This window comes from Falco peregrinus, chromosome 10 (genome assembly GCF_023634155.1).
Source record: "Falco peregrinus isolate bFalPer1 chromosome 10, bFalPer1.pri, whole genome shotgun sequence".
Classification (NCBI taxonomy): Eukaryota; Metazoa; Chordata; class Aves; order Falconiformes; family Falconidae; genus Falco; species Falco peregrinus.
In genome coordinates, this window is record NC_073730.1 from 22730819 (window position 1) to 22869849 (window position 139031).

General features: G+C 52.7%; 4 protein-coding genes across 19 annotated transcripts; 1 reads left to right on the top strand and 3 right to left on the bottom strand.

The window, feature by feature from the left end:
- Nucleotides 1–2405: 2405 nt before the first annotated feature.
- ELOVL1 (ELOVL fatty acid elongase 1) lies at nucleotides 2406–16685 on the bottom strand. Its single transcript, XM_005238428.4, has 8 exons — nucleotides 16661–16685; nucleotides 6045–6106; nucleotides 5441–5631; nucleotides 5193–5273; nucleotides 4930–4986; nucleotides 4558–4663; nucleotides 4261–4397; nucleotides 2406–3855 (listed from the first exon to the last, which is right to left on the bottom strand). The coding sequence occupies exons 2-8, from the start codon at nucleotides 6088–6090 to the stop codon at nucleotides 3601–3603; spliced, it is 873 nt and encodes a 290-aa protein (XP_005238485.1). The 5' UTR covers nucleotides 6091–6106; nucleotides 16661–16685; the 3' UTR covers nucleotides 2406–3600.
- A 13561-nt stretch (nucleotides 16686–30246) lies between these two features.
- MED8 (mediator complex subunit 8) lies at nucleotides 30247–40888 on the bottom strand. Of its 2 annotated transcripts, none has more exons than XM_055814949.1 (7): nucleotides 40806–40888; nucleotides 37592–37710; nucleotides 36383–36527; nucleotides 35570–35710; nucleotides 35079–35160; nucleotides 33785–34033; nucleotides 30247–30747 (listed from the first exon to the last, which is right to left on the bottom strand). In XM_055814949.1, exons 1-7 carry the CDS (start codon nucleotides 40809–40811, stop codon nucleotides 30683–30685), a joined length of 807 nt encoding a protein of 268 aa, XP_055670924.1. In that variant the 5' UTR covers nucleotides 40812–40888; the 3' UTR covers nucleotides 30247–30682. The 2 variants fall into 2 exon arrangements, with proteins under 2 accessions (XP_055670924.1, XP_027643913.1); XM_027788112.2 differs by lacking the exon at nucleotides 40806–40888 and adding an exon at nucleotides 40357–40741.
- SZT2 (SZT2 subunit of KICSTOR complex) lies at nucleotides 40883–101456 on the top strand. Of its 14 annotated transcripts, none has more exons than XM_055814933.1 (73): nucleotides 40883–40962; nucleotides 41215–41340; nucleotides 41499–41672; nucleotides 42019–42189; nucleotides 44105–44236; nucleotides 46322–46481; nucleotides 46935–47041; nucleotides 47236–47446; nucleotides 48501–48671; nucleotides 55108–55339; nucleotides 55991–56120; nucleotides 57372–57514; nucleotides 58166–58318; nucleotides 58670–58784; nucleotides 61373–61578; nucleotides 62014–62238; nucleotides 62638–62716; nucleotides 63074–63171; nucleotides 63424–63592; nucleotides 64086–64200; nucleotides 65571–65684; nucleotides 66179–66376; nucleotides 66496–66608; nucleotides 67117–67258; nucleotides 67797–67961; nucleotides 68207–68411; nucleotides 68630–68742; nucleotides 69194–69452; nucleotides 70877–71042; nucleotides 71125–71217; nucleotides 71402–71483; nucleotides 71622–71903; nucleotides 72269–72407; nucleotides 72665–72781; nucleotides 72900–72963; nucleotides 73344–73529; nucleotides 73600–73938; nucleotides 74077–74266; nucleotides 74646–74720; nucleotides 74937–75075; nucleotides 75311–75431; nucleotides 75644–75773; nucleotides 75889–76041; nucleotides 76155–76257; nucleotides 76637–76754; nucleotides 76987–77098; nucleotides 77555–77673; nucleotides 78074–78238; nucleotides 78844–78928; nucleotides 83185–83373; nucleotides 83496–83693; nucleotides 84055–84224; nucleotides 84407–84573; nucleotides 85007–85104; nucleotides 85985–86117; nucleotides 86229–86356; nucleotides 86650–86777; nucleotides 87268–87450; nucleotides 87895–88165; nucleotides 88378–88457; nucleotides 88802–88927; nucleotides 90656–90861; nucleotides 90981–91074; nucleotides 92487–92567; nucleotides 92983–93057; nucleotides 94112–94177; nucleotides 95408–95621; nucleotides 95896–96079; nucleotides 96387–96509; nucleotides 96764–97265; nucleotides 97587–97703; nucleotides 98081–98149; nucleotides 100732–101456. In XM_055814933.1, the coding sequence occupies exons 1-73, from the start codon at nucleotides 40933–40935 to the stop codon at nucleotides 100876–100878; spliced, it is 10983 nt and encodes a 3660-aa protein (XP_055670908.1). In that variant the 5' UTR covers nucleotides 40883–40932; the 3' UTR covers nucleotides 100879–101456. The 14 variants fall into 14 exon arrangements, 12 of the variants coding, with proteins under 12 accessions (XP_055670908.1, XP_055670910.1, XP_055670912.1 ...); XM_055814935.1 differs by having other exon boundaries at nucleotides 100735–101456; XM_055814937.1 differs by having other exon boundaries at nucleotides 90984–91074.
- A 541-nt stretch (nucleotides 101457–101997) lies between these two features.
- HYI (hydroxypyruvate isomerase (putative)) lies at nucleotides 101998–104912 on the bottom strand. Of its 2 annotated transcripts, none has more exons than XM_055814948.1 (8): nucleotides 104702–104912; nucleotides 104509–104620; nucleotides 103300–103414; nucleotides 103077–103155; nucleotides 102843–102892; nucleotides 102599–102668; nucleotides 102328–102462; nucleotides 101998–102132 (listed from the first exon to the last, which is right to left on the bottom strand). In XM_055814948.1, exons 1-8 carry the CDS (start codon nucleotides 104895–104897, stop codon nucleotides 102044–102046), a joined length of 846 nt encoding a protein of 281 aa, XP_055670923.1. In that variant the 5' UTR covers nucleotides 104898–104912; the 3' UTR covers nucleotides 101998–102043. The 2 variants fall into 2 exon arrangements, with proteins under 2 accessions (XP_055670923.1, XP_055670922.1); XM_055814947.1 differs by having other exon boundaries at nucleotides 103077–103176.
- Between the last annotated feature and the right edge of the window lie 34119 nt (nucleotides 104913–139031).

Genomic DNA, 139031 nt, shown 5'->3' on the forward strand with positions numbered 1-139031 from the left:
AGCCTGATTCCCCAGCACCTGGCAAAATAAATTTTTTTCAGGCTGTTTTGCTAGTGCAAGCTGCAGGGAGCATATCTGAGCCTTTACCTGAGTAAAGCCGTGCTGCTCTGCAGCCAGTGTGACTGAGGTTGTGGGGCTGCACCAGACCCATCAAACCTGTCCTTGAGCTGCACCAGCGCTGCCAGGGACACTGTACAGCTGATTAGCACCTTGGCCTGTGCAAAGCAGCACAACAAAGCCCGTGCCTCCCATCAGCCTGTGATTAGCTGAAGGTGGATTATTAACTCTTTTCACCTTCCTCTCAGCACGGTGCCATGGTGTACCTGGCATGCAGCTCCTGCTCTGCCTCCTGAGCTTTAAGCCAGCTGCAGCCTTCTAAGGCAGGCAGCACTGGCACCCACTTGTGCTGTGACTAGCCTATGCACACCCCACACCCCCCAGAGCAGCCCCACACCTACTGCTGCTATGGGGGGCACTCAGGCAACCACTTGCAGCAGGGCTGTTGGTCCACCCCCGTTTGGCCACGTGGGGAAGAGGTTCAAGGAGGAAGAAGCAGTTCTCCTTCCTCTTCAGAAGCAAATACTAGAACAGCAGCTGGATCTAATGGGGAAGGGGATGCAGCTTAATCAGAGCTGTGCTGCTGTTGTAGGAGTGCTGCCCACACCCCTGCAGTTTGATGCTGGGAGTTAGTATAGACTTGCCCTGGAGCCACACGGCAGATTAAGGCTTCCCATGGTCCCTGACCCTGCAAGGAAGGCTTTACCTGCCTGAAAGCTGGCGTGTTTTCTTCACTCCCAAAGTTCATCTTTCTCAGAGGGAGCCTGCCTTGCCTCTCTCCTTAGCACATACCCATCCCCAGAAGCCATGTATTACACCCCTTGAAAGTCCTCTGTGCATTACTAGAAGATGATGATATTGCAGCCTGCCTTTGGCTCCATACTAGTCCTATGCCTGGGAGAGAGGAGGAACAGAGGCAGGAGCTGGCAGGATCCCGCAGGCCCAGGAAATGCTGCCATATACGGTGCGAATGCAGCTCGGAGCAGCAGCCCAGACTGACCCATGACAGCATATAAATTACCAAGTGCCACGGCCAGCCCATGGAAAGATCACAGCTAACAGGAACAATTGGAGGAAGGGAGAGTAGAGCAAGCACAGGGAACCCAGCATACCAAGCGTAAGTAGTCTAAAGAATTGTTACTATTTTGGGCAAAGACAGCCCTCTCTTTACCAAGAGCCAGCTGAGGCAGGGGAGAAGGAGGCTAGACAGGAAAGTTCCATCTCAGCTGGGCTGTCATCTACAGCTTCTCAAGCGATGGCTTCTAAGCACGGAGTTAACGTTACACACCACTTCAGCAGGGACCAGAACGAGCCCTGCTGCCAGTCCTTGCCCAGAGAGAAGCAGCAACAACTAGAAGAACACTACACAGTGGAGCAGGCAGATCCCATTTTAAGGCTTCATACATACAAGGGCACTGAGCCTTGTAAAATTAGGTGATGCCCACCTGCACTTGGGCATATTGGTCACAACAGGTCACTCAAAGAGTTTTTTTCTACACTTCGGAGCATGGCCTTGAGGAGTACAGCAGCTCAGGCAGGGTCAGCAGAGCCTTCCCTCACACCAAGCCCTGCTCGAGGGCTTTGGCTGGACATCCACTAAAACCCTCCCACACTGCAACCAAACCTATGGTGAAACTCAGCTTCTGGAAGCCTGCTGGCCTAAGGCGCTCCTCCCAACCAGAAGTCCACCCCTCTTTCCAGGCTTCAGTCACATCAGAGGGCCCCTGTCATGAGGTGATGGGGAAGGCAGTGCTGCACCCTAACAGCACTGAAGTGAAGCCAGACTGCTCCAGCCAGCCAAGATGCACTTCTGTAGTGCGAACAAGGTGGCAGCAGCAACATAAACCTCCTTCTGATCAACCGGAGCAGTGTTCTGCACAGCCCCACGCTGCAGGGGCATTCACAGATGGCAGCAGCTTTAGCAGATGCAGAAAGCAGACTGCTGTTACTCCACCACCTGGGTTTCCAGGGTCTCTGATCCCTGCCGTGCTACACCTCGGCTCCCCAGGATTTCTGAAAAGCAGCAGCTCCTCCTGGGCAGCTGGCCCCTGTCCCAGCCCACACCCACACTCCACCCCAGCCATTCTTTGACAGGGTGGAGCCACTTTCACAACAGGAGCCTTGACACACTTCCTGCCCCCAGCCCGGCTCTACCAAAACACTTGGAAACAATCTGCCATCAGCATGCTTCATCAGCACAGCGCTATCGCCCTCTCCCCCCAACACATAAACCTGCTACACCAGCTGCTTCTTGCAGCCCTCCCTCCAACCACACCGGGCAGGACAAGCACCTGGAACAGTTTCTGAGCACAGCAAGCTTGAAAAAAAAAACAAAACAAGAGGGCAGAGCCATTTCTCCTTCTGTCTGTTTATTTGTGATAGAAGAGCAGCCCAATCTGACAGGGCCTGGCTCCTTCACCTCATCCTCAAGGCCATGAGCATGGTTTCAGTTACGGCCAGAGCAGGTGACGGGCACGAGGCCCTGCCCTGCTGCAGGGCAGAGTACACCTTCACCCAGGCCCAGTCAGATCCACAGAGGGAAGCGGTACTCACTGTTACACCACAGCAGGGCACACTACAACCATCCTCTGCTGTGTTCACACTGGGCCAAGCAGGGCTGGTCCCCAGCAAGGGAGCCCAGGAGCTGATTCTAGGGGCACTTATTGCTCAAGTCTTGAGTTTGCAGAAGTGGAAATGGTCCAAGACAAAGCTGAGCTTGGCCTCCCCCCACTCCGGAGCAAGCCACCAGCTGCCATACAGGATCCCATAAGTGTGGCTAAAGCACACACCAAGCACCCAGCCCAGGCACAGAAAGGCAAGGCAACCTGGGCTTATTGTGTGGGGGAAGAATTTCAGGCAGTCACAAACCCCGCAACATACTAGGCACAGGGCATATGTACTGTACTGGGCAGGTCTGGACCCTCGAGTCCTATAGACACTGCCCCTACATTCTCCGCAGCCATGCCTGAGCACAGATATGCCAGGGCAGGACCCCCAGCCTAGGCACACAGGGACCAGAAGGGACATGCAGCACTGTGGTATGGAACAAAATGGCACAAGGCATGGTAGAGCAGGACCACTCACACTTGAGCTGGCAGCAGCAAGCAGCCAGGGACAAGTCTGCTCATCCACACAGGCTCTCATGAGACAGGGGAGAGGAGAGGGCACCAGGACAGGGACCGGTCTCTTCTTTTGGTCCTACTCAGAAGGAAATGGCCCCCAGGCAGAAGGGCCAGATGTAGGCACTTGGGGGAAGTTCCTTTGGAAACACTGGAATGGGACTGGAGCCCCACAGCTGTGATGCAGGCAGCTGCCTCTCTGCTCAGCAATGCCAAGAAACAGCACAAGCCCTCCCAGGAGCAGGAAAAGTTGCCCATGGCTGCTCAGAGCAGAGGGGCTGGGCATGCAGACAGAGGACAGCAGGGCTGGACACAGGGGTACAACAGTCTGTAGGCACTTGGCTTGTGGCACCCAGGAGCAGGGGAACAGGTCCCAGCTGCCTCTGCCCCGGGGCTCTCATTGGCTCTGGGAGGGCCTTGCCCTCTAGTTGGCTTTGACCTTGCCATTGGTGACAGTGCCGTTCTCATGAATGCTGCTACCGTTATGCTGGGCTGCTTGCTGAGCCACCCTGGGCAACCGTTTGCCCTTGGTGTAGGACTGGTACCAAAAGTTGGAGAAGAGGATGAAGAAGATGGTCCCATAAATCCAGATGAGATGGATGAAGATGGGGAACTGGTACTGGCAGCTGGGCATGAAGTAATACTGGGAGATGTGGACGGAGACAATCACAAACTGTGCCTGGGAGCAAGGCAGAGTAAGGACAAGTTATTCATGGGAGCGGGGTCAGGGATCCCACTAGAAACCTTTCTAAACGAAACCAGTAGGGTCCTTTCCCTCTCTAAAGCAGAGGTCCTTACAGTGAGGCACACTCAGCAGCAGTTGGAAGAGGCAGGCACAAGTCTCAAGGCAGCACGTGCCTCTCACCCTCCCACTGTGGCTGCAGCCCAGGGGCAGAAGTCTGAGCAGCACCTACATGCTAACCAGGCTGACAGGGCTACTGGAGGCCCACAGTGGGCCAGAGCAAGCAGCTACAGAAGAGACAGCTACAGCTGCTGGCTACACCTTTCATAGGTACAAGGGGTGGCCTGCTCCTCTCACATCAGAGGCTGAGGGCACATGCTCTGCTCCACAGCACCGACTCACCAGCTGGATGGCTGTGATGTGCTTCTTCCACCACAGGTACTTCTGAAAGGCAGGTCCTGCTGCTGAGAGCCCATAGTAGAAGTACATGACAACATGCACCATGGAATTGATCATGGCATGGAATGAACCCATTCCCCCTGTTAAGACACATTTTCATTAGCGCAAGTCAATCACACACAGCAGCCTGCACTACAAGCAGCTCCTAGGAGCCCAGCAGGGCCAAACAACCCTTCTCAGCATGCTGGGGCTAACCTCACCCTTTCCCCAAGCTGTGCACCCAGACTGTTTCCATCTTACCTGGACCAAATTTTGCTCCCCACCACCAGCTCCAAGGCAGAACAGAGTGGTGGAAGAGGTGCAGGAATGTGACCTGTTCATTCTTCTTCCGCAGGACAAAGATCACCTGCAACGAGAGTCCAAAAGCATCACGGACCTGCAGCCCTGAGAGCAGCTAGAGCTGTCTGAGCCACTAACTCAGCATATAATCTCAGTGATGCTTCCCCCATCTCCAAGCTGACTGTCACCACACAGAGTGGTCTCCTCAGCAGCAAGGCCAGACAGACTACTAGGTCAGACTGGAAGGGCTGAAGAAAGCACCTACCCCAAAGCACACTGGCCTCAACTCCCTGCCCAGCAGCAGTGACAAGGCCTCCCCAGCAACTCACTCACCGTGTCAGTCAGTTCGATGAACTTGGAGAAGACAAAGAGCCAAGCAACACTGACCATCTGTAACAGAACAGGTTAACATTTTAGACCCACCTCAGCCTGAACATGCCCAGTGACCAAGGGTCTCCATAGAGTAATCCTGCAGTGAAACCAAAGGCCAGGAACTGCAAGTTCTCTGCCTCAGGAGAGGCACCTGTGACCTTGCTGTCCAGACAGAAGCACTAAAGGCCACCCCCACCCTTACCAGGAGAGGGATGAGAACTCACCCTGAGGGCCTTGGGGTCCTGCGAGAAGTCCACAGGGTCACATCGCCACGTGTACCCAGTAAGCCACCCTGCCATCAGGAACTACAACAAGAGCATCATCAGGATGAGACCCAACACATCACCCACTGCACTTCCCAAGCCCTGCACAGAAGGGCAGAGAACAGCCTGCAAAAGGGCTCCCCATCACCCATGCAGCATGCATGTTCTGCTTTATACATGCCAGACAAAGCCTACTGCCAACAACTCACCTCATAGACTATGTAGAGTGACAGCCCCACCAGAAAGAAGTTGTACAGGACCATGAACTTTTTCAGGTTTAAAGGCTTCCTGTTGGCCATTAGCCGGGGACCCAAGGACAGTACAAAGTAGACATATGCCAGAAGGATGCCCATCACAAGGAACGGGGACTGCATCAGTGGATAATCAGCAATGCGGGGGTCTGTGGAGAAAGGCATGATACAGAGTGGTTAGCATCCTCACCCCAGCCTGCTGCCAGAGTGGCGGCAAGGACTTGGCAATCCTGTTCTCCTAGGACAGGAGCACAGGTAAGGAGGGCAGCCTGGAAGCAGAGGCTGGTGAAGCCAGCCAAACTGACTAAGGCACAGCCTGAAGCCACACTGCAGGGCAGCCTGGAGATCTTCCACCGAGGAAAGCAGAAGTGCCCCAAAAGGCCCTGCACAAGCACTGAAGCAAGACAGCCTCATAACAGGCAGCCCAAAAAAACCCAGAGCCATATCTATGTCAGGGCAGAGGCAGGATGCAGCTAGACCCAGATTGCTTCAGGGATGACAGACCCCCCACAACACCTGTGGCAGTAAGCCTGCCCACAGCTGGGCAGAGCCAAACACTCACCTGCTTTCTTCATGAAGTCCTGATACATGGTCACAATCCCCTCCATGGTGGTGGCAGTACCTCTGCGAAGAGAGGAAGGGCAGATCAGGCAGCTGTTTTCCCAGGCATGCAGCCTGCAGAGCACAGCCCTTGCACATCAGCAAGTTTCAAGCACAGCTTGTGAGATAGTCATGTGTATGTGGCCAGCATTGCTCTCCTCTCAGCTGATCACACACCGGCAACCACTTTCCAGTTGAGCCATATGCTCCCCACTTCTCACTGAGCCTGGCCCCATCTCCCCAGTTCTGCTGGGAATCCCATCACTCACCACCAGCAGTCCTTCCAAGGCAGGATCCTAACATTTCAAGCCAGCTGGAAAGTTTCCAACCTCAGCACCATCTCCAGCCCTTTACTCTTGCTCCTGCTGTATACAGGCTCAAGCATTATCACCCACAACCACCACGATGTTGCCACCAGCCTTGCCACCCACAGCCACCCAACACACCGCTCTGCTTGACTCTGGTGCAAGGTCTCCAAGGGAAACAGAGCTGGCCCACACCCTCCACACAGCAGTAGTTTTATGATCAGCTTTGGGCTCCTGTCCAGTGACCCTCACCAGAGAGGAGACACATCATCACTGGCACACCCACTGCACGGGGAAGGAAAGCCATTGGTTCAGAAGCAAACACCAGTTTCTGGTGTCAGAGCTCCTGCTTTTGCACCCTTGCACCAAACTCTCCTGACAAGAGCTACCACCCCATAACCCAGCACCTCAGAGGCTAGGTGCAGCCTACTTGGCAATGACATTTCCACCCCTCTTCCAGACAGGGCACAGTATCCCCAGACAGGGGAAAGCCGCAGGAGAAGGATATAAGGCTGCAGGGAAAAGTACTGGCACACCCCACACTTGCTCAGCCTCACTATGAGCACGCACCAGACAGATATTCTCCAGAAAAGCAAGAAGGGCCCAGGCAGGCAAGTTTGAAACAGCCTCACACAGCACCTTGTGCTCCCCAGCCTCTCCCCAGACCACAGGATACCAGAGCAGCAGGAAAGTAGGTAGAGCACAGGCCCAGCCTCACCCGATTCACCCACCTGCAAGGGAGGCATTCCCCACAGCTGCTACCAGACACTCCACCCACCCCTTCCTCCAGGAAGGCACACAGCCATCACTGCCCAGGCACAGGCCTGGGGAAACAGGTCCCCAGCCCAGTCTCCCCAGGACATTTATTGCTGCCACCACCAGGAAGCACAGAGCCTCTCCCAGACCAGCAGTCAGGAGGCTGAAGTCAGAGTAACCTTCTTCCCAGTAAGGTCCCAGCTGAAGTATCCAGCAGCCTCTGCCACCTCAAGCCCTCCCCAGCCAGCACCAGCATCACTCCTTCAGCTTTGCTGCAAGAGTAAGAGCTCAGCAAAGTCCTTTTTGCTCTAGCTGGGACCCCCACAGGACAGCAGCAGACACTATAAAGCACCTACACAACAGGCTTCACTGGCAGCAGTCTACACAGAAGGCTGGCACACACCATCCTGGCTCACCATTCTCTGCAAGTCACTTCAGTGCAGCAGCAGCAGCACGAGCTCTGGGCCCTGTGCCTGCACAGTCATACCCTCTCTGTGCTCCTCCAAACTAGGGAGTGCCATGCACCTCTCTGCAACAGCAGTGGGGTGGAACACATTCCCCCATTTCACCCCCCAGCCCCTGAAGTACCCACTCCTCCAAGCAAGGCTCTAGAGCAGCCTGTGCAGCCACACACCCCACTGACAGCCCAAGTTTTGCTATGCTTCAGAAAGCACAGAAGGTGGACCCCCATTCCACCTCGGCAGGTAGCTGCAGCAAAGCCCATTTGGGACAGATTCCCACACCTCAAGGGCACCAGCAGCAGACAGATGCTCCCCTTTCCAAACCAAGGCTTCAAGGGTTTTAACAGCAAAGAATACTTACTTGTAGTATCACTGTGACATAAGTAATATTTAAGGTCCAGGGCACTACCAAGATCATCCACTCTCCACACACAACAGAAAAGTGTAGCAGGAACTACATCATCCTTGAGAGCCACTCAAGGCTCCAGCTGTGGGAAACGTAGTAAGTACAAGTCCTGAAAGCTGCCGAGTTTTATGTTGCTTTAGTGGCCAAGAGCAAGCTCTGAACTTGTCCGTCTAGTTTCAGCTTTCAACCACTACATCCAGCTACACCTTTATTTGCTAGATTGAGGAGCCCTCAAGAGTTAGCTCCCAGCACAGGTACCTGACTATTCAAGCTCTGTGTTTATCTTATCAAGCTGAATGAGTCAGCCTTACTACAGGTCCAGGGCAGAGACAAAACCCTGAAGAGTACTTGCCTATTTTGGGCAAGCTAGGATGAGAAGATTGTATCAGTCACCCACAAGCTCAGAGCTATCTCTCACAGTACAGGGACACACAAGCTCAGGCACTATGGATTACTTTGCTGACCCTAATGCCAGCAATGCTGCAGCACCACTGGCCAACTAGGAACCCAGGTCAAAACAATTTGGGGTCTCAGGACACTGGAGGCTTGGGTGAGAAGACTCAGGGCAAAGCTGCCGTGTGACAGACCTGCCAAAGGCTGCACAGAGCACGCAGCAGACAAGAGTCTTCCCAGCAGCAGCCCTGAACCCAGACAGCTGTCCCCCCAAGCAGTGGGAGAAGCGCACTTCAACCCAGCACTAGCACAGAAGTCCCTACCAGTGTGAACAGCAACATCTCATTGCTGTGCCTTGTGACACACCTCCAGCATTCCTAGTCATACATGCCTCACGGAGACAGGAGGCATTGGACTTGTCCTGAACACAGGCTCTGGGCAAGCACCAGGACTTCTACCAGGGCAGAACTAACGAAGTTATGCTACAGGCCCTTATGAGAAGGGCCTATGCATTTTCCACAGCTTTTCCTAGGCAGCTGAATGCAGCAGGATGTTCTAACAGAGCAACTACATATCCAGGGAAGCCCCAAGGTCTTCAGGTCTTTGCAAGACTTAGTACCCCCACTGGCATGCTACACGCCCTGCATCAGAGAGGCTGAAGTGTGCGCCTTGCTCAGTGGGCAGATGCAGGCTTGTCTCACCCTCCTGTCTCCCAAGGGGCAGCCACTGGCCTCGAGGCGTTGGCAATGAAGCTGCAAAGGGGGAGTTACAAAGTAGGCCCAAGCATCACCTTCACTAAGCAGGAGGGTGGGAAGTGCACTGGCCTGCCCGACCATGATGGCTCCACACCAGCCTTTCTGCTGTTGGCAGGGGTTCTCCAGCACAGAGCAGCAAGTGCCTGGGAACCTGAATTCACCTCTGCCATCTCCTCCACATGCAACACCAACACTTCATGTCTCTCTGCACTGAGGGGTTCACCATCCAGCCAGGCATCTGCTCTTAATGCACATCACACACTGCAGGTGTTCACAGCTCAGTGGTCGGTATCTGTCCTCTCTGCACAGGGGAGACTTTACTCTCCTTTGACTCCTTCCGGATCCTGATCCTCTTGGACAAGGGAGGAGATGGGGAACCCAAAGCCAAGCCTTCAACAGCCAGAGAGAAGTCAAGCAAACAAGTCCAAACATCCCAAAGCACCAGGAACCCTTGGGACCCAAACACACCCTGCATGATATCTAGAGACCTTGCAACACATCTTCTTCCACCTTTCACCAACAAGGTGTCACTTCCCCACCTCAGTGAGAGAGTTCCCACCATCTGCAAACCAGAGTATCAGGCCACATTCTGCCCTAGTAACCAACATCAAGGATTAGATACTTGCTTACGCCAAGCAATGTGTACGCTGCATATTTCCAACGAGCTATACAGCTAATTAGTGCTACTTCAGCAAGAACAGCAAGGCCTTTAAAAACAGCCCCAGCAGCCAGGCCACAGCACTGGTAACCACAACACTGACAGAGAGCAGGACTCAACCTAGCTTTCTTTGTTAACAGCCTCACTCACAGCATGCATCTCTCTCCACACAGCAGCCACCTGCAAGCAACACTCAGCCTCAGCCATCCAACACCCAACACCCCTACCCCATCAGCATGGGAGTCAGAAATCAGTCCTGTAAGAAGTACAAAAGCAAGCCACCCTCATCTCCCCACTAGTTTAATTACAGGCAACACCAAAACAGCCTGGTAGGTGGCCACAGAGCTGCCACCTCAGGGAGACCTGGCACAGGGCCCTTGCTGAACTGGCTAAAGCAGGCCTGGCCACTGTGGGGCTCCCGAGAAGGTAGCAACCCTCAAAGGTCAGGAGATAACCAGTTGGCCAGGTATCAAACCAACCTGCATCCCTGACCTACAAGCTGGCAACAAGACTTGCTGCCTGATGTAGCTCTGAGTTTCACAGCCTCTAAGGAAGAAGCATCTTCCTCCTCCAGCTCCCCATCACAGCACCTGCCCAGCTTCCTGGAGCTCCAGAAAGGCATTGTGGGGTCCAGTAACAACTACACAGAGCTCTGTGCACCCAGGGAGTGTTTTCCAGCACAGCTACGGGGACTTGTGGTTCAGAAGCAGCAGCCGCTGCTCTGGAAGAGTGGGACTGACCAGCCCAGGGTCTGCTGGCCCCAGATCAGGCACAGACAGGGCTGTGCACAGCACACACAGAAGCTGGCACCACAAGCCATCACCAAGAGCACTCAGTCACAGCTCCAGAAGCTTTCCTGAGCTTATGCATAAGTGAATCCAGCAAGATGGGGAACACAAAACCACGTCTACCCTGAACACCGCACAAGCAGTAAGGCAGTCAGAGCAAGTCAACACGGAGAAGGAGCCTGGCCAGCCCTAAGCAGCTAAACCCTGTTCTTTACCAACTTCGCAGTGGGATCGCTCCAAGGCTAAAGTTTACAGTGAAGCACAGAACACTGGAGTTGGATCTCCTTCTGCTGCTCTGTGCCCTGGTAAAAGGGAGAGAGGCCTGTAACCAGACACTGCATACTTGTTTCACACATAGCATCTCAGGACACCAGCTCTAGCACATGCAGAAGAGAGCAAGCACTCAACAGGCGAGTGTATTCAAGTACACCTACATTATAGCTAATGATTTCAGCCATCTGACTGAAGGCCCACTTAAGGCACTGTTGCCCACATGCTACTAAAGTCATGGTTTTACCCTCAAGAGGGATCACAGCTGAAAGATGCCTATGCACCACGGCACAGAAGACCAGTCTGGTAGGAAAGCATGAACTGCTATGTTTCAAGCATGGTAGGTCACACCAGCACATTAGGTCAGAGGAAGGAAAGCTGCTCTCCTAGCCTGGCACCTTGGCTCTGAGGATCTGGGACAGAGTCTGATCAGAATTTGAGGACAACCAGTCCCAGAACTCTCAGCCCACAACATAACCACGAAGTCTACAAAGAAACTTCATACTAACACCACCAGATAAGTTTTCCTACTTGAATCACATCCATTTGTCACTTCCTCTGGCTCAGCTACTTCATGCTGAGTGTCAAATAACACAGCCTGGTACCATATGCTCTGCATCAGCATACCCTGAAGTCAGTATAGGACTGTGTTCGCAGAGAAGGGATGCAAACTCTCAAATCCTTGATATGCAACAACTCTGGCAGGAGTCACACTGGCTGAGCACTGCTCCTGGCACATGGCTTCAAGTGGTAGGAGGCAACCTGTCTAAAGTTGAGGAGTTTCCCCATCTTCACCAAGTATGTGTTAATACTCTACCATTATCTCACACAGTGGCCGTAAAACCCTGAGGCCTTTGGATACCATCCTTCAAACTGAGATTAAGCTCTCCTCTTCCCATGCTTATTGGAAGCAGGGAGAGCAAAAGACAACTCCCAGATTAGCAGGCAAACTCTGCAGAGCCTAGGCAGTCAGCATGGCACCTTGCAAGTTTTCAGGGAAAGAAGCAAGCCCATTGCAACAGGGTATGGGTAACCTTGTACAAAAAACAAGGCAGGTAATCAGAATTCAAGGGCCCACAAGAACATGTTGCAGTAAAAGGTCTATACGCCACAGCATACACAATTTCTTTTCCAGGGACAGCACCTCCCCAGACTGATCAGGCAAGCTATTAAGAGTAGGCTTACTCCTTATCATGTTCAACACTAGTAGCTGCATATTCAGGGCACTGATATCAGTACAGATGAGAGCAGCTGGGGAAAAAAAAGCAGGGGAAAGGCCACATTAGGTTTAAAGTCTGACATAGCAAGGAACAAAGGAGTAAAGTGAAGGAACAGAAGAAACTGAGGACAAGATGCCTACAGAAGTGGAAAAAAATTATTTCCTTTCTGAGCTAACCACACTGAGCCATGTCCACTCCTTTGTGCAGCACCAGATGAGGAGTGAAGCAAGCAGAGATGGCTGGGGGCCCTCTCTGAAGTGATGGCACTCAGCAGGCCCCCCCCCCCAGGTGCATGGGAGAGCACATCAGGAAGGACAGAACAGGTGACACAGGAGGGCAGGTAGGGCTAGGTTGAGCAAGGCTGACTCCTGACACCTGCTTCTAGAAACAGGTCAAGCCTTCTGAAGCCCTCTAGCAGAGGAACACAGAGCACCCCTACCTGGAGGCAAGGAAGGCTGTACCAGAGTATTCATCTCTGTGGTTTTAATCATTATGCAAGTGCCTCACCTCTGTTCCCACAGCTGTGTCTGTAATCATTACACAGTAATGATTAACATGCTCTGCCCCATCCAGGCCTGTGCATTAATTGGACAGGCACACCAAGACAAGATGGACAACAGAAGTCCACAAAGCAAGTCCTAAAACCTTTCCAACAGTTCTATCTGGGCCATTCAAGAAGCCCAAGCGTGAACCCAGAGGCACTTCTCACCGAGACAAGGGGTCACTGCCTGGAACTCACCATGACACCAGCTTTGGGCCTCACTACCCTCTGCATCAAGGCGGCAGTGCAGCCACACAACCGCTTTCCAACAAGAGAAAGATCTTCTGCAACAATACTAGGGAAGTCAGACTCCAGCAGCACAGTACAGGCACCAGCAATCCCAACAGGCATAAGGCTCAATAGATACCACCCTTAACAGGTTTCATAGCCCTCCACACACACAAAAAAAGCAGCATTAGGGCTGATTAACTCCACAGGTTTAGATGGACCACTCAAAGCCAGGGCTGTTACTCCTACTGCTGGAGTAGGGACAGCAGAAGCAGCATGAGATATAAACCTGTATATATACAGAGCAAATTATTAAAAAACCATCAGGGTAAGCTAGCCAATTTGATCCACAGGGTTAAAGCAACCCTTGCAGCAAGACTGGAGAACGTGCTGCCACAGTGACAGTTCACTACACAGATCCATCCCACAGGGAAGAACCAACCAGAAATTAAATACCCCATGAGATGCTATGGGAAAATCAAGAAACATCAGACCCAGTTACCACCTCCATCTCCACACCACTAAAGTTTCAGATAGCATCCAGACATAGGCCTGCCGGTGGGGAGCTGGCTGTGGCAGCTGCAACTTGTCATCTCCGAGCAACAGCAGCCCCACAACTTCTGCAGCAAAGAGCCCTGGCTCCTCCCTGCAGGAGCCCAGGCTGCCTCACCTGTTTGACTGGCAAGAACCAGACTTTCCAGCCCAAGTACTCCCACCATCTGACAGCCAGTAGGGCACACACTAGTATAAATCCAATACAAAGGCACAGAAATGCAGATAATCTCTTGGGCCATCACAGGCACCACTCCCAATATCTCCCATAAGCTTTTTCCTAAAAGAAGGATCTCAATCCAAATGCTGACTGTGCTATAACCCCAGCAGAAAAAGGGAGTGTTCACCTGCAACCTTCGAGGACAGTGCCAAGCCAAGCATGCAACAATGCACTTGCTTCCAATGCCAGCTTTTGAGCTTCCTAGGAATACAAAGCTTTTCTCCACCAGGAAAGAAAACACTATGCACCTTGAATAAGCTCACTTATTTTCACATCCAAAACATGGTGCGAGAAACCTCTAGGTCAAAATCAGTTTTTACCTTCCTAGTCTCAGTTCTAACAGTACTTTCTCTCATATTATATCTCTGTCCTGAAGGACCACATAATGCCCCCCACCTAAGAGACTTTCAGGAAAGAAGGGAGAATACGATGCAGGGCAGGACTGCAGAGGCCCAGGCTGTGTGGGTGGCATGGCTTAATCACCATAGCGAGATGCAGCAAGTAGATGCTGCAACAGCTGGCATTGTGCTACTTCCTATGAGAAGTAGCTATCAGCAGCAGTTCACACCCATGAGCTAGAGGGGCTTCCTAGGAAAGAAATAAAACACAGCAGTCTCAGTCAAGCGTTTGACTCTCTAAACCATCCTCAAGAAGCTGCCCAGCAGGTCTGGTTGGAAGGTCAGCTCTATCCAGCTAGGAATCTGCCCTGGCTGCATTCTGGCAGAAGAGAAGGTGGTCAATTTGGGGCAGCACATCAGGATGGATGCACTGCTGCACAGGCAATCTGGGCCTCCGAGAGGGGAGGAGATCCTCTGACAACACGCTAGCAGGTAAAGCGCCAAGCGCTATCCTGCACTGCCCAGTGACCATGGGAAGGGCTATTCATGCCACTTCTTCCTGCCCTTAGGACTCCAGAACCAAAGTGGTCGGTCAGGGCAAGAGCACCTGACAGACCTCCTGTGGGAAGCAGCCTGGGCACCAAGGCACAGACCTGCCACCCCCAACCTGCAGCCGCCCTGCAAGTGCGGACCCCTGTGCATGACCACACGCCAACCCAAGGTGAGCTTGCAACCAAGCTACTGCTGCCACCAGGAGGGTGACAGTGACCTCCTCCTCCTCCCACCCGCGTTCCAGAGCAAGGGCCAGAGAGCGGCCAAGCACCTACACAAGCCCCGCTCAAAGCTAACATTGTGTCGCAGCAGCGGGGGAGGCCTGGTACTGCCACCCTGCCCAGGGGAGGAGGGAAGAGCCCTCTCAATGGTACATTGATGCTGAGGGCTGTGTGGAAGGCTCTCCGAGCGGCCAGCACCGCCACCGGAGGCTGCTCTTGCCCTGCTACAGTGAAGCCTCAGCAGGGCGCTGAGCCTCGGCTGTTCCACATCCCCACCGCCTCCAGCCAGCCCAGCCCAGCGGCCGCACCAGGGCGGAGGGTCCCCGGGCAGCACCGCGCACAGGCCTCGCTCCCGCACCCCGGCGCTGGCGGGAGGGAGCGCCGCGCCCCGCAGGGACCCTCAGCCCGGGAGCGGGCAGCGCGGGCGGCTCCCGGCGCGGCCTCGGGGTGGGGCCCGGCCGGGGCCTGCCGCCGCCCCGGGACCCGGAAGCGCGGTGCCGCGGCACGGCCGAGCACCGGCGCCGCCGCCAGCGGGGCCTGCAGGGCCGGGCCCGGGGCTGCCGCTCGGCTGCGGGGAAGGGCCGCTGCGTGACACCCCGGCGGCCGCTGGCCCCAAGGAGGCCCCGCACCGCCACCGCCGTGACGGGGGGGTTCAGCCACCTTCCAGCGAGCCCTGGCTGCGGCCTGCCCTGCTGCCCGCGGGAGGGGCAGGCCAGGGCCGGCCATAGCAGCTGTGCCACCCCCACCAGAGGGACCAGTGCAGCGATGCCCATCCCCTCCCCCGAAGCTGTGCGGCCACCAGATCCTGACCCGGAGAGGAAACACACAGCTGGCCCAGGGCCATCTCTGCCAGCAGCAGGGAAGCAGCCCCAGCACAGCTGGGACCCCGTCCCCAGCATGGCCGCCAGGCACAGACCTGCCGGGCCAGAGGCCAAGGTGTTTGTGCCCTGGCACACAACCAGCAAGGAGAGGCAGTCCTTCCTCCTGGCAGGCTGGAAAAGCATCCCAAGCACTAAACAGAGGCAGTAAGTACAGAGGGGACAGCTGTAGCATGCTACTGTCCCGAAAGAGGGCAGCCCGGCCACGGGAAGGGAACTGCACCCTTCCCTGGACACCCTGGGGGTGCCCTGGGGCAGTGGCACCAGGCCATGAGCCGGGGCGCTGGGATCACTGCAGCTCCTCACACCATCAGGACCCAGGTACTTATAAAAACCCACTTGAACAACCAAACTTGGACTCCACTTATCTTCCTCCCTCTGACACTGGCAGGTCTGCACACCGCTGGCCTGCCACAGGATCCACGCTGTTATTATAGTTATCTCCCCCTCCATAGGGGTGACAGTCTCAGCTAGCACCTTCTAGCCGCACCCAGCCTCACTACCTGCCAAGGGCATGTTGCAACACCCATCCCACCCATCAGGCCACAGCCTCCCCAGACACATCCCTCTACCACTTTCATGAGGGGGACACCACCCACCTCCTCCCGTACCCCAGAGCATCCCAGGTGACAGGGACATAGACACACACACCTCCTGCCTCTTCCACTCCTGAAGGCTATATAGCAGGTGCCAAGCTGGCACATGGCCTCTACCGGGGCAGGGCCCACCATCCCTAGCAAGCAGAACTTCAATCCCAAAACAGCTAAACCCTGCTAAGGCCTTAGCACTCACCTGGCCTGCAACAGCCTTCAGCAAACAGCCCCAAAAGCCATTCTGGCACACACCCCAACCCACCACCAAGCTCGGACACCTCTTCCCAAGGCCCCCTAAACTTTTACCCATCTCAAAAGATCCAAAAAGCACCCCTGAGAAAAACCAAGCACCCCCAGCCCAGCCCCACCATACAGGGCGGGACCCAGCACCCGGCACCGACCCCCCCACGTGTACGCAGCACCCCACAGGCACACTCACTCACCGCCGGCCGCACCCCACTCTACCCGCCACCACGGCTGCCCCCGCCCTTAAAAGGAGCTGCCCTACCCCCCTCGCCGCTGCCGATTGGCTTCGGGGGGAGAGATCCGCCCACAAAGGCGGATCTCTGCCCCCGAAGCCAATCGACGCTGGCGCCGCGGCCCGCCTATTTTATAGCCACGCCCACGCCGGCAGGGCCTCAGGGGCCGGGGCTGCGCAGCGCCCTGACATTTTGAGGCGGGGCGGTGCTGGGCTTTGGGGCGGGTTTAGCTGATATTTAGGGGCGAGGCAGCTGTCTGGGGAGGCTGAGGGGTTGGAGGGGCAGCAACAGAACGGAAAAAAAAATGGAAAATGACTGGGAAAAGGCTGTGGGTTTGGGCAGGGCCTGGGCGGGGTGCAGGGTTGGCTGGAGGGCAGTGATGAGGGCATGAAAGAAATGGCAGAAAGAGGGCCCTTGCTTAGCTCTCACTCCGACCTCTGCTTTCTCTGGTGTTCCTGAGGTGAGGCCGATCCTGTCACAGTCCAGTGCCATCTCAACATCTATTTCAAATGGGACTCCCAGGCCTCCTTCGGGTTCCTGCATGGCGGCCATCGTCCACCCCACCAGGCAAAACAGCAGCACAGTGGGCAGAGAGGCCAGGCAAAGCCTGTGTCATCGTCTGTAGCCAAGGCACAGCGTCCTTGTCACTCGCAGGTGGTGCATACACCTTCACAAGAGCTCAGTGTCAGTGGCAGGCCCTCAACTTGGATGATTTAGGTGGACTCTTCCAGCCTTACACTTGTAGGAAACAACCAACTACAGATTAATAAATAAGTGGCATGGTACATATGCTCATTTTTTTCCCAGTGACACCACAACAGCTACTGTGAGTGTTTGGACAGGACAGAAGGACACCCCAGAGATACTAGGTCTGACTGTATACTGTTTCCAGCACAGCTTCATCTCATGTTGTCTTCACAGACTTAACCAAGCCTCATCACAAAGTGGCTGAGCTTTGTCTTGTGCTCATCTGATCTGAAGCTGGTTTCAGAAATCACTATTCTAATTGTTAGGAATCATCTTCTAATTTCTGGCTTAATTGGATGTATGGCCAGTTAATATCCATTTGTTCCTGTGCCAACATGTCTTTTACCTCACATAGATCCTTGCCTTGGTATTTATGCCCCAATGTATTAGTAGACAGCAATCATCTCCCTCTTAGCCATTACATGGAAGACTAAAGTTTTTCCAGCATTTTCTTCCTAACCAGCCTGCTTGTGCACCTAATGCTATGGTAACCCTTCTGGCCATGCTGCTGTTCAGGTTCCTCCTCCTGAAGACAAGTGACCAGGAGTGGTCGCAGACTTTGTGCTCACCTGGTGAGAATTCCACATCTGCATACGGCCAGGGCTGCATTTGCCCTTCTCAGTCCCACTTTGCAGGTACAGCTCAGAGTCACTCTGGCCAGTTACACCTGTAACTCCTTTTCTTCAGGTACTTGCATCTCACAAAGTCCCCAAAATGAAGAACAGTACTCCTGGTGACTTTAATGGCTTTTTTTTGGTGGTACAGCATTCCTCTACTTTCCCCTACAGTGCCAATGCACCACAACATTCTGATATCATCAGATTACACCTAGTATTTGTGCCAATCCTTAAGGAAATTTATAAGAACATCCACAAAGTAACTCAGCAGTAATCTGCATGTACTGATACGCTCCCTTTCACCAGGCTCTGCTTTCATCTTGACCTTAAACTTTCTTTCCCACATGAAATTCCTGTGCTCGTTTCTGCCCCAACATTTACCAAGGTTCCCAACTGGCCTCAAGGTTCCCAGATGCTTCTCTGGAGCCTGCACAGGGCCTATAGCTTTATAGAAAGGGGGTTTTAACTATCAGGTTAGTCAGACTGTATTTTATCCCACCTTCCATTTCCTGTCCATGTGCTGTGTTACTCTTTAACTATTAACATCAGGCTGGCAGCTGTCTGGATGACTCTTTCTTCCTTGGTAAGTATATGCTTCAGTCGTTTGCGATTCTTCACTTCTTTTTCTTTTTTGTCCTCCTTTTATTTTGCACCATTACTCCATTTTTAGTTTATTTGTGGTCCAGTTCAGTGGGAATCTTGCTATGTTGTTTGTCATGAAAGCAGAGATCACCAGTGGATTCCTTCACACTCCCTACTAGATACTTTTCCACCTTATATCCCACATCTCATAGCTTTCTCCAAGCATTCCTTCTCTCTTTGGGATCCACCCTTGCTGGCAGGCTTGCCAGGCTCTAACAATGAGCCCCAAATTGCACAGCCCAGCCTCTTCCTGCTATTGGAATAAATTTCCAGGTCACTCTCTTTTCTCCTGTTCTGAATGCAATTTCTTTCTCCTCTCTCTTGGTCCTGGACTCTACTTCCCTGTTGCATATGCTGTCTCCACCATTGTTGCTCTGTGGTATTTGCTCTTTAGTTTTCCCTTGCAACTTCATCTTCCATTGCTCTCCTTAATTCTCCAACACATCAAATATATGTTTCCATTTTATTTCTCCTTTATTAGTTGGCTTTTCTTTTCACAGTCACTTGCTTTGGTGGGTTACCTTTGCCTGCATGTCTGCCTTTTTTCACTTCTCGTGCTCAGCAGGTGCCTGCAGTTCCCTGATGTTCCCCCTTCTTACCACATCCCCTGAGCTTCAGCAGCCTGGGCAGGAGCTCCAGCTGTCGCAAGAACCCTGATCTGCTGGAGCACCTTGGGTGTGGGCAAGTGGATCCAGCACAGTGCTGGCCCAGTTACAGCTGCCTGGGGGGGTGGTGCAGAGTTACCTCCTAATCCTTGGGGACAGGTGTCCAGCAAGGCAGCTGGTCACAAGTGGTGTTCCTCAGGGCTCAGTATTTGGGCCAGTCCTGTTTAATATCTTTAGCAGTGGTCTGGACCAGGGGATCAACTGCACCCTCAGTAAGTTTGCAGATGACACCAGGCTGGGCAGGACTGTTGATCTGCTTGAGGGCAGGAAGGCTCTGCAGAGGGATCTGGACAGGCCAGACCGATGGGCCGAGGCCAACTGTATGAGGTTCCACAAGGAGAAGTGTCGGGTCCTGCACCGGGGTCACACCAGCCCCACCAGCGCTACAGGCCTGGGGAAGAGCGGCTGGAAACTGCCCGGTGGGAAAGGACCTGGAGGTGGTGGTCAGCAGCCGGCTAAACATGAACCAGCAGTGTGCCCAGGTGGCCGAGAAGGCCAGCAGCATCCCGGCTTCTATCAGAAACAGCGTGGCCAGCAGGACAAGGGCAATGATTGTCCCCCTGTACTCGGCACTGGTGAGACTGCACCCCAGCATTGTGTTCAGTTTTGGGCCCCTCACTGCAAGACAGACATTGAGGTGCTGGAGCGTGTTCAGAGATGGGCAATGGAGCGGGTGAAGGTCTTAAAAGACCTTATGAATCCTATGAGGAGCAGCTCATGGAACTGGGCTTGTTTATCCTGGAGAGGAGAAGGCTGTAGCCAGGTGGGTGTTGGTCTCTTCTCCCAGACAACAAGCATTAGCAGAAGAGGAAAAGGCCTCAAGCTGCACCAAGGGAGGTTAGATTGGATGTTAGGAAAAAATTCTTCACTGAAAGGGTGGTCAAGCATTGGAAGAGGCTGCCCAGGGAAGTGGTTGAGTCACCGTCCCTGGAGGTGTTTAAAAGATGTGTAGATGTGGCACTTAGGGACACAATTTAGTGGTAGACTTGGCAATGCTAGGTTAACGGTTGGACTCTATGATCTCAGAGGTCTTTTCCAACTTAAACAATTCTATGATTCTATGACTGATCTGCTGTGTGTTGCAGATCTGGGTTTCTGCCGTCTGGCTTCTTTGGAAGCAGGGTAGCATAAGCACATGTAAAGAAAATCCCTCAAAAATAATGGAGGTGAGGGTGAGAGAGAGTAATGTGACATGTTGTGACCAGGCTGATGTTCCCAAAGTGTCTGGAGAGACTTTTGTTAATGGATGATCTTCTGCTTCCATCTTGAATCCTGCCTGTGTGACCTGAAATCTGGGAGAGAAGCTGTTTGCAGCCAACCAAGCATGTTGCTCTGACTGCAGTCCGGACTGCCAAACCAGAGATGACTGTGTCACACACCTGCACAAGAGTGTCCTTCCTGCAACAACCACTCCTGCAGTGGGCAAAGCCCTGCGGGTCATTAACTCTGCACCTGCAATTCAGGAAACAACCTGGCTGTTGTGCTCTTGGTCGCAGCAGCCTGGGCTGCACCGGGCTGCAGTTCGGGAGAACTTAAGCTCCTTCCTCCATTGCTTATCCTGGAGAACAACACACTATTTCCACTGTAGCTTCACTGAGGGTCTTGCTGATCCTTCTCAACGTGGAGATCGAATCAGAGGTGGGTGTGAGCTTCTACACACCTCCTGTCCCATTTTTCCCTCCACCAGGCCGTACCTTCTGCTTTCTCCTTGCTTCTTGCAGAGCCAGGTGTGCCTCTCTTACTCCTTGTTGCTCTGTCTTGGTGCAAAAAGCAGGCATGCACTAATGTAACTTGCTGAAGGCACAAAGACTGAAGCCATCATCAGTGCAGAGGATTATCAGACTATCAGATGGGAAGGTCTGGAGTAACTAAGCAATGAAAAAGGAATGAAGTTCAATGGAAGGTTATGACCTTAGAGATTAGTAACGATAATTTCTTCTGCAAGTGATGAGAGATGCTGGTGCAGTTTCTTAGTGTTGTACCTTCTCTGGTGCCAGTCTTGAAGAGTAGCTTATGATCACCATGCAGCTGGGTGGGGAAAAGGGGGGGTTCAGCCCCTCCAGGTGCTAAGTTTCTCAGGTTTTATGACCAATAGAAATTCTCAAAATCTTGGCTTTCTGAGGAGCTAAAATATATTTTTGATTGTGTCAAATTTATATTCTCTTATTCACTGGATTTATAACTATTAATTTATTTTTTTTAAATACTGAAAAATTGAATCAGGAACTTTTTATGTGGCAAAAACATTGACATTATTCAACTTGAAAAATCTAAAAGGTAATAAAAAGACCAAATTAATTTAGTGAAATTTAACACATGCACTTAGGCCTCTAATTTTTCAGTAATGTATTTAACATACATAGTTAGCAAATTCACCTACCTTATTACACTTGGGGAGTGAAAAGATTATTTCCGGATCCTCCCATGCTTTCCTTCTTGATCCTGAAAAACCAGAGATTTTGCATGTGATCAGACAAAAACACTGAATGTAAATTGGCTCTCTAATGTTTAACCCTTCTCCCTTTTTCCTGAAGTTGGACCCTAAAGCACTATCAACCACACATCGTTGCTTACACCTTCTCTGTGGCTCCATGACAAAAAATGACAAGTTGGTTACGCTGGCAACTGCAAAACATCCAAGAAATGCTCCTACACCACCTCTGTCTATGCTAAGAGAACAAAACAAAGCTTTCCTGGCCGCTAAAAGTGGAGATAGATGACAATACTGGAGCCTGGAAGGGACCATTAAATGCCATAATGTCAGTCTGCGATTTCAACAAATGGAGATAGGCAGATATGCTATGCCTGAGCACGCATGCTTTTCTAAGCTCAGGCTGATGTGCTGCCTCCATCCACGGTTGATATCAACATTAAGTGACTCATCTTGTGCAAACTTTTGTCTGTTATTTATGCTGATTACATCATCCTGGCAGTAAAGGCCAATTACCCCATCACTGCCAGTGTTGCCCTCTTCCCCTTCAGCCAAAAGAAATACCTTCAGTCCTGGAACCCGAAGTCCCTAGAAGCCACTCAAGTTACCAGAAAACAACTCACAACATTTCTGTATCCAGCAGGCGTGAGATGACCCCGCTGAAATCCCTGCTGTAAAAGATACTGTATTTTTTCTTTAAAATATCATCTGGAAAATGGCATACTGTGAGATAACAAGGAAGGTAGCAGCATCACCCAGAAGCTTGCAGGCACTGGTGGTGATGCACAGGAGCACAGAGGCTTTGATGGCAGACTTTCACCCTAGTGTGTTTAATTGCTGGACTTTGTCAGCCAGAGTGGGCAGCATGCATGACTGCAGTTTCCTGCTGGGATGAGAATTCTTTATCAGCTGCATAAAAGCCAGCAGCCTCTCCAGCCTGAGCCCTGACACCCACCTCTGTGGGCTGGCAACGTCACCCCAGAAATGCATAACATTTTGGGGTCATCCACAGACATGCCAGAAGTCTCAGCCCACTTTGGACCTGCTAAAACATCTCCATTTGTTTCTGTGGCCTATAGGATAACCTTATGGAATAGTGGTGCTTGTTCCAAATCCACACAAATGATGGGTGGAGAACAAGCAGCAGAGCCACAGCTGGAGCAAGGCATCCAAGGAGACTAAAAGCCTGGAGAAACCTATTCTTCAGTGCCTCTGTGTGGCAGCAGGCACAGAAGGGCCAGCTCTAGGACCAGAATGGACTGGTGGGAGGCTGGAAAGGGTCAGGAGGTTTGGGGGCTTCAACGCATGCGGCACAACAGGAGTCCTTGGTTACCAGTGCAAGCGTTTGTGACTGCCCACGGGCAGCATGCTGTGGCAGAAGACCACAGCAGCTCTGTGAGCTCTGTCTCTGGTAGGGACCTGAAAACTGCCCCTTGTCAGAGAGCTTTTGAAGCTGTCTCATGGGCATATGCTCCTGAAGAGAGAAAATACAGGTGATGAGAAAACCCTGGTCCTGCTCATCTTCAGAATCTCCCTTTCCATCTGTGCCATTTCATTTTATATCCATGATTTAGAGCCCAAGGAGCTGATCAGCTCTGGCAACCTGTCCCAGACTGCCTGGCGCCTGAGAGAACAGCTTGGCAAAGCCAGTTGACTTCTCCACCTCTGGCAGGCAGTTGGGATTACAGTCAGATTTGGTGACTTGACACCCACATGCCACGTTCCAACGTGCCAACTGCATCCCAGGGCTGTCCTCCTAACGTGTCGTGCCGCGGCACCATGCAGCTACACAGAGCAAACAAAGTCAGAAGAAAAACCCCTCCCAAGTGTTCCAGGCTTAGCTGGAGACTTTCCTGGGAAGACTTTGCCTTGACTTGAAGTGGACAGAGAGTCCCAAGCAGTGGCTGCCCAGGCCAGGGGTCTCAGGTGCTGCTGCTCAGCTGTGGGGCAGCAGGGCTGTGGGCATGCGCTGGTGCAAGCTGCCAGGCATCAGGCTGAGCACGCTGCTGGTCGCTGTGCAGGGACTAAGCCACAGAAAAGACATTGTCAGAGCAGAGGATTGTTCTGGGAGAACAGGCCACACAAAGAGGGATTGTTTTGCTGTGAAATGAGGCCGTGTTTTAGCTCCAGCCGGGGCTGGGCTTTGCCTGCCTGTCCTGGCTGCAGGCTGGCAGGGGACACTGCCTGCTCCCCAGTGGCTGCTATCATCCTTGGCCTGCCTGGCATCTTCTCCGTTTCTGAGGTTCTGCACTGGTGCAGTCAGCAGCACAGTGCATGCCCTGATACCCACAGTGGGTGGCGAGGAAAAGGAAATTGAGGGCTACGAGAACCTGTGGCAGGTCCTGCCAAGGGCACCATCACGTGCCTGGCAGGTCCAAGGGGCACAGGGGCAGGAGAGAGCAGCAGTGGGGCAGCTCCCATGGTGAGGAGCTGCAATGTTCTCCCAGACAGCCAGGAGCAACTGTCCTCTCTTAAAGGGACAGATACAACCAGGAGAGAAATGGAAGTATGCAGAAAAATGTTCCAAGATGGTGGGCAGAGAACATAGTGGCCTCCTTTCTGGAAATACCTTTCCAAAAAGTGTTGTTGATGGTGAACATCACAAGCCTCTTTGGATGCCCTCATGCCTGCACTGTGTATGGGGACAAGCATCTTGCACTTGAGCTCCAGGAAAACACAGCAGAGAGCACAGGACATGAAGAAAGGAAGGAGAGGGAGCTGCACACTCAAAATATGGGTTGGAGCATTCCTATTAATTCCTATTTTTTATTCCTTATCTGAGTGAATACAGACAGTTAAGAAAGTTGGTGGGTGCACCCACAGAGGCTTTGCGTGAGTCATTCCCGGCTTGGCAGCAGCTCTGGGGCTTCAGCAGCCCAGGGCTGTGGGTCCTGCTGCCCAGCTCCTCCTGCTTGCACACCCATGGTGCCCAGCTCCCTGCCCAGCCCTGAGCTCTGCGGCATGGGGCTGCACATGATGCGTGCTCCCCAAAACACCATGCAGCCGAGTCACGAACTGGTGCATTGCTCTGCTGGCTGGAGTGAAACAGGCTGCGCTATGATGGTGAAGATGACTGTTTCTGTCACTGCGATGCCCATGGGAACCTAAATATACAAAACTGAGACAGCCAAAATTATGGGTCCTCAACCCCACTTATACAGAATGCATTTCTCAGGGGGGATACAAACCAGTCCTGCCATTAGCTCTTTAGGTAGTGCTCTGAAGTCCTGTCATGCTGCAGCAGCAGAGCAGGAGACAAGAGCCACCTCTCCCATCCCACACAGCAGGACCCTGACTTCAGTACTGCATCAGTACCAAAACCAAACTCCACGTAAACATCCACTGCACACCTCAGAGCCCAGTCCCTGCAGGAGCAGCACGCTGCCGTGCTGTATGCCAGGGCAGGCAGAGCCCAGGAGGGGCACATGACAGTGGGAGACAGACATGTCCCACCAAGGCCACCTGGCAATAGGCATAGAAGGGGGAGGTCTGGGTTCAGGAGAGGAACATCCTGAGAAATGCTGCAGCTTCACAGACATCAGTGATGCCCCTTTGGCCCAAAGCGTGGCCAGCAGACACTCAATGGAAAAAAATAATGCTGAAGTACCCTGAGGCACAGTCTCACCAAGAGGAAAGGAGCTGCCATGCCAAGCGAGACCTTAGCACTACTGCTAATTCAGTGCAGAAACTGCTTGGACACGATGGTAGTAAAGTGAGAAGCCTTATGGCAAGCGAGTAAATCAGTGACAGAATCTGAGCAGCAGTGACAAAGATAGCCACTGCAGGAACCATGACTCTTGATCCCCTGACTCAGAAAAATACATCTCAGAAAAATACAGGCAGTAATTTTCTTTCTTTAAAAAGTATGCACCAAAAAAAACCCCAACCCCCCCAAACAAATGACAAAAGCTGCCCCTTTAGAGGAGCCAGCCAGCACACTTTGCATTATTCTTACGTGCTTCCTCATGTACAGGATTACCCCAGAGCAAATTGCAGAAGGTTTTCATTAAATTTTAAGTGCAGGTTTCCACCAAAGCAATGTTAATGAATCCAGCCAGAGAGCTACAGTATCATAAGGACAATAAATAAACTGTGGAGTCACATCAGCCTGAACTATCTTTATGGTATATATTACAAATACTTCCAAACATCCTGTGTTTTGAGTGTGTGCTTTTACTACCACAGCATCAATGTGAGGTATGAAGTAGTAACATTTTACTTCTAAGACAGATGAAGACTTATTACACTTGGTTGGAAGGAGGAGCTTCCAAAGTGCCTGTATATTCATTTGTAGGCACAAGCTGTCACCTAGATATGCTCTGGCTCTCCTGGGGCCACCAAGCTCATGGTGGGAGCCCAGGGGAAAGTGGAGAGCCAACCTGGGGTTTCTGCTTTCACCATTCAACTGTTTGTACCTTTGACTTTCAAGTAGTTTCTGAGCTTTTCAATGGCCACTTCAGAGGCAGGGTTTGCTGCTCTTTCTGTGTGTTTATCTTTCCTCTGTGAGCTGCAGGTGAAGCTGTTTTGGGAGGGATGCAGATGCAAAACTTGGCTTACTGCCCTTTGGCAGCACACACACCATTATGTTGCTTCTTAGCATAACAAAGTGCTCAGGCTCCTGCAACGAAATCACCAGAAGACTTCTCCTTTGGTCCCAGATGTTTCTGTCAGAAAGGTCCTATACTAGTAGGAGGATGGAAACCAGTTCCCCTGAGACCTTGCCTTCCTGCCTTACCTGGGGCATGGAGAGTGGAGAACTGCTGAGGTTCCCCTCCCTCAGCTGTCCCCCTGATCTTTTTGGTCACATCTCCCCTCACACCTTACATACTTCACCTTCACTGTAAAGGCTTAATGACACCCACTGAAAAGATCTGGAAGTTAAAAAACAGACAAAAATGTTATACCTTTCTTTTTTAAACAGAACAAGACACCTGTGTGCACATCTCTGCTTGGGGATGGGACAAGAGAACAAACACGTGGCAGATGTTAGTCGTGCTGATCAGTGGATGCAGAGATACAGGGAAACAACGGCACTACACCGAGCTTCACAGCTTCCAGAGGTGAGCCAGGCCAGGGCAAGAGCAGGACAGGCTGCAGGCACCACCCAGCACGGCTGGATGTGTGATGCGGGCTGGGAATGGTGGGACTGCAGATAGCTGGGCAGGAAGGAAGGGCAATAAATATCTCGTTCCTGCATTTGGGAGGAAGCCAGATGAAGCATTCCAGTCACAAGGGTGAAACACTTTCCACTCTAACAGTAACTTAGGAAGATGTTAAACAACAGTTGCATAAGGCAAAACCTCAGTACTCTGAGTATCCTGCATCTCAAAATTAAAAAAAAAAAAAAAAAGTAAACCTCTGTTTTTAAAAATCCAAATTATTAATGCTGATATTCAGTAAGACAAGGAAGCCTGGAGAAGCTCCAGAGAACAAGCAAGCTGATGTTATGCCAGCATTTTAAAAAAGTAAACAGGATGGCCTTGTAAACAGGTGTGTCTATTTGACAGTCATTCCATGCAAAATAATGACCAAAAAATATGTGATCATATTGATAAAGACTTAAAGCAGAGAAATATAAATACCAATCATCAGGGATTACAGACAATGAACCTGTCAAACTAACACGATAATTTTTGTGGCACTGTATACTCTTAAGTATTGGAGAGCAAGCTGGCTGGTACTGCGACGTGTGCGATCAAGGAACAAGAGCGCTGGCAACCTGGCCAAGTGCAAGGTAGCAGAGGAGATGCTCCCTGGGGAATTGACACCGAGGATATGTTTCTAGCAGGGGGTGCTAAATAGTGTAAAGCTGATGACCTAGAAGGAAATGAAGTCATGATGGGTAAAGCATGCTGTTCTGGGAGCCAGGGGCATGTCCGTGGTCTGGAGCCCTTGGGGTCCCTGGGGCAAGGGGGCCATGCAGTGGAAGATGTCCATCCCTCCACACTAGAGCCCAGTTGGTACCAAGGGGGAGCGTGGGGGCCCAGAACAAATCAGTACCTGGGCTCTCCATCACACTGCTGTGCTGGGGCTGAGCCTTCTCCCTGCTGAAATTATCCTACTAGGAAAAGACAAGTTCAAAAAGGGATTGGACAAGGCAGTGAAAAACCCTTGAGGCTTAGTGTGGCAGCACATCCCATGCTTGTGGGGAGAGCATGCTTCCACAGTCGCCTGTTTGGCCCCTGCTGCGATGTGGCACAGACCAAGCACCTGCACTCACCCAGCAGGGCTGTGCTTTTATTCTGACACAGTGCACCAGGAACGGTGAATCCCTGTTGAACTTTCGGGCCACAGTGACAAGCAGTGGACCATAAACCTCCACCATGACTTTATGGGTAAAAGGCCTGTTCCTGTTCCCTGTTTAAACATTCAAGCACTGGCAGTGACTGGATAAGAGGTTAAAGTCGCTCTGCATCTGAAATTCCCATTCCCACAATTAGAATAGTGTGTCCTAGTCCAGTGTCCCAAAGGACACAGATGCATAAGAAGATTTGGACGTGAGCCAAGAAGTGGAAAATAGAAAATATGCCTTAAAGCAAAAGGGACTTTTCATCAGTTCAGTTCATCGTAAAAAAGGATCACGAAAGCTTGATCATAATATCCAGCTCCTCCCTCTGGGACTCAGGGTCTGGCTGAAAAGATCCAGTGACTAGAAAGGAATTAAAGAAATGCAGCCTCAGTATAAGGTGCAATAAGAAAATTAACTTTTGGAACAACGTACCAGCCACTGTAGCAGAGATGTATCCGTTCAAGATCAACTGTTTTCCTAATGACAGTGCTTTAAGTTACACAAGAAGTAATTCAGGACAGCCTGTGTCATGCAGGAAGTTACACTGGTGAGCCTAGCCGGCCTCCCCAACTCTATAATCTATGGAAAAAAACCCTGCCTGCATTTCCCTTCCCCCTGTCCAAGTGTGTGAAAGGTCTGACCTGCCCCACTGGAGGCGTTTTCAGGAGAGCCAGGTTAGCGTGGGCTCTGCCTGTGTCCCAGGCTGCCCGAATTGCACCAGCCAGCTGCTGGCCCCGGGGCTCCTGCACTGAGACATTTCAGCTTTATAAGGAAGCCAGTCTGGGGGGATGAAGTGAAGCAGCACCCGGGCGCTGAGGCTCCATGGATGATGAGTGCCAGGAACCTGATGTATGTTCCTTTGACAGTTTTCTGCCTTCCTTCCCAACTGAAGCAGGGACATTGGTAGATAGGGAACAGCCATCCTGCAGTGCTCAGCCCATCACAGGGCATAGTCCTGCAGGCTCAAACTCCCTGGCTATCAGGCTCCAGGCATTACACAAAACACTCACACTGGAGCCAGCAACATTCTCCTGCTTTCACACCAGCTCCCTGCTGCAGCCAGTGGCCCCCGAGAGAGCCAGGAGCTCCATGTTCATTAGGCACAAAAAGCAATCTCATCAGTCTGGCTGGGCTGGTGCCATTGCAGACACGTCACCGGGCTCATTCGTAGTGGAGTGGCTTTGCTTATCGTATAAACTGCTTGTGCTTCCAGGTCACTTTCTACATCCCAGTTCCATGCTTCTCAAGGGCCTGCATATTAAAATGGGTCGATAGGTGCCCTAGTCACAGCTTTGTGGAAGGTTTTGTTTTGGGAGAACAGCCCACAACCTCCACAAATAAGCTGGATCTGATTAGCTCAGAGGCAAGCAGTGCAGGAGCAGCTGCAGGCTGTATCTGCTGAGTGGAGATTTCCTCACCCATAAGATTGCTGACAGATGCTATTGAGTAAAATACAGTGCTGGCTTTCACAAGTCAAAAGGGAAGTCCAGGCAAGAGCAGCAAGAGGCACAACGGTTGTCTTTAGGATGCTCTGTGGGCATGCGTCCCCACCCTTTATTCTCAGAGGAATCTTTCAATAAGCAGATTATATTTTACAGCTCAAGGGCAGAAAATAGAACAGGGATGGCTTCACAATGCCCAGTTCCAAAGAGAAATGGGCCAGACATCACAGCCTGGCCAACTCGGAGGTGCCATGGTCCTGAGCAGATTGAAATACCTCTCTGAAGCAATGCATAAATCCTGAAGAAACTTTGTAGGAAACACAGCAGCAGAGAACTATGGAAGTGAAATCAGATCCAGTTGGGATTTGTGGCAGCATCAGAATACAAAAGCTCCATGATTCTGTTCCTGAAATGCTGCCTTCTTCCTGCAGGCCTTGTAATAGTCTTTCCCAGTATTTTGCTTTCTGAGGAATAGTCATAATGAGTTTACCACTATTTTGCTTTCTGAGGAATAGTCATAATGAGTTTACAATAAAAAAGATGTTTACTGCTTATGTTTGTGCCCTGCTGACTCACTTTATAACAGCTCTTTATGCATAAGCCTGCAGCTCCAGCACTCAGCTTCCAAAATTTTATGTGTATTTTAGTTTGGAGCTGCTCCATAGCCTTCCCAAAGGAAAAGGAGTCCTTATGACCTGAGAGATGGACACCAGTGTCTCACAGTGTGCATAACAAAGTCTTTATTCAACAAGAGGGAGTAAAGAAAGAGCATGCCAAGTGAACAAGCAGAAACAAGGAGCAAAGTGCACCATGCAGCTCTTCAGATAGGGAAAAGGGAAAAGGTTTCTATCAGGAAAGGGTAGTTGTCTCCAGGCCAGACCCGAAGGAGATGGGACCAATACCAGAAGCAAAGTCCTCTGCTCTGACTGAACGGAGAAGTACTCGTGTCCAGCAGACATGGCCACTAACAGCTTCACACAAGCCAGCCAACACTAAATAAAACCCAGGGAAGGGTCTTACAACCCCTATCTCCTTGGATATGGTGTGTGGATATGTGAAGGGACTTGGAAGTCCTAGAAGGAATCCAAGCATGGTGGCTGCAGCAGGAACAATGCTGGTTAACTGCTGTTTCCTAGGTCTGGTTCATCTCAGCTCATCTCTGATATGGATGCATTGAGGCAGATTTGATGTTTGTTTTTATGCCACTCGGCATTTTTCCTGGAGAGAGAAAAAAGGAAAAGTGCAAACCCAGTTATATGAGAGAACATTTGCTCAGGAGCATGCAAGACAACAACCCTGTCTGGACTTTTCCCATTCCACTCCAGGTACCACACTAGGCTTACTTGCTACAACAGCATCTTCCAGCTTCTGACCTAACACAATCAAGCTCTTCTACAAATTGGCATCTTTCTCTGTTGAGAAATCTTTTTGACAATTCCTGTGTCCCACTGCTATCACCTCAAATTCTATCCTTGTTCCATCTTAACCAAGCCTTTCTCTTTGTCAGGAGGCTCCTACAGCAGTGTAGGACTTGTTCAGTCTTACAGAAGTTGCTGGAAGCAGCACTCACAGAAGTACCAAGGACTGACCTCCACTTCCATTTCAGAGGGGCAAACACAAGAGCCTGTAACCCATTCCACGTAGCATTTTTTATAGTTAGGGCATATATTTAAATTACTAAGCCTCTCTCAGGTCTCTTAATTTCTCTTAACCACATCCACCTCTTGGGCATTATTACTGTTTGCTGATAGCAATCACACACAGGAGTGTGTTCAAAGACATCATACTAGCAGCTTACAATAAGTGTACAGCACTACACAAAGCTAAGATGATGAGAAAAATATACAAAAAGACAATGATGAAAAAGCAGCACAGAGGGACATTCAAAGAACACTCCTTCAGAAAGTGGAATGTGTGTTCAAACTGGAACAGAAAAAAAGGACAGTTTCTGAAAATCAAAACTATAGTACAGCAGAACAAGAAAAGATTTGATGAGCAAATGGGTAAAAGAATAAAGATTATTAAACCTCCTCAAACTTATCCAAAGCCGGTTATTGCCTGCAATGAATTGGCAGGCGATCTGATACCACTTCAGTGCTAACAATCAGTAGACTAATACTGTTAGACATTACTCCAAAAGGAAAAGTGAACAGGACTGTAGTTCACCCACATCTGGAATACTGTGAACGGTTCTGGTGTTCCCAGTCTTGAAAACAAACAGAAAAGTTGCAGGTAAGAGTGACAAGGATGGTCCAAGATATAATTTTCACACAAAGACATACTAAACAGAATAGGACTCATTAGCTGGAGGGGTAAGATGGAAAAAGGAAGGAGGACCTAACAGACTTCCAAAATAATGAAAACTAGTATGGAGAAAGTAACTGAGAAATTATTCACCACTTCTCACAACACGGGTAAAAAGGAAACATGCAATAGAATTATCAGGCAAAAGATTTAGCCATAAAAAGGAATTTTTTTTAAGCAAAGCATGCAATAAAGCTGTGGGACATACTGCCATAGGTGGTGCAGACGTCAAAATTAAAATTCAAAAAAGAACTGCAGAAACTGATGGCTGCTATACCCACTGGTCTCTAACCAAACTCTGGCTTAAAAACCCTAAACAACAACTGCTGTCAGGATATACTTCATTCTCATATTCTTTCAGTCTCTACTACGGGCACTATCAAAAGCAGGACAGTGGGAATAACCTTTGGTAAACCCCAGTATGGCTGCTGTTATCAAAAGGGAGCTTCCCAGTAACACAGGCTGGACAAGTGCTCTTGTTACCAGCACACTCTGCTTGATGTACAGCAGCAACTGTCTTCCCATTCTGGAGACAGCATTCGTGGGTATGCAGCCAGGAATCACAGGGGCCTTCTTTGTTACCAAGTCACAGTGGAAATTACTTTCTAACTCTTACATAAATACATAATTAACTTAGGATTAATATTGTTGCTCAAGTTCATTTCTGAACAACAGTCATTATACAAGCAAGAAAACACCAATTAGGATATCCGATATCCAAAATCTCAATTAACATGAACATAAGAATGACAGTACAGGGTTAGGCCTGTAGGTCCCCCACACCAAACTCATTCCTGACAGCAGAGGACATTTAAGGAGGAATACCAGAACAGGGCAAGCCTGAGTGATACCTCTGCAGAATACCCCCTCTGCTTCTAATATATGGTGGCTCACGGACTGGGGAGTCAGAGATGGTGTCTTCAGGATTAACCATTGACTGATTTTTCATCCAGGAATTTACCTACTTACTTTTCCATCTCATATAACCTATTACACACTTGACAATGTGCTCTACGATGTAATTATTTAGTATTCAGTATCTTCCTTTTGTTCTGAATCTACAAGCCGATATTTTCATTGGTGCACCTTCATTGATCCTTCTGTATTATGGGAAACAGTGAACAATCATTCCCCAGTCACCTGCTGAATACAATTGGAGATTTTATAGACTTCCATACTTTCTTCTCCCTACTCCAAAGCTATCTCCAGCAGCAGACATCAGAACTGCACATAATATTGCAGGTGTGGGTGCCCAATGGATTTATACAATGGCCGAATGATATCTTGTTTCTCTGTCCCTTTTCTAGTAATTCCTAATATTTGGTTTGCGTTTTTGCCCCAACTGTACATCCAATTAATGTGTTTACAGAACTATTATATCATGTATCTATTTCCCAAATACAAGTCACTAGGTTAGAGTCCAAGTGCTGGACATGCAAAGTCAAATTGCTATGCCTATGTGTTTCACTTTATATTTAATACAAATGTAATCTACTATTAAGTGAAGTCACTTGGCATATGAAATCCTTCTGTGACTCTTTACAGACAGATTTGGTTTTTTCCTTACCTTAAATAACTCAGCATCATCAAACCTTTCCACTTTATTGCCTACCCACAACTCAAATCTGACCACAAAACCCCCAGAATAGATCCCTGCAAAACTGCACTGTGATCTCCCTCCACATTGACTCCTATGTTCACTAAGTCTGTTATTAAGATGGTATTGCGGGGTGAGTTAAGCTGAAGCTGGATGGCTGGGATCCATTTCAGCCTCTGAGCCAATTTTAAGCAGGTATTACTCCACTGTTACAACCTGACTCATGTTATTAAGGCAGAAAGGAACCTCTTACTCAGTTGTATCTAAAAGGTGACTGGGGAAGAATCTCTACATCTGCAATTGTCCTTCTTGCTCCCTGCATTTCAACTGCTTTCAGATATGCAACTTATTTACCTGGCTGTCCAGCTTGTGCCATCTGCACCCCTGCCAGCATTGGCTGCTGCTGAGCTGGTGCACCTGACATTGGGACCTGCTGCATGCCTGAAGCACCTGCAATGATGGCACCAGCTCCTGGTTGGCTTGACTGGACAGACCCTCCAGAGCCAGGGGGTCTTCGGTTTGACAGTCCTTTCCCAAAGGCCACAGCTGCTACCAGTGCATTGGTATCTGCAGGGTTGAAAGTCTGCTTGTTCTGTCGTAAACCTGTAGAAAAAGAAGTTATTTTGAAGCATTTCAGCAATCAATTCTAAACAGTAGCATAGCTGGTCCTGAATTTACTTTTCTGTTATTTTGGTGCATGTAATAGAGATCAGCTTCTAACAAGCTGTCCTACAAGAGTCTCAGAAGGGTCCAAGAAGCTGTGAAATCCAAAAGACTGGTGATCCAAGAGCTCTTCCACTGAGAGCAGCACATACGCTGCTCAGGGAAGGAGGACAGAGGGAGCCAACTCCTCCATGCCCATGAGAATGTCCCCACTAAAGGCTCTTCCATGCTGAAACCTACAGCAGGTAACAAGCACTGTGTTCTAGATAAGCAATGCAACATCCCCTTTTGGAGGCTCATGAGCAGCATGGTGTCTGCAAGTTTTTCTACCACACGCCTGCCCAGTTACACTATGAATCCTGGAAACCAGACAGAACCCGTGCTTGGGTCCTTGCCTACACTATGTGTCAAAGGTGACAAAAAACCAGCCTTTGAGAATTGTGCATAGCACTCCCACGAATAGCGAGCAGCTGACAGCAGAGACCATTAAAATAAGGATGTCCAGCATCAGAGTCAGAACCGGAAAATGTTGACCACAAGTCTGAAGGAGCCATCATCTAGAGGATGTCACACAATAGCCTGCGAACAAATATGTTGTGGACTCATTCAGAACATAGCTAAGGGGCTTCCCATTCACTGCCAATGCACTTTCACAGCTATTTATATTAATCCAAGTTGATTGGGATGCTTTCTTGGTAAATACTTACCACCTCCTCAAAGGAGGATTTGGCAAAGGGTTGGAACAACCTTCCTGCCAAGCATAGGTCACACAAGCAGGACACACTGCGCCCACAGGACCCCTTTTCAAATTAGGGGGCTCTAGGACAGCCAATCTTGCATCTGCTAGAATGCTTTCATCTATGCTTCATCTATGCTGCTCATCTGTGTTTCCCATGCTTCAGGCTCTCTGATTTACCTGTTATGCCACTACTCTCTCAAGCCTGCTGCTTGGACCCTGTACCCCACTTCCACCCCAGTGACATACCTCCACTTTCAGATTCACGCTCCTCCTTACTGATTTTCTCCAGCAGATTTGAGCACATTTTGTTCAGACTTTGGATCTGTTTCTGAAAAATGAAAACCACCAGAAATCACCAGAATACCTCCAACTGGGTACAAGTCAGCAAGGTACATGAACAAGCTTTCTCTGTGTAACCAAACATAAGCATTTTGGTAGCAGAGCCTAAAAAGCCCTGTGCTAATGCATGCAGGAGGGCTCCGTGGGGATGGGATAGGCTTTGCCTTTCTCTGACTCATCTGATGGCATCTCCTGTGAACTGCCAGTGGGCTGGATACCCTTGGTTTGTGAAACTGTGGAGGAAACCAAACTTCAGCTAGGGTCCGCTAGAGGAATCTCAGGCAGAAAAGGACACAGCAGAAACAGAAACTGCTAGATGGGAAGGTGAAGGAAGCAGAGTTAAGGGGCATCTTGTGCCATAGGACTAAGAGGCAGAAGTATCAAACTCTTTCACCTACCTGGGCCACATCAGGGCTAATTCGAGCTGCATCTGTGATCAGTTGCTTCTCCTGCTCCTCCACCTCAGGGTCTGGCTTAGTTCGAAGGTGGTCAGGCACCACCTCATGGCTGAACACCGGCACACGCCCCTCTGTCTGCCGCTGCAAGAGTTGGATGAGCAACACTCAGAACCTCCTCGAGCCCAGCACTCAAACAGCTCAAAAGGATGGCGCAGGCCATAGTGCTGGAACAAGGCTAGCAGCATGCTGTGGGGAAACCTTGATCTGGAAAGCATTATGAAGTTTCAACAATTTGTCTAGGAATTTGCACTGTGCTGGTTTAGTCAGAGCAACCCACAGGAGTCTGCAGTGCAGCCCCACCAGCATGGCCATGATCAGTTGAAATCTTTTCTCACTCAAGCAGAGAATAAATGCTGACAGTGCATGCTGGAGGTTCTGTAACACGCCTCATGTGGGTCAGATGACAAACTGCACACCTAGATAAAGATATCCAACAGAAACAGCACAGCTATGGCAGAGAAAACCAGGAGCTTGTAAGGAGACCTCCCAGTTACACAAGAAGACACTATCTCTTTCAGCCCCAACATCAGGAAAATAACATATTTATGAACAGGAACACCTCCTGTAAAGTATATCCACTGCAAGTGTGCAAGCCCCCCAGCAAAGCAGCTCCCTGTCAGAACTAATCATCACCTTTTCCTTCTCTACACCCAGAGCTGAGGAATGCCAAGCACAAGGAATGCCAAGCAAGCTGGAACAGATACACAAGCACATCCTGATACTCCAGGGCCAACACTCAGGGAACTTTCTTACCATGATCTCCTCATCACGGTCTGGTGACAGCACTAGGGGTATGATAACCTGGTTTCGCAGTAGTGGGGTCTTCTCATGCTTTAGCACTTTATTCAAGGTGTTCAGCTGCCCTGAGAGCAATGCGAAGCTGTCCAGAACCGAAGGCCTGGGAAAAGAAATCAAGGGGACAGAGCACAGAAAGGGATGCCACTGATGGCTTTTATCTCTTCATCACTCAAATGGCTGAGAAGCAAGGAAATAACACTATTGCTCATCAAACTGGCTTACTCCAGTCAGTAAGCAGCAAAACCTAGGGCTGAATCTGCAGGTACAGACAAACCCCAGTCCCTAGTGCAAATAGCTCAAATGCTGCAAATAGCTCAGGGACATTACAAGCAGTACCACTGGAAGTGGCAGTTGTTTGGGATTTCAGTAACATACACAGAAGCAATGCTTTCCTTATCACTAACTCTCCCAGTGCAATTTTAGAGCAAGGTCTGAGAAACAGTTTAACTCCTAAGCAGTACAGCCAGGAGGAACAATATTTATAGTTTGGCTATCCAGACTGAGCAGCAAGGAAGCAAAATAAGTGGTAATCTTGCCAAGGAGGTCCCTTTCAGCTTGCTCTCTCTGCGGGATTCATCACCTCTCCTACCTCCTGCAACATTAATGATAAACACTAACTGCCTGTGAAGCTTTGCTGCAGTAGCAGACCCTCTCTAAGATACTGTATAGTCTATTAAGCTGTAGCTATAACGTCTTTATGCTCCATAAGGAAGAGAACGCCACCTTGCAAGCCTCTCAAACTGTCTGGTAAAACATGCAGAACCAGGAAAACATAAAAGCTCAGTTCATAGCAGAGCCAGAAAAAGCCAGAAAGGTCAAGAAATGCATAAGAACCATTGCTCATTTTATAGGGTATGTGGGTCCCTAAGACACTTTGTTTGAGAAGCTTCCAGCCACTGCAGATGCAAGTCTAGTTCTCATAAAATGTCTGGATTAAAAGGTGTTAGCATGACTCTCTTACTATACAGCATGAAACCAATGGTTTTCAGCTGGTTTTCTGGTGGAAGACGTGTAGTGGTTCCTCCAGCAGAAATGTGAAAAGCAAACTTAGGCCTACTGACAACAGGCTAATGCTTTTTAAGCATACTTTATGGTCCTTAGAGCCAAGTCTGGAACAGCTTCAACAGTTATTAACAGTGCCCCTAGCTCTGTGAGACACCTTACCATGTGAGTCGGTCATACTCGTTCTCCAGCTTGTAGATAAAACTGACCAAGGAGTTCTTCAGGTCAGCCACCTGACTGATGAGCGCCTCCAGGGTCAGCTCCAGCTGCTTCTCCTCTCTCTAAAAAAAGGCAAGAAAGACGTGGGATGACGACAAAGCTTAACACCTTCCCAAGGTGTTGTGGATCCACTTGCATGCACAGTCCAATCTCTCCTACGTAGAGCCTCCTTTTCAGGGGAAGCAAACAGCGACTCTGGAGATAAAAATCCTATGGTTTCACACTGACCTCTTCCCCTTGGGCTGGAACACTGAGACAAGAGACTCGTGCCAGAGACAAACCCTTGACTACCTGTCCTTTTAAGACCTAGGTGAATATAGCGAAGACATTCTCACTTACACTTGCTTTTTACCACATCAGGCAGTCACCAAAGTTAGCTCACGCCACCTTTGTGAGCCATTTAAGCTAACCCAGCTCAAAGTAGATCAGCATTCCCTTCACTTTTTCTGACAGCAGATGTGGGCACAGTGATGTCTTCATCCTGTTGCAAAGTGAGTATAAGGTTGTTGTATTTTTTTTTACTACGGCCTAAAGCCTCGTTTCTGCTCCTCATCACATTCTTTACTTTCTTCCTGCCCAAATGCCACTTCCAGCTGCTAAAGAAAACTGGCAGCTCCTATTCTACTTGTGCCTTCCCAGCTGCAGGAGGCCCTGCTGTAACACAGATCACACATACTAAAACACGCACACGTCACCTCCTGCCTTTTGCCCCGGCTTATTTTGTTTAAATAAGCTTTTCCACTGACATCCCCAGGTGACGGAGGACGGTGACAGACAAAGTGTCAGGACAAGGGATCTGTTGCCAAAGACACCAAGACATATCCTTGACTCTTGCAAAAACCCTTTGGAGTCTTATCTATTCTAATTTATTCATACTACAGTATTGCACAAAATGTAATTAAAGTCCCAGCCCTAATGAACTGCTCATATAAGTTGGGAACTGTACAATAATAATCCATGAGGAGGGTGGGACAAAGCAATCAAATAATAGAAAGGGAATGCCGATTGGGAAAGCAGATAGAGTGACTCAGGCTGTTGGCACGCTTGCTATTGGGTTAGTTGTTGTTCTGTTTAAACATACTAGGCCCGTGTGAGCTTCACCAGAGAGATGATCAGGTATCTTCCATTTTCACAAGAACACAAAATCATTATTTGTAGCCTGACAAGACTATAAAGGCTTTTTTTTGGTAATCACTGATCAGACTTCACTTCATTTATCCACCTTAGAAGAAACAGCTGAGTTAATTTTGTTAAAATTTGATCCCCAGTCCATGGAGTAGATTCACGGAGCGGATTGCTGGGTGTTTCACCTCAAGATAAAAGCGCTCTCCTCCATCTTGTGATAGGACTAGTCAGTTCCTGTGCAATTAAGAAATGAGTCTACAACTGTTTGCGTGCACTGTGTTTGTGCAAGAAGATTAACTAATGCCTGTATTACAAGTTGGGCTGGCAGCCAGTTTTACTGCAGGGGTGCCAGGCATATGCACCCACAATTCACCTGACCCATTGCCTGCGCTTATCCAGGAAGCCCTCAAGAGGATGAACAAAATCCTATTGCACACATGTTGCTCTTGCAGCAGCAGCATACTCCAAGCCTCCTTCTTTCATAGGCTCTCTCCAAAGCCGTTAAGAGCTGGAAGCAGATGTAAGCACTGCAAAGCATGCACGCAACAAGACCCGTGTTTCCAAGGAATGCTGTGCCTCTTGTAGGTACACGCTACATCCAAGCAATGCTTTAAGGAGTTTGTTAGCAATACAAAATTTCCCTGAGGTAGTACAGATAGGGCTTATGGGAGAGGTGGCTGAAGGACATCCTGATACGCAGCAACCAAGAGGTAAAGGTGAAATTCAGAGTAGGTAAATGTAAAGCAACACACATGGCAAAACAAAGGGGCAAAAAAACCACACAAAGAAACCTGACTTTCTGTAAACAATGACATTCTCTGAGCTGAAAACGTTATCACTTAGAAACAAAATCTTGGGATTATCTGAGGGTAACCCATGAGGGTAACCCATGAGAACATCTGTCCAAGGCTCAAGAAGCAGTCAAGTATGTAAAGCGATAATAAGATTTATTAGGAAAGCAACAGAAAACTAAGCATCATTATGCCATCCTATAAATTCATGCCTCGTATCTCAAATATTACATGTCACTCTTGTCCCTCCAACTGAAAAGGGATATAGTAGGAATATGTACAGATAAAGACAACAAGGATGATCAAGAATATTCATCAGTTCCATTGATGCAGCAGTTAAAAACAAAGAGACCGGTACATGCAAATGGCTGAAAAGAGGAGACACAATATAACAAACCCTATAGAAGAGGAATTGCAGGACAACCATCTTTGCTTTCTTTTCTGGTAGGACAATCAGGAGACTTGCACTAAGCCAGCAGATAGTGGTTTCAAACCAACCAAAGGAGGCAGATCTTTACAGCCCGTTAACCTGTTATTAACCTCTGCAACCCTTTTCCACTAGACATTACGGATGCTAAAAATTCACACTGCTTCAAAAAGTAACTGGATCCTTCTTCTATCCATGAAAATCCATTCAAGGCTATTACACACAAGGGGTGTGCTAGCAATAGCTCACACAGAATAACATCAGTAGGTTATTTTGCTCTTACAACTTCTTTTTGGTATCGGCTTCTTGGCTAGTGGCAAAGCCAGGCTGCTGGGCAGGTGGACCTTTGGTGAGATAACTCTTACCACGGGCTGCAGCAAGGACTGAGGAGGAGAGGAGCACCCAGAAATCCACACACACGCTCACTCTCCCGCCGTGCTGCCTGAGGAGGCCGCCGCACAGGGAAGCCTCGGGCCAGCTGCCCGAGGGCGAGCCCACCCTGGAAGCCCGGCTGCCGCACCCCGCATGGGTCTGACCTGTGGGGGCGGCCGGGCCGAGGACAGGCAGGAATCAACCGCCGCGGCCGGGCGGCAGCAGCGCTGACACCGCCCCAGGCCGAGCCCCGCGGAGCTCGGAGCGTCCGTGGGCGGGAGGCACCGAAAAGCGGGGTCCAGGCCCAGCACGGAACGGCCCCGCAGGCCGGCCTAGCTGGCTGCCTGCCTCCCGCCCGCGGCAAGGTCCCGGCCCCGGCCCGAACGGACCTGCAGCACCGGCCCAGCCCCCCCGCGCTGCCCCCGGCCCCGGCGCCCCTCACCTGCATGGCGCGCCGCCCCGTTGCCACGGGAGAGCGGCGCTTCCGGGTCAGCCGTGCGCAGCGGGGGGCGGGGCCGGGCGGGCGGCAGGGCGCAGGTCAAGGGGCGCGGGGCGGGGCCGCGCCGGACATGGCGGCCGCCGAGAGGCCCGACTCGGAGGTGGGAGCGGGCCGGGGGAGCCGGGGCTGGGCCGGGGTAGGGCTGGGCCAGGCAGGGGGGAGTCGGGGAAGCGGGGGTAGGAGCGAGGTGAGGGGTAGCCGCGGCGCGGGGGCCAGGGCGGCGGTGGGGCCGGGCTGGCGGTGAGGGGAGGCGAGGGGTGCGGGGCCGAAGCAGTCTGGGGGCGGGCGGCAGGGCGGGGGCAGGCCCAGGTGCCCCCCGGGGGTGACCTGGGTCGCTGTGCTCCCGCCGCAGGTGGAGGAGGCAGGGCATGTCTTCCTCCTGATGAAGAAAGACTATCGCATCTCCCGCAACGTGCGCCTGGCCTGGGTCCTCAGCCGGCTCCATCAGGTCATCTGGGCAGTGCCCGAGCCGGAGCTGGTGAGTTGGTGTCACCACGGCCCGATGTGGTGGAGCAAGCTGGCTCCATGCCACTCACGAGCAGCTGGAGCCTGCAGAAAGTTTTAACCCAGTTCCCTTCTCTGGTTTTTCCTTTGGCTTGGCTTGACATTCTCTCGTGTACCGTTTACTTGTTACAGGTAAAGTCAGAAAATGAACTTGATGTTCTCAGCATCCTGCCTAACGGGTGGCAGCCAGACGAGCCCGTCCAGCCCAGGCCCTATCTCCTCGTGCCCTCTACACGGGTCACCTTCCTGGCCCGCCAGTACCGATTTGTAATTGAACTTGACCTGAGCCCTTCCACAGGGATTGTGGTAAGTGCAGAAACTGCCTCTTTGGGGTGTTCTGCATTGAAAAGCTGGACGCAGTTCTGTTTGCTGAAAGGCTTATTCCTTTCTGTGCTAGTTTGAGCTTTTTCAGAAATCTTGCTTTTTGCGGGAGGGAGGCATGCAGCGCTCCTAGCTAGGCAGCTTAATGGCAGATCCTGCTTCTCTGCTGAATGGTCAGTATATGACTTTGTAGTTTATGGGGAGCTGTCACTTTAGTCCAGCTGCCATTGCAGAAGGGTGTTTGCTGTTGGCTCTGTGTGGTGGGGCAACCAGCAATGAGACTGAAAGTCCTAGAAGATGAAAAAGCCCTTCCCTTTCTCTGTTTCCGTAGGATGACTCAACGGGGGAGATAATTTTTGATGAAGTGTTTCATGCCCTTTCCCGATGCTTGGTGGGATTGTTACGACCCTTCCGTATCCCTGGTTCAGACATTATCTACCAGCCAGAAATCTTTGTCACTATCCAGGCATATTCCTCCATCATTGGCTTGCAGTCCCATCAGGTAAACTTCTGCCTCTTTTCTTGGCACGGCTCAGTGTGTGAGCAGCTCTCTGTATGGGCTTCCTGTGAGCCCAGAGAAAAGTGGTGGCATGTGGTGGCTGGGCTCTGTTATCTGCAATGCTGCAGATTTGTCTTATTGAAATGTGCAGCCTGGTGCAGTGGGGAAGCTTACGTGAGCAACTTCTCTTTTCTGGGTAGGAAGCGGAGGTCTCTCCTGGGAGAGCAGAGCCCAGCAGAGCATGCCACTCACAGGTCTCAGAGTTGGGCCACAGGGAGTATTTCTCCTCATGTTGGATGTGTGCTTCTTGCTGTTGTTGTTTTGTTGTTGGTTTTTTTTAAATCTATTGACTGATTCTTTTTGGCCTGTTATAATTAGCTTGAAGCATTCAAGAAGATCTGGTGTGCCCAAAAGCTTGTCTGCCTCCTCCAACTGTGTAGTAATGGTTTATTCAAAGATAATTGCCTCTTTCTACAAGCCTGGCTGTCTTTTTGCACTGGTATGAATCTGTTTCTGCTTGCTGGAGAGAGCAGCTGGCCTCAGTATTGAGATTATCAATGAGATTTTACTTGAGCCAGGGCAGGTCTGTTTAACAAATTGAAGTCTGGTTTATGGTGCTGGTGTGATTTTTGAAGTTTATGCTTGATCCCTTCCACCTCACAGTATTTTCACATTATTTTCACATTTCTGATGGTGGATTCAGTCCCTTTGCTAATACCAGGAAAAGTGGATGGTAGCAGGAAGAGCCTGTTAGTCTGTGCTTGTTCCCTCCTCGTCTCTCCTCAGCCTGCCTCTGCCCAAGCCTTCTGCGAGGCTGCAGCCTTTAATGGTCTGTACAGTGCTTGAAGAAGGCGGCCCTTGCTTTGGTCCATTCTGAGGTCCAACCAAAGTAAGGTGCAAAGTAAGAAAGAATGCAGGAGTTTCTCCATTTGCCAGTGATGATTTGTGTATCAGCTTGTCCAGCTATCCTGCAGATGCCATCGTGCTTTGCAATCAGTGTCTTCCTCTCTGTATGCCAAATTGGGCACTCTGAAATTGTTACGCTTTTCTTTTTTGGATCTCTCTGAAGACCCATTTATTGTATGAGGTCAGGAACTGTAATCTCTGGGTACAGCTGCATAAGCATTTTGTTCCTTTTACAGAGGAGAAGGCATATATGTGTATCACTCAGCCAGGAAAGCCTGTCGATATTGTAATAATTTACTTTTCCCATGATACTATGAGGTCTTGCCCGCCTGAGGTTGAGGGAGTAATGTGGATAACGGGCAGCATCCCGCCCATCTGTTGAGTTATTTGTGCTTTGTATCTTCTTTGCCTTGTGGTTCTGGACAGAGATGGCCTGCACAGTGGTGGCGTCTGTAAACGCAAAGGTCATGCCTGTCAGCTTGGGGAGTTTCTGTGGTGGCAGGCTCACTCAGCCACATCACTCAGCCTCTTTTGTAACGTCCAGTCTAATTTTTTCTTTTCTTTATTTCAATTTTCCATTCCTTTATCCAGCCACTTACTGGGAGATAATTGGATCAGTCTATAGGTGAGTTAGATTAGAACAAACAGACCTTCCTTAGAAACATAAAACCAGAGTTAATGGCTTGTAACAAGAATCCCACATCACTTTCTCCTGACAACTGCTTATCCTAAAAGAAGGCAAATGAAGTAAAAACTTCTTTCCCAAGAAGGAGATTTGCCAGAGTGGTGTGAGCATCTGCTGTGGAGTGCACTGCAGATGCCACGAGACACCACTGCTTGCAGGCAGTTGGCCCTGAGCAGAAAAAGTGAGAAGAAGCCTGTGCTCTACTTGTACTTCGGCAGGGACGTGTCTGAACTTCACCATGCAGAACTCTGTTCCTGTGTACCACTTTGGGGACTGGTACTACAAAACCTTACCTTGATGACTTACACATGTGTGTCCTTGGGCCAGGTACTATTCCAGGGCTGTCAGCTGGATGAGACAAAGCGAGAGGCCTTTCTGCACCAAGTTTACACGCAGCTATGTGCCTTTGAGAACAAAGTGGCAGAGATGCTCCAGCAACAGTACGAACCCAAACCACAGGTGAGGAGGGCAGAGGTGGTGGGGGTCTCTTGGCTTCCTGGAGATTTGCACTCCTGAGACCCCTCTGGGGTAGGGTGGCAAGAGGAACAGCGGTGTAGGTCTGGAGAAGCTAAGGAGTTTGTAAGGTAATTTAGTGGGATCCAGTAATGAGACATGAACACTGAGGGAAGCAGAACCCATAAGTGTTTAGAAGGACTGATTAGAATGGTTACCTTCCCCAAGATTATTGTGCAGTAAAGCAGCCTGACTTTTTGTACGTTATGGGACAAACCGTAGGATGTGCTTTCTCTCTGAAGAACATGGTGGGAGAGGTGATTATGACTGTCCATATCATTAAACTATAAATGTCTGTGAATATGCCCTTGGCCCTTGTTACATTTATTGAATAAAAATACTCCCTTGTTACCACAAAAACTGAACAGCAGGTGCAGTTTATCTGTAGTGCAGATACTTGAAACTGCAGCAGATGCTGTTTAGTGGCTACAACTGTAGGTATCAGGAAGTTAATGATAGCACTATAAAATACAACTTCGGGTGAAATTAGAAGTAGTACAAGTGGTACTTTGTAGTGATTCAGGATGTCTATGGATTTTTCGTTAAGATCATCTCTCCTGATCTTGGAAATGAAGAATGTGAAGGTTACACAGTTGTACTGCCATGTTCAGGTAGCAGTCACAACAGTATCTGTGGGCACCCTTCTTGCAGTCAAAGGTATTATTGGCCTAGCTGAGGTTATTTAGTCCTTATTTAGCATTAGTTATTAGAGTTTGGGCAAAAAGGAAAAAGAAGTCTCAAAATAAGATGAGCAAGAAGCTGCTGGTGAACTGCTGCAGTTGTATGTCTGAAGGGCTTAAAATCTTGTATTCTACCTGAAATTTATATCTTTGAATGCTAAGACACTCAGTCCTGGAACAGAAAGAAGATTGCAGGAAGTAAATACCTTTACCAATGCGTTCAGCTGGTGTTTTTGTAGTGCTTTGTATGCATTCCTGCTTGATGCAGTATTTTTCTCATGGTAAACTACCCTATAACTTCTTCCATGCAAATGGGGGAGAGAGACGCGCTTACAGGCCAGAGGGACTGGCAAGTCCCGCCACAGGCTCTAGGGTGGAGGTAGAAGGCCCCAGGGGAAGGCAGGGCCTGAAACTTTTTTTACTTTTGAAGTTGCATTAGCTGTATCATTGTCAACAAGTGTCTGAATTTAAGGCATCTGGCAAATTAAAATGATGGATAGTCAGTTCTTTTGCTGACAACCACAGACTGCTCCCATTTGTGCAGAACAAAAGTTTAGTTCTAATTTTCTTTTCCCAGCTCCGGTCATTTGTAGTTTTGCAGGGGAGGGTCTCACCCATTCTGTGTATTTGCTGTAAAAATGAAGCAATAGTTCATTACAGGGCTGAACTGCTAGAGCCTTCTGGAGATGAGGGGACTATGAACACAGTAGGTTCCTCACCAGTGCAATTATACAAATTTCAGGCTTTGCTTGGGGGATATTTTTCACAGAAGATGCAGGAGAAGCCTACCTGCATTTGCTTATATCAACACTGCATAAGAAGTGCTGTTTGAACAGAGTTGAATATATAGGTGCTAGACATAAGGAGTCCTTATGGGGCTCCTTACCCTCTCTGCTACAGTGTTTCATAAGTGGGACATAGCTGAGTTTGCCTCCTCAGCATTTCTGGGCTTTATTTGAGTAGATGCTGAATAGCTGCAGTTTCTACTAAGTGATAAGGATAAAGGAGTTACTTTAATGGGGATCTGCTTTGCTCTGTAGAGGAGCTTTAGTGATCCCAGAAACCGTCCCTTCTTTCCCCTTCTGTGAGAAATCAGCTTGTAATAAAGCTCTGAGCATATTGTCCCCTTCCTCCACTCCTAAGCAGCCTTGCCCAGCTGTTCTAAGGGGCCCAAGTGACCAGGACTTTGAGACCACCTGGAAATTAAAGCTAGAAGTGGAGTCTGCTGAAGTGCTCCAGGGCTGTGGTACCATGGGACTGCTAGACTGTGTGGCAGAGTGAGAACTAGAGTCAGACTGAAGTCTGCCCCATGGGGCCTTGTGGTTTGATTTTTTTTTTTTAACTTTTCCAGGTGGATTTGTCACCCCTGAGCCAAGAGAGCCCTGGTGATGTGCAGGAGTCATCTGGGAGGAAGCCCAGTGTGTCTGTTGTCACTGCTGATGTTGGCCTTGTCAGCATGGTCCGGCAGGGGATCCTAGCACTGCAGCTGCTGCCCTCCAACTCCAGCGCAGGTTGGCTTCGTCCTCTGGGTTGAAGTTTGCCCAGTCGTTTATGAAAGACTGTGTTTCTCCTGCCTTAGGCTGAGAATTTTATAAAGGCTGGTGTGTGGACCCTTCTGTCAGCAGCAGCTTTTGCCCTGCACTCTGTGGGCAAATTGTGGTGGTGGGAATGGGGAGAGCAACACTGTGCCACGTGCCACATATCAGCCTCAGGGAGTTTGTGGTGAAGCACAACTGCGACTTGCTCAGGACAGCCCAGGGTGTGCAGATCTGTGCCCTGCCTCAGTGCTTTGCTGTATCTAGTCAGGAAGTTTGCCAGCTCCAGAACGCCTTGGAAGCTCCAAACCAACCTCAGGATTTTCCTTTTTACTTTTGCCTTGCCTAAATTTTCTCTCTTGTGGATATATTGGGAGAGGGGTAGTTGGTTGAGATGGAAGATGCGCTAAGATACTGTCTTGTTTACAGGTATAATAATAATTACGGATGGTGTGACTAGTGTCCCTGATGTGGCTGTGTGTGAGACGTTACTCAACCAGCTCCGCAGTGGCACAGTGGCCTGCTCCTTTGTACAGGTATGTCTGCTGTTAGCAGGGAGTGTGGGGAAAGCTGCCTGCCAGAGGGAGGAAGGTGGGTTATGGTGGTTGTTGTTGGCGTTCACCTCCAGAAGGGAAAAGGGAACTTCTTTGCCTGTTTGAGGCCTTTACTGGTCCTCTGCCTTGTCCTCAGCACTGCTGTACTCTCTCAGGTATCTTTATCCATCCTGTAGGTGGGCGGAGTCTACTCGTATGATTGCAGCTTTGGCCACGTTCCCAATGTAGAACTGATGAAATTCATTGCCATGGCCACTTTTGGTGCTTACCTGTCCACATGCCCTGAGCTGGATCCCCTGAGCCTGGATCTGAATGTGTATCACAAAGCATTTCTGCTGTACTCCTTTCTGCGTACTGGGGAGTCCTTGAATCCAGAATACTACTGTGGTGAGGAATGTGCATGTTTCTCCTTCCAGCAGATGGGTGTCTTACAACACCTTTCTTTGGGAACTTCCCCAGGCTTGGTTATGCTGATACTCTTCCTCGTCCCAGAGGGGACGTGCCTCTTGTAGGCTTTGGGCACTATCGGGCCATGGAGCATCATCTGTGACTCGCCTGCTAGTTCCAAGAACCAGGTGGATCAGAGAAAACTAGTGTCCCATTTTGCACCATTCCCCTTTCTGTGGACTTCACTTGGCAAACTGCAGTTAGGCCCGCTGTGTTGGAACTTGAAAGCTGTGAGAAGCTCTCATCCAGCCCTTCCTGTGCACGGGCTAGCTTGCAGATTGGGACGTTCTGGAGAGCTTGTCCTCATCAGGCTTTGCAGATGGCAGTTTGGATTGAAAAACTAGACCCCTGAGAACCGTACCAAATGCCTCTCTTGGTTGTTCTTATTTTGTGAATGTTAGTGACTGAGAGAGTGTGCCAGGAGAGATTAGTTACCCATAAAACATGGAAACACCCTTTCCTGCCCTGGCAATACGCTGGTGCCATCTGTGCTTTGTTTAACTTGGCAGCAGAAGCTGCGTACAGTGACAAGTTTGGAGAGAGCTGGCATGGGACTTGGAAGTATTGCATCTTAAGAAGATAGGTGTTAGTGGTTTAAACTCAAGGCTTCTACATCCTGATACCTTTTAGAAAGTACCTGGGAATTCAGGGTTTTCCAGGGAAAGGGGTAAAGCCCAAAACCTTGCTATGCATTTTCTGCCTGTCTAGGTTAATGTGTAACTCCAACACGTGCCTTGTCACAAAGGCTGTCCCAGAGGAAGCAGGGCCTGACACCTGCCCCTGCCCCTCTCTCAGGCCTCTCGGCCGTGCTAGTGGGCCTGTTTGCTGTGTTGCAGAATTGGGAGTGGGTGTAAGTGATGCCTGAAGGATGTACTGTTCTTCAGGCCAGCGAGTGTTCCTGGCAGCTTTTGTAAAGCATTTTGGGAGGGCTGTTGCTGTAGGATGAAGAGCAGGGGAGTTGTTCCGTCACAAACCCCATCTCTGCCATTTGCAGTGTCCCAACACAGACTGTTCAATGAGCACCTGGTGTCTGCGAGCAGCAACCCTGCTCTGGCCATGAGGAGGAAGAAGCACACTGAGAAGGAGGTACATGCTGACCTTGTGAGCATTGTCTCAGTCCGGCTGCGTGAAGGCTACAGCATCCGTGAAGTCAACATCACGAAAGGTGACTGTGCTGCTTTTGGGGGCTGGAGGCTCAGACAGAACTCTGTTCTCAACTGTTTAGAGGAAAGTGCATGGTCTGCCACCTCAGCAGAGTGGCTGGTATTGTGGAGGAAGGAGCCGTTTTCTCCAAACCCTGAAGTTTGTTTTCATGAGTAATTACCTGACACAGGACTGTCCAGTATTGTTGTGCAATTGTGCGCTTGCCAGGCTAATCCACTGTGGCTGTAAGTGCCTGGGGAAGGATAGACAGACTGTGACCCTCTGTATCTTGGAAATGAGTCCCCACAATTGCAAGGAAACTAGTGACAGAGCTTAGGGGTTTGCAGAGTTTTCTGAGATTTCCTCTATATTTATGCTTTTTTCATCCCTTTCTAGTCCTTGGTGGACTAGAGCTACATGCACTCCAAAATACCAACACAAAGGTGAGCCTTTTGGTACAACAGATTTTATGCCTCCAAACTGCAGTCTTCCAAAGGCAGAAACTGGGGGAAACAAGGATATTGTTAGGTGAAAATGGCAGATCAGTCAGGACTATATCCAATACTAGAAGAACATAAAACTATCCAGTGGTTCTGTTCTCTCATTTGACTTGCTAGAGATAATGGCACCTGGAGTGTGAGGACTAGCTGCTGAGTAGGGACCCTGAGGGGTTTGAGTATCCCAAGGAGTGCCCGTAAACCCTACCTAGCTTTCCATCTCCACCTGTGACTAGTGGTAGTGCTTTAACTGAAAGGGAGATGAAAAGATCCAATGCAAGTTATGAATTGCAAACAGGAGAAGAAGTTACTATTGACTGGCACAATGACCGACAGAAAGCCTGGAGGGAGGATGGGATTCTTAAAACACAGTGTAAACATATATGGTGATCCCGTTATTCTTTGGGGGATATTAGTACACAGGATATGTTTTATATCAGAAAATCAGAGTCTGTGATAAAACTCCAAAATCATTCCAAACTTGCCAGATGATGTTTCCGTGAATTTACTGTGGTCTGCCTTAAAACTGAGTGGATATCTTAAGCCAGTGCTCTACTTGGAAGATTGTCCTGGGGTTTCATTGCTCTTCCTCTAGCTTCCTTTCTAAACTCACTCAGACCAGATTAGACCTGTATGACTTTAATAGCCTTAATTAAGTTTATCCTCCTTTTCTGGCATTGCCCAAACGTATTTAAGAACTATGCCTTTCTCCTTGTAACCTCTCTTCTGAGCAAGTTAAGCAAGCCAGTGTTTCAGCCTCCTTTTGTAAGGGCAGGCTTTCTGTTCTGTTTATTCATCCTAACAGCACTTCTTCCCCACCCCCACCGCCCCAGCTGTTTGCCTTTCACAGTTTGGACTCATTTTGCTGGAAACAGTTGATAAGAGTGTTGGTAAATGTGGTTTTATCATTGCCTTGTCAGCAATGCAAATACTTCTCTGCCTCTGAAGTAAAAGACCGTATCTGATAGACCAGGAGTCACATGAGCTTTCTCCATGATTGTATTGCATTCCTAGCGCAGAAATCTGTCTCTTTCGTGCACCTTTGAGCTGATTAGTCCTTGGGGGTGTTTTATTGGGTTTTGTTTGTTTAGTAGTCCCTAAATGTGCTGTTCCTCAAATAGTAGTACTCTGAAGTTGATCTCATTCAATTCAGCTCTCTATTCCTATGTGATGACTAGGAATTGCAGTTCTTTTGACTTGATGCTTTTTTCAAATGGCATGGATCTAAACCAGCTTTTTTGGGAAGGTTGCTAACAATTATATTAAGTGGGATAATTTCTAAAGTTGGTCTTCCAGGAATAGTCCTAATTTCTTGTTTCAAGAGCTTTCTATTAAAAGTAAGAATCTGTGAAGGTTCCCATTGAGACAGCTCTTCTAGTAGCAACTGCAGATTGCTTTCACTAATCTGTAGGTGTGACGAGATCCTTCTCTTAAATCCATTCTGATTAGGTCCATTGCAGTCTCCTTGTCTAGGAATGTCTATGAAACAGTCTTTAACAAGTCAGTTCCTGTCCAAGCTGTGCTCAATGTTGTGTATTTTACCCTTCTGTGCACCAGTTCACTTAGAGCTTGGACAGTGCTGGAGAAAGAGCCTTTCTTTAATCTGGCAGGAATGATGAAGTAGTCTTGGTGACTACAAAGTCCTATATGGAAATGCTGGAAGATGTAGCAGGTGTGAATCATTCGAATAGCAATCAGACAAGTTCATGTTGTACCTTTTTGCACAAAGGTGTAGCTACAATCTCTGGCTCAGGATATCATAAAGCAGTAAATTCCTGGATTCTGGAGGAATGTATCAGAAATATCACCACGTTCACCACGCTCCCTTTACTTTCCCCTAGGTATCTTCCTGCTGTCTTTTAGCCCTTGGAATGCTAAATGGATTGGTGTTCTGTTTTTACAAGAGCAGAGAGCAGAAGAATAGCAGCACTGGATCAGAGTTACCTTCTGTGGTGACTAGCTATCAGCAGGTGCACAGGGAAGAGTAAGAATAGGATAACTGTACACAGTATCTCATTTCTCCTTTTTTCTTCCCTTTGAGCACTCTTTAGGCCCTTGCAGCTCAGGGGCTCCCTGAGCCAGAAATACTTCCTGTGTATTTTGATGAAGATTTTTTAGAAGGAATTTTAAAATGAAAATGTCTGACCTATCAAAAATACAGTGTGTATTTCTGTGCCAGCCTTCAGAATAGCAGCAGATGATGTTACTTTGGAAAGGGTAAATGCACTGGGGAGCTGCTGTCTGATCAGAAAAATTGTTGAACTAACGTCTTAAAGTAGAATTTATGAAAGATCAAGACATTTAGACATTCAGCATTGCCTCTGCTAAGGAAAAGCATGTTTGGCTAATTACGGCTTTTTGGGCCATTCTGTAGATAAGTGTATAACAAAGAACAGTTAATTAACCTGGATTGCCAAAAGCTTTTGCCAAAACTTGCAAACTAAAGGCTGTTAAGGAGCCAGCTGGCTGTGAAGCAAGAGGAAAGAGTGCAGTTGTGGACTTTGACACTGTCGCTTTTCTGCTTCACTTTGCCAAAGGCAAAATAGAATAAATAGCTAGCTTTGTGCTCAGAGTTGCCTGGAGAGCTTGTTTGTGATATTTAAAAGTGCTCTGGTTACCCTCCCTATTTGATTTTTCGATATTTAGGCATTTAGAAGGCTACTATAGTTAGTTAGGCATGCAGAGGTGCTTGCGAAAGGGGAATTGGAAGGTACAGAAGGGAGAGAAGCTGTAGGTGAGAAGCTTTGGAGCCATGGCATATAATAGAGCTCAGCTCTTCTCCTGTTTCTTTCTGGGACAATGTCAGAGGATTGCCCTTTGCTAAAAAAAAAAAACAAACAAACCAAAAAAACCATCACTGACCATTTTGTGTTGCTGTGTGTTGAGGAGAGCCTGGAGGACATTTTTTCAAAACCTCACCTTCCTCTGTGAATCAGTCCAGTGCCAAAAATGGCTGGGCACGAGCTGGCCAGTGAGAGTGGCTGTTCCCAGTGTCAGGAATTGGGAAGACAAAGTCAGTTTTCTGAAAACCAGGGCTGGACTTTATGGAAGAAATCAAAGCAGCAAAACCTTTTCTTAGCTATAAAGTCAAGATGCAGAAATAGATTGCTTTGCAGTAAGAACAAGCTAAAGATTCATCTAGGTATGACTTAAGCTAAGTAAATATTTTGCCTGTGATTTTAGTTTTGCTTGTGTTGGATTGTAGGAGTGAAGCCAGAATGACTAATGGAAATACAGGTGGAAGTAGGAAATACTTTCATTAATGATCTGGGCAAAAATGTAGGAATTTGCTTATCATGTTTGCTGTAGATGAAATAGAAAAGCTTTGTTATGAGAATGAAAATATTGTGTGGAAAGCAGTGGATGAGCACTAAAATGATATGAGTGAGGTGACAGTATGAAATGGAAAGAGACAAATCTATAAATACTTGTTTAGTCTCTCTGATAAACTAGATAATCTTCATATGGGAACAGCAGATGGTACAGCCCTGGCAAATACATTTATAGTAATGGATAGCACTTACTATGGAAAATATTAGTGACCTTAACTAAAATCCTAGCAATCCCTCCAATGAAATACAGGTGAAATACAGCACACACCTTTGATCATCTTCGTTCGGGAATGATGAATTCTTGAGGTGCAGGGAAGTCTGGGACTGCTAGGAGGAATGGATATTCTGTCATAGGCTGCTGGCTATGGCTTAGTTTAACCTGCACAGTAACAACTGAAACTGGGTAAGGTTTTCTTGCCCTAGCGCACGCTCCTTGTCAATGTTATGGAAATGAAGCTTCTCAGAATAAAAACAATTTAATCAAAAGAACTACCAAGCATGAATTGGCATGTGGTCTGTAAGGTTTCTTCTACACATGGCAGGGGAAGAGTACTCTGATGGAGCCTCTCAGCAGGGGCCATAGGTGCAAAAAGCAAGATGGCTTTAAAATGGAGTGTAATCACCCTGTGAAGGGGATAGCATGATGTGCCTATGACAGCAGCAAATGCAACTCTGCAGGAAACATAGGATCCAGGCTGATGACCTGTTCGGACGGTTTCCAGCACATCCAATCACTTATCTCACAAATGCTGCAAGTCCGGCAAACTATAGAGCAGGCTGGACATCAGAATAGATGATTGAGCAGCTGAAACAGCAGCATGGCACTGTTTTAGAGTCATGTGTTTCCCTGGGTTGTTTCAGTACAAATAAACATGCACAGTCAGCAGGAGTGTGACAGTTTTCTGCTCTTCTGGCTCAGTGAGGCTTGCTGTCAGGTGTTTGTGTTAATCTTGCTAGAGATGCAATGGCCCACTTAAAGAAAAAGGTAAAAATGTACAGTTTGAAGGATGGGTGAATATTCGTTCTTCTTAACTTTGGGAGCAGAAGAGGGTAAACTTGGGTCGTGAATCTTGATTTAGGATCCTGCCAGCTGCGCCAATTTGTTGCAAATGAGTGATTTAGATAGCTCAGAGTTACCATCAAAGGTATTGACAAAAGTGGTTTTAATGTGAATTTATAAAAGTGCAACTTAACAGAGTTCAGTGGCAAGGTTCATTCTGTTACTTACTACATGGAAGAAACATACAAAGTAAAGTTGAGTTAGAATCAAGCTAGAATGATTTACACAGAGACAGAGATGCAGAAGTGTAAAGGAGACCCTCCCACTGAGTTGCACCGTTCAGACTGGCCTCCCTTTCTAAAACTCCTGGTGGAGCTTAGGTGCAGCTAGATCCAGTCTTAGTCTCAGACTTGGACAACTGTTTGTGTCTAAAGGAATTAACTACGTGGATTTCATTAGTATTATTTTAGCATGCTATCAGACACTTGCCAAGGATCTGTTGCAAATGAGGAGCCTCTCCACTCTTGGTAAGGAAGGATCCCTTAGTCTCAGATAAGGAATCTAAAACCTTGAGAGGTGTCCCTGCCCAAGGGGAGAGTCACCTGGTGAACAGTCCAGCTGCAACTTACGGAGAACTCAAAGCAGGCTCATCCAAAGATCTGTCGTTAGCAGAAGGCCTTTCTCTGCTCAAGGAGCAGCCGTGAGAGGCATCCCGGCTCAAGGGGAGGTCACCGCCGTGCAGCCATGCTGCCTCGCAGGGAGAGCTCGGAGAAGGCTCGCTCAGGCTGTCGTATTTATGGGATAAAGGGTTTGGCTTGTGGTCAAATGGCATACAATGGGAAAGGTACGCATGAGACTCCTTGTACCCACAACTTTCTTCCTGGATAAATGAGTCTTGGAAAAGCCACCCACTATTCATGTGTTGGTCGCGTGATGGGTGTTCCAAGCTCGCACGCATCAGTGCTCGCTGTGTCACTCTGCTCCTTTGTGGGTTTCCTAAAGGAGTTCTTGGCCCAGCTGCGGCTCAGGCCTTCACCTCCTTTGGAGCCTGTACCCAACTGTCGCTAGTTTGGCTAAGGGATTGAGTCCATCTGTCACAAGAAGCTTTTGATGGTGGAAGTTCTGGATTTCATGAAATACTATATGTGCAGGAAGAACATGGAATTTAATCTAAGAATTGGGCATCACCTTCCAGGTTGTTGATGATCTGGGCCCATCACGTCCAAAAGTCTGTTTCTCCAGTGGGATGTATTAACTGCAGAGTGCAGATAAGAAAACTTCATAGCTTAAAGACGCTGCTCATCTGTGCAAAGCAACGTTTTTCTTGGAAACAAAGATGAGGTTGTGAAGAAGTGAGCCTATTGCAAATGTCAGCACCTCCTCCGAGTTTCAGTTGCTTTCTCTAGTGTAAATACTACATGTACATTTAAAGAACTGTTCACCAAATGCTGCAGTGTGATCAAAGCCTTTCTGTGTTGGGGGAGGAGGGAGAATGCCTTCAGCTAGAGCAGTTGTTAGATTACTTGTCTTCCTCATAGCAATCACACAATCTCACAGTACTCAGGAGCTCCTGGTCAGAGATAAAACTCAGATCTGTACCAAACAACTTATTCCTCTGCTCCTATGCAGGTGGGTCTCAGCTGGAGGTGAAACTAGTACTGCTTTGGAAGCATAACATGAGGATAGAGTACTTAGCTGTGACACCCTGGCCCCTGGACCCATCGAAGCGCAGCACATGGGTGGAAGTGACGATGGAGGGAAGCTATGACATCTTGCATGACATCAGTTGCACCATGAGGAAGCCTATCACCAGTCTGTACCGCACTACAGTCATCCGGCGCTTCTGGAACACCTTGCAGAGGTGAGCTGGACCATCCCTAGCAGTTCCCAGTGTCTGATGTAACCAAGAAATTCCTTCCTTGGTGTGCTGGGGCATGGGTTATGCAGGTGGCCATCCCAATCCAGGGTCCCAGAGGAACATGCTCTGAAGAAGAGGCGTAGCTGGTGACAAGCTTGCCTTCTAGCCAAGGAAAAGACTTGAACCAGCCTGTGACCTAATTTGTAAGATTGCTTCGTGGTGAATGTATTGATGCCCTGAGTCCTGATCCTGTGATGCAAACCTTAACTCTGACTGCCATCCCATGGAGGTGGTATGTTCTTACAGCACAGCCTTGCCGCTCTGCTGTGTGGTCACACTAGGAGCAACACCTCATGTTTCTAGGCCTGAAGGGCCTGTGGGTTATAGTCATTTCCTGGCTATTCAGCAGATGCCTTCTCTAGTACTTCATTCGCAACTCTGATCATCCTCTTTACGTATTAGGCTGTTGCATTTGAACTCCCGTAACATGCTCTTTGCAATCAGGCATTGAATTCCAGCATTGCCCTAGAAAGCTATATCAGTGTAGATGTGCTCCCAGTAGACAGGGAGTGCTGTGTGTGCAGGCACTGGGCTGGCTGGAGCAGTAGTGGGGAGAGTGTGGGCTTTTGTGGCTGACTGCCTCTTCTCTTTCAGCATCAACCAGACAGATCAGATGTTGGTTCATCTGCAGTCTTTCGACACAGTCCCAGAACATTTTACCATTCCTGAGAGCACCAAGAACGGGGTGCCCCTCTTCTACATCCCCCCAGGCTCCACCACTCCGGTATGTTCCCATTTAATGTGGCATGGGTTGTCCCTCCTGCCTATTCTGTCTTGCAGCAGGGGTTGCTGAGTCCCAACAGGCAATCAGCATCTTTTGTAACTCTCAGGCTTTATCTGTTGCACTTTGTCCTGCTCTGTAACAGAGTTCAGGTGCATTGCAGTGCCTGTGAACATCCCATCCCATACTTTTCCCCTCTGAGACATCACCCTTTGTCCTTATTGCTGCAGCTACACCTCTAAGCCCCACAGCAAGTCTCCTAATTGTTCTGTGAAGCCTCCTGTAGTGATGTTACGTGTGAGACCAATGGGGAGGCTGACACATTTATTTTTGCCATGTTTTCTCAGTGGTTACCTCATATATATGGAGTTGCTGCTGGCAGTCTTGTGCCCTGGTGACATAGCTCAGCATTGTCAGTTGAAGATACAGGATGTGTTGAATAGTTATAGTTTCATAGGTTTATTGCTCTGAGCACTCATGTGGAAGGTGCAAGAGAGATACTTGTCATCTGCACAGTAGAAACTGAACAAAATATGAGCTAATGGTTTCCACTGCAAAATTCAAACTCATTGAAGCTCACTGAGCAGAAGTGTTAACATATTATCTATTCCCTGCTAGCAATGTCCTTGGCACTGGTAGGAGATGACTAGCAGATATCAAAGCTAGGGGAGCTTTAATTTAAGAGAACTATCCCTTTAATTTTATTACTTAAGCCTTTTGCTTTATTAGTAAATTTTCACTGTGTAAGGTTATATATCCCTCTTTATATCTGGAGCATCCCACTTTATGGCTAACCAACACTTAATTTCTGTGTCAGCAGAGTGGCTATAGTTGGTGGGGTCAGTGTTACCATACAAACATGTTAGAGTTGCCCAGTGCCACCTACTGCTGGTACCGTATTTGAGCACTCTCAGACGAGTTATCTCAGTGTCTAATTGCTCTGCTGACACAAGCCATACATCCCCCTCTCAACACCACTACATATGCCATCTTTTCCATGGTTGATTTACTTGATGATAAGTAGTTCAATTCCTAATTAACTTGACATTTCAGGAACCTGATCTATTTTTTCTTACATTGTACTGTGTGTTTCAATGTGAACGCACTTAGTTATTCTGCTGAGAGGCAGTTACTGAAAGCTGGGGATGCAGCTAACCTTCTAAGCCTCTACAGCTCAGCTGCTAGAGAAATTCCAGCTCGCTCTGGTTGGAACCAGACAGTTTCTTGCTGAATATTGCCCTGTCATTTTCCCAGGTACTATCCCTGCAGCACAGTGGGTCTGACTCAAGCCATTCCCAGTTTGCCTCTTACTGGAAGCCTATCCTTTCTATGGATGCCAACTTCTGGCAGAGGTGGCTGCACATGCATCGTATAGTCCTCCTCCTGGAGCATGACACGTATGTAACTTGGCTGAGCTCACGTGCACGGTGTGGGCCAGCCTGGGGAAGTGGGGCATCCAGCTCAGTCCAGCTGCAGAGCTGCAGCTGTCTTGCAGGTGCCTATGCCCAAGGAAGGGCCTTGCTAGTGCGACCTGGTGGATGGTGGAGGCTCATTTATCTGAGGGACTATGGGTTGGGAAGTCAACTTGTCAAGAGGAGGGCTGTTCTCAGGAGCATAAAATGTTTCTCAAGTCCCTTTTGGGTCTGGATTTCCTGCATGCAGGGGCTGTGGAACATCCAGTTGGAGCTATCCCGCATGTTTTTGCTTGCTGCTGGGAAACACCTTGCCTGAAGGCATTGCTTTCCTGAGGCTGGTCCTAGTCGCAGAGTTGTGTGAATAATAGCCATATATTGCATGGAAGGGGATAGAAACAGTATGAGGGTGTGCTCTGCGCAAGGTGGAGAGCGGGATCCCTCTGCGCTCGGGGAGTGTGTGGCTCTGGCCCAGAGGCACAGGTAGGGGGGTGCCTGGTTATTGGCTGCTGTGGAGGAGTAAGGCTGGTGTACCAGTCAGAGGGTGGGTTGGAATGGATGTAGCAAAGTCTCTATGGGATTTGGGGGAAGAAGAGAAACTATGGTTCTGAAGTGGCTTTCTGCCACACCCTGCAGGCCTGTGCCCAAGCACCTGCACACACCGGGCAACAACGGCCGCTACAGCACCATCCAGTGCCGCATCTCTCACTCGGCGCTCACCTCCCTGCTGCGGGACTGGAGCAGCTTCGTGCTGGTGGAGAGCTACTCCTACGTCAAACTGATACAGGGGTGAGTGGCTCTGAAGCAGTCTGGTGTGGGGAACTGGGCATAGGGCCAGACCAAAGATCCAGTTAGAGCAGTATGCTGTGATGGGCCAGAAGCAGATGTCTAGAGGAGAGGATAAGAGCGAGATAAGCAGGTATGAAACCCTGTGTATTCTGAATTGCTGCCACCGTGTTCCAGGTACAGCCCAGAGGGAGAGGGAAACCACCTGGGGGGTTCTGCATGCTACAACCGATGTGTGTTGCTGCCAAGTTGTGTGGGCTGTTGATCTCTGAAAAGCAGGCCTCACCTTGGTCTGACGTGACTGAGCAGCAAGATCTGTGCTATTTCAGCCCTGTCTTAATCCCTCCTCCCTAGTTCTGAGGATCCCACGCCTTCCTCGTTTTATGTGGTGCGGATCATCTCCAAAGCTCCCTGCATGGTTCTCCGGCTGGGATTCCCTATTGGCACACCAGCACAGGCCAGGAACAAGGTGAGAGCTGGTTGGCTGCTTCCTGGGTTAGGAGCAGAGCAAGAAGTTCTGGATGTGGAAGTGGGGTAGATCACAGGTGACACTGTGAGCAGGTATCCTCTAATAACTAACTGCTAGGTTAAGGCTTAAATGGGTGTGAATTTACTGTAACAGAAAGGGACAATTTGGACAGAGCTTTCTGTGTTAAGTCTATGAAAGATCTAAACCCAAAAACTCGAAGAATAGTTGGTCACATGAATATTTTTCCCACTGCTTAATTTAACTGTGGGACTTGAAATGACTCGAAGGTTACCTAGTCTGCCTGTGTGACCAAAGCACAATCAATACCCTGTCAGGAGCAGCAAGTACTTGTCTGACTCATCTGTAAAGACCTCTGTGATGGATGTACTGCATGTTCCCTAGGCTATCAGCTTCAGTAGGTGGTGAATTGCACATGTATATTATATTATTTGGGCAAGGAAGAGTTATTAAATGCAAACAATGCCCCACATGAGCAGTACAGGGAAAGAATGTAATACCCAGACAATGATTTAAAGATCTGCAAGCCTGCTAGATAGGCTTTTATGTACCAAAAGAAATGGGCCGTGCTAGTCAGATTCAGAAGGTGGGGTTACTGTGTGGACTGTTTCTCCAGCTCTAATGGCTGAGACAAGTCGAAGCGTTCCTAGGTAAAACAGTAAGTATGAGGAAAATGTCCTGCTATTAAGTTGTGTGAACCTGTTGTTAGAAGCAAGAGGTTTATCGTTAAACCTGTTAAATTTGTCTTCATGAAAGCAATCTTTGTTTTGTCTCACTTAGCTTTAGTGTTAGATTAGTCTGAGGAGAAGCTGACAAACGTGGGAAGGACCATCTCTTTCAGAGATAATGAACCCAGATAACACTAAATGCTCTGGCACTCTGGAGGATCTGCCCTTTCATGTTTTAAGAGGATCCAGGCTTTGGGCACTGGTTGCTGGGCCAACACGTGGGCTGGTAATGCCAAGTGACAGGTTTTAGGAAGGAGTTCCCTCTGGCAGGTGTAAGTTAATACCTGTTTCACGAAGACGGTGTGAGACAGGCACCATACCCTGCAGCTCTGGGCAAGCTCCAGATGACTGCAGCAGGAGCTATACGTAGATCTTAAATGGTATCAAATGGTATCATGCGCAATCTTTTTCTTTTCTTTTTTTTTCTTTTTTTTTTTTTTTTTCTTTTTTGCCTGCCATAGGGCTGATTAGTTACCCGGTGTGGAGGATGGCAGTAGAACTTTTAAGTTCTACTTACTTACACCTGGTTTAAGGGGAAGGTTTTTTTGTGTTGAGTTACTCAAATTTCCAATGTTTAAGGGAAGGAAAGCACCTTGTACAGTCTGACTTTCAGAAGGCTTTTGGTGAGACTTGATACATGGCACAATGTAGAACTGGAGTAGGAATGGGGTGTCATAAAGCAGAAACTGTCTTGGAGAACAAGGCAAGGATATTGAAAAAGTGCTCTGTTCTCATCAAAGCAGCAGCTGTTTGTGGTTTCCCTGCCCTTTGACCTGCTACCTACTTGCAGATGAGTTTCCCAATCTGTTTACTAGTCAAAGCTATTTGGTTTTGTCTGCCCTTCCATCCTGCGTGCTTTGTGGACACCTAGGCAGCACAACAGTGGCTAGAAGCCAGTATTAATAACTGCAAAACAGCAGACGTTGGGTTTGGGAGCTTTAACACCATCAGCAATTCTGCATTATCAGTATGAAACCATGAAGGAGACCCAAGTGGCATTGTAGTGCAGGAAGAGCTGTGCTTCACATTTGGATTTGGGGACACTCCTTTCCTTGAAAAAAACATAATAATGATGGGGAAAGTTGCTGAAATAATTAGTGTTGAGGAGGGAGATGGAGACTGCTGTTCTGTTGGCCTGCCATGGTAATGGAAATTAAAACGAGTTGAACAAAGATCATGAAAAGAAACCTAACCATGGAAATTTCAAAGAAACCCCTGGAGCACTGTGGGCATCAGGTGCTGGTGTGCTTAGAACCATATTCAGAGCTGCTAAAAGGAGTAATCAGGAAGTAGTTTTGCAAGTATCTTGGAAAAAATTAAGCTAAAAAATAACCTAAGCTCTTGAAACCTTTTACCATAGAGGTTTGACACATGAGCATGATAGCGGGGGAGCACATCAGCTGTGGGAACAGTCTTGCTCTGTCTTATATGTATTAGTTTACATTTACTGTAGGCTGTTGAGGAGAGGAGGAGGGGAGGAATGAGGGTGGGTGCTCAGACTGCTTCTGTGGAGGAGCTGGCATCCCGTTAATTTGTTTTTCGTCATGGTTATGGAAGACGATTTATTCAGCCTTGAAATCGTCTTTGGGGTTTTTTTTGATCTTTCTTTTGCTTTTAAAAATATTTGTAATTGTTAAAACATGGACCTAAGAACCTTGTGTCATCTTGATCTCAGTCTTGCTAGTGCCTAAGAAGTAAAATGACCTTTCACTCCTGCTCATCAGTATATTCAAGGAATGTTCTATTCCTTTTAGTCAGGCTCTTGTTCTGGAAGCTTATTTTGAATAGCTTATGTCTCCAGACAAAGGTGGTCATACTTACCTTTTGCTTTTGCCATGACAGATAGTGGAGGAGTTACGGGACCGAATCTTGCAGCTGCGCTTTCCCCACAGGGTCCAGAGCAAGGAGGCAACTCCAAAAGCAAAGAGGAAAATGTTTGGCAGTAGTTCTCCCTCCAAGTCTCCACCTGTGGCTGGGGCCCAGTCAGCCCTCTCAGACAGACCCTGCCTTGTTGTGCTGCACAAACCATTGGAGAAGCTACTCATCAGGTAGTGATGGAGATCCAGGCCATCAGCACAGCCTCCTTGCCCTGGGAAGTGGGAGAGAGGAGGATCTGTGGACGGTGCTGCCAGTTGCAGGATGAGAGTGCTGTGAAGCTGGTGCTTGTTGGGATGGGTTTGGGTTGTGTGGCTGGGAATGGCACACAGCCATGTACACAGTGGCACACAGAATGTAGTCTGGGAGGGCTGTGACTTGCAGCGCGGAGCCTTGCTTGACCCGCAGATTTGTTACTCCTAACTAACGTGATGCAAAAGCAAATTTAGTTACTGCTGTCTGAGCAGGATCCTGTGCTGGACTAGCTATGTTTTGCTGCTGGAGGGCTCTGTCCTGAACCCAGCAAGTGGGCGGTGAATGCAGACAGCTCTGGCCCTGAGCAGAACATTCTTTCCACCTCAGCAAGCCACACTTCTGCCCTCTTTTAGGTATGAGAAGCTGCCTTCTGACTATCGAGCCCCCTTCATCCTCAACCTGGAGCATCCCCCAGTGTCTGGCCCACTTACTATGGTGGCCAATCGTACTGCCTCTTCCACCCTGGCCTCTCTGTCCCGCTACTTCTATCACCAGCGTTGGATCTGGAGTGTCCAGTCGGGGCTGGCACCGGCCGTGCCCATCACCGCTGTAGCCCAGCTCCTTTCCACACTCACAGAGTAAGTTGCACACCTGAATGACGGTGCTTTCTCCAGCTAGTCCTGGGGGTGTGGAGAAAGCAGGGTTGATCTTATTATACACCTGAAGCTGCTGTGCAGAGGGTTTTGGTCCTGTGTACAGCTTCTAGAGCTACTTGGACCAGTGCTTTACCCAGTTCTACAGGTGAGGAAAAGGAGAGTCCTGGAAGACATACAAAAGGGCAAGAGGTGTTACTGTGCCTGCAGTATGCTGATCTTCACACAGGCTGTCCTGTGCGAAGTGTCACATCTCCCCATTCTCTGTGTGTAGCTTCTTTGGAAGGAAGGTGTTAGGGGGTGAAGGGTGTTGTCATTCTTGTGTTTGAGGCTTGCAGTATGGGTAGAGAAGTCCACTGTGTCTGACTGCCTCTCTGTTGCCAGGGTTCGTCTGTCAGAGGGTTTCCACTTTGCATCCAGCGGGGATGGAATTATCAACATGGTGCTGGAGCTGCCCATACAGGTGAGCCTGGTGCTGCAGCGTGGACGCAGTCCTTCGTTGCTTCTTCTGATGTGGATTCAACTTCCTGTGATGGGATTTCCCATTTGCCTCCAGAACACCCCCTTGATGTATACAGGGAGACCTGCCTCCTTCCTGGAAGTAAAGCAGCTTGTGTGTTGGTCATTTTCCTGTCATAATCTGCAGTTGGAGTGCTGCTTTGCTGGGGACAGTGCTGTGCTGGAGGAGTGAGGCTGGGACAGGCTTGCTTTCTCCACCGCTGCTGGTGGAGCTGGGTGGTGGGGCTGTGTTGTACAGGGGGGCACTGAGTAGGTGTGGGCTGTTGCTGCTGGCCCGGCTTACGCAGTGTCTCCCCTCCAGATTGACGGCTCAAGTGAGAGCAGCAATGGCAAAGAGCAGCACACCTGTGTCGTCCAATACATCCTCTTCCCGCCCCACTCCACCTCCACCAAGGACAGGTGAGGCTGTTGCCCTGCTCCCAGGGAGGGCTGGCAGTGGAATTACAGCTCCAGACTTGCCCTTTGCAGGCAGTGTGGGAAGAAGTCCTTCATCATCTAGTACATACAACTGGCTGTCATGGATTGATGGCTAGTTAGCTGGGGCTTTATCTGCAAACCTAGGGTTTGTGTGGCTGCTCTCACGGCTCTGAGAGGAGCTGCAGTGGGCTGCTGGCTCTGTGCCATCTTGCAGGACTTATGTCTTTCTTCTAGCTTTTCCACAGATGATGACAACGATACAGAGGTAGAGGCCATCGAGGTGGACACAGAACTGAACCTGGTCACTGAGTGCTGGGTAGAGCCACAGAGCGGCCATGTCCACAGTACTGCTGAAAACTGGAAGCACCTCCATGGCTTGCCCTACCAGAAAATACCTAAAGCGGTGAGTCCCTGAAAGGGATAGGGGCATGGGCTCTTTTGTCGAGGTAGAAGAGGTTTATTGCAAGTGCATCGCAACACTGCAGGTGAATTACTGAGGGCCAGAAGAGATGGGAATGCTGTTAATGAGAGACTGAGATTTCTAAAAGAGGAACTGGGCTACTGCACAGAAAAGGTTTCTGGATTGCAAGGTAGTGGATGTAGTGCTGCTTTGGGATAGGTGGGAAAATACAAATTACTTTGTCAAGAGCCATTCCGTTGGAGGGGAGCAAACTGGACCAGAGCAGGGATTGCAGGCAGTACTGCAAATGCACCTCTTGAACATGGTAAAAAGAGGCTAAAGGGCTGGTGGAGAAGGAGGGAGCAATGAGTGAGAATAGGGCAAGTCAGGGGATGAGATTTTGGGTGTTTCCTGTCCTTGCTTTTAGACTGTTTTTTCCTGCATTTGAGGTGAATAATCCTGCTGAATACAGCTGAGCCTTGACTGTTTATTGCAGCTCTATCCCCGGGACCTTGCGTGCATTGCCACCATGTTGACCTTTGAGTACATCAGCCAGTTGTGCCAGAACAAGGAGTGGGTCTGCCCTTCTTCAGACACCAAAGCTGCTGAAGGTGAGTCCAGCATGTATGTCCTAGCAGGTTTGATGGAGCAAGAGGCAGCTAGGCCCTGAATGTCTTGGGTCCCATTAAAGGTTTCTGGAAGGTGGAACAGGGAACAGGTATTTTGGAAATGACTTTCTAGACTTTGATGGCTGTGGGTCACTTTGTTGCACTTGTGCTAAGCTGCCAGAGAAATGCCTTCATCCTGGGAAGGCCAAAAAAGCATTGAGGCTTTCTGCCCAGGCTGGAGAAGTGACTAGGTGACCCTGCTTGAGCAGGGGGGTTGGACCAAATGACTTGCAGAGGTCCTTTACAACCTCATCCATTCTGTAATTCTGTGAGAGGGGCTGACTTCTGGAGCGCATGGAAGATAAGCTCACCTATACAGTGATGGGCAGGGTATGCCAGGGCAAATGGTTGTACAGCAGTTGTAAATGATGTGAAGGAAGAGCTTCTCTGTTCTCCGTTACAAGATACGGTTTCCAGAGCAGTTAGTGGGACACTTGCTTTCTGGTGGTCCTGTTCGTGTCTGGATCCTTTGTGAACGTGCCATTAGCCCACAAAGATAGGGAAGGGGACCTTAGGAGGTCTGGTCTGTCCCCTTGAGTATGTGGGAGTTCACCCTTGTCAGGCAGTCTGTTCTAGAAGCTCATTATTTTTTGCTTTCTTGTCACTAGTTCACCCTATCCTAGATCTTTTGTTTGCTTGCCTTGCAGTGAATAACACAGCAGATATTGGGTGGGTTTGAGGGAGCCAAGATCATCCCAAAGGCTGGGGACAGGACCTCAGGGAACCTTGTTGGCTCATATCACTGGCCCCGTGGGAAGGGCAGACGGCCAGGAAAACTCAGGGCCTGGTCCCTGAGGAAGAGGACTGGAAACAACTGCAGGGATGTGGAGACCCTGCCATATGGGAGATCTTTCCCAAGAGCAGGGGGGTCCTTGTCCCCGGCTATGCTGGTAATTCAGGCTGCCTCTGGCTCCCAGCACGGTTATTGCTCTCCAGCAGTGTTACGGGTGGTATTGATGTTCACTTCTTGTCCCCTGGCAACTCTGGACCTGAGCTGTGTAAGGCCTCATGGTGGCTCCCCATCCCTCCTTGTGTGAAGGGGGCAATAAGCCCAGGGAGCTCTTACAGCGAGGTATCTCTCTGTAGGTAGCTCACAACCTGCTGCAGCCTCCAGCAGACTTCGCCCTTTCACCACATTCATTCTTCGTATGCCTCTGCCCTCCCGAGCAGAGGGAGCTGGGCAGCATTGCTGTGTACCTTCACTTGTGCTGCTTGCACTGTGTCTAGGGCTGGCACTATGCATGCAGAGACGGCCTCGGAGGCTGGGCTATGTGCTGTGCACAGGCATGCTACATTCCCAATTCTTGTTGCAGATCCAGACATGGGGGCTGGTTTTCGAGTGCACGAGATTCCGTTCCAGTTCAACCTCATGAAGCTGTTGCCTAGGTGCCAGCAGGTTGAAATGTTCTTCCTAATGCTGACAAAAGGTAGGTGCCTCTTTACCACCTGCCTCCTCTTGTCCTCCCTCCATGGCTATGGGCACCCTGTCCTGTGTTTGTCTCCCTGTGCAGCGGGCGTGTGAGAGCTGCCATGCCTCTTTCAGTAGCTCAGTGCTATTCTTCCCATCTCTGCCGCCCAGGGCTGTCCAGGCATATTGCTGTTTTTCTTGGGGTGATAGTTTTGGAAGAGTTGCTCTTGAAAATTTTAAACCCAAACTGTTACTCAGTGGTGGCGGTTTCTTGTCTGTAGTCCCAAACATCTCGAGAACAGTTACAGTAGCAGGGTGAGTCAGTGCAGGGTGGCTAATGGTGCTGGAACTCCAGGGCTTCCTCAACACCCTCCAAGTCAGCCTTGCAGAGGTGCTGGGGGAGACTCCTGGCTGTATAGAAGACTTTGCAAAGGGCTGTCTCCTGGGGGCCTGGGCAGGTGGTGGCTGTGGAGGTGCTGTCCCTGAAGCTGCCATGGTTCTGTTTTGGAGCAGAGAATGAGGAGGTGACCAAGGACTCTTCGTTTGTGCCCAATGAAATGCTACTAAACCTCTTCCATGGCTGCCTGCAGCATGACCTCAGTGACCGGGAGATCCCCATGGCTGATGCTGATCATGTGGCTTTCATGGAGCAGGTTCTGCAACGGGATCGTGATGGCCATCAACCCCCCTTCACACTCCCTGTTATCAGAGGTAAGGGCCAGGAGTGTGACAGTAGTGACGCTGAGAGCTGGGGTGTTTCAGGAGCCTTGCTTTCAAGTCTCTTCCTCAGCTGGTGTTTCTCAGGTTCGTTTCTCTGTGCTCCCTTTCAGAAGAAACTCTGAAAGCCTCTGGGACCCTGGAGCAGCAGGATGCTTCTGCATCCTATCATCTTGTTGGCAGCAATGGCACCAGGGATATGACTGGCTCCACAAGTACTCTGCAGGTAGTGCTACGATGCTGTCCTTCTCCTGAGCCCTCTCTGAAGGCAAGGCAGCAGCTGGTGAAGAGAAGGAGAGTTAGTAGAAGGCTTGAGGACAGATCAAAAGGCTGGTGTTTTCCCCATGCTTGGCAGCAGTTTAAGCTGTAGCCTGTGGTTGAAGCAAGCAGGAATCTGGTAGGGGTGTGTGTAGTTGCACTTGCCATGGGCCTAGCCTGTTGCAGCAGCACTGATGCTGTGCTGCATATTGCTCAGGAACCATGGGCAATCACTGCCTGGAGGTCAGAACCAGCCCCAGTAAAGCTGGCTAAGCATCTCCTGGCTATGTGTGCTGTGTGTGCTGTGTTTCCTGGAGCCAGGCTGCTCTGAGATTGCTGCAGGGGGTGGACAGGGTGATTTCAGTGCTGTGCTGACCAGCAGTCGTGGAGGAATTAGCTCTGTGTAGTTGTTACCTGCCTCAAGGTAGGCCTGTGCCACGTGCTGTGAGCTTATCCAGCTTCTGCTTTTTCGTCAGAGCCTTGGCAACACAGAGCTGCTTGAGGATGACGTGACCCTGAGTGACACAACAGGGCCCTTTCCCCCACAGTGGCGGTGTTATGCCAAGCTGGTCAACCCGCAGCACGTGTTCCTGACCTTTCTGCCAGCCACCTTCTCAGGTGAGGCCATCTGTTGTGGGGAGCAAGAGGAGGTAGCAGTCCCAAGCATCCCCTCAGGAAAACAGCAAAAGCAGAATCAGCTGTGGTAGGACAGAGGGAAAATTGAACAGCAGAGTAGACTGAGTCTTTTTGCACCATGTGGCCAGGAGCAGAGTGGTGCAAAGTGTTAAATGTCTTGCTCTTATTTTCTTGAGCGTGATGCTTCCCACATAGTGTTTTTAGGCAGGGGATGTGGCTTTGAGTTGTTTGCTGGCTGCAACCATTGGACTGTTTTCCCTGTAGGGCTGTTAATGAATGGAGCAAGGAGACTATTAATGGGATGGTCTGGGAGAGTCCCTGCTTCTGGCCATTGTCACTGGTCTGACTTCCACTGAGCTGCTGGTGAAGGCTGGTAGGCTCAACTGGAAGTACTCTCTGGAGCTGCTCCCACGCACAAAATCCCACACACGGCAGGGACATCTGCCCTCTAGGGAATGTAGGTGGAGGGGTTAAACTGTTCTCACTGGATAGAGGGTGATTTTATTTTATTTTCTTCCAGATGTACAGAAGCTGATGGCTTGTGGGTTGGACGGACCTCCAAAAGATGAGAGTCGATCTGGAGAGGATAACGTGGGACCTGTCTGTGCAGAGCGAGTCAGGGTTGAGGCTGAAGAAGGGGACACTGCAGTGCCGTTACCTACCCTCAGCATAACACCAGCCCATGGTACTGCCTGCAGGACAGCACCTTGCTGAAGTATTAGTATTAGTAGCCTTGCTATTCCCAGTCTCACAGCTGGGCGCTGCAGGGAGTGGTTGGGTGCTGGCTGAGAATGGCCCCTGAGGTTTGAGTAGTGAGAAGCTTGTAAAACTGATACCTACCTGTGGCTGCTGCTGTGAGGGCTGTGACCTCTCAGACCAGGAATGAGAGGCACCTTGAAGGCCTTTATCTCAGGATTGTTTCTTTTGCAGAAGTGAGCCGTGACGCAGGGGAACAGGGTGGCCCCTCGCGGAGGGATGTGCATATCTCCTTCTGTCGCCAGAACTCGCAATCTGAGCTAGGCGAGTGCCGCCGATTTCGCTGCCCCATTTACATCTACAGCTGCTCTTTGGAATTGTTACGAGAGCAGCTTGTCAGCCCACGGGCACACCGTCCTCCCCGAGACATCTTTTTCAGGTAATACCATACTTGATTCCTAATCAGAAAACAGAGGACCTTTCTTGACAAGAGGCTGGCTGTAGCTGTGCTTTATTTTCTTGGGGGGGTTTTGCCTCTCTGCTTTATATCAGCCACTCCCTGTGCATGCCCTAGGGCCCTGCTTTACTGGTACCAGCGCCATTTGTAGTCTAAAATGTGTTTCATTGGTGCTGAAGGCCATGGTTCCTCTTTTCCAGGTCCCAGTCTCTGGAACGTCCTCCTACTGCTGCTTGGCTAGACCACAAGCATAAAGAGTTGGTGAGTTACTGCACGCTGCTGCAGGAGCACTCCCACCAGTGCTATGTGAAAGGTGAGGAGCAGAACAGTGGGAGCTGAGGCAGGGCTGGGGTTGGGGCTGGATCTGGGATCTTCTTGTGTGAAAGCAATGTCTCATTTTTCTAGTGAGCTTACACTGAGCAAAGGGAGGAGCTGTAGGACTTATCCTCCCACCAGGAGGGATTTAAAGATGCCTTGGTGCGTTCCCTATGGGCCTTGCATAGGCTGTTCCTGGACTTGGGGAGGGTACCTTCTGACATTTTCCTCTCACCTTCAGGGTGGCCGATCCCTAGGGCACTCTGGGATGACACAAACCTAGGCTAACCTGTAGGATTAGGCATCCTGGCTGAGTCTTGTCTCCCAGCACCTGCACTGGTCGCGAGTCTGTGTTGGAACTGGGTGAAAATCTATACGTGGCTATTCCCTGACTCCCATGGCCTTGCATCCTTGCAGTGGGGCACTCAAACACTGTGTTTGATCTGTAGGGCTGTTCAAGAGCCTTCAGCAGTCACACAGCATCAGCTCCCAGGACCTGCTCACAGCCATGGACTACTGTGAGGAGCTGCTCCAAGAGATTGATATCACCAACTTCCTGCTGACGGTGTGCAGCCATGTCCGCTCATTCCGAGAGAGCCACCAACATTTCTGTACACATTCCAAGACAGCCAGCTTCCAAGTGGGCAGCATAGAGCAAGAGGAGGAGCAGAGCTCTAGGGAACGGGGTGTCTTGGTCTCTGAATCAAGGTAGGGGCCCACCTTGGTCTTGCTTCTGTTCTAAGCATTGGGCCATGACAGATCTTTCTTCAAGCATCTTCTACTGCCTGCTAGAAGAAATGATGTAGGGCAGGTTCTAACAGAGCCATATGTAAGAACAGGTATTTCTGGTGGGATACCCAACGTGGTATGGTGTCCACCAGGGCCTTCTCTTTTTTATAATCTCTGGTGGCATCCATCCTTTTGCTTTCTCTTGTAATCTTAGCTCATTACTGTCCCATCTGTCCTGAGCTGGAGGGCAGTCTATCTCCAGGTAACCCTAAGACTGGACAAATTACACATCTGCTGCTGCTTGATTTGAGTTTGCTATTGACTCTGGTGAAAATGACAGGCTTGTTATCTTTTTCTAATGAAGGAAGTGTGATTTTTTTATATTAAAACTCTGGAAAAAATATCACAAGGGAGATAGCAAGGCAGAATCGGAATATGCTTGATGTTAACCTTCTGTCTTTCTAATCCTTAGGGTATTTATGAGGTTTGTATAGCTTCTGGAAACTTATGCAGGGGAAAAAGTACTCTACTGTGCCTTAGTGTCTGTCAAAGCAACACCCTCTTTACGTTTTTTGTCCTCTGTTTGCACTTGACTATCCTCAGTTCCTTTTATGTGAATTCACTAGCATTTGTTCGGAATCCCCAGTCCTATTTCTTCTTATACTGCAAGTCATTGGGATGAGACTGTGGTTTTGAAGACCAGTCAGTGTTTGGAAAGTGAGATGACTTCTTCAAGTGCTACTTTCCCAGAGAAGAACTGTGGGAACTTTTTTTTTTGTTTGTATGATTATGAATCACCTATCCCAATGCAGACTGTATAAACTTTACTGAAGGATGTACAGCTTGTGACACATTGCACCCAGATCTGCCATTTGTATTACTAATTCAAGTACCTGGGAGTACTTTGACTAACCAGCATCCCACTCCCCACATTGCTTTTTCTGAGTTTTAGGGACTGATTCTGTCATGGAGCTGCTGAGTAAGTATGGGCCTGAGCTCTCGCTGTGCTGCCAAGATACTAGGGGTGCTGGCGTGGTGGTATTTGCTGTGAGGTCCCCTGGACTGGGTGTTGGTAATTCAAATTGATCCAGGCCTGTCCCTACACTCAGCCACATGTCTCTGTTTCCCAGGGTGGATGTGTAGTGTGGTGTAGAGTACCTGGCAGTGGGATCAGCATGGTTAAACTACCTCAGGTCTGGCTTCAGACAGCCTGAGCACTTATGTGGGTTAGTGGGTGGCAGGAGGATTTCTGCAGCTGTAGGGGTGGGGGCCATGTAAGTCACGTTGTGTTTACACAGATGAGGTGTGGGGAACTGTGAGGTGGGATGCTTGCAGGGTAGATAATACGTATAACTAATCTTGTTTCTTGATTTGCCTGTCTGATCTGTCCACAATCCTGTCAGTGCGGAAATGGAAGACTACAGCGAGCAGGACTCCCATAACATTGCTAGCCCCACAGAGGAGCCAAAGAGCAGTGTAGGTACTAGCTGCTGTTCAGAGTTTCCCCTCTCCCTGCTGGAAATTGGACAGCCCTGCCAGGCGCACCCTGACCTGCATAAAATTATCCAGGTGAGGAATGTGGAAGCTCAGCTTTGCTCCCGCAGGAGGGTGGAGTGGAATGTCTGCTTCACATTTGGGATTTCTCTTTTAGGAAAAATTCCTGGAAATTGGAAGCTTACATTTCAAGCCGGTGCCATCAAATCCTCACTATTTCTTCTATTGCCCACCCTCAGCCAAGAAAGAGGTAGGCATGGTGCTGCCTTGGCAGGCACCTAGTCCTTGTGGGGGGAAGTAGCTTTACTTGGTGTCAGTAGCTTTACTTGGGGCTGGCAGGTGCATGGGTAGACTGAGCCCCTGGGGGCCCCATCAACAGCCTGCTGCACTGCCTGGCATGGTTCTAGTATCTGCCCTTCCTCTCTTTGTCTCAGGAGGAGGCATCTCGGGATCAGGCAGACAGGAAAGGCAGTGAGGACATGGAGGGATCAGAGGCAGAACTGGCAGCTGAGGAAGGTAATATTTGCTTACTCTGTCCTGGAGAAGAAAACGTCTGTAACCTTGCTGTGGTGATGCCTTTCAGAGTTTGGCTGTGTCTGGTGGGGTCCCTGGGTATGTGGGCCTGGTTTGCTAACAGGGGACTGTTATCAACAGGAACTGTGTCAGGGTGCTGCATCGCCACAGAGAGTGACCCAGAGCTGGAGGTGGAGTACCGTGAGAAGCTGGAGCATGAGTTCCCAGACACAGATTCCCTCTCAGACTCCAACACAGTGAATCAGGATGATGACTCCTTTAGCGTTTTGGGAGGGGACTCGCTCAATGAGCAGGAGCTCCTGGAGCAGGAGATGCCCCCGCTCTTTGTGCACCTTACCTGCTCAGTGAAGCTACGTAGCCAGCATAGCTCCATGCCCGTGCAGTCGTTGCCAACTTGTCTAGGTAAGAGCAAGCCTTGCTGTGAGGTTAAAGGGCAGTAGAGCTTTTGTCAGGCCCCTGCTGGGTGAGCAGCCCCTGGAACAAACATGCTGTATCCTAAACAGCAGTCCCTCAGGACCAGCTCTCCCTGTATGGAGACCCCCTGGATCTCCCAGCATCAGACAAGGGCTTTTTCACCAAGTCTCCCACTTGCTGTGGGATTGGTCATGGAAGGTTAAAAGAGTCATGGAGGATGGTGACTTTCTTGAACCTGTTTGGGTGTGTGGGACAGCCACCTCTTGCAGTCTCTGTACTTGCCATCAGGCTCTGTATGTGTGTAAGCAGAGCTGTTTGTTGCTTGATTCCCTTTGTCTGTGATTTCTGCTCAGGGGAGGTTCTGGGCTGCCTGGAAAGTTGCCAGGGCTTGAACACCATTGACCTGGGGGACCTCTGTGTGACCCTGGACATCTTTGTGCTGACACTGCCCCTGGAGATAGAAGTTGTGAACGCAGACATTCTGCACAACAGGTAGGTGGAAAGAGGCCCAGTCACTAACCAACCCTCTGCCTTCCCTTCGCAGCCAGCCAGTCTCCGCTCCTCTCGGTGTGCTGAGGCTCAGGATTCTCCCTCTTGCAGAGCCTGCCACAGCCCTAAGAAAACTAAAATTTTTCCAAGATAGGCTCACCTTCTCTAGGGGTCCCTTTTTCACTCTCTGGAATCTGTGTCTGTTTATCCTCTCTGGCTCAAAAGCTGATGCTCAGCCTGCTCGCTCTCTCCTTTGACAGATGCACCTCAGAGAGCAGTGTGTCCTTCACACGCTCTCCAGGGCAGCCATCCTCTTTCCGCTCAGATGAGGATATCATGCACAACTTGGAACGGCTCCCGTCCACAGGAGATGAGAGGTATGCCACTGCAGGTGTAGCGACTCCCTCATGGGTTCCATTTGCTGCCTAGGAGCTGCACTGTGGCAGCTGCACGAATGAGAAGGACTGGCTGGTTAGTTCTTCTCCTCTCTCTTAGGCACCCTGCACTTTCCAACCTCCCTGGAGTGCACAGGCAGGCTATTGAAGCGACTATGAATGAGGTAAGCCAGCCTTGCCTGCTTCTTGCTTCCAGCTGAAGCAGCGTGGCCACAGTGCACAACTGCTGCTGCACGCTTCCTAGCCTGCCCCAAGCTGCAGCCTTTGCCAACTGAACTGACTAGCAGGCCTTTCTGGTACCACGCAGGCCATTGGCCTTGTGCTCCCCAAAAGTGTGGAATTACCCTGATAAAATTCTTACTGCAGTTGGGGTGGGACAGGTAGAGCTCTCTTCTAAAGGCCTTTTCTTAGGTATGTAGAAAGAGATGAGAGATGTAGGTGACGAGAGGGGCTGCTGTCATTCCATCGGGACTTGGACCAGAATTGGGGCAGCTTTGCAAATGCAGGTCACCTAGGTCTTGCTCTGTGTCCTTGCTCTGCTCAGATCCGCTGGCTCCTGGATGATGAGATTGTGTCTGCCCTGCGCCACTCACAGGTGATCAGCACCTCAATCCTGCACCGGGTGGCCACTCACATCTATAACTCCAAGGGGCGGCCCAGCTGCCACAGCGAGGTAGTGCTACTCCAGTTTGTCTTTGGACCTGAGCACTCTCTGGAGAAGTTCAAGGAGGTAAACAGAAAGCCCTGAGGCAGCATCATACACTTAGCTAGCAGGATGCTTATTCTTCCCTGTATTGCAGGAGTTCAGAAGAATGGCTCTGCCAGGCTACATGCTTAATGCCGAAGGCAGTGACTACCACTACATCTCCATCAGCCGCCTGCACTCCAGGCGGGCAGCTCCAAACCCTTCGGGGGCACCCTGCTTGCAGCAGCCAGCTGGAGGGGGCACCAGGACAGTCCTGGGCCAGGCAGGCCAGGAGGGGAGCAGTGAAGCAGAGGCAGAAGGCTCCGAGCTACACCATGCAAGCTGTGTCCTCCCAGAAGAAGCCCGGGGTCTCTGGGGGTGGCCAGAGGGTGAGACAGGCATCGTGCCAGACACAGGAAACCTCGTAGGCGGGGGCAGCCACACACAGGATGAGGTGAGAAACACTGAGCTGGTCTGTTGGTGGCATGGTGTGGGACACTGGTAACAGAAGGTAGAAGGTTGCCGGAATATGATGGGACATTTTTTGGTGCATGTTTTTCTGGTCATTTTTGCAACCTTGGCTTGTGTGCAGGTCCCAGGAGAAGTCCTAAGCCTTGAGCAGAGCAGAGCACCTGGCCATGACTCCCTGGAGGAGGCAGCTCCAGAGACAACCATACAGTCACTGCCATCCTCATCCTCTGAAAAGGGCAACAGTGAGAAATCACTATTGGTGACACCATCTGCAGCAAGCCTGGCTGACTCTGTAACACAGGGTAGGGAAGGTAGGAGCTGCGATTGTGGGCAGGATGTACCTCAGCCTCAGGAACTTTTAAGGGAAGAGGTCATTTCTGGCTGTGGCATACAAAATATGGCTGCTGTTCCTGTTTCAGTCCCTAAACACCAGAATTGGTACCCAGGACTGTCGGTCTCTTCCTTGCCAGGGTGCTGGCAATTCACTTCTTAACAGTACCCAGAGTACTAGGCTGTGCTGCTGCACTGATATCCCTAATGACATGAAGTTCCTGGGGACTCCAGTAACGGCTGCAAGGGCCCCATTCCTCAGCACTCTCTTCTTGGCCTGTGGTGTAATGTTTCTCCTGCGCATGGGTGTGTGAAGGGGCTTAGCAAATGCTTTTATGATCAGATACTGTCTCTTTGCAGGCTCCAGCAAGCAGCGTCCCAGTCGCGTGCAGAGCCTCGTGTCGAGCCAGGGCAGCATGGACTCCGACCACCTGGGTGAGTCTGCCAGGGTAGGGGTGACCAACGGCACGCAGCCAGACACTGGCAGTGACATAGTAGTGCAGGGGTGGGGGACGACTGTGTGCCTGGGCTGGGGTGACCCCTGTGCCCTGAGGACAGGGCTTGTGAGTGGCTCTGATCTCCCAGAGCCTGCTGTGCCTGGGAGGGAGGCTGGCTTGCCAGGCCTGGGACTGACGTGAGGATACATTGCAGGTTACGATGGGGGAAGCAGTGACTCGGAGTATGAGGAGGCACTAATGAGCGACCAGGAACCCAGATGTCCCCTCATGCCGGATTTCTGGCTCATCATAAAAATCCTGCAGGACCGAGTGGAGGTGTATTACCACACACGGTAAGGAGGGTCCCCTATCTGGCCACTGCTTCTCTGTAGCAGGACCTTAATGCCACTCGGTCATCTCTGGACAGGATCTCCTCCCTGCCCAGTGTGGGTGGGGAGCTGCAGGACTGGACTGACGCTCCATAAGGGGAAAGCTGCCATCCTTCCTCACTGCGTTCCTACTTGCAGCATACAGGGACAGTCACTGTCCAGGTGCCCTGCTGACCCCTCTCTCCCCTTCCTTGTAAAGCAGCCTGAGTGTTGAGAAGGCAGCGGCAGTAGAGACAGAAGAGGAGCAGCCAGGGGAGTGCCAGAGTCTCAACCAGGTGGTGGTGAAGAAGATCAGTGAAATCTGCAGGGTTGTCAATCAGGTAACAGATCTGCAGAGCTGCCAGTTATGAGATGGGACCTCTGGAGGTTGTCTGGTCCAGGCCCAGCTCAGAGGAGGGCCTGGGGAGCCAATTCAGCTGGTAGAGCTTGGGGGTCAAAGGAAAAGGGACACAGCTAGCCCTAAGCCTTTCTTCTGTGCTGTCTTTTGCGGGCTGTGCAAGCGGTAGAACCAATTTTTTCTTATGCTTTGCAGCGCTTGCTGCTGCAGGACCTGCATGACAGCCACATATGCAACTCATTACTGGTGGCAGAAAGTGAGGAGGACATCTGGAAGAGTGAAACACCCTATACTTCATACAGGCAGCGTGTCATGCCAACAGACGGTATGAATACTCCCTTGGCCATGTCTCAGCAGCAGTGCTACTGCCTGCTCACGAGTGACTAAAAAGATGGTGACTTCCATGCTCTGGCCCCAGCTAAGTCCTACATTCTTTGTAGATTACTCTGTAGAGGAGAGCTACCAGCCCCGGGACTACCTGGCTGCCACCATGCAGTTCATGCCGGGGCACTTTGCTTGTGATGTTGTGTGGAGCACACTCATCCACGTGCATTCACGCCTCAAGATGGGCCCCAACATGGGGGTCTCGCGAGGTGCGTACAGCCCAGGTTCTCTCTCATTTTGTGTGTCCAGAGTCTGGCTTCTGGCCAGGTTGGCACACCAGAGACGGGTATGTGGGATAGCTAACGTCCCAAATTGCCCACAGCTATCCAGGCACTTCGCTCAGTGCTCAACGCCTTCTCTGTGGTCAACAGGAAGAATATGTTTGTCTACCAGGAACGTGCCACTAAATCTGTTTTCTACCTCCGGTAAGAAGCCAGCGTGACTTGTTGGCCTGACCCTGCCCTGCTACATGCGTTATGCCAGACCGAGGGCTCCTTGGGGCAGAAGGTGTCTGCCCAGCCTCAGGGACCCTGCTGCGAACCAAGCAGCAAATACCTGATTTCTGATGAGTCAGTCACATCAAACCAGGCCCCTCCTGCTCTCCCTGTGCTAAGACGTTACATGGGAGGGGAAAGGATAATTTTTTTGAGGGAGCCAGAGAGCAATTTTTCCACAAGCTCCATATAGTAAGGACTAATCCCCAAAAGTGCACAGGGGACAGCAAGGAAGACGTGGATCTTCTGTGGAGGTATGATGCTGTTGCCCTTGAAAATGGAGGCTGACTTGTCTTTCTCCTGTATTCAGACTGACTGAAACCACCTACAGTGGGAAGGTGTGGGAAGCAGAGAGCATCTTTAGTCCAGCATCTCGCTCGCTGGCACTGACACGCAGCCAGGAGCCCATTTACACTGAGGATCTAACGGTGAGTCTGCTGTTCTCTGGGAGTGGATATGGGTGCTCTTGGTCACAGGAATGGAGGGAACTCAGTAGGTCCAGCAGCCTGGATTTTATGTAGGATAAAACTTACATTGTAGATTTGTGGAGTTGGGACAGCAGTGGGTGGGTTCTGCTTGACCTTGCTGACAGCCCAGGGCAATGATAGAGCTAGAATGCACATGGGAGCTGCTGCCACATGGCTGTTTTTGCTTCTCCAGGGTTCTCGTTCCTCTCTGGATGCAGCCTCATGCCGTAGTGTGGACTCTGCCCGCCCTGTGGGACAGATAGACAGACACATCCAGCTGATGGTCCATGGTGTTGCCCCAGCAGGTAAAGTGTTACAGCACCTGGCAGCAGATGAACTGTGCTGATGTGAAGCAGAGCAATAGAACTCTGCTCCCTGCCCTCTTTGCTTGAAGAGCAGAGAAAATATCTCTCTCCTCAGCAAGCTGCTCTGCCTTAGCTCAGAGCTGTTCTCCGTTCTTTCTGGATGGGAATGTTAGGAAAGGATCCATGGCCTACGATGAAACCTCCTGCAGACTGGGTGGCTTATGCCAACTTTCCCAATGCAAGAGGGCATTTGTCTTTGCCTGCTGTATCAGCAGTCTCTTGTGATCGTGAAGGGGTAGAAAAAGATACCTGAAGAAATTGGTGGTGGGGAAAGACATGTTCCCTGTGGGAAGTGATTGTGAGGGTGCTGCATCCTGAACAGGCAGGGAGGGTTGGCTGTGGTCTTTCTTACTGGATGGAGTGAAAAAGCTGCGTGTACCTCTGCTTACTTGTCAGGGCCTGAGATCACAGATGAGCTGGTGAAAGTGCTGCGCAGACGCCTGGATGAGGCCACCCTGGATATCATCACTGTAATGCTAGTGCGGAACTGCAAGCTGACCCCAGCAGATGTGGAGGTACCTCACCGGATATCTGCTCTGCTCATCGCAGAGCCTGTAATACTTTTTGACCTGTCTTAGCCTCTCCTGACCCAGGGAAGGGAAGGCCAGGGTGGTGTGCTGTATCCCATTCCCTGCTCTAGTGCTCGCTCAGGCTAAACATTCACCAAGGTATATGCTGTGTGGGTGCCAGGGTAGGTGAGAGATCCCGTTTGCTGGTGGTTGCAGCGTGGCAGGGCCTCCCTGTGAATACCCCTGGAATAGCTGCCCACATCTGTCTCAGGGTGCTGTCTATGGGCCTGGGTTCTGCCCACCACACTCTCCCTTCGCCTAGCCGGCTGGTGTAATTCAGATCTGTATCAGAGCCCCAGGGCATTCTGTTTAGCCCCAGCTGAGTTCTAAAGACTTGTCTCTGCAGTTTATCCAGCCTCCTGGGATGCCACCCACAGAGGTCCTGCAGTTTGCACTGCCACCCTCTGCCTTGCCTTGGCTGCATGCAGTGGCCTGCTACCTGCGCCAGAACCTGCTCATCTTTCTGCACACCCCAAAGTACACGGACAGCAACGTGGAGCACCACTTCAAGGTGAGGAGGGCTGTGAGCCAGGGCAACGGTTTGCCCAGCTTCTGCCTGCTCCTGGGGGCATTTGTTGGGGCAGCTCCATCGCCGTGTTCCCAGCTCTGCCATGTAGTGTTAGGGATGAACTGACACTGAATACTGAAGCTTGGAGGAGTTTCACAGGACTGTAAGCAGTTCCTGTTTGGACTGGACTTTCACACAAGTGGTCACTTGCTGTGCAAAAAGCAGCAACCACAAAGCTCATGCCCACAGTTGTTTCCTAGGAGCATGGGAGAAGGTCCCCTTGCAAAGTTGAGCTTGGCTCGTTGCATGGCTCTCTCAGATGTAAGGACTGAAACATCAGGATTAATAGAAGTTTGGGAGCAGCTACCCACCCCCTCAGCATGGCCATGGCAAAGATAGAGGGGGAGGCCAGATGTGTAGTGCTGTATAACTCTGCCTAGAGCTGTAGGGGGTTTCTTCAGCCCAGCAGTGGTGAAGGCTGTGCAGGCAAATGTTTTAAGTAGGCCTGGATTGTTTGCTGCACCTGGGGATGAGCTCTGCAGACATGTTGGCTTCTGCTTCCAGTTAAGACAAGTTCTCCAATCTCTCTTATTACTTGCTCTCCTCAGCACTACTTCAACCACAGTGGGAGCATCCCTGATCAGGATCTCTATCTGTACAACAAGCCAGGCGGCCAAGGCACTGGTGGAAAAGGTAATCATGCTCAACTCTTTTTTTTTTTTTTTTTTTTTTGAGTTTTCTGGGCAGGGGGCTGCGTGTTGGGGAGCTGCTTCCCATGTTGGAGAGCTCTGAGTGACTGAGGAGGGCTGGTGCTGGGGTATTCCCTCGATGGCTTGGAAGTGGGCAGGGTGTGTGCTTGGGGGACTGCACACCCTTGCATGTGTGGTGGAGTGAGTTAAGGCGTCCCACAGAGCAACTTGCTAAGCTTGGCCTGTTGCTGTAAGAGCAGTTCTAGGTTGCAGTAGCTGTGGGGCAAGACACAGCGAGACCTCAGTAAGTGTGGGGCACAGAGGCTCAGTGGGGCTGGAGGTGGGATCAGAGACAGTTGTTGCAGGAGCCTTGCTGCGAAGGGGCAGCTGGATGCAGCGTGTAACTGAGCATGGTCTGTGAGGGCAGTGTCCTTGCTCTTTTCTCCAGACTGCTGGAGGAGGGATTGGATAGGGCCCATCTGCAGCAGGCTGTCATGTCATGTTTTGTCCAAGCCATGTGGTCTGTCACCTGGCCATCGTGTGTCTTGTGCCCCTTGTGCACTGTCTGAATGTTCTTCTGTTGTGTAGGTACCATGTCGGACCTTGTGCAGCACCTCTTTCCACCCTCCCACTTCCAAGGTAGCACCTGTGGCTCCAAGTGTTACTTCAGTTCCCTCTCCTGCACAGCTCCCTGGCCCCTTTGGTCCCTGCTGTTCTTGTTTTCCTTGTGTGTGGCTTCAGCTCCGACTCCTCTGTGTGTTTGTGTGTGCCTGTCTGTTTAGCTGAGCCTCCTCTTTTCTTGCTGGCTGGGTAAATGTGCAAACAGAACCTGCTGCCTCGAGATGGCAGTTCTGCGGTCCCCAGCTGCTGAGGGTCTGTGTGCTGCCCTGTTAGCTTGCAAACAGTGAACTCCAGAATCCTGCACCATTTTTTCCCACAGGTCCAGCCAGGCATCTACTCCCTGAGCAAGACGGGAGTCATGATGCTTCAGCCGTGCTTTCACGCTCCAGGGTGCAGCATCACCACTGTCCCAGTGGCTGTGTCCTGGGATGGGGGGTTCCCTTGCATACCAAAGGGCTAGAGTGGCCAGGCACCACTAGATGTGTACATCATATTTCAGTGAGCCTGGGCCAGAGAGGGCTCAGAGGCCATCACAGATGGGAGGTAACAGCTCCCTAGCACCCAACTCCTCTGCGGAGTGCGATGGATGACTACGTCGCCAAAATCCAGCGCACCAGGCAGTAAGGTCCTTGGCAGCTCTTGGTAACTTACTTCTTCCTGTAGTCCTGGAGCTCAGGTCTTGAGTTTCTTACCTGTGATTTAGGAGTTGCATTTCGGCTTCTCTGTGCTCCTGTAGCAAGACTGGAAGCCTTGTCCCCTGCAGTGGGGAGGTGAGCCTTCCTGCTGGTGGGGCAGGGGCAGCCATCACCTCTTCCCTGAGAGACTGAGCTGGCTGCAGGGTGCTGAGTGCTTGGCGAACCAGCTCTGTCTCAGGGAGCACCTGCAAAGGAGGAGTCTGCTCCTGCAGCTGCTGATTTGGCCTGCTTGAAAGCACTGCCATGGATGCTCCCTCAGAGGAGTGTGTGTCCCAGCACACACAAGGAGGACATGGGACATTGTGCTTGGTTGTTCCCATGTCCTCGCCTCAGATAGACTGAAGCAGAACAGAGGTACAGGAATGGATGTGATAGGGAAATGTGCCGGGGGGGGGGGGGGGGGGGGGGGGGGGGGGGGGAAGCACTGAAGGGACTTCTCAGTGTGGTAGTTTATCCAGGAGGAGAAGAGGGGAGTGATTACATCTTGGTCTACAACTACCACATAAGCATCCAGTGCCATTTTGTGGGCCTGAGGCTGACTGTCAAGCCAGACATATGAGGAGTTAGGGCCCTTTACTGTTTAAAGAAGGAAAATCTGCTTGGCAGAGCTGATATTCACTGTCATGTGGGGCAGATTTGCGGCTTTTGATACCTCTGCATCAACACCCACATCCTGGAGAGCTGCCCTGCTTCAGCGGGAGGCTGTGTGAGGTGGGAGAGCCCCTGTGTGAGGCTCCCTGCCCTGCTCTGAAGGGGAATGAGTGTGTGTTATGTCGTGGTCCCTTCCACCATATTTAGGAAATTACAAACTTCTCCATTGTTTGCTGGGTAAAGGGTTGTTTCTGTGCACGTCTCGGGGAGAGACATGCTGGAGGCTGTTGTAGAGCACCTCTGAAACAAGGCAGCTCCTGTACTTTTCTCCAGGTGGAGGGGTGCTCGTAGATGTAGATTTTCCTTTCTTCAGCGTGAGTGCAAGTGAGCTGTCCTCTGACTTGAATGCCCTCCTTTCTGCTTTGGGAGCTGCTCTGTCCATCCCAGTGCCCTGTCCCTTGCATCTGGCATGTCTTGCAGGAAAGCTTGTTGCAGGGCTTAGGCTTCATTAGGAATGATGGAGGCCAGGTGGTTGTGCTGCTGCTTAGACCTGGGCACTGTCATGGTTGAACCTCGAGCAGCAACTAAGCCCCACACAGCTGCTCGCTTACTCCCCTCACAGTGGAACAGGGAGAGAATGAGAAGGGTGGATGGAAGTCAGAGGACTTGGGGGTTAGAATAAAGACAGTGTAATAGGTAAAGCAAAAGCCACACATGCAAGCAAAGCAAAACAAGGAATTCATTCAGTCTTTCCCGTGGGCAGGCAGGTGTTCAGCCATCTCCAGGAAAGCAGGGCTCCATCATGTGTGATGGGTTACTTGGGAAGACAAACACCGTAACTCTGAACGTGCTCCCTTTCCTTCTTCCCCCAGGTTTATATACTGTCCCCCCTTCCTTCTTCTTTCCCCGGCTTTATATAGTGAGCATGACATTCCATGGTATGGAGTATCCCTTTGGCTAGTTCAGGTCAGCTGTCCTGGCTCTGCTCCCTCCCAGCTGCTTGTGCTGCCTGCTCACTGGCAGAGCATGGGATATTTGAAAAGTCCTTGATTTAGAGTAAGCCCTACTTAGCAACTGCTAAAGCATCAGTGTGTTATCAGCATTCTTCTCATACCAAATCCAAAATACAGTACTGTATCAGCTACTGAGAAGAAAATTAACTATCCCAGCCAAAACCAGGACAGACACGGTCTGCTGGAGCTGGATTTGTCTCAGCACAGGGAGGGCACCCATACTCCACATGGTGCTGTGGATCCAGTCGGGTACAGTTTTGCTGCTCTGTGGCAGCACAGTCTGCCGTCACTCCTATCCTTGCTGGGATGGGGAGGGACGGAGTATGGGCTCAGCAGTGTTACGGGGCTGAGGTTGTTTGCATCTGGTCATATCGCCCTTCAGCAGCCTTGGGGCAGCTTTGTCATCCAGCCACCTGAGTGCTGGCTTAGTCAGTCAAGGGGCTTTGAAAGGGAGTGAGAGCATCCAGGGTTACAGCGTGGGGTTTGGACCTCGCAGCTGCATCCTCGGTGCCCTGGCTGCAGAGCTGGGCTGGGGGGAGTGGGGTCCCGTTTCTGCTCCGGTCCGTAGCAGGGCTTCTCCTTCTGCATGGACCTGGGCATGTAGCATGTGGGCTGTGAAGCAAGCGCCACCCTGTTGCTCTGCATCTCTGAACTGTCCTATTGTGTGTGCGTAGGGCTCAGTGTAGAGAGGCTACAGGCAGGGCCTGAATTTTACTCTGCAGCAACTCCAGGATAATACTAGTGTCCACCTGCTTTGTCCCCAGTCCTGCTGACTGGAGTGCATGGGGAAGGCACCTGATCTTATACAGGTGTACAGCGAGGAGGGGGCTGTGAGTGTCATCTGCAACAAGGTGTCATGTATGCAGTCTTCCCCTGCAGGGAGTCAAGGTCCTCCACAGCCTGGAGAGAGCTACTGGAGAGTGTCTGGGCTCTGTCCCTTTAAGAGGGTAGGGGTGGTGAGCCCCATCCTGGATCTCTCAGCATAAAGGCCCTCCTGCAGCAAATGGGGATACTTTTCCCTTGTATATGGGGCTGACAACCTTGGAAGCTCCTGCAGGGCAAAGCAAAAGCTGCTGTGACCCTGCAGGAGAGAGATTCCTGGAGCGATGGGGACACCCTGTGCCAAGCACCATGCTTCTCACCCCAGCTCTGCACAGGCACATCTAGCCTCTGCTCCTCTGGCTGTGTCCCCTCCTTTGGGCCCTGCCTGCCACGTGGCACTGTGCAACCCAAGCGGTGACATGACGGTCCCAGGTGTGGGGTGGCAGGCTGTAGGCAGGGCTTGTAGGGGTGTACTCAGTGCTGGGCTGACAGAGGCTGCCTCGGGCTCTCCCCCGCAGGAATTGCATGCATTGCGCTGACATTCGTGGATGAGCACGGCAGCCCCACCTCGCTGCCCCACGGGGAGAGGCCTGACCCTCAGAGGCCGCCTTCCTCTTCGCCCGTTGTGGGCCCGCTGCAGGACACAGACTTCGAAAGCCTCACTGCAGTCAGCCAGCACCAGCCAGAGGCTGGCACCCTGCATTCAGGTAGGGAGTGAAATGGGCCACAAGCTGCTTGATTCCCTGCTGCCTCTACATCCCCTGGGGCACCTAGGAGGGCTGGTGAAGGTGGGGATGCAAAGGCATGCAGGACTGCCCTTTCCCCACAGAGCCCTGTGTGCTGGTGCGCCTGGATATCTGGGAGAAGGGCAACATCAGCCTGCTGCAGCTGTCGGAAAAGCTGCGCGGGGCCCTGCGCCATGCTCTCTGCGATGCCGTCATGGAGTTCCTCGTGCTGCCAGCCCCGCTCTGTGTGGAAGCCACCTGCCCCCTGGGTGCCGCAGACCTGGAGGAGCTGAGCTCTGCAGGTGAGAGCCTGGCCAGGATGGCCACCTGGAGCCTCCAGCCAGCCTCGCTCTTCCCACCTGGCCTGCAGGAGCTTAGCTGTGCTGGGGGGACTCGGGTCTGGAGGGCTGGGAGGGAGGAAGCTGCTCTCCCCTCTGCAAGCTGTGCTGTGCGATGTCTCTGGGAAGAAGTGTCATAGAAATTAGGGTTGGAAGAGGTATTTAAAGGTCTGTCTGCTCACCAAGACTGAATCCACTTTGCTGGGTGTTACTGAGGGCACTTTTCTCTCCAGCCAGGCTCCGGCCAGCCAGAGCGGGGTACACAGGCATACCAGCAGTATCGCAGTGGGAGCCTCTGGGGGTCTGATTTGTTTTGTCTCTGCAGGAGGCCTAAGGAGGACCATGTCAGAGACCAAGGGCCTGGCCCTGGCGACTGGTGGGGCTGGCAGGAGCTGTCCTCCACCCTTGCACTTCACGTCTGCCCCTTCATCCAGCTCTGGGGAGCCAGTGACACCCACGAGCAAGCTGGGACGCCGCAGTTTCTGGGATATGCTGGTAATCTTACTGAGGGACTGGTGGGGAGCAGGGCCTGTAAGTCCTCATGGTGTGTCAGGCCAGGAGGAGTGGAGAGGTGGGATCTGGCTGGGGTCAGGAGGCTGGACTGGTAGTGGGGACTTTTGAGATCAGGACACTGGGCTGTGCATGTGCACAGCATTAACTTACCCCCTTCTCCGCAGAGTAAGACAGAGTCCTCGGAGCTGGGCAGCCCCAAGACTACTGACGACATTGTGCTGGAGAGGCCAGAAGAGGCTCGCACAAGGCGACGGCACAAGACTGAGAGTGTTAAGCAGCACCTGAGCCAGGATCGGGCCACAGCCACAGCTGAACTAGAACAGGCCCAGAGGCAAGCACAGCCAGCAGCCGTGGTGTTGTTCCCCTCCATCTGCTGTACATTGCTCTGTAGCCTGACATGCTGCTGGCTCTACATGTGGCTCAATCCTCTGGATCACATCCCCTTTCCTTGTAGTTTCTCCCTTACGCAGCCAGTTAGGGGAGCTGCCTTTCACACATAAAGCTTTGATCCTTATTGTTGGAGCGCTGCTGGGAGCACTGCTGCTTCTTCCTGCCAGAGATCCCTTCCCTGCATTGTGTGGCCCTGTGCAACACCTGACGTCCCTATGGCTGCTACCCAGAGGGACCAAGCTCAAGGGCTGTAACAACCTGAAAAGGAGGCTCCCCAGGCCCTGCTCCGGAGCCAGGAGGGGACTGTTGCACCTATGTACCTTCACTGCTGTTGGCTGATCTGGTATAACTATGCTTCCTTTCCCTCTTCCTAGGCGGCGAGCCTGCCAGTTGGAAGAAGGAGATGTGGGTACCATGCACCCACTCTTCAATCAAACCTGCCAGCAGTGGATGGCATTCATGAACCACTTGGGTATGTGTCTCAGGCACCAGCTCCTCCACATGGGCTGGGAATGAACCTTTCTACCCAGAGCTCCAAGGACAAGTCCTTCATATGGCACCATCTGCCTTCATCCCTTGCTCGTCTCTACCTAGTATGAACCCTGTCTCTCCCTGAACTTCACCTGGGTCCCATTGGTCTCAGGGCCAGCATCAGCATTACAAAGCTGTGGCATGTATCTGCATGTCTGAACAGACCTGCTAAGGCCTGTGGTTGTATCTGCCATGCTCTGAGCCCAGGGCTTGCTGGACTTGGATGCAGCTGCTTTGGAAAGCCCTGGCCCCAACAGCAGCTGCTGTAGTGATTTAGCTCCCAGATGTAGCAGGGAGGGAGGACCTGAGCCTCTGCAACGTGCTCTGGGGCTGTGAAGCTGCAAGGGAGACCCCCACTTTTGCAGGGAGAGAGAGGAGGAGGGGTGCCCTTCATAGGGTGGGGTTTGGGGCAGTGTGGCTGGCCTGTTGCTGCTTTCTGGATACCTCTCACTTTGGTGTCCCACACCTCCTGCTGGCAAGGTAGAGCCGTCTTCCTCCTCTGATAAGGAGTAAGCCAGGGAACAAGGAATAAGCAGGGGAATAAATTGCTGTGCTCGGGGCATGCAGGGAGTTTGGTCCAGGTTCTGCTTCAGGCTACAGCCTGACACCAGGAGTTATTCCAGCCTTTGTCTTCTCCTCCTCCCTATAAGGTCCTTGTTCTCCAGCTCTGCCTACCACAGTCCCTGGCAAGGCAGGAACTTGGCCTGCACTGGGCAGCAGGCCTGCAGCAGGCCTGCCTTAGCCTTCTGCACTGCCCAGGCGGGCAGGGCTTAGCTCTGGGGCAGCTTGGTGCCTTGTACGACAGTGCTGCTTCTGTGCAGGGTGCCCATCAGTGCAGCAGTGCTCGGTGGAGATTGTGTCCCGTTTCCTCCTGTCCTCCATCCTGGTGGAAGTGGTGAGCCTGGTCACCGCCCTGGCGAGCGACACCACTGTCAAGGTGTTTGAGCAGATCTGGTGAGTTTTGCGGTTCATAGGGGGCTGTTTGGCACAAGCAAATGCCAATCAGCTCTGCCAGCCTCTCCTCCCATGGCTCTACTTGTCAGCCACCTTTGGTGCTCTTTGCAGCTACCATCGGGGCACCACCTTCCTGCCGTATAAGCCTGGGCAGAGTGCCAGCCCTCGCCCTGCAGCCGTCAGGCACTTCATCCTGCTGGGACGCAACTTCCAGCAGTGGCGTTGCAGCACAGAACAGGGTAGGTGCTCGGCCAGGGTCCACGGGACTATGTGCTGGGGGCTTTTGAGGTGGGAAGTGTATGAGCAGCGTTCCTCTCCTTGCTGGGACAGACTGCTTGTGCCCTGAGGTGGGCAGTGGATTGTCTTATTTTGAGCTCCTGAGACCTTATTCTCAAATTGGCTTATAACTCCTTATTTCAAGACAAGCTGAGCAGTACTCCAGCAAAACATCCTGTCATGCCACCTTAATGGTATGTGGGATGTAAAAGCAGGATGAGCTGGTACCGAGGGTCATAACTCTGGCTTCTTCCAGCTCACAAAGGGCTCCAGCGCTTTGAGGCCATGGAATTCAGCTCAGCGGAGAGAGGCTCTGATCCCAGCCTTGGACGAGACCTGGTGCCCCGGCAAAGATTTCTCTTCATGGAGATCATCGACAAAAAGGTAGCAATGGTGCCTGTGTGGTGGTGTCTCCTGAAAGCCAGGCTGTTCCCAGCTGGCCCAGGGCTAGAGAGAGGAGCAGAAGAGTACCTCTGCAGTCAACCAGCCTTCCCCAGGCAGGTGCCCTCAGCAGCTGTGTGAGATGTCTGCTTGTGCTGCAAGCAGAGCTGGGAGTTCCCTGCCAGTGCTCTGGGGAGTGCCGGGGAGCAGCAGCCTTGCTGTTTCTGACTTCAGCTGCCCCACTGTGGACTGTCACGGTCCTTTCCCTGCCCACATCAGGCTGGGCACTTGTGCTGGCAGTGCAAGTACCACCACCACCAGTGTGGCTGTTAACAGCGAGGCTGCAAATGAGCTGTTGCCACTCTCCCTGTCCCAGCCTTGTCATCTGGAACTGGCTGCAGCAAGTACCCAGAGCACCTGGGGCAGCCCGTGTCACCATGCAGGCCCTCTCTGAGCAGGTCCTTCAGCCTTCTTCCCCTTCCTCTTTCTCCAGCTGACACTCTACACCTACAACTGGTCTCCAGACCTGGGGGCCAACCTGAACTGCTCCCTTACTCGCCTGCTGCAGTGGCAGAATGCCCGGTCCCACATCGTGCACTGCCTGCTCAGCCAGAAGCTGGGACTGTTCCACCACCACTGCTTCATGGACACACCATGGCATGAGGACAGCAAGCAGGTAGGGCACCCTGCCAAGCAGGGCAATCCTTTCCCCTTCAGGAGGAGCCTTAGCAGTTTGGGGTGTCTGCAGAAGTTTGCAGGCACTTGTGTGCTGGTTGGCAAGGCATCCCCAGGTGCTCATGTGTCTATCTGTAGCTGCGTCCAGCCGGGCTGTTGCTTTCTGCGTTTTCAGACAGCCAGAGGTGGCAAGGGAAGCCAGGTCCTGCTGCTGGCAGCACTTAATTTGTGACTGGATTATTTAGGGTGGAGGAGGCTGTGGAATGGGCTTCCCACTGCACATTAGGGCCGTGCTGGGCCAAGGCTTGCTCTCCTTGGGCCTGATGATGGAGAAGGCTAACAGACATGTCTGCAGATGGCCAGAATTGGGTCTAGTCTGTTCTTGTGGGTTCTTGCTCCAAGGCTGATAGTAAGGAGGCTTACATGGCTGTATCTCCTTGCTTAGGAGCCAAATCCTTTCCTGAACTCCACTTTGGAGGTAGACGCGCTGATTCGGAGCTCCAGTCCCCCACCTAGCAAGGAGCAAGGCCGGCTGAGCAGCTCTGCCCGCAGCCTGCCATCTCTGCACTTCCATCCCGATGTGGTGCCCTTTGACGAAGCTCTGCGGGATGTTACCACCATCAAACGCATACCCCACGGGCCTGACTTGGGACCTTTTGACCCCGTGTCTCGGCATGGGGCCCAGTTCTTGGAAATCAAGAGCATGGAGAGGAAAGGTAAAACAAGGGGCCTGACGCCACGGGAGCCTGTCTAATCATCTTGCTCCTGGAAAAGGAGCTCAGAAAGAGCAGAACAAGTTCTGGCAGTGGGGACAGTTCTCAGCCTCTGTCAGGGTGCTGTGAGGAATGGGTTATGTGTAGGGTGGGAGTGGAGTGGCAATATCTGGGGCTGTGACTTGACACTCTTGTGGCTGCTCTCTCTCCTCCAGAGCTGGAGAAGCAGATGAAGATTGAAAATCTCTTTGTCACCTGGCAGCAGAGGTCGGCGCAGTCCAACATGCCTATCAGTGTGAGTGCAGCCCAGGCAGGTGGGCGGCAGGCTGGGCCTTCCTACAGCACACCGGGAGCACCAGCTTCCCTGTGCCAAAGGGAGCGCTGGAGCTCAGGGCAGGCTGTGTGTTGGGGATGGTGTTTGGCAGGGCAGTACGTGCTCTCTGCTTGAATGGGGTTGCTGGGCTCTAGCAGCACACTTGGTCACGAGGCCTCGCTGCCCAGCACTGGAAAGGCTGTAAAGGAGGGGGTTCCCTCTGGTGTTTGATCTCCGTTTGAACAGCAGTGCAGTGTTGCAGACAGCTTGTTCCCAGGCTTGGTGAGGGATGTGTGCTGTAACCGTACTCCTCTTGCACTTTGCAGCTGGCAGACCTGGAGACCCTGAAGCAGTCCTCGCGCCTGGTTCACTACTGTGCTACCCCCTTGCTCTTTGACCCGGCCTTCCGGCAGCAAATCCAGACTGACCAGCAGGGCAAGGTAGAGGGGAAGGTGAGTGTCAGCAAATGCCGGTGGGGTTGGGCTTTGTGCACTGAGGCAAAGGATGGCTTTGCAATCTTTGCCCAAGATACGGCTGCTCTGAGCTCACTCCTGCATTACAGGATGAGTTTGCACCCTGTCAGACGGAGGCTGAGAAAATCCTTGGGTCCTCAAAGCCTTTCTCTGCAGCTGCACCATCCCTGGGGAAGACTGACTTCGTTTTTCTATCCAGGGAATTCAGGGCTGAGTCTAGTGAAGCTACCAGAGAGCTATTTCTGGTACTGATCTGCTGGGGGGGCAAAACTTCCCTTTATGCATTCAGCAGCCAGACCTGGTAAACCTTTTCTGGGCCCAGCAAATAGCTAGAACAATTGAAAGCAAAGCAGCTGAATCCTGAGCAGGTTGTAACCTGACAGACTCTAACCAGTGTAGATCCCGTACCAGCTGTTTGTGGTCTATATGTGTGTCAGAAGGGAAGAACAGGCTATTGTAATTTGTCTAGATGTCAAAAGGATTCTGACAGGGTCTTTAAGCAGAGATTACTACAGAAATTGAGCACTGGCATGTGAAAGGAAAAATATCATCACAGAATGAAAACTTCACTTTGTTTTTGGAACAGAGCAAAATGAAAATTGGTTATTCAATTTGAGGAACCAGGCAGCAGGGGTTTCAAGGTTGTGTATTGGGTTCTGTATCTCCAGATCATTTATCGCAGTACATATGAGGTGCCAAGCTTTGCAATGCTGTGTGGCTGTTCAGATTGGTTGGAACAGAAAAAGACTGCAAGGAACTGAGTAGCCTGTGAAATGAGAGCTATTGTGGGAGCTGGGACCTTGCTCCTAGTAAAACAGAGCACAACGTGGAGAGAAGTTTGAACTCCTCCTGTATTGTACACTGACTGCAGAGCCTGTACAGAGCAGGCAGCTCACCAAATTTCTTCAATTCGTGAACAGCTGGATATAAAAGACAAACTGTTCAGAGTGCATCAGAAAGGGGTGTTAGGCATTCCAATACATTTCTAAAATACTGGTGTGTTAGTGTCTTCACCTGGACAGTAAGTGTGAAACCAAGCATCTTGCGGCAAAGGCATGGAACTAGAGAGACTTGGAGGTCAGAGAGTAGCCAGAGAGATTCCATGTAAAGAGACTGCCTCTGGGGTAGGTGAACAAAAGACCAGATGGAAATACATAAAAAGAGCCACAGGCTTGGAGTAGAGAGATCAAGAAAAGAAACCACAGTCTCTTACAGCACAAAGACAAGGAGTATTCAGGACATCAAAAGGAGAATTGAGGATGGTTAAGAGGAAACACTGTTCCTGTTGAGTGCTACTGAACTACTAGTAAATCTGAGAAGTCGGCAGGATTCATAAGGGGATTGGACTCTTACCATGACAGCAGGGAGCTGAAGCTCTGTTGAGCCTTGCGTGAACTAGTTGTGAGCCACTAACACTTTGTGGAAGCCGTTCTGTAGGGGAAGATGTGACTTTTTCCCCTTCTCCCAGGGCATCTTTTCCTGCAGTCTGTTGCGGTGCTGTTAGGTCCGTCCATGGCTAAGTAAATCCTGGATCTTGTGTTTGAGCACATGCACTGGGACAGTGTTTGGGGAACCAGCTGTTAATGCTCTCTGGCAGAGGGGAGGTCTGCCCTCTGCTCAACCAGGGCACCTGGTGGTGTCCCAGCGAGTGTCACCTGCGGAGGCCAGTCACAGCAGGTCTCCTTAGGAAATTATTTTCTCTTCCAGAAGCGCCACCGCTCAAATGACTCTACAGCTTCAGGGAGAGACCGCAGCCACAGCTGCGACTCAACGGAAGCACTGCCCGGCAAGGTGAAGGAGGAGCCCTGGCTGCAGGAGATGTGCAATGCCTTCTTGCAGCAATACATCCAGTACCTGCAGAGTATGGGCTTCATTCTGGTCCAGGTGCGGCCACCCTCACCCACCACTCGCAGGTCAGTGACACTGTAGGAACCCTGTTGTTGAAGGGCTGACACACTGAGCTATGCCCTGGTTTGATGCAACAGGAGATGCTGGCTCCCCTGCTCAAGGCTGTCTCTGCTGTCACTTCCAGTAGCACAAGCCGGATCCGAGCTCTGGCAGCCATGGGTGTGGAGGGGAGAGGGTCCTTTTCCTACACGAAGCCAAAAGCAGAGGGGAGTCCAAAGGTGAGTTCATGTCTGTTAGAAGGGTGGAACTGGAATGGAAGTCAAGCTGTGGAGCGGGGCAGTTCTCCTGGTTGGCTTTTGTATCAGTTTCAGGCAGAAGGGATGTGAAAGGGCAGAGAAAGCACCAAAGCCAAAAAAAGTCTGTCTAGACCAACACCATCTTTGGGATGTTGGGTCAGTGAGACCTCCTTGCCCTCCTGCCTGTCCTTTTGCAGCCATTGGAGCCCCTTACTGGGACTGGGCAGAACCAGGGCAAATCTCAAAAGGATAGCAACAACTTGTGGGGGGCTCAGGAAAGGAACAGGGTGACCTGGGGCCAGGACAGCTGCCTTTGGGTGTGATTCTGGAGGTTTACCTGTGAGAGAAGCCACAGCACCTGTGGCTAAGGGCAGCTCTGGGACAGAGTTTTTAGTTAGTGACATGCACACTGAAGTTGAAGAGGTCAGAAGAGAGAAACCTGGAATGGCTCTGCTGTGAGAGCAGGCAGAGCAGGCTGAGGTTCCTCATGTCTAAAGAAGCAACAGCTAAGGAGGAACAGGACAGAGCTCTACCAAATCACAGCTAACCTGGAAAGAGACTGACTCCTTGCTGTCTTACTTGATGCAACACCTAGGCACCATCAAATGAATGTATTTGGAGACAGTTTCAAAGCTGAAGGGAGTGTTTCTTTATGCAGCAGGTAACAGTGGTCATTATCAGAAGGTTTTGTGAACAGTAAGGGCTCACATGAGTTTTGTGAACATGAACTTACAAGAGAGAATAGGTAAGTAGCTGGAAGAGGAACCCGTCTGCGTCGCTAGATAGGCAGAAATCACCCGTGGCTCATGAAATCACCTAGGGATGATGGTAGCACATAGCATTTGCTCAACCTTTTCTGACATTTTCCTGGCACCTGCCTTTGGCTGATGTGCGTATGAGATTGTGGGCAAGACTACGCCTTACCGTTAAAACGAGAAGAGAGCAATCCACTGGAAGAACTGAACAGAGGGCAAGTGAATTTGCTGGCAGTAAGCAATGAGTCTAAACTGGATGCCTCTGATAGCTGCTGTGTCAGGCAGATGTAATGGTCTGGGGAGAGCTCAGCAGGGAGAGGTGGGAGTGGGGTATTGTGGGCAGCATCACCTCTCAGCTCAGTGTCCTCAGTCTCTAGAGACACCCTGTTGTGAGCAAGCAGGAGATGAAGGGAGCAGTGTGCCTGGTGTGCTCTCTCAAAGACTGTTTATTAGGTTCGTTAGAATTCTTTTCAGTCAGCTCTGGCATGTCTGTTCTCCTCCCTCCAGTGAGGGTGCTCATTTGATGAGGCTCCTCTATTTCCACCTCTGCCACAGAGCCTCGTGGCAGCCTCGTACCCTGGTGTGCGGGCTGCTCCGCTGTGCCAGAGACTCTCTTCAGCTTTGTCCTTCTCTTCCCAGAGCACAAGTCCTGCTGTTGCCACTTATCATCTACAGAGAGCTCTTCCGGGTGGGATTGTGCTGATGGAATTGGCCTTCCAGGTAAGAGAGAACAACGAAGAAAGTATGATCTGTGGGTGTTCAAGGATAGTCTTCAGAGATGACAGAGTGAGTGATGAGGAGGACTACAGCACAGGCATGTGATTCTTTGTTTCTTGTCCTGCCTCTTCCATGGCCCTGCAGGACTGGATCAGCTAGAGATGGTTCTGCAGGGCTCAGAGCAGTAAGAGTTCTCTGGAGGGGGGCTCCTAACAGACGCAAGGGCCCAGCATCAGGTAGGGGGCTCTGTGCTCAGCCATGTGTTGGCCGGGCCAGCTTGGTTCAGACCAGAGGGGAGACAAAACATGGAGCAGGAGTCTGGGACCCAGCCCAGAGGGTGAAGCATGGGGGCTGTTCTCCTTCCCTGGAGAGGTCCAAGGCCTGTGCTAGGCTTACGCTCGTGTGCTCTCTTCTCCAGGGCTATTACTTCTGTGTGAAGCAGTATGCGCTGGAGTGCTCACGGATCCCCATGGGCCAGTCTGTGAACTCTCAGGTAATGGCTTTGCAGGCACAGCTGGTCCTCCTCAGGGTCAGGGTATGCTTGCAGGGAGGCAGCGATCTCTGGGCCAGAGTGGGCGTTTCAGGTGTAGCAAATTCTGGAGAGCTCTGCTCCCTCCTTGCGGAAAAGCAGAACCACACAGAGCCTTCTGCAGCCACGTGCCCTCCATGGCATGCTGCTTGAGCAGCTCTGGAGTGCAGTGAAAGGGAGTGGGAGGTTTGGCAAGAGGATGACTCTTGTTCTAACTTGGGGAGCAAGGCAGAGCAGACTGGGGAGGAATAGGAGCAATTCTGGCAAAGCTGACTGCTCCACGGAAAGTCAGTGCATGGAAAGCCAAGCTCCCCTTGGAACAAGAAAGAAGCAGAATGGGAACAGGGATCTGTCAAGATGGCTGGCTACCCTTTGCCAGAGGAGATCACTTTCTGCACCATAAACTCTAGTAATGGTACATCTGTGGCTTGCTCTACAACACCATGGGGTTGCCTGCTCTCTTCTCTTTTGGTGTGCCGTGGTGTCTCCTGCCTGTCCCCACTGGAGGCTGGCCAGCCCTAGCCTGTCTGAGACAGGAGGCATGCATGACCATGCTGTCCTTTCCAAGGTGGCTCTGGAGCAAGGCTGCATCTTATATATGCCAAGAGTGGCTCTCCTAAGCATAGAGCCTGCCAGGATCTCGTCTGAGGGTTTGCTGAACCTTTCTTGGGAAGCCTGCATGTGCGCAGGGCAGGGTTACCAGGCTGCAGCTGGCATTGCAGGGAACATCCAGGCTCTCTCTGGCTGACCTGGGAAAAGACTTTGCCTGGTTTTGCAGTGGGAGGGGATGGTCCTGGGAGCAGCAGGCAAGAGGCATGCGGCTTGCTGCAGGGGCCTGGCCAGCCTTCCCACACGCTGGGACTATCCCAGTGTTCCCCCAGGTGAGGCAGCTGAGCCCCCTCTGCCCCTTCTCTCCCACTGTCCCACCCTGGGCCTGTGCAGGACAGGCTGGATGCAGGAACAGGGCTGGGCAGTGCCTCGTCTCTCTTCCCACTGGCTGTGAATCTCTCTCCATCAGGGCACTCTTACAGCCAGAGCTCGCAGCAAGAGCTGCATGGGACCCAGCTCCGTCTCTGAGTCTGCGGTACGTCCTCTCCTCATGCTGCCATGCTGAGCACAGCAGGACCTGCCAGTGCAGGGCTGAACCTCCCACTGGCTGTGCTTCCACCCTTCCTGCCTGGCTGCTGGAGCTGCCTCTTGCCTCCTGCGCCAGTGCCTTCTGTAGCAGTACATACCCCAGTGGGCAGCACAGCTTGGGAGGAGGATGGGGTGGGCCCCAGGTGCTGGCATGGGGGCAGCGCCTTGTGTTTCTTGCTCTTTGCCCTGCCTTTCCTGGGGCAGAGCTCCAGGCTTCTCCCTGGGCTTGTCCTGGCTTTGCGGGTTGCCCTTTGGCTCGTGGCAGCAGCAATGCAGGCGGCACAGAGAGTGAGGGCAGCCTGTTCCTCCTGCCAATGCCTCCTGTCTGCTGGTTTTCCCAGCTTGGCCCCTTCTTAAACCAAGGGATTTTAATGTGGGTCAACTGCTCAAAGATGTCAGAGAGCCAAAAGACATTAAAACTGTGGTCTCCTGGCACGAGGGTACTTCACCAGTGCCGTCCCCTGGCACGGTAGCTGCAGTTGTGCTGGGAGTGTGGCCAGGGGTGAGCGTGCGAAGGCTGGTGCTGCCCCAGTGAAAAACCGGCATGCTGCGCAGAGGTGATGGCCATGTGCCAGAGGGGTCCTCTCCAGGCACAGCTGTGACACACCAGTCACCTTTGGATCTGGCTTCCCAGCAGCCAGCCTGGGTCCCTGTTAGTTAATTGAGCCCAGGGCGTTAGCAGCGCTGCTGTTGCCCATCTCTGGGTCCAGCCACTCCCCACAGGCCCCTGTGCTGCCTCCTGCCCTCAAGGGACGTTCAGGGAGTCAGCCTTTGCCTGTAGATCCAGAACTTGCTGGGGCTCCAGCCCCAGTGTGTCCTGTACCCACCTGGGTCATAGGCAGTGCAGAGCAGCCCTCAGCTGTGTCCTCCTTCATAGCCACAGGGCTCAAGGAGGGGGATGAACCTCATGTCAAAAGGGAGGCAGTGCTGATCAGTCTGTGCTGCTATGGAGACCAAGAGTGGGATCAAGTGTGAAAGGAGCTACCAGGTTGGATCCCTTGGGGCCAGGCCTGCAGGTCTGCTATTTGCGCTGTGCACACAGCTTCTGGGCTGCATCCTGCTCTGGTGTCGGGGCAGGGGTGGCTGCGCTGGCTCTGCCATGCCTTGCTGTCAGCAAGGCTTTGCAGGAGGGCGTGAGGTGCCTGGTAACATTCTTGCCTTGACTCCCTCTCTGCAGCTCTCTATGCTCTTCACGGAGGAGTGTGACAAGGTGCGGGACCTCATGCATGTGCATTCATTCAGCTATGACTTCCACTTGCGTATAGTCCACCAGTATCTGCTGGGTTCCCACATGACTCTTCGCCAGGGCTACCATCTCACCAGCTTCCTGGAGGATTTCATCGCCCACCACACTGACATCCCCAAATTTGGCCGCAACCATGTTTTCCAAGGTCTGTAGTGCAACGTGTGATCAGTCTAGGGTTGATTGCCAGCCCATAACTTGGCAAAGGTCTCCAAGTGCTTTACAAACAAACCTGACCTTTGGCACATTCAGGGAGAGGGTGACATGAGGGGGGTGTGCAGCTCCAGGATAAGTCCTTGGTGTCCTGTTGTGGAAGGGAGGTGGGTTGCTCTGTACCGCAGAGTAGTTCATAGGACACTGCTCTGCCCAGCTAAGAGGCATTGAGCATCTTCCTGTGATAGCAACATGTTCTCTTCCACTAGGCACACTGGCCCTGCCCACCAACATGATCACTGCGCACCAGCTGTACAACTACATCGCTGACCACGCCAACACCTACCACATGAAACCCTTGCGCATGGCCCGGCCGGCCACAGGCAGTGACAACAAGAAGGGGACGCCAGGCACAGAGCAGAACGAATACGCGCTGGTATCTATTTGGAACAGGTGAGTACATCTGCTGCAGGTTTCTGGAGCTGCCGGAGATGTGGGTGCCCCTCAGTCCTGGGGACACTGGCCCAAGGTGCCAGCAAAGCTGACTGTTCCACAGAGTGGCAGGCTGCAGTTCTGCCCAGCTTTTCTGAGATGGCCAACGGGGTGATGTCCATGTGTGCACATGCCCTTGACATCTCTCGTAGCCCTTCTAAGGAGGCCTGCTGTGTCGAATTCCCCATGCCCCATAGTTCTGTTGTGACCAAGAGCTCTGGGGGAACAAAGCAAGGTCCTCTTCACACTGATGTGCTTTTGCTCCCAGCTCGGGCTCCTACAAGGACTCTGAAGGTCTGCGTCATCACGATGACTTTGATGTGTCCCTCCTGGTGTGTCACAGTGCAGCACCGTTTGAGGAGCAGAGTGAGGCAGAGAGACGCATGCTCCGGTGAGCACTGGGGGCCCAGAGATGTGACACCAGCAATTCCTGGCAGGGGAGGAGGGCTCTGGGAGGGATTGGCTCTGTCTGGGACGTCACAGGCAGGTTTGGTGCTGTCTGAGGATCCTTGCAGGGAACAAGGCAGTATGCTGTCTGGGCAGAGAGCACCCTTGCTGGCAGGGACAGAGGCCCATGGTTCATTTGCAGCCCAGATGAGACGGGAGCAGCCCTTCCCCAAGTCACAAGTGTCTCCTTGCTCTCAGCTTGCGTTTCTATGTCATCATGACTAGCCAGCGGGAGCTCTTTCCTCGGCTCACAGCTGATATGCGACGCTTCAAGAAGCTGCCGCGCTTGCAGCGGGAAGTGCTGGAGCCTGTGGTGGGCCGAGCAGCCTGGGAGGCAGCAGAGCCAGAGACGAGCCTGGGGCAGCAGCAGCCAACAGAGCGGGAGCTATGGCAGGATGTGGAGGACAGCAGCGAGTTCTACACAGGGGGCACACAAGTCAAACTGGGGCCAGGGCTCTTCTACACCTCGCCGCTCTTCCCCTTGCTGGCCTCTGAGGTGGCCTCAGCCCAGAAGCAGCTCAGCAGCATGGTGCAGCTGGCCAAGTGCCACTGCCGCAGGGACAACCTCTGGAAGCGTCTTTTCCTGCTGGAGCCTCTGGCTTCTGACAAGCTGAAGCTAGGCAAGCTCTCGCTGGTGGAGCTGGAGGAGTTGCTTGATGCCGTGCATGGGAAATCCATTGCTGATGTCGACCCCCAACTGGTGAGCAGCAGGAATGGAGTCACGGTATCCAGCAGCCGCTATTCTGCTCTGGGGATGGAGCGGGGCACCGGGTGAAGGGCCTGCAGGGCACGTCTCTTCCTGCTTGGTGGGAAGATAGAGGCAGGAACATAGCTCCTAGCTGGCAGGGGAAGGGGGCGGCTGCATGGACCTGTCTATGGAGACTGAGTAGTCCTAGGTCGGCATGCCTTAGTGGGCTGTGAGGGATGCAGATGATTTGGGGTCTGAAGGCTGCTGTAGCATTATGGCTGCTGGTGCCATGGCTGGAGGGAGGCTGAAATCAGTCCTTTTCCATGCCTGCAGGGATGTTTCCTCACCATGACAGTCTCCTGGTACCAGAGCCTCATCAAAGTGCTGTTGAGCCGCTTTCCCCAGAGCTGTCGGCACTTCCACAATGCTGAAACTGGCACCCAGTATCTGGTAAGACAGCCTGCCACCCACCTGCAGCCTCTCCCCCCTGTCCAGTGCCCCTGCCTGCTGTGGCTTCTCACAGTCTGAGCCTGGCCCATGCTGTTAGGACAACATAGGTGCCATCACAATGTTGCTCTCCGCTCTGCTACTGGTGCAGCATGAGCTGTGGTACATCAGTGTCTGTCTGCCCGCCCCCAGAGCCTCATGCCATTTATAGCCCCATGGTTTGGCAGTGTCACCTGTGAGCCAGGCAGACTTCCACCTTCATGGCTCTATCGTGCCACTCGTCCTGCACATCAGCATGTCCCTGGGTGGGTGTTGTTTGTATCCCTGTCCAGGGATTTGTACTGTCTCCTTTCCAACATGCACTGTGGCTCTCCTGACAGGTGGTGCTCAACCAGAAGTTCACGGATTGCTTCGTTCTTGTGTTTCTTGATTCACATTCAGGAAAGACGGTAAGGACTTGGGGAGCTAAAAGCGGCTGCATTGGCTCAGGCCAGGGATCTCTCTATATTCATCCAGCAGTGGCCAAGGGCAGCTGTGCATGGGGAGAACAACAGCAGGTCAAGAAGCTTATAACACCTCTCCTAAATACTATCTCAATATCTGACAATCTTAACTCAGGCCCATCCTTGAGCCAAAGTAGCCTTTGCATTTATTTAGTATCCTTCTGCAGCTTTATTTCTTTCAGTTAATTTCTGGCATCCGTTATTTCCCCTGACTTGCAGCTCCATGAGACACTTACAGTCTAGGTGAAGAGCTACCTTCCTTGGCTTGTTTTTGAAGCTCCTGCTCTTCTTATGTGATGCCCCTTTGTTCTTGTAGTGGAAAACAGTGAGCAGTGGATCCTCTTTTCCTTCGCAGGGTTGTTTTTGGATCATGCTCTCAGCTGCCTTTCTGTCCAGGCTAAAGAGTCCTGTGTTCAGCCCAAAGCCAGATCACACTGGGTCTGGCTGGGAGGAGTCAGGCTGCTCCTGCCTGGGCAGAACGGAAGGGGACATGCACTGCGAGGGTCCCAGCAAACCGGCATGGGCCTTGGCCTTCACTGGACTCGAGGGCAAAAATACTCTGCTGTCACTTGTGCTCCCAGGCGGGGCGCAGGGTAGGTCACAGGGAGTGCAGCTCCACGTGAGAGCAGGGCATCTACAGGATGCTTCAGCCCACAGCAAGGCTTTGCAGACTGCAGGTTAACTGATCCTTTTGTAAATAACTCACACTCCATCTTAAAAGCAGGTAGGGGAAACAGAAGAGGTGGTGCCCGTTGGAAGGCTGCTCAGTGCCTCCTGCCACCTGATGGTGAAGAGCCCTTCCCATTTTCTGCTGGAGCTTTTGTTGGGGCCAGTTCCATCCTCTTCATGCCAGTGGTAGCTCACAGCTGAAACTGCTCTTCACTGTGCAGCTACCTGCTTCCTCCCTGGTCCCTAAATTCACCTCCACATCTGAAGGTGGAATTTTTGCTAACTCGGCATTGCTGTGTTAAGCAAGCTGAGCTCTTGAGCCTCCTTTCCTTTCCCCAATAGCTTCGTGGTCGTTCAGTGCCCTTCATGGCTCAGGACAGCCTTTGTAATTACAGATGACCAGGACTGCACCCAGTATTCCTGAGGAGTCTCAGCAGAGCCTTCTGTGTTTGCACTAGGGCTTCGCTGTCCTGCCTGGTGCTTCTGGTACAGCCTAGGGTGGTATTTTGTCTTTTCATGGTCTTGTCTTACTGGTCATAGTATCACCTTGTGGTCACTGATACGATATGCGCAGGCCCTCCATCAGCTCTCCCACTGACTCCCATCTTATTGTGTTCCTCACACATATTTTGCACTTAACATTCATCCCATTCCTGTGGCCTCTCAAAAGTCTCTAGGGCTTTTTTTTTTTTTTTTTTGCATTATCCCAATCCTCTTTTGTATTAGTGCCTCAAATTTTATCAGCACGCTCCTCGTATTTGTGCCAGACTCATTAAAGTACGAGGCAACGTGAGTCCCAAAACCTGTCCTGGAGAAACTCCATTTGTAACCTCTCTCCAGCCTGCTGCTACTCCTTCAGCACTACCATATTCACTTTGTAATTTTTGTGTTAATTCCTGTCTTTTCAGCTTACCTAAATTTCCCTTGTGGTACTACATCAAATCCTTCCTGAAGCTCAGATAAGATATACCATGATCCCTTTGTCTAGAAATATTACCTTACCAAAGAGAACTCTAGCGTTAGCACATCACTTTGGTAACACTGAGCTGCATTTTCCTCATGGTTCTTTCTCTCCAAGCCTGCTCTAAAGCCTTGTATGTTGCTGGAGTTAGGCCCACAAATTACTTTCTCTTTCCTCTTAAATAATGGTGGCGCACTTGCTGCTTTGCAGTTACACAGCTGTTCTCAGGGCTTTGAGATTTTTAGGGGACCCTGGCTACTAGACTAGGGGACTAGGCTACCACTAACCTGCTGTATTTCAGCTCTGGAGAACATCCAGTCCCTGTGTCTTGCCTTTGTGATGCTGATCTGAGTGCACTGAGTCACATTTTTCTTCTCGTTCAGCTCCTGCAACCTTCTCTTCCGAACCCTGTTCTCTGCTCCCCTCAGCCTTTGCCCTGCCTTGTCAGTACAGTCACTAATGAGAACGGAGGAGCCTGCATTTATTTTTAGGATTGCAGTTATTACATTTAATCTCCTCCCATTCCCCATTTGTTGCACTCCTACTCTTTGCCTTAGAAGAAATTTCCCTGTAATTTCCCTGGAAGCCCCTATTCCTGTGGAGGCAGTAGGATCCCCTCCTCTCCTTAAACTGCTGCTGGGGTGGAGTTGGTATAACTACAGATGCATGGGGGCTGGGACAGAGTGAGCGAACAAATCCTTGCACCTCATTTCCACCAAAAAAAGCGGGAGGACGCTCAAACAAGCCCTTCACAGGAGCAGGCACTGGTTTAGCACTGTTTACATTTTGGGACTTCTTGTATCTGCCTGACACCACCAAAAAAGTGCCCGCACACCTGGGCTAGGGACTGCATGGTGCTGGTCTGAACCCTGTCCCCTAACCCACTTCTCCTTCTCAGCAGAGCCTCACCGTGGTTTTCCGGGAGCCTTTCCCAGTGCAGCCCCAGAACAGTGAGAGCCCTCTGCCACAGCTCGTGTCCACATACCACCACCTGGAGTCAGTTATCAACACTGCCTGCTTCAACCTCTGGACAGGCCTGCTCTAGCACTGGTGCCCACACCCTGGAGCACCACATGTACCAGAGCTCTTGGTGTGGCTGTGCCACGGGTGACAACGGCGAAGAACAGGCCTCTGGGGGGGGACCTGTGCTCTGGCACTGCAGGCAGTGGGGTACTGATCTGAGGAGCCTGGGGATACCGCACCTCCATCGCTGGCTGGCTGGCATGGCCCTCGGTGTGCTGCTTTCAGTGGGTTTGATATGGGATGACCTTGAACCAAACTGCAAGGGCAGAAGCTTGGCTGCTGTGGCTTGGCTGAAGCAGAGCGACTCTCAGGGACATGGCTTTGGCATTTGCGGGCGAGGTCTGCCTGCCGGGAAGGCACAGAGGAGTACACACAGCATGTCTTCTGCACTGGGCAGCACCACACAGTGCTTTGGCTTTAGGCAGAAAGACTTCTGCACTTCAGGGCTCTGGGCAGTGAGGTTGCCCACTTCTGGCCCTTTGGTCTCAGCAGGAGAGCACTGAAGGGGACAGGACGGGTGAACTGGGCCGGGGAAGGTTTTATGGAGATGTACATTGAAGTCATTGATGTATCTATGAAATAAACTGAACCAGATCCCCACTCACGTGCCATAGGCAAAGGATATAGAAGACTTCCCATAGGGGAGGGAGAGGCAACCCTGATTGTGGGGCTGGCTGGTTTGCACCAGGGCATGCAGCCCTGACTGTCTGTGGGCAGGCGGCCGGCCAGGGGGCTGCTTCTTCCCTTCTCCCACCTGCTGCAGGGTCAGCACCGGCCCTGGCAGCAGCCTTGAGAACTGCAGGACAGGGAAGCCCAGAGCCCTCTTCTCACAACTTCAGACAACAGCTGGAGCTGGACTGGGAAAACTCACACCTTTGCCAAAAAGTGAATGCTCCCTCTCAGCAGGGGAGACTGGAAACCTCTCCCTGGACACCCCTGCAGACTGGAAGTTAAGGTTCTCCTGTGTACCTGAACTCACTCACAGTGGTGCCCAAGCCATCCCCCAATACAATGTGCTGTGCAGGTGAGGGTCCAACTGCTTGGGCTGGCCCAAGGGAAATACGACATAGATACTCCTAATGTTGCTCTAGGAATCATCCCACCTACCACCACCGAGTCATAGAGAAAACAGACATGCCTCCTCTGTTAAGCCAGTGCTTTGACTTTTATTCCCATGGTTTCTCATTTTACTCTGCAGTCTTGCTGGTCCCACCATGCTGCAGCCCTCTGCTCTCCCAGTATGAGCGCAGCCAGCCCAGACCTTCTAGGGTGTCTCCTGCAGTGACAGACAAGATCTCCTGCTGGCACCCCCAGGCAAGCTGGAGCAGCTCCTGCTCTGGGCAGGGATCTCATCCCCAGGGGGGACTCTGATGCCCACTGCCTGCCAGCCCCCAGGACCTGCCTGTCTTTGCACAGTTGGCCCACGCTTGGACCTGCCAGAGGGGCTCAGGCCACCTGCATGCCCACTCACCTTTTGGAGCATACTCGCACCCCACGTAGCCAGTGTAGCCAAGGGACTCCAGAAGCTCGAAGATGTAGGGGAAGTTCAACTCCCCAGGGCTGTCAGGCTCATGCCGCCCTGGCACCTGTGCAATTTGGATATGACCTAGGGAGGAGATGGAAGATGCTCTGCCCAAGGCAGCCCTGCCTGCAGCCTTCTCTAGGCATGAGACAAGGTGACCCATCTCATGCCACTCCAGCCCCATGGCCACAGAAGAGCCAGTCTGGGTGCAGGGCGTTACCAATGAGTGGGAAGTATGTCTCCAGGTTGCGTGACAAATTCCCATCCATGATCTGGCAGTGAAAGAGATCCTATGGGAGAGAGATGGATGGTACAGCTGTTAAGCAGTGAGCAGTCAAGGACAACTGTCCTACAGTCCCTGTCCCTCCCCGTGTCCCCAGGAGGGGAGAACAGGCCTACAGCTTGGGACTCCCCTGTGGGCCTGTGCAAGGTGTGGACCCTGAGGATGTTCAATGCTGACTCACCAGCTGCAGCTTCAGGTTGGGCCGCTCCACCTTCTCCAGGATGGCAGCAGCTAAGGGTGAAAGAAATGGGAGACCACCCCCCGGCTGGAAGCTCTGTAGTGAAGCTTTGAGACCCTCCCCCTTCAACTGTGCTCCCTCAGAATCTCCCTGCAAGTGAGGCAACCTCCTGCCTTTCAGGCTTTGGGATCCTTCTCCTCCCTTGAAGGAGACTTTGGTGAGAGACATCTGCCTTACCTTGGTGCAGGGTGTTCAGATAGTAACGAGGGTCAGTGATACGGTTGTTAATAGGCTCCACCAGTCCAGTCAGGTCTTCCTGTAACACAGTAATGCCACCCTGCGGAGCATCCCGTCACCTCTGCAGCAGGGAGTGCTCCTTCCCCGTACCAGGCTGGTAGGGGATTCTCCATCCTCAGTACCAAGAGCTGCACCCACGGACCAGGACCCATTCCCCACCTACCTGGGCCAGGAGGTCAGCAGCGTATCTGAGATTCTCGATAAAGGTTGTTTCCATCTTGCCTGCCACTGCTGCCCGGTCTGTGCCCAGGGGAACCCGCCCAGCCATCAGGTGGATCCTGCAGACACAGAGAGATCAGCCACAGGCAGCAGCTCCAGTCTCCAAGCAGCTGGGCGGATCTAATACACCTTTCTCTGTCAGTGGAAAACAGGGCCAGGCTGGGGAAGTAAGACACAGCAGGAGGTAGAGGAGCCGTGTCCCACACAGGAGGCACGAGCTGCAGGGACACCAACACACACCATCCCACCTCAGCACACCGAGGGATGGATGACTTTGAACCTTTTGCCTGACAAATTGCAGCCTTTGATTCTTTCCTCTGTTGCCAGCTGCCTCTGGCTCTTTCACTCGAGGCTGGAGCTGCTGGTCCCGCTGCTGGGGCTGCCCCGAGGCCAGCATGAGGGGCAGCTGCCTCTGCCAGGGGCAGGTCGGACCCCGTGTGTCACCGCTTGCTGGCTGAGAGCGGGGGGGGGGGGGGGCAGCGGCCAGGCAGGCGAGCGCAAAGCTCTTCGGCAGCCAGCGGGGAAGGCGCGCAGTGGGGGCAAGCACCGCTTCACTCTGCCTGTTTCCAGGGGGCAAGTGGGTCTGGGCAACCCCCGGCCTGCCCGGCCCGCGCCCTCCACAGGGCTTCAGGCTGCTCTCCTACGGGAAGGAACGGTGCAAAGTAAACGGAACAGAAGGGCCGCGCCGGTTCTCGGGGGGGGTGCACCAGGCTAATTGCATCTCTAACAGTGTCTCTGCTGCACCGGCAGCAGCGTCGCCTTCAATAAAGCAACTGTTGCGGTGTCCTGAGGGAAACGACTGGTATAATTGGGGAGGAGAAAGGGAGCATTACCGTTGTGGGGACGTGGGGACAGGAGCATTACCGTTGTGAGGGGCAGGGCTGGACCAGAGCGCCTGGCGGCTTCGGGTCAGCTCCCGGCGAGCCCGCTGGAGCGGCGGCCCCGCAGGCAGGGTGGGCACCGGGCCGGTTCCCCCCGCGCAGCCGGGCTGGGGGCGCTGCCCGGGCGGCTGCGGACCCGGCGGGCAGGAGGCGCAGCGGCGCCCAGGGCCAGCCCCGCTCGGAAGCGCCGGCGGAGGCGGGCGGCCGCGGGGGCGCGCCGGGGCCGGCAGCGCGGGGGGCCCGCAGGAGCGGGGGTCCCGGCTCGCACCTACCTGGGGCAGCCCACCGCCTTGGCGTACTGCACCGCCGCGGCCAGGCCCTGGCGGAAGGCAGCCTGGCGCCCGGGCACGGCCGCCAGCCCCATCTCACCCGCCTCCGGGTCCCCTAAGAGAGAGCGGCGGGGTCAGCGGCGCCGGGGCACCCCCGCGCCCCCCACCCCCCGCAGCCCGGGGGACGCGGCGGTACCGGGCGGGGTGTTGAGGAGGACGATCCGCACCCCCGCCCGCTCCGCCGCGGCCCGCAGCGCTGCGGCTGGGCAGCCCGCCGGCCAGGCCGCCTCCGCCGCCCGGAACCCGGCGGCCGCCGCCGCCTCCAGCCGCGCCGGGAGCTCCGGGAGCTCCGGGAACAGCCACGAGAGATTGGCGGAGAAGCGCAGCGACATGGCGGGCGGCGGGGCGGGGCTATGCTGACAAGAGGCGGAGCCTCGGGCAATGGGCGGAGCCTGAACGTGGGCGTGGCTATGTGGGGCGGGGGCGGGGCCGGCGGGCAGGGGGCGGGGGCAGGCCAGCCTCCGTGTCCCGCGTGGGCCGCGGGCGGCAACCCACCCGTGGGGCTGGTGGGAGGGGCCCCGGGCGCGGAGCGAGCCCCCACCCGGCGGGGCAGTGCTGGGGCACAGCTCCCCCGGCAGGTGCCCACGGCCATGGCGGTGCGCGGGGCCACAGGGCCCGTGTGGGTCAGCGGCCCCACGCCGCAGCCCGCCCCGTGCTGCCTGTGACACAGGTGGGGTTGCTGTCCCCGTTAGAGGGGCGGCGGTCCGGGGGTGTGCTGGGGGCGGCCGCGGTGCAGCACGGCTGGCGTCCTCCCTGGGAAAGGTGTGTTTGCCAGGTGTTGGCCTGACACACACAAAGCGCCGTGTTAATTGGTTTCCTGGGGAGCTTGTCTCTAACAGTGTCTCATTATGCGAGAAACGCTCCTCTTTTGTCCCACGCTCTGCATATTTTACCATAAAATGTTCATCTCCACTTCTGCAGCGCTGTGGCTCAAGTGCGTGGGAGTGCCACCCCTGTGGTGCCTGTGACCAGCCCCCCGTCCCCAGCCCCCCTACTCTGCACGGTCCCGGCACGGCTCGCAGGCTGCACGGGTGGGGTGTGTGTCCCATCCACCTGTGGCCACCCAGGGGCTGTGCCGTGGCTGGCAGAGGTGGCACGGTGAGCCGTGGACGTTTTGCAGCCCTCGTGATGAGCCTGTTCCTGGGGGCTCTCAGCTGCCCACCGGCAGCCGGGGAGCCCCGCACGGCCCGCCTCCTCCATGGCCACCGCAGAAGCCCTCGGCAGCCCCTGGCTCCGTGGCCCAGGGCAAGCCCCAGTAATTCACGGTGCTTTGGGAGAACCCAGCAGCAGCACCACCTGGGCAGAGGTCAGCCACAGCAACAGGCTGTTGGTGGGAGGTCAGGGCAGTGCCAGCAGAAGGGAAAGCAGTGGCTAAGCTATCCATAAAAGTCTCAACTCAATTAAAGCTATTGATTAATCAATTAGAAGAAGCCTGACTCAACTTCTCAGTAATAATCCAAGCTGTCCCCAGTGACGGACAGCTGGAGGTGGCTGGCATCCATGTCCCCAGCACAAGCATCACCAGCCCACATCCCAGTGCACATCCCTAGCTCTCTTGTCCCCAGCACGTGTGTCCACAGCAGGACTGCTCCCTGCCCACAGCCACCGTGCCAGGGAAGCACCGTACCTTCCACACGTCCTGCGGCCTCGCTCCATGGTGCGTGGGTGTTGTCATCCTCTTCAGTCACGCCCAGGAGATGCCCAAGTGCACTGGGCTCCGCTCCGGCAGGCGGGTGTGTGGCAGAGCTGCGCAGGCACGGGGAGCCCCAGAACCAGGGGTGGCACCTGCCTGGCCTGGGGCTGCAGCCTTGCTGGGTCCTTGCACCTTGGGACTGGGAAGGCACCCGCCAAAGCCATGCACAGCTCTAGCCCAGAAGTCCTGGCTGCACCTCCAGCTGGAGGCCAGGCACCCGGAGGAGCAAAGCCCAGGAGGCAGCGGGTGGGAGCAGGAGAGGTTTGCTGGGGAGGGGGTAACGAATACACAAACACACAGCTGAGCCCCAGCAGGCAGGTGATCCAGGCAGTGAGACAGGAATGCGGGGAGCCTTGACAGCAAACCTGCCCTGCCGACGGCAAGTGAAGCCGCTGGGCTCCACACGGAAGCATTAATGCTGTCTTTATATCTCTGGTAATATATCGCATTGATTTTCTCTTGTTATAACTGCGGTTCCTGCATTGCAGGCCGATGTTTTGTCACTTTGCCTTGACAGGGCGCAGTGGATTTACTCCCTGCTCTGCCACTTGAGGCTCTGGAGCCATGGGCCATGCTGGTGCTGGGGTCTGCACCCAGCACCCGCTGTTTGGGGGAGCTGGCACAAGCGTGGGGTCAGGCTGGCACCCATGTCCCCCTGGGGAGGTGGGGAGGTGGCCAAGTGGGGTGCTGGCACAGGTGGACGGCTCAGTGCTGAGCATACCTGCCACCACCTGGGAGTTTTATTGGCCCAAAGAAAACGAAGCTCCTGCACATTTTATTAGCAAGCTGGCATTTCAGTGCAGACCTGGCTCTGGCCTCTAAGGCGGCTGGGGTGGGGGAGGCAGCGGGTGGCCCCTGTGCCCCGGCACAGTGCCTTGGGGCGCCCTGCGGCACCAGCCGTGGCAGCTGAGCCAGCCCCCTGCCCTGAGCCTGCTGCAGTGGGGGCACCAGTCCTCCCAGTACTCCATAAATTCCCCAACTCGTTGTGCTGCAGGGAAGGTTTTGTCTCTCTCCTGCTTTATGAAACACGTTTTAATTTAAATTGACATTTCTGTATTTTAACTACCTGTCCCCAGGTTCCCAGGTGACTCAGCTGGCACCCTGGGGACCGGGCAGGCCAAGGTGCTGCAAGCTGGGGTGGCTGGGTGGCACTGTCCCACCGGGGCTTGTCACCCCTGTCCCTCCTGGGCACCCTCAGACCTGTCCCACTACCCCTGTGCCCCGTGGGTGTGTGAGGTGATTCGGGGCTGGGGTGGGGGCACCCTGGGTGTCCATTCTCCCCTGGGCTTTCTTCTCTACTCTAAAGCACCCCAATATTTTGCAACCATGTTTGGGTCTTGGCTTTTATAGGTGAGTAAATTCTAGCCTTTCTATGTGTAGAAAAAGGATGGGAAAAATAATCCGCATGTGACCCAGCATCTCACAGAGGCAGCTGCAAGAGCTTTGCTTGTATTAAATCTCACGATTTTTTACCAAAGACAGTCTTCCCCAAACCCATCCCCTATGAAAAGGACCCTATGAAAGGACCAAGAGACGAAAAGGCTCTCCAGCAGGACCCAGCACCAATGCCACCCCCCCTCCCTGCCTGCATCCCCGAGGCCAGTGTGTCCCCACAATAGCCATGCCCCCTGCCTTGTCACCCAACCCCAGCCCCTCCTGGGGTGTCCCTCCCAGCTCCCCTATACTGGGGCAGGCTTTGCTGAGCAGTGTGACCTGCCTGTCTGCACATGTATCCCCAGCTCTCCTCCTTGCCCAGAATCCCACCTGAATTTCTTGGACCTCCTTGTTTTCATGGCCCCAGTTTGGCTCAGGGACCTGGCACCGAAGGGACACGCCAGCCCCGCTGCCTGCTGGGGGCTCCATGGTGGGATGCGTCAATGCCAGGTCCTTCTCCGTTTATCATGATCCGTGGAAACTCTGCAGTGTTAATTTGTTAATTAGCATCTTTCTGCTGCTGAGCAGCCTGTTTTACTGCCATTGAAGTCTGCTGTGCCCTTCGCAGCCACCTTTGCTGCTCGGCCTGTTTCCCCCTCTGAAGATGAAGGAACCTGCCTGGGTTGCAAATGGCTTATGACAGGGTGTAACAGGGCTGTGTCAGAGCCAGGGCTTGGCCAGGTCCTGTGGGGCCCTCCCCTTCTGGAGGGACCCCCTTTCTCCTCCATCCCCTCCTCTTCTTCTTCCTCCATCTCTTCCATCCCTCTGTCCCCCCATCCCTCCATCCCTGCTGTCCGAGGCACTGGCAGCATGTGGGACATGCAGGGAAAAACACCGATGGGTGTCTTCCAAAGCTGCGACAAAGATTTCTGTGGGATGCCTTAACGAGCATGTTGTCCCTCCCAGGCCTTGCTTTTTTACAGCCTCCAAAAACACTCAGGTAAAGGAAAATCTATACATCATGTTATGGGAAACGAATGCCCAGCCTTTGCCAGTTTATGACTATTCTTCATCAGGGAGGATCGCACTGGGAGGGAATGTGATATAACTCCCAGTGAAGCCAAGACAAGGAGGTGAGGACCAAGCACCCCCACATCCCTGCAGCTCCTGGCACAGGTGGGCTCGTCATCAGCCAGCTGGGATTTTCTTGCTATTCCAAGATTTCATGGGAAATTAATGAAGAGGCCAAATTCTCCTCCAGCTCTTGGAGGAGGCTGGGGTGGGTGGTGCCTGGGCCTGCTGAGCTGGCAGATGTTGTTTAACATTCCCGGCAGTAATTAATAGATGGCTTCATCACTCTTGTATGATTTGAGCATGTCGTCCTGCTTCTCTCCAAATACAGAGCAGAAATATTTGTTAAACGTGGCTGGTGTTTTTGCCTGATCATTAGCGCTCGAGCAGCTCCAGTGGATGCAGGATTTATTGCCTTGCCAGAATTTCTTTTGGCCTCATGATGCCGTTGCCATCCCTCCCTCTGCTGCCGGCCCCTCCTGACGAGAGGCTCCCTTTATCACTTTCCCTCTGATTTATGTCCCACTGGTTGCCACCTCTCCTTTACAGCACGGCTATGGATTTCCCCCTTCTCCATTCGTTCTGCTGCAGCAGAATGGGCTTTGGCCAAACCACCTCACCGACCAGGGGTGCCTGGTGAAATCCACCCCAGCTCAGTGGGGATTGCTCCCACTGCCTGGTGCCCATGGCGGGAGGCAGGGGAAGGGTCCTCCTGGGGATGCTTCATGCCACAGTGCCCAGGTGGGCTGGCAAGGCCATCCTGAGCAGTGACATGTGTGGGAACACAGTCTGGGCTGGGCACGGTGACAGCAAGCGGTAGCTCAGGGAGCAGGGCCAGAGGTGGCTTGAGGGAGGTGGCAGCCCATTAGCCAGCATTGCCTGCACCCCAGGGAATCACTGCAGAGACAAATTAATAAGAGGCTCACAGCTCATCCTTGCTTGCAATCAAAAGCAAGCGGAGTCCCCCAGGGTGTGCCCCACTCATGGTGGTGGCATGGCACAGTGTCAGTCCCCATGCCCATTGTGGGGATACGGTGGGGACACAGGGAACAAGTACTCAGCAGGGCCCCAGTGGCCACCCCGATGGCAGAGAGCAGGTCCTGGGGTCGGAGGGGATGCTCCCACTGCTGCCTCCCCCGCCGAGCAGTGGCTGCTGAGGTGCCCAGGGTCTGGGCTCAGCGGTCCCCTCGCTGGGGGAGTGGGGATCCCATGCAGCCTGGCCTCTCCAGCGCACAGCCTGTCCCTGTCCCTGCCTCCCATCCCCTCCCACAGCCCCACGGGGCTTGGGGACCAGCCCCAGCTCTGCCGGCCCCGGCACACTCCACGTCCCATGCCATGGGGTGCAGGAGCCACATGGCATCCCTCCCCACTGTGGCCCTCTGCAGCCCAGTCACCATGTTAAGCCATCTCTTAATTAATCAGGCTGATTGTAATGTGTTTTTAGGGCATTAAAATTCAATTGTGGAATTCTCCGCTGGCTGGGCTCGCAATGAATACAGAAATTTGCCTAATTAGAGCTGACACGCAGCCGGCGGGAGAACCAGACAAACGGCCCCGCCAGGGCTGCCCGCCTTGCGGCCCCTCGCCTGGCCCCCAGCGTCCCCATCCCTGCCGTGGTGGGGACAAGCACTGACAGCCCCCCGCCGTGGGCACCCGGACCCTGCCGTGGGCACTGGGAGGGCAGTGCTTCCTGGCCGTGGTGGCCCTGGGGACAGCCCCAGCCATGCACCCATGCCAACCCCCTGGCCAGGCACCAGCCAAGAGCAGCGGAGATGTTTCTTTATCGGCAGCATCAGGTCTTCGCTGTCATTACCACAGCAATTATCATCTCATTTGGAGTCTTTAGCTGCCATAATCTGTCTCTTGCACTGATTTATTCCACAGGCCTCTTCCCCAGCCGTGCAGGAGGGAAAAAGGCATCAATAAGGAGGCAACGAGCTCTGTCTCCTGGGGAAGCCTCTCCTCGTGCAGAGCAGAGCAGAGGTGCCCCATGGCCAGAGCATCCTCCCAGCCAGAGCAGGGCTGCCCCATGGCAGCATGTGGCCGGGGCCAAACTGAAAGCTGTCACCTCCCGGCACCAGTTCAGAGCCAGTTCCCCCAAGCGTGTGTTTATTATTTCAGCTGCTGTTGGCATCAGCACACACAGAGCTGAACTGGCCGTGCATGCAGGTGGGCTGGGAAGCAGAGGAAGGTGTTCACTCTCCAGGGATGGACAGAGGGATGCCAGAGCTGTAGCTTCCTTGTCTTTCTCCTGTTTCCAGACTGGGCTGCTGCTGGTAGATGGTTTTTCTCTCAGTTTGCTTCAATCAGTGACTCCACCATCCACTGAGAGCTTTGTTGAGACTTTTCTTACCTGCATTTGCTGACTGCCAGCTTGCAGTCACCGCTCCCAGCTTTCCCGTTTCCCTGGGCTCTGTGCAGCTCTGGCCTCCCCTTTCACCTCCCCTCGCAACCAGGATGTCTGGGGCTTTTCCAGACAGCAGTTTAGTGGCAGCCCTGGGGATGGTGACAGCCACCAGACGATGCTCCCCAGGTACCATGACCTGCCCCAGAGGAGAGGCAGAGTGGTGGGACAGGGATGACAGGACCCTGCCCGGTGACTGCCAGCCCTGAGTGGACTCATACTGTGGCCAGAGTTGCCCAGGGGCTGCCACGTGCAGTCGCCGCAGCTCCCCGGGCCAGGGCATTGCTCCTGCCTGGCTCTGGCACCAGAGAGGCCATGGCTGTGCCAGCAAAGCCCTGCTCCCCCCTGCCTGCCCCTCCGTCCCTGCCAGGAGGGAGCCGTGCTGGGCCAGGTGCAGGGCAGGCTGGGGCTGTGCTGTGGGGCTCAGAGTGGTGCATGCCCTGGGAAAGGCACAGTGGTGACAGACGACACAGCAGGAGGCCACCTGCTCACACCAGCTGGCCCCACTGCCCGGCCCTCCTTGGGCACTGCTGCCTTTAGCATCACCCCAGGGCGGGAGGGGTGTCCCCGGCTGCCATGAGCAGCCAGCCCAGCTGCCCCCATACACAAGGGGCACCCAGGCATGGGTGCTGGTGGCAGCTGTCACCTTCCCTGCCTGCATGGAGCAGCACGCCATCCCTGCAGTGCCTGCAGGAGGGGACTCTCTATGCCCCCACAGCTTCACTGACGCCCTGAGCGAGACAAACCCAGTGCTGCAGCAGCCCTTGTGCCCATCCTTGCTCCCACCCACACCCCCATGTTTTTTGGCAGGGTGCCTGGGGCAGGTGTGGGGTCAGTGGGACATGGGGAAACCACTGGGTCTGGTCATGGCCAGGAAGCCACCGGCTGAGCCCCCCCACCATGGCTGAGCCTGGCTGCAGGGCACAGCAGATCGGGACAGGCAGGGTGGCCATAGTGCCACCAGCCCTCGCAGCTCCATCCCAGTCCAGCCACATGGCTCCCGTCCCACCCCTGCACCCACCGCAGCCCAACCTGCCTAATGGAATCCATTTATATGCAAAATCCCCCGAAAAAAAGTGGTAATTAATGAAGTCCCTTTCATTACCATTATGCAAATGCGATTAATTTCAGCTGTTATGAATATGCAAATATTACAATTATGATCTAATTGCCAGTGTGTGTAGGGGAGTGGGCAGAATATCAAGTTTCAGCCCAGGCCCCAGGAGCTTTGAGGTGAGGAGCCACCCCGGGCTGGATGCAGGAATGGGGAGCCTGGGAGGGGATGCCCAACTGCGGGGGCTCTACCTGCTTCTGCGGGCTCAGCAGGAGCATGTGTGAGGGCAGGCTCCCCACTGCCCCGTGACCCCTAAGCCCTGTGCCAGGTAAGCCTGCAGCAGGGCTGTGGCTAAAGGGGTCCCCAACAGCACTGTCCACACATCTCCAGCCCAGTTTAGTCTTACAACACTCCTGGGCTGCAGGGAAGAGGACGAGGAGGAGGAGGAGGAGAAGGGTTACCAGGCAACTTGGTGCTGCAGCACTGGAGGGCAAGGAGAGGCAAATGGCAGGGACCCTGCTCCCCCACCCCAGGTGATGGTGGCCCTCTGCCTGCTCATGCTGCCTGTGGAGTGCCACTGCTCTTATCAAACCCCAGCTGTCTGTCACCAGCCCCACTGCAATCTCAGGACAGAGCCACCATCACCCTCTTTGCAAGGGGGTCCTGTGCTCTGAGCCAGCTGGGCCCCCCAGCCCTTCACCCATCTTGTGGGAGGGTCTGGCATCCCCCACTGCCAGGGGTGCTCTGGGCTCATGGTGTGGCCTGGAGGGGACAGGCAGCACAGGGACAGGCCCCAGTGCAGAGTGACCCTGCAGCAGGCAGGTTGGGCTGTGAGATGCCCTGCGTGGGACCATGGGGATGCTTTGTTTGGGGCTGTGGGGTTGCCCTGCGCAGGGCCACGGGGATGCTCTGCGTGGGCCCTAAGTGGGGCCACAGGGATGCCCTCTGTGAGGCCACGGGGATGCTCTGCGTGGGCCCTAAGTGGGGCCACAGGGATGCCCTCTGTGAGGCCACGGGGATGCTCTGCGTGGGCCCTAAGTGGGGCCACAGGGATGCCCTCTGTGAGGCCACGGGGATGCCCTGCCTGGGCCCTAAGTGGGGCCACAGGGATGCCCTCTGTGAGGCCACGGGGATGCCCTGCGTGGGCCCTAAGTGGGGCCACAGGGATGCCCTCTGTGAGGCCACGGGGATGCTCTGCGTGGGCCCTAAGTGGGGCCACAGGGATGCCCTCTGTGAGGCCACGGGGATGCCCTGCGTGGGGCCGCGCCGCAGCAGGAAGGCGGGCTGCAGGCAGGCTGGGCTGTGCAGCCGGCAGCCAGCAGGCTGTGCTCCTGCACCCCACAGCACAGGGCTGTCACGCCAGCAAAGGCCAGCAGCAGGGCACGGCCCTCCCCGTGCCGGCTCCGGCGCCAGCGGCCGGCCGCGCTGCCCGGGGGAGGATGCGCCATCCCGCACCGCTGCGCTGCGCCCTCACGCTCCAGCGCGCAGCCCGGCGCGGCCGGCGGGCAGCCGGGGCGGTGCGCAAGGCAGCGCAGCAGCTGGTCCCAGCTGTGCTCGCAGCTGGCAAAAGCACCTTCCCCGGGGGCAGAGCAGCCGACATCTGCCCCAGCTCTCCCGACCCCATCCTGCCTTCCCTGCCAGGGCGACAGTCGCATCCCAGCCCTAACCGCAGCCCCCCCCCCCCCCCATACCCCCCGGAGAGCCGAGTGGGGGTCCCTGTCCGGCCTCGGGTGCAGGTTGCTGGCCCCGTGCAGGGCTTTTGTTGTGCCGCAGTGGGGCACACCAGCGGGGGGCTGGTGGTCTGGGGAAACCCTCTTGCCTTGGGTCCCTCTTCTCCCCATCCTGCCACTGCCAACCCCCCACTTCCAGCCTTGGATGTCCTGTCCCCACTGGCACAGGGAGGGCCCAGGTTGCCACCCCAGGGGAGGAACGGAGAGTGGGGGTGCTGTAAAGACACTGTCACCCCCCTGAGGGCCCTGGTGCCTGCTGCCAGCAGCCCTGCTCTCACAGCCCAGCAAGGCCAATGGACCTGCTTGGGGGCTGGAGAGGCTTTCCCTCACCCACGACCATGACGGTCTTCTCCACAGCAGCAAGGACCAGCTGAAATTCACATCTCCCTTCTGCGCCCCCAGCATGGGGATGGAGCTAGATGCCCCCATTGCTTACGCTAATTTGAGCATCGTGTGCTTTAGTGGAGGACTTCTCACACCCAGGGAGGAGGAACTAAGCAAGGCAGCAGGCAACGGAGTGGCTGGTGGCTGGCACTGGCAGGCAGTCTGCATGCCCGCACCCACCAGCACAGCCCAGGCAGACCCTCTGGCTTGTCCCCAGCCCCAAACCCACAAATCCCCCAGCCTCTTCCCATGGGACTCAGCTAGGAGGAGGAGGAGGAGGAGAAGGAGGAGGAGGAGGAGGAGGAGGAGGAGGAGGAGGAGGAGGAGGAGGAGGTGGAGAGGCTTCTCAGAGCTGCTGCTTGGTTTCCAAGGCAATGAGACGTAATGGCTGTTCATCCCGGCAGGGTCATCCCTCTGTGCTGGAGCCCTGGAAGAAAGGGCTGGGGAGCAGCTGCAGACCCCAGCCTTGGCATCCTGGCTCCCAGCCCCATCGAGCCTGCTGAGCACCCTCAGCCTCGTCCCCACTGGGGCCAGCCCTGCCCGGTGCAGGTCAGCGTGGGGACGCAGGGAGTTTTACACAAGCTGCTCCATGTTGGTCATCATCAGTGCCAGGGATGGAGTGGGATGTTTGGTTCCCCTGCACCACTGCCACTTCTCCTGCAGATGCCGGTGGGATGCCAGACCTGGGGTGACCCTCAAGGGTTGCAAACCAAGCGAAACACCAAAGCACTGTTTCTCCCCCATCTCTCCAGGTCAATGTGGGCACTCATGGGTGCCATCACCACTGTGCCCAGCAGCCCTGTGGTGACTTATAGCAGGTGCTGGGTGCTCCATCCCCCTGGGTATGATGAAGGCACACAGCCCCAGAACTGCTCCCTGCACCACTCCCTGTGTTTTCCCAACTAATTGAATTCAGAGAGATTTCTTCCCAGCAGTGCCAATCGATGAACCCCATGTTATCAGCCCCCCTGGCCCTCAGGATGGATATGGGAGAGGGGAAAAATTGAATTTGCAGCCATTTTCATTGGGATTTAATTGGGCAGTCTCACCTCGTTGCCTTAATCCTGGGCGCTGACATGCACAGCCGAACCGGCAGCTCCCCTTATTTATCACTTTTCAAATATTTGCCTCTTCGCAGTTGTGGGAAATCGATGCTCCTGCCTGTGGCATGCCGGGAGCGACCTGGCCAGGCTGCTGGGCAGCTGGGGATCCATCAGTTGCTGCCATCGCTATCGACAGGGCGATTGGGGTTTAAGAGGCACTTTGATAGCAGAACCGGCACACATTAAGTGCTCGTCATCAGGGGATGATCATGACTTATTACCACTAATTCTCCCCACGCAGCGGCTGGGCTGCAGGGCTCTTCCTCACTAATCACCTCACAGCTCCATGCCCAGGTGCTGGCACGAGGCTTCTGCCCCTCTCCCCAGGGACTGGGTGCTGTGCCGCCCTTTGCGCTCCCACTCAGTCATTGGTGCCTTTTGGAGTCCTTGTTTCCCAGGCTGCAGGCTGTTGCTGGAGGGCCAGGGGCTTTCTCTGCCCCCTCCACGCACATCCAGCCTGGGGGAGGCTGAATCCCTTCTGGGCTCCTGCCAGCCTGGCTGCAGCAGTGGAGGGACTGCAAAGATCTGGTTTCAGCCACAGCCACGGGCACCTGTGGAGGGGTCGATGCCTGCGTGGTCCCTCTCAGCCCTCGCGGGGCATCCCCAGGCCCCAGCATTGGCTCCAGCTCCGCTATCTCGCATCATTGCCCCTCTCAAGCCATCAGCATCCTGGTCCCTGAGGGTGTCAGCTGGATGGGAGACAGGACCGACACCTGTGCTAATGGCAGCACTGTCAGGGTGACCCTGTACCAGGGGCAGGGGACGGCTGGGCTACACAGTGTCCACCTCTCCTGCAGGCTCGAGTGCAGGGGGAGCTGTCTTCCCAAGCTGGCTCTCCATGCTGGTGGTCATGGTCCTGCCTGCTTGGCTCTGGCCCCATGTTTGCCTCCCCGGGTTCCTCCTCCCTGGGGTGCTCCAGGACCCCTGTGCAAACCTGGGCAGCCTCCAGCCCTGGTGGCCCCGTTCACCAGCAGAGCCATGGTGGGGCAGCCACCGAGCCCTTTGCTGACATGGGCTCTTACTGTGAAACCATCCGGATTAGTGTCATCTAGTCCCACAATTTGGAAGGCATCCACTAATGAGCAGCCAGGGAGAGAGAGAGATTCTCCGTGGCAGCAAACAGACGTTGCTGTCACCGTGTAGTGGCTCTGGCACGCGCAGGCTGCCAGCTCAGTGCTGGGAGTGGGACCGTGGAGGTGCTTCCCAGCGTCCCTGTGCAAGGGACGGGAACAGCAGATGACCTCGTCCTGTCCACTCTGGGTGGGGAAGAGGGTCCCAGCCTCCCTGCAGTGGCACCAGGGCAGGCAGGGAATGCCCTCGGGTTGCACGGGGGTCCCCCATCCATGGTGCAGAGAGTCACTGGCATGGGGTGGGCACAGCCAGGAGGAAGGGCACATGGAGTTGGGAGCAGCTCCGTGCCTGGCTGCAGCCTGGCTGCTGCAATCTCACTGGCACCCATCCATCCCTCCACTTCATGCTGCACCCAGCTTGAGCTTGTGCCCTGGGCAGTCCCATCTTGGGGCTGCAGCGGGGCTGGCTGCTGTGGACCCTGCTTCTAGTTTCAAGCCTAAATTTATTCATGGCCGGTTCAAACCCATCGTCCTTGTGCTGCTGCTGTGCTCCAGCCCAGCAGCGCTGCGCCCTCCTGGGTGCTCATCCTCACAGTGTGCTCGGAGTGAAAGAGACGGTTCCCTCCAGCTCCTGGGGGATGGGGGTCTCCATGGGGACCTCCTCAGATGGACAGCAGGATTCGTGCCAGAAGGGCTGAGCCCAGCTCCCCTCTCCAGACCTTTGCCCTGAACCCTGTGCCAAGTCATGTCCTCTGCTGCCTGCCCTGGGGTTGAAGGTGTACTTTCCCTGTTCCCAGAGCCACCCCAGGGTGACATGCTTCACCTGCTTGTCCCCATTGCCATGGCAATGGGCGCTTGCTGCCCTCCACTTCCACAGGGTAGCCCTTAACAAGGGGCCTAACAAAATAAAGAGGTCAAACCAGGCCTAATGAGGCTGGTGACATGCTGCTGATCCCCAGCTCATATGGCCTTGGTGCCACTGCCACCAGTGACCCTAGCAGGGCTCCCCGGGGCTGCACCACCATCCCGGTGTGAGGGATGCTCCAGAAAGTGCCTTGCTCCCCTCACTGCCACCACTGTGTAGAAACCGTTTTCTGGAGATGAAAGATTCCGCTGAGGCTGAGCTGGGGTCTGGGGCTTTGCAGGATGGGAATTGGTTTCCTTGTTAAGCGCTGGATTTGGTTTTTTTAGCAGCCTGTTTATGGGAACGGAACCGCCCCAGCGTGAATTATTCATGGCCCCTCACAAGCTCATTCTCAAAATATCAATTTCTCCCAGTCATGCCAAGCAGCACTTAAGCCTAAAAGCCTTGCTAAAATGAACCGCCGGCCCAGTGAGCCAGGAAGGGGGCAGGAGCAGCCGGGGAGTGGAGCTCTGCAGCAGGGTCTTCCCTCTGCCCCTGCACCCACCTTGCAGGTCCTGGAGCCATGGGGCAGGACACGGCAGGAACTGCAGGAGGGGACCCAGCGTGGGGTGGGAGGATGGCCATCACCCCGGAGGGAAGCAAGGGAAGGTCACTGCAGCACTGGGGACTCTCCCTCAGGCTCTCTCCCAAGCGAGCTGCTTCCCAGGCAGGGGGACACACGCTGCTCCAGGCATCACAGCAGCATTTACAGAGCCACATGGGGAATTACTCAGGTGGAGGAGCAGGGATGAGTGCAGGCATTAGCTGGGGGAACTGCCAGTGGGGGGGGGGAGGGGGGGAGCTGCTGCAGCACAAACGAAACCAGCTGCAGCTGCAGATGCCACGGTGGTACTCCTCTCCCTGGGGGCTGCAGCTGGGGCAGCGGGACCCCCGTGCACTTGCACAGAGTCCATATCAGCAAGCCACTCTTGCCTGCTGGGGGCCATCAGTGCTGAACCCTCTGCTTACCTCCTGGCACAGGGAGGAGAGCAGGGCAGGCAGGGTGAGGGCATCTGCGGCTGCCAGGAGCAGGGGCTCAGAGGGTGCCGAGCAGCACCCCAGCCAGGGCACCACACCAGCACCCGCACCCGCACCACGGCCACCCTCGGCATGAGGCAGGTGACGAGGCCACCCAGCATGACGCAGGTGCAGCTGGCACAACCCTGACCCTGCCCTGGCTGCGGCAGCCCTGCGCAGCAGCAGGGACCCTGCAAGGCAACAGCTGGGCCGGAGCAGCACTGCTGGTAATTACTAATTAAAATGCAGATACTCCCCAAACTGCAACTTTTAGTTTCTCTAGCAACTGCTAAATCAAAAGCAATGAGGCAGGGAAACACCAAGTCACGCAGCAGGTGCCACTGTGCCGGTGTTGGTGTAGGCAGGGGAGGCTGGGCTTGCCCTGACACCCCCACCCTGGCCACGCAGTCTCGGGTGATATTTCCAGCCTTGCTGCTGGGGACCCAGCGGGTGGGCGCCCCGTGCTGGGCAGGGGGCTGAGCTGGCAGGGCCATTAGGCAGCACCCTGTCTGCCCCCTGTGTCACCACAGCCTGCAGACCCCAATGCAGCTCCCCGCAGCCCCTGGGCAAGAGGGGCTCAGCCCCCAGCAAGGCTAGATTTTTCTCCTTTTTCTACCCCCTCCGGGCCCACCACCTGCTGCAGGTGTCCTCACCCCCGAGTTAACCCCTGCCAGGCCAGTGCAGAATGCCTTCGTCCTACAGCCACGGTGGTGTCAGGTGAGTGGAGGGCAGCATCCAGCCTACGGCCAGCTTGGGCATCCCAAAGCAGGGATGGGGGCTATTTTCCCCTGGCACCATCCTCTCCTGCCCCTGAGAGCAACCACTTACAGGAAGGTAAAAAACCCAGACAAATAGAAACCCAAGAGGTTAACGTGCCCTGCCCACAGAGCTGTGTTAAAATGTGTTTCAGGAAGGAGGACACCCCATTTCTCCTTAAACCACCTAAACATCTCCCAGGTGTCACCCCTTGCATTGCAGCTTGCTCTGCTGTACTCACCCCAGCACCTTAGGCTGTGATGCTGCAGCAAACCATCTCCTTCCTCGTTATTATTGCACAAGTCTTCCTCATGCCGGCAAAGTTTTTGCATCCTCACATTGCCTCTTAGGGCAAACAGTAAATAGTTTTGGTCTCCAGGGCCTCTCCATGACACAGCCCTTCCCTGATGCCTCCCCATTAACAAGGCCATTTAGGGACTCTGTCCATGACTGGTTTTTAATCTGTCTACTGTGCCCTCTTAATTCCTCATAAAACAAGTTTTTAATCAAAATGTCATCTGACAGTAAGTGAAAAGCTGAAGAGAAAACAGTGGTTCTCTGCCGGTGCTGCTGCCCATACCTGCCAGGCTCTGCTCCAGCACAAATAGGCAGTCAGTCTGCTGCACAGGGCTGAGGTGGGATACACAGTGGTTCCCCTCCCAGGCTCTTTGACACCCCAGATGAACCTCTGCTGTTTTGCTGAGCTCAGCATCTCCCCACTTGGTCTTTGCTTTTTGCACCATCCTTTTTTTTCTTTGCCATCCCAGTCCAGGGGAAACCGGCTCTGCCTCTGGCACATGGTTTGGGCCAGGCTCCAGGCTTTGGGCATGGCTCCATTTTTTCATCATTTGTCCATATTAGAGGCTGGAGGACTCATCAGCAAGACCCCTTGGCAATGGGGTGGGACCTGCCCCTCCGGCACCTGCTCAGATCCTGCCACATCCCCTCCTGCTGCAGGGCTGTGGGTCACCTGCCCGCCGGCATCGCTGCCCCAAAGCGGGTCCCGGCAGGGCTGCCCAGTACCAGCTGCCCCGGGTGGGAGGATGTCAGTGTGTGACAGTGTGATCATTTCCATGGCAACGGTGTGTGACAGCACAAGCACTGGCTGCTCCACGGTGTTGGTGGCAGCACCTGGAACTTGCGTCGCCGGTAGGCATGTTTCTTCTGGAGGGAACCACCACGGCGTGGGCACCCGCTGCCGATGGCGGGACGCCAGGGGCTGCCGTGAGCCTGAGCTTCACCCAAGCAAATCCACAGCTGGTCCCTGACCACTGCTGTGTGAGAGCAGGGCAGAGCTGTGCCCACGGCCACCTCAGTGGAGGCAGTGTGGGGAGCCAGGGACCCCCTCTCCCAGGTCCCCTTGCCCCACAGTGAGGGCAGAAGCCCCCCAGGAGCATGTCAATGCAGTGGGTGCTGCAGCTCCTCCACCAGCATGAGCCCCTGACCCTGGCAGGTGCAGTGCAAGGAGGTGTCCCCTTGTGCCCTGCGCCTTTCCCCAAAAGGGGTGCACCAACGTGCGGATATGGAGTACAGCATCCCTGCTCCGAGTGGAGCCAGGAGGAGCCCTCCCTGAGCCCTGGTGCGCAGGAGCCTGGCACCCCCTGCTCCCCCCGTGCAGGCAATGCTGCACACCATGCTGTGCCCAGGGTGAGCACCCATGGGTGGGGGCTGGCACTGAGCGCGGTGGGGGCTGCGTGGCCGGCTGGAGACATGGCAGAGAGGGAGGGAGGGAGGGCAGGCGAGGGGCACGTGAGTACTCAGCCTTGCTCTCATCCCCAGCACGCCTGTTGCTCGCAGAGAGCTGCCAGGGAGAATGGAGTGGGCACTTAATCTCCCCCTATAAGTTTAATTAATGGGCTGCAGCGCTCATTCTGTGCTGCTGCCTTAATTGGTACAAGCCGCAAACGCTGTGGAGCCTGGAAAAAAACATTTTGAAATGAAAAATATATTAAGCAGGAAACAGATCAATGACTCTTAATGAAGCTGATTCGGGGCTGGCTGTCGGCGAGGGGCCGGGGCTGGGGAGACCCCACTGCTGCCCAGGCTCCATGGCCCCCCACGCTGCCCCCCTTAGTGCCAGCCAGCAGCCCTCGGGACAGAGCAACAGCCCGGCTCCTGTCACCAGGAGAGTGGTCTGGGGCTGTACTCCATCTGTGTGGAGCTGTGGGGCTCTTCCCCTATGTTTTTGGGGGCAGGCTGAGCTCTCCTTGCTCAGCTGGAGAGCCCCATGTGAGCACAGCCAGAAGAGCTAGCCCTGCACAGCTGGAGCCCCTTCCCACCCCTGCACCCCCAGGAGAGGCACCCCCAGAAACAGCTGAAAAATCACCTCTGTGCATCGGCAGCCCCTGGCACAGCTGGAAGGGCCACCCAGGGCACAGCTGGAAGAGTGACCCTGAGACAGCTGGAAGGGTGATGCCAGCACAGCTGGCTCATACGGGGCTGCCCAGGGCCAGCCCCAAGAGCACCAACAGCCCCATGGGCAAGTGGGGTGCCTGAGGGCTGCGGGCAGCACTGGCCACGCTTCACGGTGGTGGTTTAATGCAAGTTTCTCCCTTTACACGGGCACTGCGGGGTCGGGGTTGATTTGCATGAAGGGGCCGGGGAGGCAGCAGGGCGATGCTGAGGGCTGTAATTGCCTCAGCTGTGCACAGAACATTAGCTGCACTTCCCAGATATTTACACAGGGGAAAACAAAGTCATAACTCACCACATAAATAATCTCCCAGGCGCGGCACGCGGGGAGTGGGTGCCCTCCCCCACTCGCACAGCTGCCCAAGTGCAGAGCATCCTCCACCATCCCCGCGGGGCTGGCAGCACTCCTCAGGCCACACATTGCAGGGAGAGAGGGGGAGAGGTCAGGAGTTCTGGGGTGCAGCCGTTTGATCCTCCCCACTGGGGACAGAGGGGTGAGAGACCAGGGGCTGGGTGGAGGCAGGCATCTCAGCTCCTGCGCAGAGTAGGGCAACCCCTGGTTCCCCTAGATCAATGGGGCCAGGGGAGCCCTGCAGGTGTCCCACACGCCAGTGGACACCCCAAAAGCACCCATTGCCTGCAACCCAGGTCCATGAGACCTAAAAACTGCTCTGAGCGCCGCGTGTGAGTGGGATGCCGCCCAGGCAACAGGGACCTCGGTGCCGGCCCGTTTCACACAATACATTTCATTTAATATTTGGCACTTCGCTTCGTCTACTTGACAGCCGGCTTACAAATTAGCACGGCATGGTATCAATAGCTCCAGACTGTGTAGATTAAAATCTTTTTAGCCAATAGATCCCAAGAATAAAATAGCGAATAAGGGCAGTGTGGCTGCAAGGGCTGGGACTCCACCAGGGCTTCAGCACAGCTGGGAGCAGGGCAAACCGTGTTTGGTTGACATCCAAGGGTCACCCAGCTACCAGGTGACCAAGCAGGTGGACTGCATGGCTCCCAGAGCTGGCAGGAGCAAGGAGTACCCAGCACAGCCCAGTCCAGCTGTGAGCAGGGAGCGTGTGGGGATGAGCAGCCTGTCCGCACTCCTCAGCTGCCCAGCTCGTTCGGCAATGCGCCGCGGCCTGCAGGGACCACTTGGATTTCCTACTCCTAAATCCTGGCCCCACTAATGTAATTGCTAACAGCATGCAGCCCTTAACGGGGGAAGTACACTGCAGCCTGCCTGCCTGGGACAAACTGCAAATTCTGTTATGGGGTCGTGTCCAGATTTTTGATGTGGTAATAGCTCCCCAGCTCAATTATGCCTTCGGCTCAGTCCCCTAATGGTCCCCAAGAAAGGGCTTAAGCAGCTGCACTCTGCCATGCTCCTGGGGTGAGGGGGCAGAGGTTGTTTATGGGAACCCTTGACGACGTCCCAGGGCCCCTAGAGCTGCCCTTTGGTGGCAGTGGCCCCACATGGTCCCCCTGTCATGCCTGGCCAGAGACAAGCGTGTGCTGGACACAGTGGCTCACACGTGGCCCCCTGCCCCTGTCTGGCTCCCTGTGTGACCCCAGGGCTGGGCAGCAGCAGATGACACCCAGCCCCGCATTTGTTCCCCTCCCACCGCGCAGGGCCACTCGCTGGACTCCCAGCTGGCCATGCACAGGCTGCTCCTCATAGCGTCTAGTTAGAAAAAGAGAGAAAAAAACCCTGGATAAATAATTTAAAACATGAAATCCTTTACACCTCTTCAGTGCTTTGCACATTCAAAGCCCAGCATGCCCATTAACTAATGAACCCCATCAGACCTGCTCTCGCCTCATCTCGCTGGCCTCTCTGCTTGTCTGTACCAGTCCTTCCTGACCCACTGTCCCTGTGGTCCCCAACCCTTCCCAGGCCCCCTGGCATGTCACTACCAACCCTTTCTGTGCCTGGGGCTCTGCGGTGGCAGCCCTGGCTGGGGTAGGCAGCCCCAGTACAGCACTGGGGTGCCTGTGGGGTCCCTGTGACACAGCCCTGCCTGAGCCGTGCCCCTCATGGCTCCCATTGTGGCTGGGATCACTGGTGAGCACTGTAGCAGAGGGATGGTGAGACTGTCACACTCCGGCTGTCATTACGCATTCATTACTCAGTATCTTTTGCAAGCTTTTGAACATGTTACGGAGTTAAGACCACGTAAGTACAGGGATCATTTTACTTCTCCCACCTCCGAAACACAGCCGCCCCACAGCAGGGTGTAATTGCTGTTTAGCAACACGCAGGGATGTTACTCAGCAGGGGGAGAAGGATCCCACATCCCCAATAGGTGACAGATGCGTAAGCGCAATTACTCAGCTCGAGTATCTAACTGCAAAGGTGGTGGGCTGGGGCGTGGGGGTCGCTCGGCCCCACTGTGGGTACCTGCTGCTGTCAGCTCTACCACCCCTCTGCAGCCCTCCCAGCCCGGGAGCCACCCCTGCTCCCAAGGGATGCTCAGCTGTGTCACCAGCCGGCGCTGCTCCTGGTGTCACAGTCCCAAGTGGGGCGTGCTGAGGGGCCCCCAGCCCCACTGCAGGCAGTGGCAGGAGCAGGCAGGGCAGGCGCCTACAGGCAGCCCCCTGGACATGCACCCACTGCCTGCAGGGCAGCCGGAGGAGTGGGGTTTAGTGCAAACAAAGAGGTGTTTGCGGAGGGTTGAAATTAATAACACAAACCCTAATTTAAAATTATATTAGGCTATCAATTACTCCCTGAGCGTCCAAGAACTCTGCTGGCAGCATCAAATTGCCAGCTGTGATAAATGGTTTTATTGGAATTTCATAAGGTCTGAATTATTTGCAGACAGGAAATTTTCATAGATTAATTAACATTTTGTAACAAGCTGAAACGGTTTGCGGCAGTCCCCCTGGCTGGCCTGGGGCAGGGTCAGGGCTCTTCTGAAACATGTCCCCAGGTTGTCTTCAGGGACTGCCGTGGCAGGGGTGACCCCGCTGGAGATGTGGGAGCATTGCAAGGAAAAATCCTTTGTGTGTTGCAAATTGGCAGAGGCAGTTACCAAAACGTGAGGGGTGGAAGATTGCAACATGTTCGGCTTGAGCCAGTGCAGCTTCTGCACAGCAGCATCCAACCTCATTTGTTATATTAGAGTTCTTCTAATACTTCAGTAAAGAGTGGGATGACGAAAAACCACTCGACAGTTTATTCAGATTTTCAAAAGGCCTTTCGACAAGATCCAGCACAGGAGGTTACTATAGAAATTAAGTTGTCGTGGAGTGAGAGGCAAAGTATTGCCACGGATCAAAGGCTCCCAAAGAGAGAGAAAGCAGAGGAGGAATAAACGGGCAGTTGTCATCCCAGTGCAGGGCAGCCACGGGAGCTCGCAGGCTCCACCACAGCCCTGAGTCGCTTAACATATTTGTGGGACATCTGGGGAGAAGGAGCAGCACTTTGGAAGACACAATGTTGGAGGTGTATCAGGGTCCTAGGGGCTGTCTGACACAGCAGGCGTGGGGCTGGTGTGCAGGTCATGGCAGAGCCACAGGCCCACGCTGCTGCGAGCAGCCCTTGGAGGCTGCCCGTCGGCAAACGCAGCCTCACACCTCGACAGATTGCCAGGGCATTTCTGGGCAAATGTGCTATGAGCCCAGGGGTACACAGCCCACAGGTGAGGGGGCAAGGGGGGCGGGGGGGGCTGCAGAGGTGGGGAGCAGAGGCAGGGCTGCTGGGCAGCTGGGCAGCCCACCCTCCACATCCCTGCTTCTCAGCCCATGCCTTGCCACTGTGGTTATCCTAGCAGGGATGTGGTTTGGGGCAGAGCCAGCCCTGCTGGGCTCTGTCCCCCTGCCCTGGGGCTCCTGCGCCCCACAGGGTGGGTGACACCCCTAATCCTATGGTGGCCATGCCGGCAGGGCTGCCGTGGGCACAGCAAGCCCCTGCTGCGCTTGCCGGCAGGTCGTGGCAAAGCCCCGGTGCCATGGCCAATGCCTTTGGGGTGCAGATGGGCTCTCCCACGGTGCCCGTGGTGCGTCGTGTCCTCACGTGGCACCTCGGTGGACAGTTCTTGTACAGGGCCACCGGTGGGCAAAGCAGTGCCTGCTGGCAGAGCTCTCCTGGCGAGGGCATCCCGGGGGGCCGCTGCAGGCAGCTCCAGGGCAGGGAGCCCATGGGCAGCCCATGCATGGGCGCAGGCAGGATCGTGCAGATCCAGCGCCGTGCTCCTGTTTGCCAGGGCTATGGCGCATGGTGCCACACGGCACAGCCCCGGTGAGCCTTTGTTCTGCTCTGGGCTCTGGGAGTTTCCACCTCTCCCAGAGCCACCTCCGACTCCACATGCTGGGGGAGTTCCCTCCTCCATCTGGCAGCGCTGCCCAACCCAGTTTGCCACTTTTCTGTCATTAGTCTCAGCATGAGTCCTGCTGGCGCGGCCGCAGCTCCCTCCCTCCCGCTAACAGGCAATTACTAGGCAATATGAGCAACGGTGTGATTACCGCACAGCTGGCTGCTTCCCCCAGCACCCACGCCCGGCTGCGGGGAACAGCCCAAGCCCTGCCCTGGCTGCCCCGGCAAGGCTGCGCTGCCCACGGCTGCCTCTCCGGAGGGGCCTTGGGGGGCCCGTAGGGCTGGGGGCTGGGGGTGGCGAGTGCGCGTGGCGGCACGGGGTGGGCCTCAGGGAGCCGAGTGACGAGCTCACGCAGATCGTGCACAGGTCTGAAACACGCTGCCATGCTGGTACTTGGGGGATGCCCCAAGCACAGGCAGCAGCAGCCAACTTCTCCCAGCTCCTGGGGTGCAAACAGGGCATGCTCCCAGGCCTAGTAATTTCCTGGGGACATGGTTGAGGCTCAGATTAGTGCACAGACAGGCTGGCGATGCCACGCTGCCATGCAGTGCTGCCCCATCCCTAGAGTCACCCTCTGCCCTGCCAGTGCCCAGTGTGGGAGAGGCTCAGCACGCAGGGGTGCTGCCCACCCAACTCTGGCACAGAGCTGCAGGCCCCCAAGCTCAGGGCACGGCTCTGTCTGTAGAGGAATGAGGGCAGTGGGTTGATTGGCATTGATGGTATGCAGCTGTGGCCTTGCCTCTGAGGCAGTGGGTTGATTGACATGGATGATGTGCAGCTGTAGCTCGTTCCTGCTAAGAAGTTAAATAGCTCTAAGGATTGTAGCAGAGGTGGTTGAGGGTGGTCTGGCCTCTGGAGGAAGGATGTGCAGCATGGATAGTAGAAGCTGACTGATGGTAAAAGCCTTGTTGTAGCCTACTAGTTTGTTTGTGCTGCAACATCTGTCTACCTGCAGCACAACAGCAAAGGGGACATGATGCCAAGCAAGGCAAGACCACGACAGGCAACTCTGAGTCACCCACACCTGGGGATCCTGGCCAGCGTGGTGCAGGTACAGGAGAAGAGGTGGTGTGTGCCCTGGTGAGGGCCCAGCCCACCAGCTCCATGCTGGGCACAAGGTCACTTAAGCTTTGACCCATGGCTGCCCCACCCCACCTCCCTGTCCCTGCAGGTGACCCCAGCCACTAAGGAGGGTGTAGGGCCAGCACTGGTGCCCAGCTCATCCCTCCCACCCCCACCACTGGGAACCTGTTCAGTGGGAAAGGGGCCCCAAGGGTGCCTGTGCACAGATAAAGGCGGGAATGTAAACACCCTCCCGGCTCTGGCATCCCAGCTATCTGAAGTAGCAAGTGCCTCCAGAGCAAATTCCTCCCCCTGCACCTCCCACATCAACTGTGGGGCCCTCCTGTCCTGATCTGAAGGGACGTGGCCACCCTGTGCTGCCCTGCAGCCCCCCTGTTTTCACTCGCCCCACGTGCATGTGTGCCGCCTCCCCCTCTGCCCCCTCCCAGCTCCCTGGGAGCCTCCTGGGGCACCCTGTGCTGTCACCCCATCCCACCAGGAGCCTCGGCAGAGGGTGGTGGTGACTACTTCCACTGTGGCAGCCTCATCCTCCTGCTCAGACCGGTTTTGCCAGATTCAGTCTCCACCATGCAACCCTGCCCTCGGTCAAGGGGCATTTCTCACTGATTTTGGCAGCTGGAGCACAGCCGTGCTGGGGCAGGAGAGGCTGTGGAAGAGGCTTGGGGGGTTGCAGAGCACCCCAGTATGGGGCATCCAGCATTGCTGCCCGGTGCTTTGGCTGGTGTCTGAGGATAAAACTCTCCTTCCTGCTGAAATCAGTAAAGGCAGGTCATGTCGGTTCTCTTTTGCCTTTCATGGGCTGAGGGGGGACAGTTCTGCAGCCACTGCAGGGGAGCAGATGCTGCAGGGCTTTGGGAGCTGCCACCAGTCCCCGCTGCTCCCTCCTGCACCTGGCCGTGGGCTCAGTGTCCCACCCGTCCCCCTCAGCACTGGCTACAGATGCTCATGTTGCTGCCTTGTGACCAGGACCGGGGGCTGTTGCATGGTGGGGATCTTGCTCTGCCGCACCAGCAGCAGGCTGCAAACTGGCACACAGGGAGAAGCAAACCGCACCTGGGGACGTTGCCTGGCAGAGCACCGGGGACGTGGGGAGGGGAGGGCACCCAAGGGGCCATGGGGCCACGGCAGCCAGAGGGGCTCTGTGCAAGCTGGGAGGGCTCGCATCACGGCATCCCAAAACGCTGCACCTGCAGTGAGGGGCTTGGCTGGAGAACCTGTTGGTATGGCAACCCTGCACAGGGGGAGCACCTGCCCCGCTTGCCTCTGTGTTCCCTCTGTGTCCCCTCTGCACCCGGCATCTCCCAGTGCCCCGGCAGGGTCCCCAGCCAGCACAGTCCCTTGGGGGTCACAGCTGGGCCAGGCAACTGCGTGACTGGGGTTGTGTGCGTGTGTGAAATGCAGTCAGATGAAGCAAAATGCACACACAGTGGAAAAATAACCGCAGTGTTCACACACAGGGCTTTCCATTGCCATTTGGACAAGAGACCTCAACATCCTTGCGGGCTCCTCTCTGCATTGCCAGCAGCACTCAAAACGACAATAAGGAGAGGGATGGATGGATGCTGGAAAGAAAACAGAAACCCCTCCAGCAGCACGTACCTGTGTGGCAGAGCCATGGCCGGAGCAGTGCAGCCGGTGGCCACCCTGGCTGAGTGGAGGACCAGGCTCCATCCAGGTGGGGTGACAAGGTGCGGCCAAGTTTTCAGTTGAGAAGAAATTCAGTAGTCTGGGAGTCTTCTTCAGTATTCATCAATCCTCAAAACAAGGAGAGCACCTGAATTAGATGGTTTAGCAGGTTTAAAATACAGGAAATATTTTCTTACGACATACAGTTAAACTGCAGAGCTCACGGCTGCTGTGTCTGGTGGGGACAGAGGGGGATCATTCCCCACCTGCTCTGTTTTTGTCCTTTTTCTGTGTATCCTCAGGGTCTGCGAGAGCAGACAGCCCCAGCAGTGCCCACCGGCTTCACCCAGCCCCATTCAGCTGCTTTCCCATCCACACTCTTTCACATGTCCACCAGTGAAGTCAGCTTCAGAGCAGCCCTTTTCCCAGGGCTACTCATGTTTCTCAGGAGATGGGCACTGTAGGGCAGAGCCCCCTCCACCCCCGCAACTTGTTTTTGGAGATGTGGGAGTTTTCCTGATTGTGAAAAGTCAGAGGACAGCAAAAAGCCCCCTCCCTGTTCTGCACCGCTAATGCTCAGGGGCTTGAGGGAGGCACAAGCCTCCCCACAGCACCCACCACCTCTATTTGGGAACATTCACAAGGTGCCAAAGAAATAGTGGCAAACATCGCTGGGCACATTGAGCATTGGTTCACTGACTGCCGACTGGTGCTGGAGGGGTCTGGGTGCACAGGCATGCGGTGACAGCCTAGTGGCACCGTCAGCTCTGGGTTGGCTTGGGAAAAGGAGTGCTTGCACTCGCCTGGGAGTTGCTGGTGACAACTCTAAAATTCTGGCTCTTTAAAATCAAACAGTGCTTAAAATTAAATCTCTTCACTGATGACTGAAGTTTGATGGTTGAGCAGCATTTCTCTGCATTTCCAGATGAAGCTTTGGTGGCAGCTCTGCTTCCGGCCTCTTTGCCCTCACTCTGGGTGCTGGTCCCCGACATGGTGATGTCCAAGCTGCCTTGGGGACACAGGGCACCCTGGCTGTGACCCTTGGGAAAGGTGAGCACAGACAGCAAGCAAGGAATTGCTGTAAAATGTAATTAAGCCAGACAAGGAGCAATTCCCCTCTGCACAGAGCTGCAGTGAGCTGCTTTAGAGTGTGGTGAGATCCATCTCAAGAGCCGCTGAGCCTTTAATCCCACCTGCTAATCCCCTACCTGAACCTTTTCCTTCAGCTTCCTGGGGCTTTGGTGCCTTGTCACCACAGGGTGGTTTCTTCAGAGGGACCTCCTGAAGTTTGGTGCCTCCAGCAGTCCCTTCACTAAGGGCCAGAGCCAGCGCTGACAGAGCTGCAGAGGTTTCTCCCCAGCACGGGGGGCCAGGGCTGCGTGTCTGAGTCCCAGCGCAGCGACGCTGGAGCTGCTGCTCTGTGATGCTCTGGGGCACGCGTACTGCCAGTGGCTTCCCCTCCCTGTGGGCTCGTTCCCTGCCTATCATGATCTGCTGCGTCCAGCGTTACTCCCAACTCTGGACATATTTTAACAGCTTGGGAGCACTCGAGGACCCACACGGATGCATCCCTCAGGTGTTGGGCTGCAAAGTCAGCATGTGCAGTCAGTGCTGATGCGGCACAGGGACTGCCAGCCTGTGCCGGAGGGCTTCTCCCAGGCAGCAAACTGAGTTTGGATAAAAGGTAGGAAGGCTCCTTGCCAGCAACCCCAGCAGTACAGTTGGATGACAGACCCCAGCTTGGTTTTCCCCAGACCCCCCTGCCCTCCTGCAGGCACTAGGGTGGCTGCAGAGAAGGTATCTCATCCCAAGAGCCACCCCAGGGGCGAAGCTGTGACCCTGTGCAGGGCCCTTTGCCCGGGGGCAGGAGCTGGGGTGAGGTGTGTGGGCAGCGGGGGCCTGGGCACAGCCTGCAGGAGGGGACGGCACCACAGAGATGACCTTCAGGCGTGGTGGCAATAACAGCCACCAGCCCTGCTGTGGGAGGCTGAGCGAGGAGGCCATTAGGAGTGTCAGATGTCTGCAATGCCATTACACGTGTGATGCCTGTCTCCACGCCCGGTTAATTATTAATGAGGTCCATGTTGCTGCCAAGGGGGATGCAGCCAGGCTAACCTGGCACTGTCGCTCTGTGCAGTGGCTGCTGCCAGAAGTGGATCTCCCACTCGAGCACGGCCTTTCCCACAGCAGCCCCCGCTCCTGCCACACAGCAGCGAGGCAGCCCTCGGAGCAGGGAATCCCGCATCCCACAGAGGAGCTCTGCCACCAGCCAGGGACAAACACATGTTCACAATAACGCCTCTCTTCTCTCCCCTGCAGACTTTGTGTCTTTTTTCTCTTCTCTTTCTCTCCTCCTGGCTTTGCCATATGCAATAAGGAGTAAATAAAGAACACTGATGTAAAAAAAAACAACCAGGATCAAGGGAAAGGCTGGGAATCCTTTCCCTGGGATTTCACTCACACCAGCCCTGGGGCTCCCACACACATGTGGTTTACAGAACTATGGGGCTGCTTGCTCTGCCCCCTTGATGCTGCAGCCAGGAGGGACCAGAAGCAGCCAGGAAAGCACTGGGGAGCCCAGCTGCTGTGATGGCATGGGGATGCCACTCAAGGCCTTCATGGGGTATAGAGGAAGGGAGTGACTTGGACAGGCACAAGAGGTGACACCCACTTCAAGAAACACATTCAAAGCACTGTTTGGGTGTTTCACGATATTTTCCCCCAACAGGTCTCATGCAAGCCCCAGTTTGGCTGTTCCAGTGGCTGGGGGAAGAAGAAAAAAAGATTTCTGAATTTCAATAAGAGCTCCCTTATCTCAGTCTTGTCCATCAGGGCTGCTCCCCATTCTCTGCCCTCCAGCCTCCTCCATGCAGTATTTTACATGGTAATGGCCACTTCAGCCCAGGGTTAAATGGGGAATTAGCACTGGTGCCCGGCAGGCAGGGGCCAGGGGTCTGCCCCAGCCTCCTGCCTGCAGCAAGGGTGCAACAGGGAACCACAGTGGTTAGCACAGGTGAGGGCATGGGGAGAGCCCTGGGCAATGGGCTGTGGGGTGCCCCAAGGCCTCCCAGCACACGGTGTGTGGGGCGTGTGGATGGCACGATCCTCCCTGCGGGACCACTCCAGCTTGGCACTCAGTGCTGCTTCTTCCCTGCTCTCGCCAGATGGTGACTGGTGCAGAAAGGCAGAAATGTTTAGTAGATATTTCTGTTCTGTATTTGGAATGAAGCAGGAGGATATATTCATCTCCAGATGATACTGTGGATGGAATATAAATCCTGCCATCTGTAACAATGGGGGATGTGAGGCATGATCTCCTCGAATTCAGCATTTGCAGATCATCCGGACAGCTGATGCTCAAGAGTCTAGAAGAAACTAGCTCAAGCCAACGCTGTGGTTTAACAGATCTTGGAAAAATGGGCAAATTCCAAAAGACTGGAGAAATGTCAGTGTAGTTCCAGTGTTTAGAAAATTTTAAAGACACAGCCCAGAGACCTGCACATCAACCAGCTGGTTCAGGGGTTTTTGTGGGGTCTTGGTTTGGGCAGACTTATACGTCTGGTTGATAGAGGCAAGTGTATCAATATAGCAAACCTGGATTTCCCCAAAGTATTTTGTTTATTACTACATGACATTTGGACAAAAAAGCCCACGCTATAGAAGGAATTATCAGGGCACACACTAGACGGGCTGAAATCTGTCTCAGGCAGATATCACCGTGTGGTGGTGACTGTGGAAACTTCAGAGGATGGAGCTGTCCTGAGTGGGGTCCCTCAGGGAATCTGTCCTGTTGCAACAGTTTGTATGTTTTTATCCAGTGATCAACCTGATCATAAAAAAACTGTGATGGTGAAGTCTGCAGATGATGCAGTGACCAGTAGGGATGTTAATAATGAGCAGGCCAGGTTGCTGCTCTAGTATCTTCTAAATTGCCTGGTAAAATGGCTGTAATCCAACTAAATATGTTTTAATACAGCTGCATGAAAGGGAAGGCATCTGGGAACAGAGACTGTAGCCTTTATCTCCAGGACGGGGCTTGGAAAGCTGTGACTTGGAGGAAGGCTCAGGAGTGATTGCAGGTAACTGCTTCCACATGAGCTCTCATTTCAACAGCATGCTGAAAGCAGCTAACACCTTCCTTGAATATATAATGGCAGAATATCGAACAAAAGTAGGGGAGTAATCTTGCCTCTGTTCACTTTAGTATTGGGATGATTATTACGAATGTTATTGCCAACTGGGGTGTCCAGAAGTAAAATGGACACCAGAGTTCTGCAAAGGAAAGCCATGTGTACTGTCCAGGCACCAGAAAACAAGCTCTGGTATGAGGCTGGAATTGTACAAACTGCCCAACTCGTGGAGAGAAGATTAAGAGATGCCCCTTGACTTTGGTGAGGAGAGCTCCTGACAGTCAGTAGTCTCTGTCTCGCAGAGGAGCAACAAGATCTGAAGGCTGAAGCAGAAGTTAGAAAAATTCACCCTGGAAAGAAGATACGATCTTAGCAGGAGGGCAGGAGATGCTGGAAGAGCTGACTGGAAGGCAGTAGATTTACCAATCTCACAACAAATTCCTGTATGTTAGATGGGTAAATCCAGATTCTGTGGAGGCTCTGTAGCCCTTCTGCACTGAGGGGTGCTTCAGCCACCCTGGGGGCACCAGGACTGCCTGTGCCGGCCTTGAGATGTTCATGGCCTGCATGCCACAAGGGACAGGAGGTGGCTCAGGGCTGGTTTTGTTTCCCTCTCCCTCCTTTCCCAGGATGGAGAAGCCCAGGTCAGCAGGGCCAGGCAGCTGCTCAGCATGCCTGGGTCGGACACCCTGTGGAGGTGGTTTAGCATCCTGAGCCCTTGCCAGTGGTTCTGCTCCATGTCCTCCAGGCTACATCCCGACAGTGCTGGGAAAATGCAGCAGTGTCACCCACATCAGGTACCGGCCTCGCGCTAAGCCGAGCCCTAAGCCCACAGCAGCACATCTTGCTCATGTCCCTGCCCAAGCACCTCTCCAAGCATCCTGCTCCTCTCTGGAGGATGGAAGTGTCTCATATGGTGACAAAATGCTGCAGATTAAAAGCAGTAGTTTTTTCCTTAGTGTTTTTAGGTTTGCTTTTTTTTTTTTTTTTAATTAAGAAAATATATCTATTTTGTTGAAATAAAAAAGTTTGGAAGTTTGGTGTGTTATTTCCCCTGCCTCTTCCCGTTAGTTGTTCCTGCTCTGGAGCGGAGCAGAAGGATGGTGGGTGGGGACTGCCTTATGACTTTTCCCTTTCTAGCTGGAATGGGGCCAAACTTCCTCAACTTTGGAAAAGTGACAAGAGGAAAAAAAGAAGCACTAATTCTGATGATCTGGAAAGTCAGAATGAGAAAAACAGGAGTTTGGGGTGTTGTTGAGGTGCTTTTTTTTTCCAAGAAGCAAAAGAGGGCAGGGAAAGGAAAATCCATGAACGAACAGGTGACGAGAATGTGACAAAAACAAGGAAGAGTGTGCAGAGGTGCTTGCATTTTGAAAACTGAAACAAATTAAGGAAAAGTTTTCATTAGAAGCAAGCAAAATGGAAACAAGATTGAGATTTTTCATTAAGTTGCTTTTCCATTTGTCTCGGTCTGGGCAACAGCTGGAGCCGCGGCAGGGGCACAGCAGCATCACTTTGGGAAATGAGCTCATCTCCTCTGCTAGAGAAACGTCCTGTAGAGCCCCTGCACCAGGCAGCCCTCAGCAAGAAGAAGGTCCGAGGGGTCCAGAGGAGGCGTCTCCCCACGTTAGGGCTCTGCGTGAGGGTTTCTGAGTCGGCACAGGCAAGAAAATCAGTCTGTGATGAGAATAGGAAACTTAGAGGCAGAATTAGAGAGGGAATAAGCAAAATAAGTCAGAGCTGTCTCTGTGCTGAGGCTGGAAACCAAGGGAATAGGCAGGAGGAATAGAGGTTCTCATGCATGAAGATGGTTGTGATTTAGCTGGCATTGCAGAGGCCTGGTGGGAGGGTATGTGACTGAAATACCGGTGGGGAACTGCGCACAGTGGCACCATGGTGGGGAAACCACGGGGAGGAGCACCGGAGTGCCAGCCCCCCCCCGAGCAGGCATGCCAGAGAGGGGAAAATAGCAAAATCCTGGAGATGACAGCAAAGGCAGCTGCCACCATTGCAGCCATGGAGCCCTTTTACACCAGGATGGACCCTTGGTGCCAATCGCAGGGCGCATGGGAGGCTCTCCTGTTGTTTAGAAGAAAAGCTCATTTTTATTCATAATTAATTGCAATGCAGATCAGCGGATGCACATGTGACGGGCTTAGACCTTAAAGCTCAAACATAGGATTGTTGAAAACTTAGTGACTCATTAATAACAGACAGGCTTGTACGGAGAAGATCATTAAGTAAATGAGTTACAGAGGGCTGTGAGAAACTGCCATAACCTGAACTTCAGCCAGAGGCTTTTGGGGTGAAATTCAGCCCAGGCAGCAGGTCGGCTGCTGGGCTGAACACGACTCTTGCCTAAAGATGGGAGGATGAAAAAGCTGGCAGGCACTAGCAGGGCTGTAAATCCCTCTCTGCAGAATAAGCAGCTATTTATGCTGCATCGTTTCCAAAACAAAGAGCTAAAACGAAGAAAAGAAAGGAGGAATAAGACATTTTCTGACAGGCGGGAGTCCCTGTTTGCTAAGTTTTGTTGGAAACACAAGGCAAAAATCATTTCATATTTAGTCAAATATGACACAAATGAAGCAGAAAATAATTCTTTCTGGTAGTGGCTGAGTCGTGCCAGGGTGGCTTCTGGCAGAGAGGGCAGAGACAAGACTGCACATGCAGTGAATGTCAGCAGAGCAAACCCTTGCAGAGGGGCAAATACACTCAAGCAAGCAGTGAAACTTTCCAGGGCAAAAAATGAGAAATGGGTGTGCAGCCACCAGAAGCTGGCAATATTGCCAAGCACTAAAACCCATGCCTCCATCTACCCAATATATCACATATTTGGTGATATTTACCTTCCAGCTTCTGAGAAGGCAGTTGCATCATGCTTTAACACCCTTCTCGGAAACTTTGTGGGATATAAATTTATTCCCCCTCCTCCCCAAAAAATAAATTGCCCAGAACTAGTGAATATATCTGAAAAGATGGGGTTATGGAAGTATACTTGAAACTGGTGCTGTGCTGAGCGAGCCCAGCCCCAAGCAGTGGGTGCAAGCATGGGGTGATGGGCATGATGTGATGGGCATGGGGCAATGGGTACGGGGCTGAGGGGCTGCAGAGCGGCAGCCTCCTGGAGGGGAGGCAGCAGGCACCTCGTCTGGGACTGGGGAAAGGCACAAACCACTTTGGAAATGACCATTTGGAAGAAATACAGGGTTACTGTAGTTAAGTGAATTAATCAGGAGCCTGTACCAAAGATCGTTTCACATTCAGGATATAAAAAAGAATAATAACATACAACACTATTTTTCTTTAAACAAGCACCGGGTAATAAATTTCCAGCAATTCTATCCATATACATCACTTGAGAACCTCTGCTAAGTGTGAAATTAGAAATATTTTTGCTGTAAATGCTAAAGGATGACATATAGGGAGATATTCACCCCGTGCCATCCACACTTTGTGACAGTCGAGTCCCACTTCAGTTTAAAGGTTGGTGCACAGAATGTCATTTACATTAAAAAAAAATAAATTTCAGCTGCAAAGTGGGAGAAACATTTGCTATAATAGGCTTAACCCAGGAGGATTCTCAGATATCTGGTTGGGCTGAGGCTGTCTGGAAAGGGAATACCACATTAAACTCCAAAGATCAGTTACTTCAATGATCTTTCCAAAACAGAAAAAAAATCCCACTTTTAAGGGGTAAAGCAAAAATGTAACATAATACAGAAAATCTGGGAGTTATTGAAAGGGTAAGAAATTTCAGATGGAGGTGATTCTGTATCTGTCAATGAAAAGCCCGCTTAAGGAAGGAGATGCTTTGGTTTACATTATTTAAATGCAGCTGTAACACATGAACACTGTTCTGTGAAACTGCCATATGACAGGCAGGTTCCCAGCAAAAGAGGGGAAAAATCACTGTGAAATGAAGGGCATTTGCTTCAGCAAATAAACTGTGAAGAGACAAGCTTAAATCTAACTTCAACAAGATCTTTAATATGCTATTTGGATGTTGTAAGGGTATGAGAATGCCCTTTGATATTAGTCCTGCTTCTGAGATATTTCACACAGTAATTGCCTACGTCTTTAAGGTACAATGTATTGAAGCTATGGTGATTGCTATTTTAAATTGGGCAATGGCTCTAAAAAACCAGAACCGAAGAGCCAGGCAAGAACCGCAGAGTGCAGAAGACACTTCAGAATGAACTTTAAAAGGTCAAAATTTGGTCTAGCAGAATTACCTGTACAGGCTCTGAGCTGAGCTATGATGGCTTTGTTGCCAATTTAGATAAAATAGAAGCAATAATTAGAATGTCTAGCCTCTAGGATATAAAGTGGATCTACGGAGATTTATGAAAACAATATACTATTCGGCAATATCTATTCCTAAATCTATGGCCAGCATTTCCTCAGGAGAGAAATCCTGTAGACTGAAATTGCCTGGTATTAGGCAGGTAGAGAAGCAGGCGCTGGAAAGGCTAAAGCCGCGGTGACAGAGACCCTTGAAGCGTGCCCGGGATGGGGATGGCTGCCTGGTGCCTGCCGGCTGGTTGCAGGTGCTGGAGGCAGTGAACCCTGGCTGAGCCGTGCAGGGGCTTGTCTTCCAAAAGCCCAAAAGCCAGGCAGGCATTGGGTGCTGGAGTGGATGATCACCTGTGCCTCCATGGAGCTTTTCTCCTGTGCCTGCCAGACAGATGTGGCGTGTGCTACGTATCCCAGTGGGTCCGGGCAAAAGCAGGGCAGCGAGCTCGGTGGCAGGGTCCTGACCCCCCAAGACCTGTGCTATCCAGGACACCAGCCTGTGCCAGCCGTGCTGAGCGCTGCTAAGCACAAAACCACCCAGGGTCTGGCACAGGAGGAGGCTTTGCAGAGCCTGTCTTGCACAAGCCCTGTCCTGCCAGTACCACTGCAGCAAAAAGGATTAAAATAGGCTGCAGACTACTCCTTCCTTAGGAAACCCTGCAATTGCTTAAATCCAAGAAAGGCAGCACTGCCGAGTGCCTCGGGGGAAGAGCCCTGCTCCAGTTCTGTGGGAGTGTGGGATACCCAGGCTGGTCTGCTCTCTTTGGTCTCTATAACCACAGCAATATACAACTGCTGTTGTCAGCATCTAAATTTAGGCTACCAAGCGTTGTAAGTAAGCATGCCACACATAGGGGCCCACTTAAAAGGCTCAGCTTCAGGAGGTGCTAAGCACCAAGTCTTTCCCACAGCGAAACACATAGGCAAGTGTCTTAAACGGCTTTGGAGTCCTGACGTACATATCCTGGGTGTGTGGATGTGTCAGATGCTCTGCTGTGCTTATGTCCCACTGCTCAGCACCTCGCAGAATCACGCCCATGGTGATCAAAAGGAAACAGTTCATCAAGCCCCAGGCTGAATATCCTCTCCTAGTGACATGCAAGTGTTTCTGTAGACGAGTGAAGACATCCAGAGTTTTTACCACCATCACTTTGGTGGTGGGTGGTAGCAGGCAGCGAGCCCCACACCTCCCAAAGGCAGGGGGATGTCATGAGTCCTTGGAAACGACTTACCTGTTTTCCAGGTCCTCCCTGGAGAGGCTGCTGCACCTTCATCAATCCACTCGCTAGACAGAGCCAGCAGGTTGGTGCCAGGTCCTTTGTCCTGTCCCCATTTAGTTGTAAGCGGCTGACAGATGGTTCTGTCACCCATGGGCAATGATGGCCGGGAGCATGCCGTGCAGGGAGAATTGCAGTGTGAGTAGCCGGGTGGCGAGCATAGCGATTCAGAGATAATCCATGGATATAAAATGGCAGACAAGAAATGTATAGCTAGGAAAGCATAGAAAACAACATAGAAATTACAGGACAGAGTTAGGAAACAAGAACTAAGAAAACAGAGTCCATATATGTGGGCTAATGACCTAATCATTTTAATCTATCAAAACTATGAACTCACCGGATCCACATGAAGGTGAGCAAGTGCCAGAAGGGCACTGTTACAGTATACGCTCGAACTGGGTATTTTAAACATCCTCCATGCGCACAGCTTCACTCTAGTCACACTGCAGTGTTTGTGCATTAATATTTTTATTTAAAAACAAGAACAGAAGGGCAGAGGAATTAGGGAATAAATCCGAGTCCTCCAGCAACTGAAGGCTGAGTTGGGCCGACTCCAGGGTGGTTTGGGTTGGAGAGAACTGCTCTCACCTACCTTCCGTAATGATAATGAAGAAATTGGGGATTCTTCTGCAGGAAGCAGAGGATTTATGAAAGAGCAGCTGGAGAGGCCAAGAGCAAAGGATAAACTCAGAGATGGTAAAAGAGTATCTGACAAAACTCAACCTACATATTGTAAATCTGCAGGTCCAGACACAGTGCGCCT

Excerpts from the sequence above, each read along its gene's own strand:
- SZT2 (XM_055814933.1), top strand. The coding sequence starts at position 40,933 with ATGGCGGCCGCCGAGAGGCCCGACTCGGAG. Across the intron at positions 62,239-62,637 it reads CTCCTTTCCACACTCACAGA|GGTTCGTCTGTCAGAGGGTT; the intron begins GTAAGTTGCACA and ends CTCTGTTGCCAG. Across the intron at positions 63,172-63,423 it reads TCCACCTCCACCAAGGACAG|CTTTTCCACAGATGATGACA; the intron begins GTGAGGCTGTTG and ends TCTTTCTTCTAG.
- ELOVL1 (XM_005238428.4), bottom strand. The coding sequence starts at position 6,090 with ATGGAGGGGATTGTGACCATGTATCAGGACTTCATGAAGAAAGCAG. Across the intron at positions 4,987-5,192 it reads AGGACCCCAAGGCCCTCAGG|ATGGTCAGTGTTGCTTGGCT; the intron begins GTGAGTTCTCAT and ends GTTCTGTTACAG. Across the intron at positions 4,398-4,557 it reads GGGAGCAAAATTTGGTCCAG|GGGGAATGGGTTCATTCCAT; the intron begins GTAAGATGGAAA and ends GTGTCTTAACAG.
- HYI (XM_055814947.1), bottom strand. The coding sequence starts at position 104,897 with ATGTCGCTGCGCTTCTCCGCCAATCTCTCGTGGCTGTTCCCGGAGCTC. Across the intron at positions 104,621-104,701 it reads CCTCCTCAACACCCCGCCCG|GGGACCCGGAGGCGGGTGAG; the intron begins GTACCGCCGCGT and ends GCTCTCTCTTAG. Across the intron at positions 102,669-102,842 it reads CCAACCTGAAGCTGCAGCTG|GATCTCTTTCACTGCCAGAT; the intron begins GTGAGTCAGCAT and ends TCTCTCCCATAG.
- MED8 (XM_055814949.1), bottom strand. Across the intron at positions 34,034-35,078 it reads GCGTGAATCTGAAAGTGGAG|GTTTACGACAGAACAAGCAG; the intron begins GTATGTCACTGG and ends CTTTTTCTACAG. Across the intron at positions 30,748-33,784 it reads GGCACAAGCTGGACAGCCAG|GAAAAATGCCGAGTGGCATA; the intron begins GTAAATAAGTTG and ends TTCTCTCTCCAG.